Here is a 123,363-nt window from a genome sequence, read left to right as displayed (position 1 = left end):
TTCAAATCAAGGCCTTCTAGTCCCAAGTGAACAAGCAACTTGCTGAAGAAATGTATCCATGCCATGTTATTACACAGCAGATACAATGTATCAATGTGAATGTTACTTTATGTAACCATATTACACACATTACTGTGCAGAAGTTTTAGGGCTGACTCATATTCCGGCGGAAATGGCTGATTTCCACTAGAAAACAGGCCGAAATATCACATCAAGCTGCGCTATTTCATCTTGTAAAATAAGGCAAGATGCCGGACTGCTGCCCAGAAATCGAACGGCCCCCATTATAGTTAATAGTTTTTTGTCAAATAACAAAATGGAAAGTTAAGGAACAATAGGGAAATGTAAATCACATCAATATTCGGTGTGGCCACCCTTTGCCTCCAGAACAGCATTGGCTCTACTATGTACACTTGCACACGGTTTTTGAAGGAACTCGGCAGGGAGGTTGTTCCAAACATCTTGGAGAACTAACCACAGATCTTCTATGGATGTAGCTTGCTCAAATCCTTCTGTCTCTTCATGTAAACCCAGACAGACTTGATGATGCTGAAATCAGGGCTCAGTGGGGGCCATATCATCACTTCCAGGACCTCCTTGTTCTTCTTTACACTGAAGATGATTCTGAATCGCATTGGCTGGATGTTTGGGGTTGTTGTTCTGCTGCAGAATAAATTTGATGGCAATCAGGTGCCTTCTATTTTTTGCACATCTGCCTAAACTGTTTCTGCAGTACTGTATAGTCATTATATAGTCCTCATTTACACGTTTATAGTACACTATTATCTCTAACGGGGTCCGTTTGGTGTCACTTGGTTCAATCAGAAGATAGATCCGTTTGGTGAGGGGTGCAGTTTTTCTGCTTCCTAAGCGGAGCAGGAGAATGGGACCCCCGAGTGCTGATGTGAACTAGCCCTAGTATGAACATATATTCTACAGTCAGCATCTAGTCTCCTTATCTAACTGAGGCCCTTTTACACGCAACAATAATTGTTCAAAAAATTGTTTAAATGAGCGAAAATTAATGATATATAATCGGTTAGTGTAAACTATACATTCTTTGGTGATAACACTTTCTCCCCTTCCTGAGGACCTGCCCCTGCAAGGGTCCTTTTAGATGAGCTGATAATTGTTTGGACGAGCAAATGAGTGAGCGACGTCCCGCTAGTTTGTTCGCTGAAGCAGCCGGTTTACATAGGCAGCTACATCATTGGCTCGCTGAAACAAGAAATCGTTCAGCCGTTCACAACCCTGTATAAATTAGCAGGAGGGACTGAAGATTACTGTTTAAATCAAAAGATAAGTGAACAAGCCAACCAAATTAATGGCGGGCAAAAAGGGTTTGCTTTCCGTTTTTGAAACCCCATTGAAATCAATGAGGAAAAAAATGGATCCGCTTCTGTTCGTTTTATTACAGTTTCTCTCCTCCAAAAATGGAGTAGAGAGATGGAACGCACAAATCTCGTGTGATTTTCTCGGCCTTGTGAAAACGGCCTTAGGGCTTATTCACATGTCCGTATATCGGCCAGGTTTTCACGCCAGCTGATATACGGTGTCCCTTTTCTGCAGGGGGAGGAGGCGGGCCGGGCCGGGAGCAGTGCACTGAGCTCCCGCCCCCTCTCCACTGTTTGCAATGGGAGGGCCGGGATGGGGGCAGAGCTAAGTTCCACCCATCCCGCCCCCTCCCATTGCAAATAGTGGTGAGGGGCGGAGAGGGGGCGGGAGCTCAGCGCACTGCTCCCGGCTCAGCCCGCCTCCTCTCAATGCAGAAAGGGACATCGCATATCAGCTGGATGGTACTATGGAAAGCGTCGGCCCCGTGTCCACGAGCGGAGAATCATTGCGATTCTCCGCTTGCGCACGGCAATTCGCAGCATGCTGCGATTCTCCCCAGTCAGCCTATCTGTCACATAGGCTGACAGCGGAGATCTATCTGCCGACTCCTGCAACCAGGCGGTTGCTCCTTCGGTGGAGATCCGCCTCGGGATACTGCAACGCCCGTGGACAGGGGGCCTACGATAGATCAGTCATTTTATATTTGCACGTTTTCTATGTCTTTACTGGATGGAATAGTGCAGCAGTGCAGACCATAGAGAAAGAGATGACCTTCGTGTGAACAGATCCCTACAATGTACTATATTTTTCTACGTGCAGTTTGTATCTATTAGATGGTGATGAACATAAACATATTGATTTGTGAAATGTATTTAATTTGACAAATAAATATTTTATACTACATAAAACGGTTGTGTTTATTGTCTGGAAGGAATTTTTCTTGTGATTGAGCTAAAAAAAAATCTACTGTCATTAATATAACAGGATTGGGCCAGATTAAATGGGTTTTCCAGGGAAATACTATTGATGACCTATCGTCAATATAGGTTATAAATAGTAAATTGGCAATGGTCTGCCTCTCGGGAACTTGACCGATCAGCTGATCGGGCACCTGCTGTCAGCGCTGGATACACAGGAGTGGAAGCGCTGCTCCGAGGTCTGTGTAGTGGTCACTTCTTGTAATTGCAGGTGCAGCTCTCATTAAAATCAATGACAGCTGGGCCTGCAGTTACCAGTGCCGGCCACTACACAGAGCTCAGAGCAGCAGCTTCTGCTCTGTATCCTTGTGTGTAGCAGCGCTGACAGCTGGCACCCAATCAGCTGATTTGCTGTATTCCAAGAGATGGACCCCAGCTGATCAACTGTTGATGACGAATACTGAGGATAGGTCATCAATAGTATTTCCATGGAAAAACATGTTTAACTAATCTTGCCTTATGTAAGATTTAGGCTGCATTCACACGAACGTATATCGGCTCGGTTTTCACGCCGAGCCGATATACGTCGTCCTCATCTGCAGGGAGGAGGGGGGGGATGGAAGAGCCAGGAGCAGGAACTGAGCTCCACCCCCTCTCTGCCTCCTCTCCGCCCCTCAGCACTATTTGCAATTAAAGGAGGCGGGGCGGGACTAAGTTCCAATAATTAGCCCCACCCCCGTCCCACCTCTCCCCATTGCAAATAGTGCAGAGGGGCGGAGAGGAGGCAGAGAGGGGGTGGAGCTCAGTTCCTGCTCCTGGCTCTTCCATCCTCCCCCCCCTGCAGATGAGGACAACGTATATCGGCTCGGCGTGAAAACCGAGCCAATATACATTCGTGTGAATCCAGCCTAAAGATTGTCCGGGAATTCTGACATTTTTTTCTATTGAAGACCTATCCTTTTTGACTTTCACTGGGATTAAGGACCAAGCTCTGTAAATGTACACCGTTTGGTCCTGGGCTTTGATCCTGGGCGATATTAAAAATACAGCATGGGATTAAAGCTCCTGCAATCCAACAAGAGGAGGTCAGGTCAGCACAGCTGAGGACCCCAGGTAGAAGGCAGAAGAGGAGGAAAAGGTGGGGCTCATTGAGAACTATGTAGTGAATAGAAAAAGTGGAAGTGTTACTTCTGCTATTTGATGCAGCGATCACGTGACTGCTAGGTGCCCCCTGCTGGCAGAGCTGCAGGGTCCTAGCAGTCCAGATCAGCTCTGCCAGTGACTATTGTCACTACAGGGGATGTTTTCCCTGTAACTGAGGCTCCTATGAATGTCACAGCTACAGTGGAAAAGTGTCAAATAAAAAAAAAGACTATGTGAATGTCCCCCAGAGGTTTAATATGACGTCATGGGGGACAAAAAATATTCCATACTAACTATTCACTCATTAGGACCGCGCGCTGAGTTCTCAGCAGGATACTGCTGATACTATTGTTTCAGCTGGTATCCCACTCGGAGAACACAGCAGCTGTATACAGAAGACAGCGTTCCTGCTGTTTTCTGTATACCTCGCTTGGAGCGCTCAGCTGTATACCAGCTGAGCACTCTGTGAACACAGTAGGAGTATGCAGAGGACAGCGCTCCTGCTGTGTTCTGCATATCCCGCTTGGAGCGCTTAGCTGTATACCAGCTGAGCACCCTGTGAACACAGCAGGAGTATGCAGAGCACGATGCTCCCGCTGTTTTCTGCATATCCCGCTCGGAGTTCTCAGCTGTATACCAGCTAAGCACTCCAAGAAGACAACAGCTGTATATAGAAGACAAGCGGCCCGGCTTGTTTTCTGCATACCCCGATCGGAGCGCTCAGCTGGATACCAGCTTAGCTCCGCCCCCATCCCACCCCTCCCATTGCACAGAACGAGTGGGGGGGAACGAGAGGTGAGCCTGCGATGGGAAGGGAGGGGAAATGGGCAATGGCCAGTGAGCTCGGTGCACTTGCGCCGGGCTTACCAGGCCATCTGAACGGGTGCACAAACGTTTGATTTGTGCGCCTGTTTACCGGATTTTCCTCTCTCAATGTAGCGTATATCGGCCGGCCGTGAAAACTGCGGCTGATATGCGCTCGTGGGAATAAAGCCTTACGGAGAGACGTTCCCGAGGCAAAGTACCGCAGGAAATCAGGAAGGAGATCTTTTTAGGTATGTTTCTTCACTTCTCTTTAGTCTTATGTTGCTTATATCTTTGATTTCTTTGTGAACTGACAGTTTGGAACTCTTGTAGCAGAAGCGTGTCGTTCTGCCAGATACATATAATACCGTGTTTCCCTGAAAATAAGACAGTGTCTTATATTAATTTATGTTCAAAAAGGTTTAACTTTTTTACATGTATAGCTGCCTGGACACTTATTTAAATTGACTTTTTTAATTAACTGTTAGCAGGGCTTAATTTTGGAGTAGGGCTTATATTTCAAGCATCCTCAAAAAGCCTGAAAAATCATTTTGCATCCTCAAAAATTCTGGAAATTCATGCTATGTCTTATTTTCAGGGTATGTCTTATTTTCAGGGAAACAGGGTAGCTACATCCGCTGATGCAAGCGTTTACAAAAACCATTATCACATGAGAACTGAGGCTGATACAGAAATTCCGAAATGAGATCTGGATTCAGGGAAGAGTTATCTTCCAGAAACTGTGTGTTTTGTTCTTGTAGCAGAAAAATAGATTTTTGAGATGTCTTTTGAGTAGAGATGAGCGAGCGAGTAGTGCCTTATGCGAGCACCTGCCCGCTCGTCTCTAAAGATTCGGGTGCGCTAATCGTTGTGTCTAAATGGGCCTTTAGACCCTCATGAGGTCTATATGTAGTTCTCTCCTGGATACATTGTCCTTCCCCATTACTATGATGCAATTAATTTCTCAGTATTTGGCGCTAGTTCTAGTCAGCCGTGCCCCGTTACAGGTGAGGACATGTAGTGCCGCCTCTGTCCTTCACGCAACACACCCCAATTCTGTAGGATGCATCTAATCCATTGTAAAAAAAAAAAGGCTTTTCCTAGTGCGCAAAGTGATGTCATCGCTGGAACATGTTGTCACTAAAGGCTCATTTACACGCAAAGACAATCTTTTAAACAATTGAAAGATTGACAGGTTAGCCATTGTTTTGCATAACGTGTTAATGGACCAGCTCATGTATGTGAAGCCTGTGCTTTCCAGTGGGGTCTTTCACATGAGCGATGTTTTGTAGCCTGCAACAATGCTAGAATACAAACTCGTGACATGCTCTATTACAGCTGAGATTTGCAATGTTTTGTAGTCCATGTTTCCCTATGGAGCCTTCCTTTGTGGTTTTGGGCCCATCTGTTTGGTTTTTGAGCGCCACGGGTCAGCCAATCACTGCAGCACTCGATGAACAAATCAGAGGCATCGCATTGAATGGCTGTGATTGGTGCATCAATTGATGCAGTGATTGGTTGAGCCGCAGCACTCGAGAACTAATCAGAGCCAGCGCTTCCCTGGAGGCGGGGTTTTTGAACCCCTGACCAGGAAGCACTGGGGGAAAACTACAAGCAAGTACTGGAGCTGCAGAGGAGAAGTGTGGCTTTTTAAATACAATTTTTATTTTTTTACGTAATTAACATTTTTTATGTCCCTGCAGGGGGCTCGAACCATAAAAGCTCTGATCGCTATGATAATGCACTACTGTCCGATTAAAATGGCTAATTAGTCTAATGAGTTCCGGATCTGTTATTTTTTCCAGCGCTTTTGCGCATCCTCGTTGACTCCTATGGGGACTTTTAGTGCGCAAATGTGCTGCAAAATAGCGCGTACTGCGTTTTGGGTGTTTTTGCAACCGAAATGCGCAGGAAAACCTGAGTGTGTGAATCAAACTATTGAAATCAATGGGTTCTATTCTCTGCATATTGTGTGCGCAAATGTTCTGTGCGCAAATACGCCAATGTGAAGCTGGCCTTACACTCTGTTCACGCGGGCCGGATACGGTGCAGACTATTTGCAGGGCAGTTGATAAAACCGTCCTGAAATCCGCAAGATGTGAAGTTGCTGTTTGTTGTGGGTTTTAGTGCGATTTTGATTTCCGTTTGTTCATGCCCATTTTTCTCTATATTACCTCCATGTTAAATTCTGCTGCGAAAACGTGCAGACAAACCCGCTTATGCGCTGCTTTTCCGCAACATTAAAATCCGCTCCGTAAGCACAATTGCGCTGCGGATATTTTCTGCTCCAAGTAGACGAGAAATCACCAGGGCCTGTCACACAAATGTACATGCGTGCCATATACAGTACGCAGTAAATATGATGCATAGATTTCAATGGGTTTGTTCACATATGTGCATTTAATTTGCGAGTAGAAAAATACGCAATACGCTCTATTTTCCAGAGCATGAAAACAGCCGCTATTCAACTAATTAACTTAATTGCCCATTGCAGTGAATGGGAGCGTGCTTGCATGTTATTTCTGCATGCTAAACGTACAGTAAAGCACGCGCGAACACGTGGTGCAGATGTGCGTGTAAATAAGCTTACTCCTAGCCTAAAATGCATTTATTTAGCTAGGATTTCAAAACATTGCAGGAAATTGGGCAGTGTATCCGTCCTCCCAGCAGGGATCCCCCGCCACCCATCTACTGACAATCTCTGCTCTACCCACAGCCACTTGTTGCTCGGTCGCACGACACGTACTCCCTTTACGGCCCACATGCTGGCCGCTGCCCACAACAAAGATGGACGCCCGGCAGTGTTGTGGGAGGGGGTGAGCTGTCGGCGCATGCGTACTGAGGTAGTACAAGGGAAGGAGGCGACGGAAAGTAGAAGCAGCTGCTGAGCCCGGAGCGGAGGGTGAGGAGGTGAGTGTCCGGCGCTCGGGGGGACAGCAGGGAGCTGGCTCCATGGTGGTCTGCGGTGTAATGCCCGTGCTGTCCTGTGGGCTGTGTGTGGCGCTGCAGCAGCACTCTATGGAAATATCTCCTTGCCTCTACTGGATGGACAGAACTTTATACAGTGTGCCCACTCCATGTTTGCGCCCGCCTGGCATCCAGCACCTGTCCTCCAGCCTCTGGCAGCACCGCGGGTCTAATAGAATAGCAGAAACCAGAGCGTACGCCAACGCTGCCGGCCGCCATCTCTCATCCGCTATGTTCACATTTTCGGTTTTTAACGGATTTGTTAAAGTTTTTAGATGGAAAAAACGGAAAACATATTTTTTTTTCACCCCTGATCTGTTTTGCGCACCCGTAAAAAAGAGGGAGGGGGGGGGGGGCTGCGCATACCTAAACAAAAAACGGATGGATGACGGACGCTAACGAGATACCTTCCCTTATATATAGACTTCAATGCTTTAAAAAAAAAAAAAAAAAAGTTTTTCAGCCGGCAATAAAAAAAAAAAACGGAAACCCGATGCATCGGCCGCGAACGGCACAATGGCGAAAGTCAATACACGTTAATGGGGGGGAAAACCAAACCCGCTGCTTTCCGTTTTTCTCCTGCCGTGATGGCCAATAGGGACGCGGCTGTGAACGTGCGGCAGCCAGGAGGGACGTGCTGATGGCGTACGGGGAAACGGCGAAATCTTATTGTGGCGACCATCCGAAATTGTCTTGAGAAGTGGAGAGGGCGGTGTATATGGTAGAACCGGAAGAGGCGGGGCCTTCTGTAGGCGGGCCCGTCCGTACCGCAGCGGTGGGTGCGGAGGTCTGGAACTGGTTACTATCTGTCATCGGCGTCCAAGAAGTGACATCGTGTGTAAATGGCGTCTGCGTTCACACGTGCGCCGGCGTATTGCGGTCCATGAAGACGCAACGTTCGTAAGGCGGAATACCCTCCTGCCTTGCGGTTTTTGTGCCGCCTGGTAGTCTTTCTGCTCACGTAAATAAACGGCGTGTTTACGTGCCTAAAAAAAAAATCGCATTAATTCCGTGCGTAAACGCGGGTTTCCTGCGCAGTCTGTGCGTATTTGCGCTCGCCCATTGATTTCAGTTGGCTTCTACAGTCCGTAAATCTGCTCAAGTGAACGAAGCCGATAGACAAACGCAAATATGGTCGCCTCTAGGGAGCGTATTTGCGCGTGAATACGTCAAAATAGTTTTTTACCGTTTTTTAAATTTTGCGCGGTAAAAAAAAATAATAAAAAATCGTAGAGCGAGTCTCGTCGCGTTTTTACGGCCGCGAAACCTGCCAAAAACACGTTCGTCTGTTTAAGCCCTTAGACTCGACGCGCCGCCCCGATACGCTCGTGTGAATGAGCCCTAAGGTGGCGCTCACACAGGCGTGGGATCTGCGCCAGGAAGGGGCATGTGGATTTCATTTCTGCATGTGGATGTTAATCCGTGTGCGCCAACGATCCACCTGTCTGCGAGTCGCAGAGCAATGGGACGTGGAATTGGCGTGGATCACGCGCCAAAATCTGTCCCAAGATTCCACTGGGAGAACAAAGAGGAGAGAAAGTGTCCCGCCTGCAGCTCCAGCCCCCGGCGGCGCGATCAGTAGTGGTATATAAAGGGTTAATGAAAGGGGTTTTCCAGGCAGCCCCTGCAGGGATATGCTGGGGATGGAGTGGAAGCCGCTGCTCCGCCACCTGTGTAGCGGCCGGCACAATGAGACCCCAACCTGCAACTCCCATTGATTTCAATGAGTGCTGCTCCTGCAGTTATGAATGCTGCCCGGGTCTTCTGCTACCACCCCCTGTAGGCCATGCAGCGCCTCGTACGTCCAGCAGCCGCGGGGCGTCATCAGCATGCGATCGGCATTCTTAGTATGGAGCCTTAATTATAGATTCACTAGGTAGGAGGCAGAAAGTTCAGACCCGGCTCCTTACTGACGGTTGCCATGGTTACTGGATAATTGTCTTCCTCCTATCATTTCAATAGCGAGAAGTTGGCAAGCAAGTTTTTCCCGTCTCCCCTTACAATCAGCCACTAGCTTCACTGTTTCAGGAGGGCTGGTGCTACAAAGCTGGCGGTTTGCAGACCGCAGTCCGCGGCCGGGTTCCCGCTCGCCCTTGTTGTTGTAGAGTTGAACCATCAACGGGCCTTGTGTGTCGGAATAAAGACCGCGGGCGCTGAAAAGCGCGCATTTTCGACTTTTCATTCCCACTTGCAGATATGAACTGTGTATTCCGCAAGCGGAAGAAAAAACGCATCGTGCGCTATTCTGCTGCTGAGTCCGCACGGATGGCTTCCATTGATGTCCATGGGGCACCCGCAGCCCATACACAATGGATGCTACGTATGGGCTGCAGGCACCCTCGACGGCGCAGGAAAATACGAATAAACAAAAACTACTGCGCCTGACCATTGGCGAACCTCCGCGGTCATACAGTAAACGCAGGGCCACCGGGCTTCTTGCCTTCAGGGTCCGACCCGCTCGTGTGAGGCCCGCCCAACTTTCACGCTTCGCGAGAACTCAAAAGTTTTTTCTTTTTTTTTTTTTCTTTTTGACAGATCGCGATGTCTTCCTTCGTTGACCATGTTCATTGATATGAAGTATCTGTGGTGGCCAAGACGTCTTGACACTTCTGATGGCATCAGAATCTATGCTTCCTGGACAACCCAAGCAACCGCAGACGAAGGGGAGAAGAAAGCTTCACCACGAGCGGTCCTGCACGAGCGACAGCGAGGGGGATGGCTCATTCGTCTTCGAAGCTGATGAGGCTTGGACGGATTTTCACAGCTCGCTCTTCCATTTCTATGAAGTGGGGGAGCTGTGTGATATCACACTTAAGGTACGCACCCGCCGCGGCGCTATAAATGTCATCTGGGTCACATACACAAAGGTACTTGTCACTAATTACTGTCCTTCAGACACAAAGTATGATCGTTAATCTAATGATCACCTCTATGGTATGCAGGCGGATGTCTATCTTATCAGTAGCACACAGAAGACTACAGGAAGTAGTCTTTGATATTCATAGGACTAGCTCCATCCTCCAGCTACTGATTAACAGCTTTCTCTCTATATACAGTAATGAGCAGGGAGACTTCAGGGGGCGGGGCCAGACCCCAGTTTAGGAATATGGGAGACTACTTCTTGGCTGCTATCAATAAAGTGCAAGTTTGTGACAAACAATACAAGTGCAGAAACAAGACGTATGTCTAGAGTCAGAAAAGATGGCGACAGATTGTTTAAGGCAGCAGAAATGCAGTCTAAGCTCTCGCTCATGACCTGAAGGTTGTGAGTTCAATTCCCAGCTGGCTCAGCAGCCTTCCATCCTTCTGAGGTCAGTAAAATGAGTACCCAGCTTGCTTATTATAAGTTGGCGATATACAAGTAACAAGTCCCTTTCCCTTAAAAAGTCCTCAGTCTGTAAGGAGAGCCTGGCAGCAGCAGTTGGGGCAAGGAGGACGGATCAAGGATATTTGATTTCCACCTGCTGGGTTCTGTATCCCCTGGGAGATAAGCCACTTCCCGCAGTGTCGTGTTCCCCTCTCCATTGAAACAAACATGTTTGTGGGTCAAGAGAGAAACGTTATCTAGATTGACTAGTTTAAGGCTTTGTTTGATCAGTATTTTGCATCGGACTTTAACCCATTAAGGACCAGGCGCGGTAAATATAAGGCGTCTGGTCCCATGCTTTAAAGCCCAGCCAATAGTAAAATTACGGCGGGGATTAAAGCCTCCTGCTTCTGTAATCAATCAGAAGCAGGACGGGTTGTCAGCTGTTAGTAACAGCTGATAACCTGGAAGAGAAGGCTGGAGTGGTTTTTAACCCTTTCTGCCTTCTCCAAGTATACAGCGCTCAGTGAGCGCTGTATACTAGAAAGCGGGAGCCGTGGGGGGGTCATGTGACCGCCGGGATTTCCTGCTATAGCAGAGCTGCAGGGTCATACTAGACCCTGATCAGCTCTGCCAGTGACTAATGCCACTACAGGGGTTGTTTTCCCCTGTAAGTGGGGCTCCTATGGATGTGGCTCCTAGGGATGCCCTAGCTACAGTGGGAAAGTGTCAAATAAAAAAAAACATGTGAATGTCCCCCAGAGGTCTTATGACGTCACGGGGGACATAGATAGAAAAAAACATGATTGCATACATAAGAAGAACAATATTACAGAATAAAACAATATATACAGGAAATAACCCCAAACCATCGCCACATGCGCCCTGTAATCCCAAACCATACATAGTGCGTTGTAATACTACTACTGCTTTGGGTTAGTAACCAATGAGCAGCAGACACATCGGTGGCGGTAAGAGCAATGTGTGTTCAGGAAGTCTTAACCCTTTGCAATCCAATTTTGGATTCAGGGTTTCCTAGGGAGCTTTCTCTTTCTGCCATTAAACAATGGCGCCATCTGCTGGCTAGAGCCAGTACTGCGGTAGGTATGGGACATGCTGGAGAGGCCTCCAAAAACAGAGCAGCCAGTAATCTACAGTAAGAATACCCTGCCGGACGTCTTCCGACATCAGAGCTGTACAGCCTTCAATCAGAATGTCTTCAGACGTCAGACAGCGGATTGGAAAGGGTTAAGGTCCTTTTACATGGAATGATTATTTTTTCAGACGTGTACAATAATCGTTCAGGGTAGACCAAGCTAACGCTCGAATGATAAATCTTTCGCTTTCCGTTTGAAGATTATCGTTCACGCACTCGCCAATCGTTCGGTTTAAATACCGCTTGTTCGCTCGTTCTCAGTCATACAGCGAATGTGAACGACTGAGCGTTTGAACGAGCCGACAATCTATAACCAGGCTGTCCGAGCGGACTCTGTCTTCATTTGCTCGTTCATACGGGAAATCGGCAGGTCTAAACGGACCCTTGGTCATCGCCCCATTGAAGACGTAAGCCGGTACCGGAGGTCTAGCCCTTTGCAATCCAATTTTGGATTCAGGGTTTCCTAGGGGGCTTTCTCTTTCTACCATTATACAATGGCGCCATCTGCTGGCTAGAGCCAGTACTGCAGTATGTGACATGCTGGAGAGGCCCATGACAACAGAGCGGCCAGTAATCAACAGTAAGAATACCCTGCTGGACGTCTTCCGTCATCAGAGCTGTACAGCCTTCACTCAGAATGTCTTTATACGTCAGACAGTGGATTGGAAAAGGCTAGAGAATGTATCCGCTCCTGTTAAGTCGTAGCAGCCCGCTTCTAGAGGAAGCACCGCTGCGCTTAGTTATGTGTGAACATTCCTGCTCAGTCAACCAGTAAACCTTTAATAAAACAACTTGTTCTCGGTTTAATTTGAAGATGAAAATTGCTCAAAACTTGTAAAATGCAGCAAAAGCCTTTTTTCATTTAACCCTATCCTAACCCGTGCAAATGTCAGACACGTGTTTATAATGGGGGGGAAAAAAAGAAAGTTTGGTACCGTGTTAACCAGTAGAGCAAAAAATACATGATGTTCTAGCGAGCTTTCCAACCTGAGGAAGAACCCTGAGGAGGTGGTTGGAAAGCTCACTAGAACATCATGTATTTTTGTTAGCCATTAAAAGGTGTCACATCTACAAGATTACGTGGTTTCTCTCGCTGAGAACAATCACACATTGTTACGGCTCATGTCTGAGTTTAATTGACGTGAGACAAAGTCCGTCTAGTGTTTAACTTGTGTCAGCGGCATAAAATAATGTTTGTTTCCAGTTCTCTGCAAAACCACATCACAGGGAGTGCCCTCAGAAATGCTGGTTCACCAAGAGCTGCCGAAGACTGGCACCCTGTGCCAACCAACAGGTCTGTGGAAGGCGGTGTATGGCACAAACAACGGGTTTGAGAAGTTATTAGCGGGCATTGTGCCTACCATGTTTCTCCGAAAATAAGACTGTCTTATATAAATTTTTGCTCCAACAGAGGCGCTAGGTCTTATTTTCGGTGAATGTCTTATTACATGTACTTAGCAGGCTCGGTTCAGGTCCTCCCGCTGATTTCCTGGAGCTCTGACACGCTTCTTGCAAGCCTCAGCCACTCACAGAAGATTACTCCTGGTTACGAGATTCATAAATCCCGCCTCCAGGAAGCAATGGCTCTTTATTGGTTCTTGAGTGCTGCTGCTCAGCCAATAAGAGCCATTGATTTCTGGGGGCGGAATTTATGAATCCTGCAACCAGGAAGTGGTAGTCTGTGGGAGGCCGAAGACTGCAAGAAGCGCGTCGGAGCTCCAGAGAGCAGAGGGAGGACCTGGATTGAGCCTGCTAGGTAACCCTGTTTTTTAATGTAATGCAGCTAGGGCTTATTTTTGGGGATGGGGATTATATTTTAAGCCTCCCCCAAATCCTGAAAAATCAGGGTAGGTCCTTTTTTTTTTTTTTTTAGGGAAGGGGGGGGGGGGGGGGGGTGGATTTTGTTAAACACGAAGGATACATGTTACATATATAAGGTTTATTTTTTTTTTTTCTATAGGTTGGTTCTAAGCTGATCCCGTGCCACAAACTTGTGTTGGCCTGCGTGATACCATATTTCCGTGCCATGTTCTTGTCTGATATGGCAGAGGCGAAGCAGACACTCATTGAGATTCGCGACTTTGATGGTGACGCCATTGAAGACTTGGTAAAGTTTGCATACTCCTCCCGAATCACGCTCACTGTTGATAACGTCCAGCCGCTTCTGTACGCCGCTTGTATCCTGCAAGTGGAGCTGGTGGCCAAGGCTTGCTGTGAATACATGAAGTTACATTTTCACCCCTCTAACTGCTTGGCTGTCAGGGCTTTTGCCGAAAGCCACAATCGTGTGGACTTGATGGACATGGCTGATCGCTATGCCTGTGACCACTTCCCGGAGGTGGTGGAGTGTGAGGATTTCGTCAGCATGTCCCCTCAGCACCTTCATAAACTGCTGTCTTCTGGAGATCTGAATATCGAGAGCGAGAAGCAGGTCTACAACGCAGCCGTGAAGTGGCTCCGCGCGAATACGCAGCACCATGATGTGTGGCTCAATGAGATCCTGTCCCAGGTATTGCTTCTAGCCGAATCCTCTGCGTCTCTCTTCTCTGTATAGTCACCTTGTATATTACACAACACACAGATCTGATTTCTGGTTTTCATAATCCTCTTAAAGCTTAAAGGGGTTTTCCACGTAGCACAGGATACACCGCCACAGTTCCCACGGAGCAGAAGCGCTGCTCCACCCCTGGTTTAGCGCCCAGCGCTTGTAGCTGCAGGCACTGCTCCCATGGAGTGGAAGCGCTGCTCCGACCCCTGTGTAGTGGCCAGCGCTCGTAACTGCAGGCACTGCTCCAATGGAGCGGAAGTACTGCTCCGATCCCTGTTTAGCGGCCGGCGCTGGTAACTGCAGGCACTGTTTCTATGGAGTGGAAGCGTTGCTCCGATCCCTGCATAGTGGACGGCGCTCGTAACTGCAGGCACTGCTCCCACGGAGTAGAAGCGCTGCTCCATCCCCGGTGTAGCGGCCGGCGCTTGTAGCTGCAGGCACTGCTCCCATGGAGTGGAAGCGCTGCTCCGATCCCTGTGTAGTGACAGTCGCTTGTGACTGCAGGAACTGCTCCAATGGAGCGGAAGTGCTGCTCCGATCCCTGTTTAGTGGCCAGCGCTTCCATGGAGCAGAAGCGTTGCTCCGATCCCTGTATAGTGTCCGGCGCTTGTAACTGCAGGCAGTGTTTCCATGGAGCAGAAGAGCTGCTCCGATCCCTGTTTAGTGGCCAGGGCTTGTAACTGCAGGCAGTGTTTCCATGGAGCAGAAGCGTTGCTCCGATCCCTGTTTAGTGTTCGGCGCTTGTAACTGCAGGCAGTGTTTCCATGGAGCAGAAGAGCTGCTCCGATCCCTGTTTAGTGGCCAGTGCTTGTAACTGCAGGCAGTGTTTCCATGGAGCAGAAGAGCTGCTCCGATCCCTGTTTAGTGGCCAGCGCTTGTAACTGCAGGCAGTGTTTCCATGGAGCAGAAGCGTTGCTCCGATCCCTGTATAGTGTCCGGCGCTTGTAACTGCAGGCAGTGTTTCCATGGAGCAGAAGAGCTGCTCCGATCCCTGTTTAGTGGCCAGGGCTTGTAACTGCAGGCAGTGTTTCCATGGAGCAGAAGCGTTGCTCCGATCCCTGTTTAGTGTTCGGCGCTTGTAACTGCAGGCAGTGTTTCCATGGAGCAGAAGAGCTGCTCCGATCCCTGTTTAGTGGCCAGGGCTTGTAACTGCAGGCAGTGTTTCCATGGAGCAGAAGCGTTGCTCCGATCCCTGTTTAGTGTTCGGCGCTCGTAACTGCAGGCACTGCTCCCACGGAGCGGAAGCGCTGCTCTGATCCCTGTGTAGCGGTCAGCGCACATAACTGCCGGTCCTGATCCCAGGGAGCAGAAGTGTTGATCCAACCCCTGTGTAGTGGGCAGTACTTGTAATTGCAGGTGCAGCTCTCGTTGATTTCAATGAGAGCTGCGCCTACGATTACAAGCGCCATCCCCTACACAGGGGCTGCAGCAATGCTTTAACCCCGAAACCAGTATATCCCAGCGGGTGCTGCCCGGATAACCCATTTAAGGCCCTTTCACACTGAACGATTTATCTAACCGCTCAGTGTAAACGCAGCCAGCGATTGAAGGACGAATGATTCATTCACTTTTCATTCATTTTATGCAGCATAAAAACCATTGTTGGCTCATTCACTAATCGTTGGCTTTAAATGGCGCTCGTTGTGTCCTTCTCAGTCATTCATACGGCAAATGTGAACGGCTGAACGATTTCTCGTGTGAACGAGCCAACGATGTGTCTGCTGTATACACCGGCCGCGCGAGAGAACGATGACGTCATTGGCTCATTCAAACAAGAAACTGGCTCGTCCAAACGGACCCTTAGGTCTGCCTTAAAGGGGTTGTCCCGCGCCGAAACGGGTTTTTTTTTTTTTTTTCAATAGCCCCCCCGTTTGGCGCGAGACAAACCCGATGCAGACATTTAAAAAAAAAAAAAACTGATAGTACTTACCTGAATCCCCGCGCTCCGGTGACTTCTTACTTACCTTGTGAAGATGGCTGCCGGGATCTTCACCCTCGGTGGACCGCAGGTCTTCTGTGCGGTCCATTGCCGATTCCAGCCTCCTGATTGGCTGGAATCGGCACACGTGACGGGGCGGAGCTACGAGGAGCCGCTCTCCGGCACGAGCGGCCCCATTCAGAAGGGAGAAGACCGGACTGCGCAAGCGCGTCTAATCGGGCGATTAGACGCTGAAGATTAGACGGCACCATGGAGACGAGGACGCCAGCAACGGAACAGGTAAGTGAATAACTTCTGTATGGCTCATAATTAATGCACAATGTACATTACAAAGTGCATTAATATGGCCATACAGAAGTGTATACCCCAACTTTGTTTCGCGGGACAACCCCTTTAAGTGAATGGCCTGTAGACGGCTCCCTAAAGGATCCGATACGTAACGCAGCGGGACGTCTTTAGTCTCATTAGGTTTTCACATAACTTTCTTTGCTGTAAAGTATTAAACCTTTAGGGTAAATCGGGGAGCCCTCCGCATCCGCTGCCACCTTAATGACTTTACAGGTTGTCGGTTTTTTTCTTTGCCATCTCTCAGGTCCGACTCCCTCTCCTGCCAATTGAATTCCTCATGTCAGTTGTGGCCAAGGAAGACATCATCAGACAGGACCTGAAATGCCGAGATCTGCTGGACGAAGCAAGGAATTATCACCTGCACTTGAGTAGCCGGGCCGTTCCTGATTTTGAATATACCATCCGTACGACCCCCAGGAAGCAGACTGCTGGTAAGTGGAACCTCCAGCTATTGACCATCCATTCCCCCTCCTCACAAAACATGCCAATACTTTTAGGTCCTTGAGTCGCCCTTTTCCATACTTGCCAAAAGTTACAACACCAAATTTGGAACACTTACGTCACGTACTGCTGGGAGCAACCAAGAACACTTTTGGGTGGGGTGTACATAAATCCCACCTCTCTTTCAGGTTTGTTCCTGCAAAATCAAGACTTTGCTCTTCTTTTTTTTTTTCCTGAAAGTTCAGTTTTGCTGCTTCTTGATGTGTCCCGGACACCCGGGAGACAGTCAGTATGGGCAGGAGTACAGGAGGCTCACAAATAACTTAGTATGGACCCCGGACTCTGCAGCGTTCCGTGAGATCTGAAACCTTTGCATGTATTAGCAGTAGAGAAGTGTGAGCTGTGCAGATCTGCAGAATCCGAGTCCGGCTGCCAACAAACAAGTCTACTGCCAGTAAAACCGATTATCTCACTGGTTTAGGGAACAGACGTGTTGTTGTTTGTGATAAGGGGGCAGTAATGGCTGCAATGTCAAAGTGTGACCTTCAGAGAGTGAAGTTAGAAGTATCACCCGCCTGAAGAAAGCGCCTCATGGTGCCTACTATGCCCATCTCCACTGCCTCACCCCGGCGGGGTAACTCATCAGCGTTACCATGCTCGCTGCCCTTCTTGTGCCGGGTGGTGAAGTCATAGTGCTGCAGAGCCGAACTCCAGAGGAGCAATTTCCCATTAGCATACTGTCGTCATATGCCTACTAGTGGCGTGCATTAGGCCTTGTTTACTAAACGGAGCCCATCACCTCGCCACAGTAATATAAACTAAGTTATGGGGCTGTTGACGATGATGACAGGGAGCCGGGGTGACTTAGTTTTGAGGATATGTTCGCACACGCTGGAAATAAAAATTATATATATTTTTTTTTTTTTTTTTTTTCCTGAATATTTTTTTTTTGTTTTTCCTTTTAGTTTTGTTCGCTTTTTAAAACTTGTAAAATTACCCCTATTTGTTTCGGATGTTTTAATACATGATTTGTATAGTCTCGGATTACAGGGCTCATATGGCAAATGTTTAGGTTGGTGGCAGTGGGTGGTTTTTTATATATTAAAGAATTTTTTTTTTTCTTTTTAATCTTTTTCTGAGATTATGATTTAATTTTTTTAATAAATATATATATAATTTAAAATTTTTATTTTTTTTTAAATCAAAAACCTCCTGGGGTCATTCATTTTGTGTGTTTTTTTTTTTTTGTTTGTTTTTTTTTTCACTTTTCCACCGTAGCTGGGGCATCCCCAGGAGTCCTGCTTACAGAGGAAAACATCCAGCTATAGTGACATCAGTTACTGAAAGTGCTGATCTGGGCCTGCTTAAAACCCTGCAGCTCTGCCGTGGCAGGGGGCACCCGGCGGTTACATGATTTTCGGGTTGAATAGCAAGAGCTCCGACTTTCTCTGTTCTCTACATAGTGCTCGTCGAAGGCTATGTAGCCTGCAAGAAAGAAGGCAGATTAAAACCGCTTCTGCTTTCTCCTCTGGATCTTCGGCTGCAACTAACAGCCGAGGACCTGACCACATCCTGTTACATTTAAGAGCTTTAATCCTGCGCTGTATTTTTAATATCTGCCGGGATTAAAACTCAGGACCAAGCGCCGTAACCTTTACGGTGCTTGGTCCTTATTTTAGTAAACGCCTGTTCCTGCGCGGTATACATTGTGTGGTGCGCTACGTAATCTATTCTGTCTTGATCTCCCCCTCTCAGGTGTGCTGTTCTGCGTCGGGGGACGTGGAGGTTCGGGGGACCCGTTCCGCAGCATTGAATGCTATTCTGTTAGCAAAAACAGCTGGTTCTTTGGGCCTGAAATGAACAGCCGCAGGAGACACGTGGGTGTGATCTCTGTGGGAGGTAAGCAGAACATCTCGTGTCCTTCCACTGCTTGGCTTGTGTCACAGATGTTAAATGGAATCAACAAGCTTGACGACTGTGTCTACCGGTATATATATGAGGCCTGTAACATCCGGGATCAAAGCATTCCTCTTCACTTCACTAATACTATAATATTAGAAATTGTGTATGTGAAGGGAACGCGGGGGGAGATGAGTGTGTTTTTTGTTTCTTTTTGCCCCTTCCTTTTAAATGTATGATATCCAGGCGCCCTACCACTGGGTACCCTATTGATCCCTAAAACGGAATGTATTTAGCTGTAAAGCCTCATTTAAAGGGGTTTTCCCGGCAGAATACTAAGTCTTCATTAGTTGATCAGCTGGGGTGCATCGCTCGGGACCCCAACTGATCAGCTGATTGTGCGGCTGCTGACAGCAATGCAGTAGCACAGGGGTCAGAGTGGAAGCAGCTGAAGTCTCTGCTCCGACCTCTGTGAAGTGGCCATTTGAGCCGTGCCTGCAGTTACAAGCGCTGGCCACTCCACAGAGGGCGGATCAGAGATTTCCACTCCGACCCTGTGTAATTGTGGTGCTGTCAGCGGGTGCACAATCAGATGATTGGCCTGGGTCCTTAGGATAGGTCATCAATAGTATTCTCCCTGAAAAACCTCTTAAATATCTTAATATCCAGTTTTTTTTTCATATTCCAACTGAAACTATGCAGAGTACATAAAAATGTTAAATATTCAAGAGATCAGTCATTTCTTCCTTCCTACTTAGACAAGACCTCTTGGACTACAGGAGCTATATACCCTTTTCAGCCTGATGAAGGGACTGTTTCCGAAACGTTGTTACGTCTACAATTCATCTATTGAGTCCATCCGTAAAATAGATTATGGATTGTGTGCCTGCAAATCTATTTTCCAGATAGAGTCCATGGATGAATTGTAGACGTAACAACGTTTCGGAAACAGTCCCTTCATCAGGCTGAAAAGTGTATAGCTCCCTCTTCCAGACGAGTAGTCCAAGAGGTCTTGCAGATACACAATCTAAAGTATCATTTGGATTATGTATACCGAAGCACGAATCAAAGATTACCTTAAGGCCGGTGGCACACCGTAATATATGCATTCTGGCCTTACCGCCTATGATGCTCCGAGTTCGGAGATCTACGGTCAGACCGGGAGGCAGTTCGGGACAAACTATTGCAGAATAACACCAGCCTGAGAGTGATGATCCCTTTTTTCTTCTCTGAATACTACGGACCTCCAGGCAGTAAGGGTTAGGCATCGGAAACTAAGGAATCCAATTGGATGTCTCTTCCTATCTGTTACCCCTCCCAAGCTCCACCTCCAACCCCCCCCCCCCTTCCATTTCTGCTGTTTCTCTATTACTTTGGATTGTTTAGGAACAAGTATAACATTAACAGATGGGTTAAGGGCCACAGGGTGCTGTGATGTAAAGACGATTGCCTACTTTACCTGATGGGCTTAATATGCTCTATAGGTAACGAATAATATACAGAATATGATATTATGCTCGGGGTCACATTCTTTCTACACTTTTGATATACGTGTGTCGTAGTGTTCGCTCGCACAATGCTCATCTGATAGTTCTTGTCTTCGCAGTTGTAAATGGACATGGTGGACCTTGTGATAGAACGGATTTGTATGTTTTTCAGGGAAGGTGTATGCGGTTGGCGGGCACGATGGCAATGAACATTTGGGCAGCATGGAGGTATTTGACCCTTTAACAAACAAGTGGATGATGAAGGCATCAATGAATACAAAGAGGTAGTGTCCTATTAAAATGATGAATGACCATTATGACAGACTGGGGGGGTCATAGATGTTCAGGAAGCAAGAGAATATCTGCAATCCAGCCATTTATCTACAAGAGAAGAGTGAGAACTCTGATGCCCCAATCTCTGGGATCTGGGAGAGGCGGTTGGGTTAGTTGCTAGGAACAAACCCCTCAGATTTTTTGAGATATATGCACAATATTGGGAGACCTTTTATGGGTTTGCACTGCAGTATTGCAGTATATTGTACAAGCGAGCAGATGATCTCAAGTTCAAGTGCTTTAAGCAAGTGACAGGTTCCCTTTAAATGGTTATCAACAGTATCTTGGTGTCCAGTTTTATGGCTTTCCCAATATTTCATGGGTTACGGCTCTTCCCATTTTTAAGTTGACTCGTTAGGCAAATAATGATTCTACTTGTTACAAGCGCCCATTCACCCGGTAAGAATTCTCGTACATAAAATATAAGACCTTGTCTTATATTAAATTTCCCACCAAAAGAGGCACTAGGTCTTATTTTTGGGGGATGTCTTATTATACTTAGCAGGCTCAGTCCATGTCCCTACCGCCACCTTTCTGGAGCTTTAGCGCATTCTGCACTCCTCGGCCGCCCACAGAAGATCGCTTCCTAGTTACAGGATTCCTAAATCCCACCTCCAGGAAGTGATGGCTCTGATTGGTTCATCAAGTGCTGCATTGATTGGCTGAGCAATGCTCGAACTAATGTGATGGCTGTGATTGGTTCATCCAGTGCCCTCAACATCAACCTGAAAGTGCAGCTCTGCACTATATTACAGGTTGTTACATAAGTTTTATATTACTTTATTACTTATGTAACAACCTGTATTACAGTGCAGAGCCGCAGGTTGATGTGGGGAGCGGTCAGAAGACTTCCCATACGATGTAGACCAGATAAAGCGCTGCCATCGGCATTCTGAAAGCGGCAGTTTGCCGGTGTCGGATAATTGTACAAAGCCCTGGGGTAAATGCTGTTGGTGACCAGAGCAAACCTCGTACAGATACTGAACAAGCAAGGAATGCTGGGAGGTAGTGAATGCAGCGACGGATAAGGATGGACTACAGGAAGACGTAAGTCGGGATTAGTGCGGGATGAGTAATGTAATTTTACTCTTCTTTGTAGATTCCCTTGGGGTTGATAGATTAGTCTAGAAGGTTTGTACTCCTGACCCGTTCACGTTCAGGAGGCAGGAATGAAGAATGTGCTAACTTCTACTTTGTACTATAAATCCCCATGATGGACTGTAAGAATGTAAGCATTCGGGGGCAGGGACAATTGTGTATAGTTATTGTGCACGTTGCCAGTGTTTGTTAGAACGCCGAACAAAGCCCCTTTTTATTGTGCCCTTCTGGGACCCCTTACAGACGGGTTTGTCAAGTGGCAGAACAGAAGCGTTCTTAAGCTTTGTTCACAAGGCATGTGCCGCCCGTTTTGTAGACTCGCTGCCCCGGACATTCCTGCCCTCCGCTAATTATTCATCAGAGTTGAGGCATCACATGTAGTAGTAGAGTCCTAAAAGATGTCCTCGTGTCGCCAAAGAGGGAAATCCATCCCTTGGTAAACATATATACTTCTATATGTATCTGCTTGTGATTTTCTGTGCCGGTTAGAACAGGTTTTGTACTATAGACTGAATGTACCAGCAGTCATGAATGAAGGCGCAGATAGGTTCTCCATTCACACAGCGTATCGGTTGGCCAAAAGCAGAAGTGGGTCAAAAATACAGAAGCCATTTGTGGTTTTGGCTCCCAAATACTTCATCTGAATGAGGCCTTAGCAAGGATAGGGGAATGAATCTGATTTGTAGAGCGCCAACTTGTTCCTCAGCGCTTTCAGGTAATTCATTATTCCATCTCCCTTATTTGCATACATGGTATAAGGCGTTCACTGGCGGAGAATATCTCAGTTTTATGACTTGTCGTATGTTTACAGCCCAGGTGAGCCTTCTCTTCATACTCTCCCGGCTAACATGGTCATCTCTTGTTTTGCTAGTTGGACCTTGCAATAGGTCTTCCGCCCAAATTACTGGGATATAGAATAAAAAAACACAACAGCTGTTGGGGTCCTCGAATATTGGGGTATAAGGAATGTGTCTTGTAGGTTTTACTTACTGCACTATAGGAGGCAGGTGATGAGACCACTTACCTCCTTCTCGGATGGTCCTTAACCATACCAGTAGGGTAGACTGATTCCAAATTCCAGCAAGGAAAACTCCTATGTAGTTACAGATGCAGCCAAATCTAACTGGACTCATATTGAAAACTTCTCGTGCCACAGTTTACGCTTTTTGTATTAAAGTCGTTATCTAGTTACCAGACAACATCCCTTCAATATGGCTGAATGTAGGGAAATAACCAACTGAGCAGAACTTACTCCGCCGTTGGCATCCAGAGCTGCAAACCCGTTGCTGTCCTGGTGTTTGCTTTGACATCACCGGAAGTAAGGTGACCACTGCAGCCAATCGGACGATCGTCACTCGCATCCTGAGCGACATGGTGCCAAGGCTTCAGGAATGTGAGTTTGCAGCTTCCGATTGGCTGCAGCAGTCACCTGACTACCGGTGATGTCAGCTAGTACCACAGCTTGATCTCGGCGGTGGAGGCCTAAGTAATGTTGGGCTTATTTTACTACAGTCAGCTCTATTGCAGGGATGTTGTTCGGTAACCAAACAACCCTTTTTAAGATGAACAATAGCTTTTCAATGGCTTAAGATAATTTGTTGCAGAAAGTTATCGCAGTCAGGTTAAACTTGGCTACACATGTAGTCCAGAATAGTGGGAGGATAGTAGAAGACTGTAGCCAAGCTGGGATCTCTAACCTATTTAATGTAGTAACCATGACTAATATCCCTGGCAACGCGTTTCAGAGGTCTAGGTGTGCCTCCTTTATCCAGCCTGTATGGAGAAGCATGTGCCGCCAAGCAGGATGAATACCATCTCGGCATAAAATATGGCATTTTCACACGTTCAGGAAATCGGACCCGTGTGTGTTTCGTTGAAGGAAGTAGTGATATTACCGCTGCCGGTATCAAAACTGAGGTGTGTGCGCCAATTACCCGAAATAAAACTTGTGTTCCAACCACCCAAAGTGGCTGCATCCAAGCCGGGCGACTGCAATACTTACTTAAAAGGGTTGTCCAGGATTAGAAAGACACGACCGCTGTCTTCTAAAGGCCGTAGGTTTTGTGTGGTATTGCAACTTGGCCCGATTCACTTCAATGGAGCTAATCTGCAATTGCAGACACAAGCCGTGCACAGAGGCAAACCAGGGAGATGGCACAACCTCCACAGCACCACCTATTGGAAGGCAGCATTCCTTCAAGTCAATGTTACACTCTTTATACAAGCCTTGTAACAGTGGACGAGAATTGCAAGGCTTGTATAAAGAGTCTAACATTGACTTGAAGGAATGCTGCCTTCCCATAGGTGGCACTATGGAGGTATTATTCCATCTCCCTTATTTGCATATTACCCAGAGGAGCATGAATAACCTTTTGAGTCTCCTCACTCACCGTTTAGGTTCTCTCCCTAAGGAGAAAAGATGGCGTTTCTGACCCAGATGCAAACCGACACACTTTTCTAATCCTCTTCAACCCCTTTAAGAAACCTACTCCAATGCCTCGTTGAGACCCTTGGGTGATCCATATCTCAATCCAATACATTTCCTTCCTAACCATGTTGTAATGTATATTATCGTGTCCACCGGCTCAGTAATTGCAGAGGCCTTTTTAACACTCGTATGGTTTTCGTAGGAGAGGCATTGCCCTGTCGTCACTCGGTGGTCCGATATATGCTATTGGGGGACTGGATGACAACACTTGCTTCAATGATGTGGAGAGATACGATGTGGAATCTGACCATTGGACTGCTGTGGCGCCAATGATCACCCCTCGTGGGGGTGTCGGATCCGTTGCTCTGGTGGTAAGTATATAGGCAATATACGGTACTGATGTAACAGATACACAGAAGTCTAACATTCGGTAGCGTATAAACGCACCTGCAAAGAGGGGGGAAAAAAGTTTGGAAGAAGTGTTGATGTGAATGTGTTCATGTATTCTGGAGCAGTGATTCGATGCTGTGCGAGTCTGTCTCCATCTAGGTCAGGCGGGTATGGAAAGCCCGTGGGGTCAATGATTGTTGCTATGGAGTGGTCTGAATGTATTCCACGTATTGTGGTGTTCAGTGGGCAGTAAATCCCTTTTCCCTCCATCTGGGATCTTCCTTCCTCGCCGCTGACGACGGGCCGTTTCCTTCAGTGTTCTATCATTCCAAGTGCAACATTGTTTCGCAGTCTAATCCTGTTCTCCAGCATGGAGCTGCTGTGCCCAGACATACAACTGCAGAAGCCATCAGCCGCGCTAGGTGGATGAAATAGTTTCACATTCCACTGAGAATCGGTACAACGTGCGCAGCGCCACGTCCACAGCCGTACGGGATTATAGCACATACATACACCATGAATAAAGTATTCCGCTACGGTGTGATAATCCGACTCCTTGTGTCATTTAAAGGAACATTCTTGTATTTAGAAAAGCTATTTTTTTTCCCACTTTTGGAGAATCTTAAAACCATATAAAATGCATGTTACCGTGTTTCCCCGAAAATAAGACAGTGTCTTATATTAATTTTGGGGAAAAAAGGTTTAACTTTTTTACATGTATAGCTGCCTGGACACTATTTAAATTGACTTTTTTAATCAACTGTTAGCAGGGCTTAATTTTGGAGTAGGGCTTATATTTCAAGCATCCTCAAAAAGCCAGAAAAATCATTTTGCATCCTCAAAAATTCTGGAAAATCATGCTATGTCTTATTTTCAGGGTATGTCTTATTTTCAGGGAAACAGGGTAACAGATCTTTTAAGGACGCAATGGTATAGCCAAAATGGCGCTGTGCATGTGTACCGAGGCTGCATTCAATGGGGGAGTAGGATTGTTTTGCTGTTCTTACAACATGTAGATGACTACTTCTTGTAGCCACTAGTACTACAACCATCATGGAAATCAGCTGATCGCAGCTTTGTATGGTCTCTATTCGCCATGCAGCAGAGACGGTTTGCCAAGATCGAGGGTTTTGGGGAAGCTTGAGAGTTGGGGGGGGTGATGGCAAGTTCGAGTATAACTGTACATTGATGCCTTTGGGGCACGGAGGCAGGAGGTATAATTATGTAAAACTGCCACCGAAAGACTTGGGGATATGGTGGACGGTCAACTGCAGCAACCAATGCCAGGCAGCTGCTGCTAAAGCAAATACAATAATAGGATATAGCAAAAGAGGCATAGATGCTTGGGAAGGACTCCCTCCGGTCATATGGGGCTATTAACCCCCGTTCTGTTGTTTTTTGTTTCCCCCCCCCCCCCCCCCCCCCCCCCCCCCCCCCCCCCCCCCCCCCCCCCCCCCCCCCCCCCCCCCCCCCCAACTGCACCAACACTGTAGGGTTATCGGCTGGACCTGATATGAATAACTGCAAGGTACTCTTGTGTTTTAGAATCACGTTTACGCTGTGGGAGGAAATGACGGCGTCGCTTCCCTCTCAAGCGTGGAAAGGTATGACCCGCACCTAGACAAATGGGTGGATGTGAAGGAGATGGGCCAGCGAAGAGCCGGCAATGGCGTTAGTGAGCTTCATGGCTGCCTGTATGTCGTGGGTAAGTGGATCAATGACATCTGCCTGTTACGCCTTTCTGCACTGGATGGGAACACTTGTGGGTATTAACAAGCTGCGCCGCACCTCGGACTGGGATGGCACGTTTACACGCAACGATCAGCGCTCAAAACTCCTAACTAATTTGAGCGATTACTCCGTGCAGCAAATTAAAAAAAAAATGTTTATAATGGAAAGTAATTGATCTGCTCCTTCCACCTGAATGATAGCGGCGCGTCTCGTGGTCACGTTATTTAACCCCTTAGTGACCAAGCTTTTTTTTTTTTTCGTTTTAAAAAATCGTAACTCCTTTTATCCATCAACGTCGCTGTATGAGGGCTTGTTTTTTGCGGGACGAGTTGTGTTTTTCAATGGTACCCTTTAACCCCTGAAGGACGCGGCCTATTTTGGGCTTAAGGACGCAACGATTTTTGACGGATTTTCATTTCTATTTTTCAAAAGCCATAACTTTTTTTTTTTCCCCCTGTCCACGCGGCCGTATGAGGGCTTGTTTTTAGCGTGGCGAACTGTAGTTTTTATTGGTGCCATTGTTTTTTGTTTGTTTTTTTTTTTCTAAATCGCTGCATTCAAAGTTTTATAACTATTTTATTTTCCATGAGCTGAGCTCTGTGAGGGCTTATTTTTTTTGCAAGTCGCGCTGTAGTTTATAGAAGTACCATTTTGGGGTACAAACGACTTTTGTGTTCACTTTTATTGCGTTTTTTTTAGGAGGCACAATGCAAAACGTTTGCATTTTGCCTCAGCTTTTTAGCATTTTTTTTTAGTGCTTTTTGCGTGCAGGATAAAATGGTCAACTTGTTGTACGTGTCGTTACGGCCACGCCGATACCAAATATGTTGGATTTTTTTTATGCTAGTGAGAAAAAGCCCAAAACAAGGCGTTTTTTTGTGGGTTTTTTTTTTACATTTTTATTTTTTGTACAATATTTTTATCTTTACACCATCGGTGGTCCTCTGAGGGACTTGCATCATACCACCGATGATCGCTATGATAAGGCATTGCAGGACTTCTCTCCTGCAATGCCTTAGTGCTTATTACAGCGATCATAGGCAGTAGTAATACAGGACGCCTGTAGGTGGCGTCCTGTTACCATGGCAACCAGCCGGGCTCTCCGCGATAATATCACGAGAGCCCAATAACGTCCCTCTGAACCTTTCCCATGCCGCAATCTACATAGATCGCGGCAGGGAAGGGCTTAACAGCGGGGGTTGCTGCTCCGATGCACCCCTGCAGTTGCAGCATGAGGTCAGCTATCAGTGACAGCTGGCTCCCGCTGCTAGATAGCATGAGATTTCTTCTGATCCCGCCTTATCCACGTGACATAAGGGGACGTCCAGTTGTGGGAAGTACCCTGCTGGCAGGATGTACCCTTACGTTCTGGAGTAGGAAGGGGTTAATGTACTGAAAATTTTTTTTAAGAATTCTAAGGGGGAGTAAAATGGAAAAAAAAAAACGGCATTCCACCATTATTCGGTGCGTCTTGCTTCTACGGCCCAGAAACTGCAACAAACATTACATGATAACTTTATTCTATGGGTCAGCACAATTACTATGATACCAAACTTAGGTAGTTTTGTTTTTGGTTTTTGGTTTTTTTTTGTTTTGCTGTACTACTTTTTTTTTAATCTTTATTTTTTATAATTTTTCGCCGCTATCTTCTGCGCACAATAACTATTTTATTTTTCCGTCCACCTAGTTGTGCCACATGTTTCCTTATGGAGCTTTTGTTTGTGCTGCATCGCATCACATGAAATCACGGCTTTCGTGCAACTTTAAAAAGCCCTACTTTTTTAATTTTTGGGTATTTTCAGGGGAGGTGGCTTTAAATATAAGCCCTACCCCAAAAATTATGCCTAGTTGCATTACATTAAAAAAAAAAAGCAGCAATACATTACAGGCATGGTCCAGTTTCTCAGGATGGTCTCCTCCTTCACTCCGGCACACTTTCCTGCAGTCCTCGGCACATTGCTTTCTGGTTAGGTGGTCCCTAAACCCCGCCTCCAGGAAGCGATGACTTTGATTTGGCTCTCGAGGGCCATGGCACAGCTAGGGGTTATTTTGGGGCTAGGGCTTATATTTCAAGCCCCTCTGAAAGCACAGAAAAATTAGGGTAGGTCTTATTTTCAGGGAAAAATAAGACCTACCCCAAAATTGCGACAAAATCACAGTATTGCCGTAAGAAAATACAGCGATATTGCAGCTGTGTTCCCTTGATTTCTGTGCAATTTTCTCGCAGCGATATCTCTGTCACCCATGTAAAAGAGGCCTAAGTCTGATACTTTCATATCGTATCCCGAGGTCACATTTGTGTAGTATATTGCTGTTTCTAGGTGCTGCCGCTTTGCTGACCTGCTTCTGTTGTTTGTCCCTACAGGTGGATTTGATGACAATTCTCCCCTGAGTTCAGTAGAAAGATATGACCCCCGCAACAACAAGTGGGAATATGTTGCAGAGCTAACTACCCCGAGGGGCGGAGTTGGTATAGCGACTTTAATGGGCAAGATATACGCAGTTGGTGGTCATAATGGAAATGCTTATTTGAATACTGTGGAGTCCTATGACCCGATTATGAACAGGTAATTCTGTACGGCAGTATTTATCTAGAGACTCAAAAGTGCATTAGTTTGACATAAACTTAGGCCTAAAAGTAGGTGACAAGTCTCTCTGAGCTAAGCTTATGGGTTGAAAGTAGTTGACCCGCTGAGTCCGAGGATGTGTTCTACTTACCTCCCCCAGTGTCAGCACTGAAAGCTGCCGCTCAATGCATTAAGTGGTGCACTAAATAGTCCGCCCATTATACAATTAGAACAAGCGGCCTACCTGGTAACACTGCATAATGCATTGAGTGGTGGATTTCAGCGCTCGGACTGGGGAGGTAAATCTAGCACTTACATTCCTGGATTCAGTGGGTCCCCTACTTGCACGCCCATAAGCTACGCTCACAGGACGATAAGGAAGGGCCAGATTCCTTTTAAAAAGCATATTCCCAAAATCGATTTCTATCATCTATCCTGTGCAGAGGTGATAAAGTCCACCAATCCTGAGAATGGGGTCCTCTGTTCCTTTTCTCCTCATTGTGGGCTCACTGCACCCCCTACAGGAGGAGGAGCTTGTATGGAGGGGTGGTCGAGCATGTGCAGTACCGCTCCATTCATCTGTAGTGGGAATGCCGGGGATGGCCACGTACAATTGTGCAGCTATTTCCATTGAAACAAAAGGAGTGGCGCAGTGTGCGCTTGGTAGCCATTAAATCTGTCAGTACAGGGGGGTGCTGGGAGCCTGTAGTGAGAATTGGGACGTGGGACTCTCCTCCTTAGGATTGGTGGTTCTCACACTGCTGGGACCGACACCGATCTGTGTGTGCCTGATAATTTATTAATATCATCTCCAAGAATGCCTTAAGGGGATCTTCCATGTAACAGAAGCAGCAGCTCACGGTGGTATTACATGGCACATACATGTATTATATCTCTGTAGGTTCACTTAAAGGGGTTGTCTCGCGAAATCAAGTGGGTCTATACACTTCTGTATGGCCATATTAATGCACTTTGTAATATACATCGTGCATTAAATATGAGCCATACAGACGTTATTCACTTACCTGCTCCGTTGCTAGCGTCCTCGTCTCCATGGTTCCGTCTAAATTCGCCGGCAGCTTGCTTTTTTAGACGCGCTTGCGCAGTCTGGTCTTCTCCTTTCAGCACGAGCCGCTTCAGTGTGCTCCCCGCTACAGCTCTTCTGCGCATGCGCAGACGAGCTGTTACTGCTCGGGAGCGCGCTGCAGCGGCCATTCTGTACCATCCTCTGTTAGAGGAAGGTGCAGAAACTGGAGCTGCCCAGCGGAGAAGCCCAGCCCAGCCCAGCCCAGCAGCCCCGAGAAGCCGCCCAGGTAAGTGATGGGTCGGGTGATCTTCTCTAACAGGTGAAGGTCCCGGGCCACAGCGCTAGGTTCCGGAGCCCAGGTGAAGGCCCCGGAACCTAGCGCTGGGCTCTGGGGCCTTCACCTGGACTCCGGAACCTAGCGCTAGGCTCTGGGGCCTAGCGCTGGGCTCCGGAACCTAGCGCTGGGCTCCGGGGCCTTCACCTGGGCTCCGGAACCTAGTGCTGGGCTCCGGGGCCTTCGTCTGTTGTCAGGGTCTAGCACTGGGGAGCCGGGGGCTAGCGCCGGTTACCTGCTGCCTGGCGGTGGGTGATTGGTCGGCGGCTGCGGGGCGTCTGGTTGCCATGGAGACACAGCTGGCAGCGTCTCGGGAGCGCGCACGTCGGGCTGCAGCAAGCGACGGGAAAAGAGCCGGCGGCCATCTTGGGGAAACTTTTATAAGTTGCTGAAACGCTGGAACGGTAAGTACGAACCAGCTAGAAAAGTCATTTACAGGGGGGCTTAATAATGTATGCTTAATTAGGGGGACTGGGCAAAAAAAAAAATTCACTGCTTCTTCGAGACATCTCCTTTAAATAAGCTATGGTTCTTATAGTTTAGGTGACGTGGAGTCTGGGGAGGCTCTTGTCAGACTCGCTAGGTCCCCCGTTCCTGCGGTGTCAGGCTGTGCGCATGCACCTCCCATGGAGTTGACTGGTAAAGCACACACCGCCTTCTGCTGGGTACATGCTGACTTTGCCGCAGGACACCGCAGTAACGGGGGTTAGTATGATACAAAACTGCCTGGACTCCACATCCCCTAAATTATAAGCACCATATCGTAATTTAGTTGATGACGGGTTCTCTTTAAAGGGACTATACCACAAAGTTGTTTTTGTTACTTACAATAACGGAAAATGTTTTCACTTCTTGGTTTTATTTTCCAATTGCAAATTTTTTACATCTAACAGCATTAGGAGAATTGAGAGATGATTTACAGCAGCTTCACAGGCCCTTCACATGATGGACAGGAGGGGCCCATTGACTTGTATGGAGACTGTTCTAGGCATGCTCTGTGACCTGTAGGGGTCATTTTGCAGGGAGGGGAGTAGATTGTCATAGGATATTACCTATTGTGAACGGTGGATCCTGTGTTGTCTACATAGAGGGGTTTACCTCTCAGTGTGATCCTGCCTGGGAGAGGACGGCTGCAAAGCTTCTCTAGAGATCAGAAAGCGATAAATTAGTATTGGGCTGTGTTCGCTGTGAAAAATGCAAGATTTTAACTTTTTTTTTAAAAAAATAGACTGTAACTGAAAGTTAAAAAGGAAATCGCCCAAAAAAAATCCTACAAAAAGCTAAAACCTAAAAATGTGAGTTCTATAATAGGGGGAATGTCATCAGAAAAAAAACTCAAAACAGGAGACCAAGGCCTCCTGCACACGGGTGGAAATGCCGCAGTGGGATTTCCTGCAGAATTTCTGCCCGTGCCCGCTGCCATAGGATTGCATGCATGCACGCAATCCTATGCACACAGCCGCGATTCGTCCACATGGAAACAAATTGCGGCATGTTCTAGTTCTGTGTGGTTCTCGCAGAGACCCGCACAGAAATGTCAGTAGAGACCTGCCGGCTCCGCTCTGCGCATGCGGCGGCACATCACAGAGAAGAGGAGATTTCTGGAGCGGGTGAGCTGCAGGGCTGTACAGGGGCATGGGTCCGCATCCCGCTGCAAGAATTCTCGCAGGGGGACCCGACCCAGCCATCTGCAGGCGGCCTAAATGTGGGGCTGACACGGTCCATGTTCCTAAGAAGAAAAAAGTGTTACCATCTAGGCAGGCAGCGATTAGCCATGTTTTGGGGAAAAATGCTATGGTATACCCTTTACTATATAAACTTTAAATCGACTCTCCAGTTTCAAGCCAGAATTCTGGCCCCGGGCCAGAGAGGGATGAGGGGGTATATTACGTGCTGTTCTCTGATATGCTGGTTCCAGGTCCCATATTTGGCTGTCCAAGATGGCTGATGTAACCTTCAGACTACCTAATCTCACAGTGCATTGGTAGTGTTGGTGTCCTTTCTAATTGGTCAGGGTTGCTCATGTGATCAGTGCTGGCCAAGCAGACAGCAGCACACAGTGTGTATTAGAGAAGTTGCAAAAATAATTGTGGTGGCCATCTTGGACAGACAAAAAAAAATGGGACCCGGAACTGATGGAGGGACGGCAGTGAACTTCAGCATTTTCCCTCCTCCTCTTGCAGTCCTGAGGATTGCTATAATTGTACCTGTGCTAATCGGTTTCCTCTTCTCTCATCTTCATTTGTTCTGTTTTCTTTCAATGTTACTGAACCTGACTATTTCTCTTCTTCCCTAGATGGGAGCTGGTTGGGTCGGTGGCTCACTGTCGTGCTGGAGCAGGCGTTGCCGTCTGTGCTTGCCTGAGTAGCCAGATCCGGGATATTGGCCAAGGCTCGAGCAACGTGGTAGACTGCATGTGACCAACACTGGATTCTTCAAAACCCCAAAGCAAGCTTTGCGGTTGGCATTATCTCTGACTTGTGTTACTAGGCGCCTCCTCTGTGTATAAGAATGGTCAGGAGCGACGGATGACATGACGGTTGCACTTGGACTATCCCTCCACCCACGCTGTAACCACTGGGCAATACTTACTAGAAGTCTAGTTTCCTTTTTCACACTTTTTACAAAACTGTAACCCTAAAAAGTAGAACCGTTAATTTATTTGTTAAAAGTGCCAAACGTCTTTTGCATAGAAGCTTCATGGTTTATGCCGCCTCTGTATATAGTCTGCACCCTGATGACCTTTCTCTCTGTGTATATAGAAGTATATTTAAATATTTTGTGCATTAATGTATGACAGTCATTAGTTTTGAAATTTGACATTAAAGTTTGCAGTTTATTGGTTTGACTTTTGTTACCATTGGGTCAGGCTGGTTTTACAAATCCCCAGGAAGGTACTTTGTGGATCAGATGCCTTCTCAATAAAGGCACTTGTTTAAATTGGTGGTAGAGGGTTAGACCAGGGCTGCTTTCTTCTAGAAACAGTGTGGCAACTGGTCACGGCTCATGTGGAGAACTGGAGTGCAATCCTAGGTGCTGAAATCATCAAATGGTGGTGCTGCTTCTGGAAGAACGTATGCAAATGAGAGAGATGGAAAAATACCTCTACAGCGCCATCTAGGGGAGGGCAGCATTCCTTCAAATCAAGGTGAGTTATAGCAAGTTTTTATAGTAATCCCAATCATTATTATTTGCATAGATTTCCCAGAGGACAATGGCCTCAAGTCTCCTTACTCATCGTTTAGTTGTCCCCACACCCCTTTTGGGTGCTCTCCTTGGGGACAGACTATAACATACTTAGGTGTGTCCAGACACTTTTTGGGTGCTCTCCTTGAGGAGACACGACACTGCTTCTGACCCTGGAAGAAAGTAGTCATGTTCTTATATCTAGACCCCAGTGTTTTCCAACTCCAGTCCTCAAGGCACCCCAACAGGTCAGGTTTTGGGGATTTCTTCAGTATTACACAGGTGATATAATGGTCAGTGCCTCCAGATATTGCCCCAGGTGTTCTTGATAGAGGACTGCAAACTTTACCTTGTTGGGGTACTTTGGGGACTGATGGTGGGAACGACTACTCTAGAACTTGCTTTAAGTTAAGCTTTTCTAATTGGTATTAACTATCCATATGAAAGAGCTGGAAGCTTTCACAATGTCCTACACCCTTATCTTAAAAAAAAAAAAAAAAAAAGCTATAACCTTTTATGAAGAAAGTGTAAACTTCCATTAAACCACCAATGGGATACAGAAAATGTGAACTCAGAAGTTGCAGACTGCTCTGATCCAGCCCCCAGGTAAATGGAGTCGGTAAAAATGGTGTGCAAGGTCATTACTAACATTCAGCTTTTTTTTCCTTTTTGGTCTTCTACATCATAATAGGGCTATGAGTGCACATCAAATGAGGTATTTTTGCTGTACACACAGTATATAAGCCCCATTCCATTCAGATAAGGGAAACAGTCAGAACTTTGAAGAGTTTACCATTGTTGTTTTATGCTCTAAGGCGGAGTGGAATTACATCTACAGACCCTTAGGCTTCATGTCCACGGGCAAATTATGAATTAAAATCCAGAGCGGTTTTTCTTGCACGCGGATCCGCGCCCCGTAGGGATGCATTGGACACCCGCAGGTAGTTAAATACCTGCGGATGTCATTTTCCCCTGCAAGTGCAGGTCCCGCGTGCAGGAAAAAATCCGGACATGCTCCATTTTCGTGCGGGTCTCCCATGGGGACGGCTCCCGCAGGCTTCTATTTCTAGAATTAAACTCCCCTGCTCCGGACCTTCCCTTCTTCGTGGCTTGATCTTCTGTCGCGGCCGGATCTTCTTTCTTCAGGCCGCTGGATGTGCCCGAAGCATGTGCGCGGCACGCAGCCGGTGTGCAGAGCACATCCGCCAGGACAAAGAAAGAAGATCCGGCACGACGGAGAGAAGATCAAGCCGTGAAGAAGGGAAGATCCGGAGCGTGCGGAGAGGTGAGTAATTGTTATTTTCAGCCCTCATGTCCGCGGGGCAGGAGGGAGAATCCGTAGCGGTCCCGATTTTCCCTGTGGACATGAGGCCTTAGTGGACAGGACTTGTACGTTTTGGAGAATAGAATTAGTAGTAGGCCTACCAGAGTTAGTTGCCTTCGGCTGCAAACAATGCACAGGAGTTCCTTTGTGAAGCGCCTCTGCAGTACCTTCTCCGTTGCGTAACCAAAAAAGTCTACCATTCTCTCTCCAGTGTGGTGGAAATAATCGGGGCAGCAGGACTGTCTTGTACTGGATGGAACAGGCGCTGTGCTCAGCCTAGAAGCTCTATGGCTAGTACCACTTCATCTAGTTAAGGTACATGCCACTAAAAGCTGTAGCTACTTCCTGGGCAGAAGGAACCTTGAATAAACTTGTATTGTAGTTTTAATAAAAGGTGTATGTTTCAATAACCAGTAAAAAAAAAAAAATTTGCATTTTCTCTCCCTGCCCTCCAAACATGGTACCAATAAAAACCGCTCGCCACCCAAACCACAAGCCCTCATATGGCCATATCAACGGGGGAGAAAAAAAAGCTCAAAATCCCCCAAACCGTCCCTAAGCCATTAAAAGGTCAGACACTGCAGCCGGCTGCACATGGCAGAGCTGGATTCAGGCTCTGACCCTGCCCGACAACCCCACATACCTGCTTTTGCTGTACTGCGGACGACCACGGACAATCACCAATAGTCGTGTGCAGTACAGATTTTTTGGGGAAAAAAGTTCTTCCCAGTCACTAGGCGATGATGTGGGTAACCGCACCCTATCCAACATATTAATTGCAGATGGGCTGCAGGTTGGATGGCTTCCATTGACTTCAATTAAATGGAAGCCATCAATACAGATTCTGCACAAAATTAGAACATGCTAGAATTTTAAATCTGCTTGCAGAAATCGCGATACGCTTATCTGAGCAGACATGCGAATGTTCTATTTTTTCAATAGGTGCGGAATGTCGCCCAGGTGACGATTGCAGATTCCGCTATTGGAAGCCGGCCTGACTTAAAGGTACCTACTATGGCTCCACGAATTGGCTCTGCAGCAAGAGGCAGCAGTACCTCCCCAGAGTCCGGGCGGTTCAGGCTGCGTTGACATCTGCAGACAAACTGAAGTCCATGCAGATGGCAGCACTATTTACTTCTGTCAGATATTTTAGAACCGGCAATGGAGACACCGCGACGCTGATGTGAACAAATAGTCAAGAGAAGCCGCCGCCAGAAGAGGGAACAAAACCTACTAAAAACAACATTGTAAGAAGATCAGCGCATAGTCCTACTGCTCACAAGGAGCTGTGTGGGCAGCGAACTTACTAGAATTATACAATCCCACTGACCAATCAGATGCGTGCGAGCCGGCAGACCTTGCAGGCAGCAGCATTGTCCACGATACAGCATGTCAAGAGTTAATTAACCAAACAGTGCTGGGAACAACATTAATGCAGAAAAAAGATCCCTTACTTCTACCTAATGGATGTTATGTTCCTACTTTCAGAATCTAAGTTCTGTTTAAAAGCTCCTTCACACGAGCATACGCGCAAAACCGCTCGCCGCAACGTATCTGCGCACAGTACTGTACCTTTTACACACAGGGCCAGTTCACACACGCACACCCTTGTTGTGGATTAAAAGGCCAATTAGCCTAATGGGGGCCAGATGTGTTCCAACCCCCCCCCCCCCCCCCCTCCAGTTTGTACTCATCTCCATAGACTTCTATGGGGCCTTTGCTGTGTAAAAAGCAAGAAAATAGAGCAGGTCCTCCTCCCCCGCAGGTGCAACATCATTCTGAAAAACAAACCCAATTAAATCCATGGGTTCTGTTCTCTGCGTTTTGCGTGCGCGAATAGTCGTGTGAAGACGACCCACACACATTTTCTCCCGGTTGAAGGCTTTTTAGTTCTTTCAATACCTGCAAACCTAACAGTAACCATGCAGCCGGCATGTTCCTCTATGAAGCGTCTGCAGCTCTAGACTTGTCTTTCTATAATCACAAATGGGTTCTGCAAATCTCATTCTCAATTCTATTAAAATGTAAATTAAGAACGAGAACGGCGGAACACAGGTGATTCTACGTTAATCTTGTACCCAGCACTTGGATGGTTAACTCTGGTCGTCCTGAACCGTGGATACATACCGCCGCTCATAAGCTCTGTAGGCGTTTACCTCCCATGCACATCTGATACATCGTTCTACTGCTCATTCTGCGACGATCAAAGAACTTTGCGCTCCGAAACGCGTCTGCCTGGGCTCCCGAGCATGCGTGGGCTCCCGAGCATGCGCCCATCTTTTTAGGTGTTTTTAGTATGTTTTTGTAATAAACGAATCCTCCCTCTTACGGCGCTGGCTCGTTTTGACTATTAGTGGATTGTAAGAGCCGCTTGACTCTCAGCCATCCGCGCGCCAAGAGGGACTGCTTTTGGATTTTATTGCTGATCTGGGTTGGTTTGTTCACATCTACAGAAATCAATCAACACAAAGCCTAAGGAAACGAAGGCCTCTTTCACACGGGCAACAGCGTATCCCAGTTGTGTTCCCACGAGGTGTACGATAACGCTGCGTTTTCCCGCGGCTATATCGTGACTTTGTAGCGCTCTTTTGCCAGGATTTTCAAGGTAGGGCTTGAAGTATAAGCCCTGCCCCCTGGTTAGGGGCTTCATAAAACAGTAGGACTTCATACTGTTAAAGTTGCATCGCACGAAAATCACAATTGCGTACGATGCAACACAATGAAAGGCTCGATAGGGAAACATGGGCTACAAAATGTAGCAGGCTGCAAACATACTAACCGCCAATGTGAAGGAACCCAATGGAACGCATGGGCTTGCGATTTGTAGCACTGTCGCATCATGAGAACAATCACGCACTTGTCACCCATTTGAAAAGCAGCCAAAAGGTGCATTCACACGAACGTATATCGGCTCGGTTTTCACGCCGAGCCGATATACGTCCTCCTAATCTGCAGGGGGGGAGAGGCAGGAAGAGCCCAGGAGCAGGAACTGAGCTCCCGCCCCCTCTCTGCCCCCTCTCCACCCCTCTGCACTATTTGCAATGAAAGGAGGTGGGGCGGGGGCGGGGCTAGGTTCCGCGAATTAGCTCCGCCCCGCCCCTCCCCATTGCAAATGGTGCAGAGGGGCGGAGAGGGGGCGGGAGCTCAGTTCCTGCTCCTGGGCTCTTCCATCCTCCCCCCCCGTCCTGCAGATGAGGACGACGTATATCAGCTCGGCGTGAAAACTGAGCCGATATACGTTCGTGTGAATGCACCCTAAAGCAGACATGGTCTTGGTGCTACAAGCAAGGTTCCTCTTCATCAGCACTAATTCCGAGGCCTCGTTCGTACTGCACAACCTACAATTCCCATGGAGAGGTGGTGTTCAGGAAAGAAAGAAAGTGAACCATTCATAAAAATGTATTTGATATTTTATTTACAGTTTAATTCCTGACATTTTTGCCAAAAAGAAAGAATAAATCATTTTTCTCTGTTCTTTACAGCAAATTATCCTCATTGTCCATATAATTAACAAAATAGGAGTGGCACAGCTTCTTTGGAAAGAGATTTCGCATAGACTTTCTTTAAATAAAAGATAAAACAAAAATCACAGATCTGTTCAGTCTCTCTTGCCCTAAGGAACTGTACAAGGCAGCTATAGAGTATTCACAGAAGCCCCAGAATGCAGATTTATTCCAGAAGTAGTTAAAAAATACACCAGTTCCCTCTATCAATAGTTCTTTGCACATCTTCTCATTGCACGCATTAGAATTAGGGAGCAGGCGGCCCCCCCGGCCTTCCTGTTAGGGGAATCAATCACTTAACAGATGCCATTGAGCGATAGCGGATTATTGAAATGTGGTGTGGCGCTTATGGCTCTGGTATCACGACGGTACAAGTCATCTTACGGGATTCGGTTGTGGCAACTTCAATAAATCTTGATTTTTTATTTTTTTTTTAAATATATATATTTTCTTCTTCACCATTTCCTCAGGAAATACAGAAAGTCGCCCGACACAAATGTGTCACTTGCACTCAAGTCCGTTCCATTCGGCTGACTGGTGGCAGTGTCGTAATGAATGCACAGAGTCTTGGGTTGACAATGGCAGTACCCAAAGTCTCAATGTAAAATAGTCAGAGCTATGAAGTCTGCCAAGTAGCATACACCATTGCCAGTCACGACCGCCGCAGGGCCGTTCCATCAGCCAAGTCAGCTGTAGTGTGACAGACCGTCCATGTCCTAAGGGTTCAACTGAGTAAAACATAAAACCTAAATCATGAGAATGGTGTGCCTATGGTCCCGAGCTTTTAGAGAAAGTAGTCCTTAGCACATCCGTAAGTCACAGTTATACTACCACTCAATGAGATTTGGGGTGCAGGGCTTGCTTTAGATCTGGAGGCGTCATTGTTGCCGTTGACTTGTATACATAACCATCTGCAAACTGTTCCAACAGGACAAAAGTGACGCCTGCAGGAAACAAAATATATTGCGGGAGACAAGGAGGAAAAATAAAATACATTAGGGAAATCATTTCCTAAGGGATTTGCTTTGATACGTTTCGGGTCAGACTTTCCTCTTCACCAGTAGTTCATACATTCCATATGGGATGCACGAAGGTTTAGCACGGCTTCGGAAGGTCTTGGTGGTTCTGTGTGTATTGTGTGAGAAGGGGAGGTTTTTCCCGAATGCTCTTGAAACAGATCTATAAAGTTTCAGCTCTAGGCAGCCATTATATTCCCAATTACCGGAAATATTATAGATCCCAATTACTATAGTCCATTAGTAACAACGTGAGCAGCATAGAGAGATATAGGATGGTGCTCTGCATTGAAAGCTTGCCAAAGACTAGAAAGTGCAGATCAGGGGGCGCTTGGAACATTATTATATCATGCTAATCCGGCAGAGTAAAGGGAGGTTACAGCGAAAGCCTGCGATACGCTCAATAATCTGCTCCGATGGGAATGGTCTCCTACAGATGACAGAGCAACATAGATTACATTTACCCTCATACCATGACATGACTGTGATACCCCGTCCTTGCAACCTCTGGAGAGCCTACCATTAGACAGCGATTCCCCTGCTATAGCAATAGGACCAAGCCATTTGTAAGTAGGAGTGACCCCAGAATCCGGGTCGGTGGAGAATTCATATTTTCCACTCTTGAAGAATACAAGCTCCGTCTGTTAATGGCAAGAGATGGAGAAGTCACAGGAAACCTGATGAAATCCCTCGTTTTTCCCCACCAGTACGAAACATTTATAGTAAAGGGAACATTTTTAAGTAGATTTTAGGGAACTGCTGTCTAATACAATGAGAACCTTCCCCTGGGGCGGTCTATAGCTACCAGCTAAAGCACCGCTGTCTGCAAGCAAGAGGCTGGAAAATGTCCTGCCAACAAAAGGTTAATATTCTGCAGCGTTCCCTGGGAGAGCATGTTAATGAAATGGCCTTGAACAATTTTATGTATTAAGTGTCTAATTAGGGTTTGCCCTGATAAACTTGAATGCCGCTTGGAATGGTTTCAGAATCATTATTTTCCTCTGTTGAAACTTGAGCCGCCCGTCTGTGGATTTTTAATAAGAATGCGGTTTTATTCCCGAGAAGCACTGCAAGCAAGGTCTCACTTATAATTGCAGGCACCATCAAAATATAGATGATTAACTTTTGGGTTAAGGAGTTATAATGAGCTACAGTCTGAGATAATGTGCCCCTCCCCCCCTCCAGCAAATTAACCCTGCAGTGAGGGAAGAGCAAAAAGTTGCAGTTATTGCACAACTTTGGCATGAACTAGAACGTGTAACTTTTTTTAACCCCACACATCCTGTAATAGATTGCCCCCTATGTGTATTGCCAACTGGTTGTGTGATAGATATATATATATATATATATATATATATATATATAGTAAATGCCTGCAGGAGGTACAGATTCCATGCCATTTTGGGTGGGAAAAAAAGTGTATATATGAGCATTTGCTATACTTCGGAATGTTAGTGTTCTTTATACTATAGCAGCAGGTCAGGAACACCGTTTCTTCAAGGATCTGTGCAATGACCCTTAAATTCGGGAAAAGCCACTGGCCTCTATGTAAAAACTGGTAAAGCGGAAAGGCTGCCAATTAGGAAGATGCATCATTCATTGACCGATTACTTAAAGGGGACCCGTCGTGTTCTTGGAGCTGTCAGGCAGGTGACCTTAACCGCTCGCTGTCAACTGATGACATCAGAAGTGAGGGGTGGAAATAAGACTTGGGGGCAGGCAGACTACAGTAAAAATAAAATCTGCAATATAGCCAGCAGAGAAGCAGCGGCAAAGTTATACCCCAAACCAGCCAACCCCGCTGACATGACGAGTCCCCTTTAATACCCTGACTAAAAGTGGCCATAGGCACAAGTTGTCTGACTCTCTGTCCTGTCCGCGGGAACAGACAATACTTGGATAAGTTGTGTTTCTCTCAGCGATATGCACGCCTTGCAGGAGATTCTCTTCCATAAGAATAACCCGGTAGGCATGTTACCGGACGAATTGTGGCCGAGGAGAGCTGTGAACCGAACAGTCTTGTGTTTATGGCCAACTTAGAGACCGTTTAAACCGGATATGGCCCCATAAATGATAAGAGAACGTCTTCTGTCAAAGCTAAAAACTAGTGAGTAACTGAAATCAATAAACGGCTCCTCTCTAAGTGTCAGGTCCATAACCTCACCCCCGGATGGTCTCATCGTTACTCATGTGTACGATTGTGCGGACTACTTTCTCTTTGACGGCGCGCCACACTACTTGCTGGGAACGGTGAAAAGTATCCAGGTCTCTCTCTAAAAATCACATCAAAAGAAGTCCTAGAACTGATAAGTGTTCAGATGACCCCCAACAAGAATTGAATCGTTTCATCGTCCGGATGGCTTAGAGAACCGTGCGAGAAGCGGCAGAGAGAAATGGTAAAATAATGTGCAAGAATGTAGTTGTAGCTGGAGAATAAGATATGGCAGAACCAGTAGGACACTTAGAAGTTGAATTAAGGCACGAAGCTTTGAATTTAGGGATGCAGGCTATGCGCTGTCATAGGTTATTCCCTGCCTCGTAGCGATATATTCTGTACAGATCGGGGTGCAGCCGCTTCCTTCTTCATCCGGTCCGATTTTTGGGCAGGAGGGAGCCAGCTCGTTTGGCATGTTCCAGTTGTTCGCCAGCAAAGGCTTGCCGTTGAGTTACGTCGCATCTTAAAATGTGGAGGATGAAGATCTTCCAGAAGACATCTCTTCTCATGCTGGTTTTCTTAAGAAATGTTTAAAGACCACTGACATGTCTGACCTCTTAACACCACATTGCACTTTTCCGCCATCAAAAATATAAAGTGTATGATTCTCTCCTCGTCTTCACGCCACCTTTGTGCCGTCGTTTCGGGCAATGCTCAGCAGACTTCCAGCCCCACCAGTACCCAGGAGCCGTATAGATATATATATTATCTTTATATTCCTAGAATTCATGAAACCAATCGCAAACTCCAGGCTTTTCAAAGTGCAAAAAAAGTTCAGAGGGTAAGTGCCCTCCGGCACGGTTTAAGTCATACTTAATTCCAGCCTCAGCCAATGTAAACCCTGTCTAGTGTAGTGTACCAGTTCAGGCATAGTGCTGTTTAGGGCCAAAGGACAGACCATTGTACTGAGATCTGCAAAGAAATCTGAAGCATGGAGAAGACAGTGTGAGAACATGTGCATCGTATACAATCTGATTACATCTAGGGCTTTGCGAGAAAGTCAATGTTTATACAGATTTATGAAAACTTGAAGCCTCACTTATCATGGGCAGGATGTGCGGTTTAGGCAAAGCCAAGTTTATCCTTGGAGATAAAGTAGCTCCTCCAACAAGCAAATACAAGTTGTGTAGTGTGTTCAAGGGATGGTCCGGCAGAAAACAAATACTTAAAACTGCTCAGCTAGGTGGAAAGAGATAAAAAAAAGGCATACTCACCTCATCCCCAATGGCATGTGGCCGCTGCAGCCAATCACTGGGGCACACTACAGCCCCTACAACAGGAAGTGGGGAGCAGCCGGGGGCGGGCACCATCAGAGCAGGCCAATGGCATGTGGCCGCTGCAGCCAATCACTGGGGCACACTACAGCCCCTACAACAGGAAGTGGGGAGCAGCCGGGGGCGGGCACCATCAGAGCAGGCGTGGCGGGGGAGCAGGTGAGTATTTATACCGCACTGAGCAGTTTACAGTATAGTTTTTCTCCCCTTTAACACATCTGGCTACAAAGTCTACCGGGATAATTTAGTGATTTACCATAGGTTTATTTTTTGCCTTTTTTATTCTTCTACCAGTTTGCGCCAGATTATAAAGTCAGGGTCCAATTCTGGGTGTTTTATGTCTCGTCTGGCAGTTTGATTCTTTTGTTAGGAAAACGGGGGATGTTTTTGGGCACATTATTGGTTACTTTTTCAAAAGTTGAATAATTTCTGCACAAGCACGCTCCTGTCCTCCGCTCGCATAGGTTTGGTGCGCTGAATTAGAGTCGCATAATAAATACACATTAGACATTTATCTTTCATAGTTCCAGTTCTGACAACATTTCTGACACTATTGCTCAGAATGGAATAAAACAGATCCCTTGGAAATTATCCTTAACCCTTTCCAGTGTCGGCCCTCGTCTGACATTAAAGGGGTTGTCCCGCGATAGCAAGTGGGGTTCAGCACTTCTGTATGGCCATATTAATGCACTTTGTAATATACATCGTGCATTAAATATTGGCCATACAGAAGTTATACACTTACCCCCTCCGGTGTTGGCGTCCCCGTCTCCATGGCGCCGACCAAAGCCGCCTTCTGCCTGGATTAGACGCGCTTGTGCAGTCTGCCCCCTTCTGTCCGGCTCTGGCGTGCTCGTGCCGCAGAGGTCTTCTGCGCATGCGCAGAAGACCTGTGCGGCGCGAGCACGCCGGAGCGGCCCCTTCAGTGCAAGCACGTCTAATCCAGGCAGACGGCGGCTTCGGTCGGCGCCATGGAGCCGGGGATGCCAGCACCGGAGGGGGTAAGTGTATAACTTCTGTATGGCTCATAATTAATGCACGATGTACATTACAAAGTGCATTAATATGGCCATACAGAAGTGCTGAACCCCACTTGCTTTCGCGGGACAATCCCTTTAAGATTTCCCAGCATAGATCCCATGTCAGGCAAAGTCCAACATGTTTCTAACAGTATACAGGACAGTGCTCCGATGTCGGAGGCTGTTCTGCGTATGCATGCTCCAGTATACAGGACAGAGCTCCGATGTCTGAGGCTGTTCTGCATATGTACGTTACAGTATACAGGACAGAGCTCCGATGTCTGAGGCTGTTCTGCATATGTATGTTACAGTATACAGGATAGCACTAAAACGTCAGAGTACACAAATACTCTGGCACACCAATACTGTAGCATACATATGCAAAACAGCCTCCGAAATCGGAGCTATGCAGGGAAATCTTAATGTTGGACGAGGGCAGACACTGGATTGGAATGTTACTTTTCAAAAAATGCCATCATAACATTTTTATGTGTTTCTGTTGAGTAATTCCAAGGAATCCACAATGCTCTTTCCCACCCAAAATAAATACGAGCCGGGGAGTGTGCGGGTGGTAGGGAAATTGGATTGGCATTGGATTATTACTATAAGGCTAAAAAAATACCACCAACTAGTGGCCAAAATGTATAATTGCAAACATTTGCTATACAGTAAAGAACTAGATCATACCTTTATTCTTCTTTGCGAGCGCATCAGCTTGTTCCCATATGTCATAGGCATAAAGGAAGTAGGAAGTGATATTGACGTAAGATGATGCTATCTGGTGTATCATCTGAGGAATAGTGACTGAAGGATTCTGCCCTCCACTGTTGCTGGCAATGGACCCTGGCTGAGATCCTCCAGAGCTGGCGGGTGAAGGCGTCGGGGACATGGGGGAAGGCGTACCGGTACTTCTACAAAACAAAAAGTTTATCCATTTCAGAAATGCACAGCTTGGTTGAGCAAAGGTCCTCACAGAAGACAAGCCTGTCCGTTAGTGCCATTCCAAGGTCTGAATAGTTTACGGATCTGAGAGCAGCATTTGGGCAATTCTCTCAGGGTGGACTTTTCCCATCAGAGCAATCTGCCGCTGAACCCACCGCACAATCCGAGGTCCAACCTTCACATTTCGGCTTTGCTAGTTCTCTCCGCAGTACGGACTGAAGGGTCAAGTCTTCTCTTCACATAACATGGATTCCAAATCTGCACCGTATGAACTATGGCAAACATTCCACTGGAATGGAACGTGGAAAACAGTTCTAGCCAACTGAAATTGCAGAATCCACGGCTCACACGCCGACTCGAGGCTTCTCGGTTACATTAAAGAGGATATGAGAGGTCACCGATCAAAATGTGAAAGATTGCCTTTTTTCATTTTAGCGCCACAGAACAGATATAGTTTCTATTTTAATAGAGTATCTGTATGAAGACTGTGTGGAATTACCCGTATATTCCGGAGTATTAGCCGACCCGAGTATAAGCCAAGTCAACAAGTTTTATCACAAAAAAATGGGAACACTTATTGACTCGATTATAAGCCGAGCTCTACTCAAGTATATACTAGCTAAAGAAAAAAACCTCCATACCCACCTCCCAGTCTGTGTAGCAAGCGGTTTGAATTCTCCCCGCTGTCGTCTCCCTGCTCAATTTTCAAATCCCCCGCCATCAGCGCTGTGTAAGTAAGCGCTGTGATTGGATCGAGAGCCTGCCAATCACAGCCTGGCCTCGATCATTTATAGCCAATAAGTAAATGTCATTCATTAATTGGCTGTGAATAATTGAGCGCTGGTTGTGATTGGCTGCCGCTCGATCCAACCACAGTGTCGATGGTAGGGGATGACAGAGCCGAGCAGAGAGGATGCAAGGGAATGACAGCGGGGAGAATTCAAGCAGCTTGCCGCATCGCCACCGGGAACACAGCCGCCGGCTGGGAGGGGAGTATAAAGGTTTTTTTTTGGTGTGTTTTTTTTAAGCCCTTCGCTGACTCGAGTATAAGCTATGGGGGGCTTTTTCAGCACAAAAAAAAATGTGCTGAAAAACTAGGCTTATACTCGAGTATATATGCTTAGTTTTTAGGTATTATTTTGGGATAAATATGTAAGTATATTATTAGGGGCAAATGATTCACTGGTTCTTAAAAAAAAAAAAAAAAAAATCACTAGTGTTTAAGTAGATTGGCCCTCAATATATATATATAAGTCAGCTAGTGTTACCTTGGTTTGTTTTTCCTTTCTATCTGAAACTCTCGGCCACCTCAAAGAGTTATGTGATCTCACGTAAGACCAGCTCAGAATTGCTTGGGGTTGTGTGTTAAGTTTCTTGTCAGTTTCTTAGTCTTGTGAGGGGTTACTACATGGATCCTACGATGGAAACTGATCACTTACTGTAACAGGAGTGTCTTTGTCCCCCCTCTAAGCACAGTTATAATGGAGGAGATCACAGCTCATCCTCCCATCTGTAGCTTATTTAGAAGAATACAGAAAACAAACGATTGTTAACTGTCCACCCAGCAGGCAGAAATGGTATAGAGTCTCCAGATTGTGAAAGTGAAAATAAAAATCTAACCATCAAGATGGTGCCTGATAAGTATCAGACAGGCAGCAGCGCTACATGAAAGGGACTGCAATATATAAAGGAGACCTCAAGCAGTCAGATTAAGGAGGCAGGAGTGGTCATTTAAAATTAGTTGTGTCATTAAAGGGTTAAAATGGACTTCATGCTATGCATTAGAGTGTCAATTTGGTAATCTTAACCTGTACCTTTCTAGCTATCCTGTGAAGCCCGGGTCCCATGTATCCTGTATACACACCACCTTTAGTGGTTTTAGATAAGTGGCAGCAGATTGCCTCACACCTGCTGGAGGAAGACATTCAAGCTGCCATGGAATCATATCTTACTGTCTTCCCGGCTGCTAACAATGAACTAGTTCAATTGTTTAACGTCTTTCATCAATGCCATCTGACACCCATCTGTTTCAAATGGAAAGACAACCCTGACCTCTGTGTATTAGATGCCCTGAGTAACGGGAGTATTTTATCCATCTGATATGGGGTTGCCCGGGTGTTGTGTTATTTCGGGATGGAATCATTGAGATATTTATATGATGTTTTGGGAAAGTAGATTCCCAGGATTTCCAGAGGTCCGTCTGTCTATTAGGACGACTGCAGACGTCACCGCTAAGGTCATCGCCGCTCGCGCAGAGCCTTCAAACTGGAAGACAAATCAGATCTGCACCAAATGTGTTTAAACAAGAAAAATAAATAAAAATCTACAATAAACCCGAGGTCAGACGCGGCATTGTAAGGCAGGTACTTTTACATTTTCCTTTACACTTGCAGATACAAATGTAGTATTCCACCAGCGGAAGAAAAATTGCAGAATGCTCTGTTTTGCTGCGGAATCCGTGCGGAAGTCCTCCATTGAAGTCAATGGAGGCATCTGACCCGCAGCCCATATGCAATTATCGCATATGGGCTGCCGGTACCCTCGACGGTGCAGGAAATGCAAAGGAAATAAAAACCCTGCACTGTGCATGATCGCCTGAGAGCTTCCACAGCCATTCACAATACCGGTACTTGCAGTACGCAGGGTCACCAGCTGGGCTCACAGCTATCACCCGCATGCAGACTGACCCATTCATGTGAGCCAGGCCTTAGGGGGTGAGAGTCCATGGCTATATAGGCATAATCTTTTTCAGAATCTTACAGAATCCCCCCCCCCCCCCCAAAAAAAAACAAACTAAGAAAACAAAAGGCAAACAAAGGTGGAGAAGAACTCCATGGAGCGCCACGGAAGACTTATAAAAGCTTAGTGCTTTAAGGAGGCAAATTATGGTTGTTTGCATAAGCATTAAATATCATTAGTCCGGCAAGATGACATTTGCGGTTCTGGATAAAAACTGGTTCTGCTTACCTAGCAACACACGGGGAAGGCGCCTGGGCGGCTCTGGATGAACTCTAGGTTTAAAAAAAAAAAAGGCAAAATTCATTAAATTTACAATATTTAGCAGGTTATAACATTTTAATTAGTCCGACGTTAAATAGTTCATCTGGAAAGCTGCAGCATTTTACCTTGAAGTGCTCCCCAAGAGTGCGGGAATACTTTAAAGCGGTGTCTTTCTTGTAGCGAAACATTGCCATGTAGAGAACGGACTGGCAGCGCATACTACATTGAGGAAAGAATAGAGATTAGTATCATGCAAGCAAAGGACTACAACCCAATGTAGGAGTAGAAACACATACATACCATAACACTGCAAATGATCTCTCATGTGCAGGTGCTGAACTGTCAGAGAAGTTCTTCAGCTTCATAATAAACCTATGGGAGGAGAGAGAGGACATCCGAATAAGTCACTCCGAAGTCTCCGGTCACACCTGTCATATGGGCAATTTTGCCTAATAAAAAGTGGTTGCAACCAATAACGCAAGTAAAACCAAAAATGATGATTTTAGTGACTACCCCAACCTCATCCTGACGATACCAAGCACTAGTGGAGGCAAAGGAAAAAAAAGACTACTTCGCAACTTCCTTCTCCTTGCTCCACCAGGCACTGGCGAGCAACGTCACCCAGCGTGGGTACCCATACACTCACATGGAGAAAGTAGACCTCTATTACTTGCACCATCTCAGTCTTAGACTACCACATTCCCCCATAATTCCACTCCAAGGTGGCAGCAGCGGGTATTCGCCTTCCTTAAGGGCACTGGACAATTTCTTTAATGCTGCACAATACTGCAAACACACATCTATGGTTTATTAGTTCACACGAGACTCACTCACTTTATGAGATCAACGGTTTCAGCAAACATGGTGTAGGCAGACTTTGGTGCCTGTACATCTGCTTCCATTGCGATTCCACACTCAATGAAGAACATGGCGGCGTCCAGGTAGTTGAAGGATTTTCCAATCTTGTCTGACTAGAATGAGAATTGGGAAAAAGTTGTTAATAAACCAATCTAAAACATCCAGCTGACAGAAATGGGAAGAGAGAAATGAAAGGGTTAACAAGTGACTTATTGATAAACCTGGTTTCTAGGTTCTCATTTTTGCAAGTTTTCTATATCACTAGATTTATAGAAAAAAAACAAAAAAAAAACAAAACTACTGAAATGTTGCAGTTTTCACTTTTGCCGCTTAGACACAAAATGTACCGACGCTTCTGGTTGTGCAGCGTTCGCTTTTCCATAGTGATCATCACAGCTAACACTGGTATTTGGCTGTACCTGGTCCAGTTGGCCGTTACACTAACGAGCATTCCATGAAAGAACGTTCCACACTGATAGTTCTGCGCCCCGTGCCAACGAACATACAGTATAGTATATGGCCAGTACGAACTGCTGTGACTGCCAATACAGACAGAACTGTGTATTACTGCACTAGCATAACAATCGTTCAACCATCGCCTATTGTAGATAAGACCCACCATTTACAGCGGGCGATTGTGACAATTTACCTCCTCTTCCCCCCCCCCCCCCCCGCTCTATGACCTCTGTACATACAGAGCACTCCGGCAACAGTCTCCTACAGAAGTCAACAAGCCTCTCCAGACTAAGACGTTCTATGGCTCTGTGGCATTATATGGCGTATGGCAGTCCATCCATCCATCCATCCACCACCGCCCCCCCCCCTTAATGCTCTATGATGTACAGTTGGGTCATGGAGGTTCTGGGTTTGTATACAGGGGGATCAGGGGCCGATCCAACTAAGTACAATGTGAGTGCCGCCTGTTTCTTACAGCCAACACCCAAATGCAACAGCTCAGATCAGAGGTGCCGCTGATCAGAGCTGTTAACCCTTTAAATGCTGTCATCAATTCTGACAGCGGCATTTAAACATCCCGATGCTCATTGGTCCCAAATGGCCCAATGCAATGCGGGGTGTCATTCAAATGCCATGGCAGCTGGGGGCCTTCTGAAAGCCCACAGGACTGCTATTGCATATTGCCTATGAAGCCAAGAAAAAAAAAAAAACCCTACACAAATTTGGTATTTTAGTATTCATGGCTGTCAGCCACTACCAACAGGTCTTTTAAAAAGGTATGGGGTGGATGGCAGCTATTCCCATGTGGGCTTCTTGGGTAATATTTCGCTGGCGATAGTCCATGAGGCTATTAGGAAGGTGAAGCCCAATGAGACTGCGACACTCCTGACTAATTAATTGACAATACAAAGGCGTGCCAAACACATCTTGGCACAAGTTGATGCAGCGCTGCCTGCAACAACATACCGGTGTCCATTATGTGCGTCTCGAGTGAATCTATTTTCACTTAAAAGTATGCCTGTGTGGAAACCAAGTTTACTAGTTTGATAGGTGGGCTTCATTTTGGGTCTTCTGGTCATGCGATGGTCCTCAGTACATAGCAGCACACACCATGCAAGCCTCCGAAGCGGTTAATACGCTCTGTACTCGTACAGACGAGCGCTTGTGGACGGGATTGGCTAATCCCTCTCAGAAGGAATGTAAACAGCGAAACCGGCAGATTGCCAGGAAGCATATGGCGACCGGTACATATATCACAAATAGCTTGTGAGGGGGGCATTCTCCCTGTATTACTCATGCAAGAAACCAGCAGCTTCCAACTTTAAAGTCAGACTACACTCAACCCGCTAGAGAGTGTGCAAGAATAAGTGCGCATATCAACAATGTGGGGCAGGGAAAAGTACTTAAACTGACCAAACTGCTAATTCTCTCAATGTTCGTTAACATGTTTAGGGATAAAAGCAGTAAAGATCTCCGCAGGTCTTTTTGAGACCCGGTTAAAGATGCCTTTACATGCTTCGATAATGCAAAGGATTCAATTTACGATTATCTGAACGTGTAAATACCGAAATCACAATCACGTTTTTTTCTGGTATGAAAGATATATGCAAGATATGCACATCGCTGTGTGGAAATGAGGTTTTATATATATATAGATGAGCGAGCGTACTTAGTAAGGACAGATACTCGAGCGAGTATCGTCCTTACCATGTACTTGCCCGCGCAAAGATTCGGGTGCCGGTGGGGGGCAGGGAAGAGCAAGGGAGAACGGGAGAGAGATCTCTCTCCCCGGTGACACAGCGCTCACCCCTATCGGCACCCGAAACTTTGCCGGCGAGCAGGCAGGTACTCGGTAAGGACGATACTCACTCGAGTATCTGTCCTTACTAAGTACGCTCGCTCATCTCTTTATATATCTATTCTATTTATACATAGCAGGTGTAAGAATGGTGTTGGTAATACTCTGAAGGCCCGGTCTCCAGAAGACGTGGGTACGGCAACCCATATGTAGTAGGATTTAGAAGCACAAAACTGTACTACAGTCAATGAGCAATATAGCCAGGCCTGAACAATGCAAATAATTTGGTTGCCAGATATAAGCCAACTTTTCTATGCCTTTGTCTCCTTAAAGGGGTTTTCCCACAAAAGTAAAATTGCTCCACAACCACTTTGCACTTTCGGCTTACCAGGACTTGTGACTCCTGTAGCCAATCACTGGCCACAGTGGTGATCTTCCATTGCCAGTGATTGGCTGAAGCAGTCACATGTCCTGGTCAGCTGCAACCAAGAATTACAAGGTGGTTATGGTGCAATTTTAAGTTAGGGGGAAAACCCCTTAAGTTTCTTCCTGCAGGTAAGGCTGTGATCAGATATTCGAAGTCTACTACTTCCCTCCCATAGCACAAAATAATGAAATTAATAAAATTTGGTAGCCTTTCAAACAGGATGGGTGATCTGAGCAACCAGTCTGTCCTAAGCGATTATATACGCAGTCAAACCCACTGATCTTGGCAGGGACGGTGGACTCGCTCATGTATGGATGGGCAGCTTACGGAGTACAGGGGGGGGTCATACATGTTGGATTTCAGTGTGTTAAAGTTGCTGTGAGAGGAGTTTGGCAATGAGGTACTCCTCTCCCCAGTGAAAGAATAAAGTACATGCTAGAGCCAGCTGGCTATTGATGCTCAGCACTAAGCTGCCAGAAAGAGCTTTCAAACAACAGCTCTTGCATGTGTATGGCCAGCTTTACATTTACAGCGTGTGGCCGAAGCGGCACCAAACGCCTGGGGGCACAGAACAGCACATAGACCGGGTAGGACACGCCAACCAGGCATTGTTACTGCCAGAATGGGATTAGGTAAAAATACAGAAACAGGATCGTAAACTAATGTGGAAGCTTTTAGCAACTATGATACTTTGTAGCAAGTGCACTACATTCTGACAGGCATCCATCACCCCCCCAGGGTTACTACGGTGCAACCAATCTTGGCTTTACATTAGTTGCATCGCCTAGCATACAGAGATACGAAGCACTCTTTAGGGCCATTTACAAAGACAGATTATCGTGCAAAATGCGTTCAAACCCGTTACGTCTAAATGCAAAAACACTTTACAGTTTGGTTACTTTTTCTTATCGCTCACTTTCAACCAGCATAAAAATCGTTGCTGGATGACGGACGTCTCGCTGCGTGTAAACGCTCCCGCTCAGCACTTCACATAGAATGTGTAGCACTGAGCGAGAAGTACACAATGGTCAGCGGTGATCTGCCTGTGTACACGCTCTACACGGGCGCCAACAACCTTAGCGGTGACGCCGGCTCTCGTGCGGTCGTTAAGCCAACAGTCGTCCCATGTAGACCCAGCAGTAAAGAGGATCTCTCAGCTGTCCGCTCAGTTGTATTCTCCATAATAGAACAATTTGGTAGCGACTCATCATAACCGTGTTGGGCCTCCGTTCTTCTTCTTGAAAATTTAGGAATAAAGTGATAACTGGATGAAACCAATTTTTCTTGTCCAGTAGGAAGAATCCTTACATAGTCTCCTATTGTCAGCAGTAACTGGACTAGTATTACATTATGTAAGGAGACCTCCCCATCTGTTTACACCCCGTTGTCAATTTATGCATCCATTTCTAGGTGGAAGATCAGATACTGACCACCACAGGTCTACTAAAAGATGCTCCAGAATTGTTACTTTATGGGGAATACAAGTATTTACTAAAACCCGACGGGAGTGGCGACTAGTCTAAACAGGCAGATGTAACTCACCATGGCATCGGCTTTGTGTTTCAGTTTCTTGGCCTCCTTCATATAGTGTTCCGGTGAATGTAACCTGAAGAAGAGTCAGTGAAGACAAGTCCGTTTTTTAGAAACACTTAACAATACAGCCCTCAGGAAACAGCAACACTCTCACGGATGTTCACCCAAGAACACTTACTTCCAGTCCAACTTCAACAGGGCTCTTGTTGGCTTGGCATTGCCATTTGGTAAAGGCGGCACTGGGAAAGCATGCGTGTTATTTTCTGTAGAATCCTGGAAATTTTTATAAAAAAGAAAAATTTAGTCTTAAGAGTTATTTTAAATAATTTCTTATAGAGACAGCAAATACCAGATCTCCCCCTCCCCCTCCCCCTCCCACAAAACTTTGTTACCTCACATTCCACATAAACCTGCTGAAAACACTCCATTCTTTAGCCAACTTACCATGTCAGCCTCCTCACAACACCCATGATTACCTTTCCTTTTGGAGGGGAGCCTCCAATGTTAAATGGGGTTATCAAAGAATTTTTTCCCCCCCAAAAGCCCTATAAGCTAATAGTCCATGTAAAATGTGACCCAAAACATGCCTTCAGAGACTCATTAGCTGCTTTCTTGGTACTCATTCGGGTTTCTAGACCTACATAGTGGTTTGTCTCTTCTCCGTGAGAAATGGGCGGTCTTTCTGTGCTGCCCATGTGACTACCAAAGTGAACCTGGAAACTGCAGGCCGGTAAGTCTGACTTCTATTCTAGGTAAAATGTTTGAGGGGTTTCTAAGAGATGCCATCCTGGAGGACCTCAAGGAAAACGTCTGTATAACTCCGTATCAGCATGGGTTACAGAGAGATTGCTCCTGTCACACCAACCTGATCAGCTTCTACAAGGAGGCAAGTTCCAGACTGGATTGTAGAGAGTTGTTTGAGCTTATGTATCGGGACTTTTCCAAGGGTTTGATACTGTGCTGCATAAAAGGTTGGTATATAAAATGAGAATGCTTGGTCTGGGGGAGAATGGCGACATGTATTTCCTTCTGCACATGGGCAGAGGAAATACATGTCACCATTACACACTATATGGGAAACCACTGGGGGACACTGACATGGAGAAGGACTTTGGGGCTTGTTTAAGTTAACTGTAAGCTTAACTGGAGCAACCAGTGTCAGGCAGCTGCTGCCAAGGAAGGTAGGATCCTGGAGTGCATCGGAAGTGGTCTAGGGGCGCATGATAAGAACATTGTTCTCCCTCTTTACAAGTCACTGGTCAGACCACACATGGAATATTGCGGACAGTTTTGGGCACCGGTACTCAAGGAGGACATATCAGAGCTTGAGCGGGTACAAAGGGGGCAACTAAAGTAATAAATGGAATGGCGGACTAAAAAAAAAGGTGGCTGAGGGGCGACATAGTAACTATATATAATATATCAGGGGACAATACAGAGATCTCTCCCATCATCTAGTTATCCCCCGGACTGTAGCAAGGAGAGGGGGGGGGGGGGCTCTGAACGGTGAGCACCTACTACAGACTCAGAAGCACACTTAATAGTATAAGCAGCTGCAGTCCTGGCAGTGGTACACAAATTAGGTATGTCGGGAAGCATGGCCCATGACCGGGTGGAGGCTATGCAACAGGAGACTCCTGACAAACCTGGCAGGCAGAGGGGCAGAATAGAGGTAATACTGGGTCAGGGCTCTGTTCTGTGGCTGCGTGGGGAGTGGGCACAACTTCTCAAGATGCAGAATCAGAGGCGAGGAGCTGCTGGTTTGCCTATCCTGTGCTGAGACGCAAGTTAAAAGTTAAAAAGGGAGCCACAGCACATGCCCTATATAACAGGATGGATCTATTGCACATGTGCCCGTCAGAGCCGCCTTGCATTATTAGGAAGCAGCAGTGAAGTTTTCATTGTGCATGCCTGTCCTGTACCATATCCATCCATCTCATAGACCCTTCATTTTTTCACAAAACTACTGATCTTGTTCTAAATATGTAAAGGGCTTGTTCTACTTCTAGCCGTTTTGCGCCAGGAAGCAAACTGTTTTATACATTGTGCAGTGGCCCAGGTTGGTACTGCAGGCTGAGTCCTATTGAAGTGAATGGTACTTAGCCTGCAGTACCAACTCGGGCCACTGCACAATATACGGAGCTGTCTGCTTCCTGTAGCAAAACAGCTAAAATCAGAAAAATTTCTTTAGTAAAAAATTTGCCCACTACATGACTATATATTATGTGCGGAGAAAAATACGCAGGTTGCAAAAATTATTGTAAGTTCATCATTCTCGCTCTTCAAAGCATTATCAATCTACTCCTGATATTACAAGCTCCTTATGAACCTGCTTGTAGTTCTTCCAACCTACAGGTCCACTATTTATCTACATCAGACAATGATTAATAGCTTTACGAAGCCCTGCAGATCCTTCGTCAGTCAAGCTTAAGACATCACCCAACCAATTTTGAACACTTCGCAAGAGCAGCGCAGCCTCTCTGTCCCGCACATGTGCATTAACGCTTGCCAACACGTACTTTGCTGCTGCAAAGTCCCACAGTGGCAGATGATTGATTCTAGACGCATTACCCATACCTTGCTGCTCTTGGAAACATCCATATTCTTTTCCTCCACCTTCCTTTGTTTGGGAGTAGGAAGTTCTTTATGACTTTTGCTGCTGCTAGTGGTGGACTGCTGGCTACAAGTGCTACTCTCGCTGGGGCGCCTCTTCTGTGCCGCTTTCTCAGGTTTCTTATGTGCGTGATGTTTGGGAGAGGAGGCTTTCTGCTGCTGATGTTCCTTACGGATGTCCTCAGAAGAGGTTTTAGGCACCCTGTGGAAATAATGGCTATCAGAAATGAGTAAGTTTTTTTTTTTCCCATCTTACCAAGAAACTTTTGGACTTCCAGTTTACCCTTAAGCATTTCTATAGTCCGAGTTACTAGCACCTTTTGAAAGGTCATTTTTGTGGTTCATGCCAAGCAAAAATAACCCATATGTGTTATGCCATAAATGTCATCAAGAGATACTTAAAAAATGTACTCCATTCTGTATGAGAACAAAGGGCGTCATACTCGGCTCACCTGGTCCCCAGTCCCTGACTACACGCTTCTTCCAGCTCCCGCAGTGATGCCCCATCACAGGGACTTGTGACGGCTGCACCAATTACTGACGGTATGTAACTCAGGATCACCCAGTGATTGGCGACAGCGGTCACATCACCCTGTGCAGAGAAGCCATTGCTGGAGCCAGAAGGAGAGCAGTGGAGGACTGGGCATGTTGGATTGGGAGCTGCAGGGGACCAAGTAAGGCGAGTGACTTGTGCTTCTGCAGCGCCTGCGGACTGCACAGTCCTCCTATTGTGCAATGTCCACACCATCTACCAAGTAAATATATACAGGTAAATAGAAAGGTAGACCTACAAATCTTTCCTTTTTATGATTAAATTCTTATTATCCACTTTTGTTTTGGCTTTTAAAAACTCTGCCAAAAACGGCTCTATGCAAAAGACACATTCCTTCCTTTTATGATCGAGTCCTGGCATTGGTTACAAAAAGGCATCCAAAGCTTTGTAACTAAAAGCCCAGCAGTTGGCATGAAAATGGGAAGTCTTAAAGGGGTTGTCCCGCGGCGAAATGCAATTTTTTTTTTTCAACCTACCCCCGCATTCTGCCCAGTTAAAATCAATACCGTTTGTAATTAAAAAAAACAAAAACGCTTACCTCCTTCCCAGTTCGCGCAGCATCTTCTTTTCTTTTAAAGATGGCCGCCGGTCCTTTCCCAATGTTGCACCGCGGTTTTCTCCCATGGTGCACCGCGGGTCTTCTCCCATGGTGCACCATGGGCTCTGTGCTTTCAATTGCTGATTCCAGCCTCCTGATTGGCTGGAATTGGCACATGTGATGGGGCTGAGCTAAGCAATGACGTGTAGAAGGGGGCGGAGCCAGAACGCAGCTCGTGCCCGGACCGTCCAGAAGGGAAAAGACCCTTCTGCGCAAGCGCGTCTAATCGGGCGATTAGACGCTGAAATTAGACGGAGCCATGGAGACGGGGACGCCAGCAACGGAACAGGTAAGTGAATAACTTCTGTATGGCTCATAATTAATGCACGATGTACATTACAAAGTGCATTAATATGGCCATACAGAAGTGTATACCCCCACTTGCTTTCGCAGGACAACCCCTTTAAGTAAGTTTCACAAGACGTCTCTATAGGTAGTGCTTTCAAGAGAACCATCTCAGATGATCCCACTCAGCTTTTGTGGACATCTAGACCTGCGTGCCCAGTGCTGCAATTTGTGGGGTTTTTTTACAAAAAGTTACAAAATAAGACCTACTATGTTATTTATTTTGATGCAGTAGAGTAAGACCTTATAGTACCAAACTCACTTTTTCGTGGATGATTCTTTGTGGGCGGTGGAAGGCTTAGTATCATTTAGCTTCAACTTTTTGTGTGTTCCACCATTCTTCTCACCATCTTCCACCTAAAAATACAAAAAAAAAATTGTTTTATTTTTTACTGTGTTAAATACTACAAAAAACAAAAAAAAACAAAAAACAAAACACTGTATATTCAAGATTACATGACATTTTATTTTAGGCTGGCTGTCCACTGGCAATTTGCCGTAGTGTGATCCGCAGTGATAAATAATAGAACAGCGCACGCATGACACGCTTTCCATAGGTGAACCAAGGAAAGCGCAGCCCAATGTACATGAGCAGAAAATTGCAGCATGCCGCGATTCAGCTATCATTAAGATAAGTTCATCGTGGTGACATTAGTGCTTCCCCACGGCGGAATAGCGCTCGCGATCTTCAGTCCAGCCCGTGGACATTAGCCTGACTCTATATGATGGAAGGAAGGAGGAAATTTCCTATCCAGGATTTATAAGCGGTGTAAGTTCACCCAGATAACCAAATCTTGACAAAGCTTAAAGAGCAACAATTTATAGCACGAGGTTAAACCACACCAAACATGTCAGGTGTCTTTATAATAGGCCATCATGTGTATGTACATGAGCAAGAACACCATTTCTGGCCATTATATAAAATGTACCTTATTTTTTAATCACCAGTTTTCCCTTCTGCAGGCTCTTTAATTCTCATTCTTCCCTAGGCTTGGGAGTAGACAATGGCCATTATGGCTCTGATGTCTGCTTACACAGCATGTAGGAGAGCATCTGTTCTCTCTATAGCACACCCTCACAAGTAACATCATCATGGAGGACATAATACAGCAGTACTGAGCAGTGTAGGTGTGATATCAGTAGCTGAAAGACAGTGCAGTTTCTTCTTCCTACATGCAAGCGTAGTCACACGCCATACAATGCAGGGCTGTGGCGCCCGTAAGCCAAGCCTCAGACTTCAACTTTCTCAGACTCCAACTGACTCATGTATTCTAAGGGATACATTTGCTGTATTAAAATGGTTTTAATCATCATTCTAGTTATCAAGGTCTTTGATAAACAGAGGCTCTGATAAATAGATTCTATACATTTTATAGGACATTTCAAAACTTTCCTAGATTCCTAGGAATACTGTATTGCATTGATGGCGCATATTTTTTTTTTTAGAAGCTGAACTCAAAAACTGTACATTTCTACTATATATATTTTTGTACCAACGGACTCCGATATGATTGATTGATGCCCCTTGCCATGCTGTACAATCACCTCCTATTTTGCAGAGACTCCCAACCAAGCTAGAAACCAGCACAGACAATAGTCCTACGCCGTCCATTAATGTGTAAATATTACAAAATGTACAAAAACTTTTACAAAAACATTCAAATAAATGACAAAAGTGAAACATTTTAGTCCCCCAGTTCACCGACGGGTAAATAGAGATGCTGTTTAACGATACGATAATCTAAGGCCGGTTTGTACACTGGCGGATTTGAATCGCGGAATCCGTGATAGTCACCTGCATGGACGATCCGTGGTATTCGGCGCACACTGAAGGAATAGAACAGTCGCATATTGGCTGACAGGAGCGGCGAGGATAGCGATTTTCACAAGCGGAAATAAAATCGCAACTAGTTCTATTTTTCTGCACGCTCCGCTCGGACGGCTTCCATTGTAGTCAATGGAAGCTTTCAGACTTGCGTCCCATCCGTAACTGACATTGCGGATAGGCAGTGGGTACCCGCGTCATTGCCTAGCAACAGCGAGGGAAAATATTTAAAAAATAAATAAAAAACCTGTATGGCGAACTGCCAGAGTCATCCATAATACTGAAAAAAGCAGGTACGCAGCGGTTAGGGCCGGATTCCGCTGCAGGCTCCCGCATGCAGAATCCAAACCGCTCGTGTGCAGCCAGCATATCATCATAAATGTGTCGCATGTATAAAAAGGCATCGGTGAGAATCCCAAATATTTGTTAGAATAAAATACACAAAAGTATAAAAGCTCCCTTATATAGTAATTAGTCCACAGCTGGTGTCCCGCTGAGAGCTGCCAGCGGGATATCAGCTGAAAACATACTGTCAGCACCGCCTGCTGAGAAAATCAGTGTGCGGCGTTAAGAGGCATCGTTTATTTCTAGCTTGCTAGAAGTCACCGATGAACGAATAGTGCATGACGGCGGCGTGTTTAGATGCAATGACTATCGCTCAAAAGACGGCTTTTAAATGAATTTTGAGCAATAGTAGTTGTCTAAATGGGCCGTTACTTTAACCCTTTCCAATCCACTGTCTGACGTCTAAAGACATTATGATTTAAGGTTGTACAGCTCCGATGTTGGAAGACGTCCGTCGGGGTCCTCTTACTGTATATTGCCAGCCTCTCTGCTGCCAGAGCCTATCCACCGTGTCACCTCATGCAGTACTGGCTTTAGCCACCATATAGCGCTGTTGTATAACGGCAGAAAAAGAGTGAGCCCCCTAGGAAAACCAGGATACAAATTGGATTGGAAAGGGTTAAAGGGTCATTCACGCAGGACGATTATAGTTCAGAATTGTTCAAATTCGTTTGAACGAGTGATTAAGGTCACCGCTAACTTCTTCGCACAGGCAATTGCATCGTTGGCTCCTTCAAACGAGAGTTGAGTCCCTGTATAAGCGAGTACAGGGACTGACCGATTGCTGTTTAAGTCGAACACACCAACGACGATTAATTATTGCAGAAACTGAACGAATGAGTAGCAGGCCATTCCTTTGAATGATTTTTTTTTTAATTAAACCGTTTCGCCTAAACGCGGCCGTAATCTGTTCTACAAAGCAGTAACAGGGTCCCTCTTCACTACTATGACCTTTCATATATAACCTCAACCGAAATGAGGTAAAAGTCAAAAAAAGTCACAAAAGCAAGAACCAACAAGTAGCCATGTGGTCCACATCGCATATAAACTTACAGTTGAGTGAAGATCATCATCACCGCTGATCACAAGTTACTGGGATTGAAACTTCCTCCCATACTTACCAGATAAAACAAACTTTGCCCGAGTGCTTATGTTTAAATGACTGCATGAGCCCTGATGTCGCCACTAAGGTCGTCAGCTGTCGTGAAGAGCATTTAGACTGAAAGACTTCTCGTTGGACAGCTTTTCATTCTCACACATGCCATGTGCACAAAACGCATCCATTTCAGGCAAGCCAGATAGACGGGCCAACAGTCTAAACCAGGGTTTCTCAACTCTAGTCCTCAAGGATCCCCCAACAGGTCATTTCCAAGATATCCTATAGTAAACACCACCTGGGGCAATGTCTGAGGCACTGATGATAATTACATCCCCTGTACAATACTGAGGAAATCCTGAGAACATGACCTGTTGGGGTCCCTGAGGACTGGAGTTGAGGAACACTGGCCTAAACAACTGTACAGGCGCCGATGTCACCACTAAGGTCGTTAGCGCTCGTGCAGAGTGTGGAGACAGACTTCACACTGGATTGTGGGCTTCTCACTTAAGTAGACAGTGTGCGTACGTGACAGCATTACCTTTCTCTTTGCATGCTCTTTGCTGTTTTTGTGGGTCTTCTCAGGCCTGTCCTTGTGGTGAGCATTGTGGCCGCTCACCTTCTTACTCTTCGACTCGCTTATTTTCCCAGATGCTCGTGGGATTCTAGAAAGTAGAGCCAATTCTATTTTGACGAGAAGAGCTACAGGTTTCTGGCCGCTCTTCACCGGTGGCACTAATCTGTTCTCCCCTATGGGCAATAACACTTTGTCCCGGTGACAGTTCTCACGCACAACAACGGCGGGATGAGAGGCGTTAGTCCTGTGGTTGGTTTTGCTTTCGATGTGCACCTTTGGACTAGGAAGGGATTGTAGGTGGGATGGGGCACTCGGACGCTTGCCCGATTGAGTACTCGGACACTTTTTGGTGCTACTACTGTGGTGAGAGCTCCTGTGCTTTTTTTCATTCGAATGTGCAACGCCTGCATTTGGTTCCTTGTAGTCATGAGATTTGGTTTTGATTTTCGTTTTCACAGTTGGTTTTTCTTTGGAGGGTTGGTCTCTTGGCCTGTATGGGGCAGGTTCACTTTCCACTGTTAGACCACCCTTTGGCTCCTCTCGAAAGGAGGCCTTCACAGGCTTTCTGGGATGTTTTACACCAACAGTCTGCCTGGGAGTAACAGTTTCATTGGCTATAGGGGAATCTGGGAAGGTGGGTTTGTTCGGGATGTCTTCCTGAGAGGTCCAAAGAGCAGTTTTGTGTTGAGGCTCAGCCTTTGGAGAGTCAAGGGGAAGAGGTGAAAGACATTCATGTTCTTTACTCTCCCAATGGCTTTCTTGTTCATTATCTGCAATGTTATTATGGTTCTCAGCTAGAGGTGCAGGTTTGACCAGAAAGTTCCCCAGCTGCCAAATGCCAGTAGACGAAGTGTCGTGCTGTAACAGAAAAAGAGCAGAAATAATTAAGAAATTAGTGTCACATTCAAAATAAAAGGGGTCTGCAGCAATAAAAGGCATAACTGAATTCTATGGGTCAGAGAATTACTTAGATACCAAATTTATATAGTTTTTGTTGTACTAGTTTTAAAATATAAAAATAGCTTTGGAAAAAAAACTGAAAAATAAGTTATGGCTGCAGAAAATTTTAGTCGACATGGTTGTGCAGGGGCTCGTTTTATGCGTTTCTATTGGTACCATTTTGGAGTTCATATGACTTTTTGATCGCTTTTTATTCCATCTTTTCCTTGGAGATGGGGTGACTAAAAAAGTGCAAGTCTAGCTTTTTTTTTTTTTTTTTCTGAGGATGCATTACTTTGATAGGTGTGACTTTTGTAGACGTAATGATACCAAATATGTTGTTTTTGAGGGTTTTTTTATTATAAAAATATAGCAAAAGTTTTTTCTTTTTAATTATTAAGTGGTGTTTTTTTTAAATAGAACTTTAAAAACAGATTTTTAAAAGTTTTTTTTTTTGTCCCCATAGGGAACAAGAACACACGGGATGCTTTGATTGCTCCCACAGTATGACTTAATACAATAGTATTACATTACACCGCGATCTGACAATCTTTCAGAAGGCACCCAGCTGCTATGTCAACGGCACTCAGCAATCTCACTGCGGTGAGGGGGGCCGTTTGGAACATTTAAAGGGTTAACGGCAGCGATCAGTGGTGGTGCCGATTGGAGCCACTGCAGGCAGATGTCAACTGTATGAGAGAGCCGACACCTGCATTGTATGGAGCGGGATGGACCCCCCCTTCCCCGATCCCACTCCATACAAACCTGAACCTCTATGATGTAACTGTATGTCACTGAGTGTTAAGGGGTTAAAGAGAATATCAAACTGAATTGGAAAATAGCTTCATCTTAAAAGTAAATCAGAAGTTAGAATAGTAGCAAAATACAGGTTGTATATGTCCAGAGAGATCTTCATTATAGTAGCGGATTCCTGATAGACAAGTCATATAGGTAACAAGCCTTTTAAATAGGGGGCTGTCTTCGTCAAACAACCCGTTTAAAGAGAAGAACATTAGAAGAAACATGTAAAGTCTTACCACTGGACTAGGAGACCTCCTTGCTGGCGGCACCTCACTGTCACTTGAACCGCTCTCACTTTCGGAGTCTGAAGAGCTGTCCGTCTCACTTCCTTCGGTTTCCATGCTGCTGGAATGTGCTGAGGCCACGCTGTCCACATGAGATTGTACAACACTGAACAAATTGTAAGATTAAGAGATTATTGGCCAACGTGCCCATTATGGTATATAGAATCTGTACTGAAAAGTGTTTCTGCTCAAACACAATAAGCCATGTCATACTTACTAAAGGCCCAATTACGAGCAAGGATAATTTTTCAAACGATTGAAAGACTGACAGTTTTAGCAATTTGCATAAAGTGTTAATGACCGTTAACACTTTATCACCATCATTTGCATGTACAAGGGCCTCCTGGAGCTGTTTGCAGAGCCCAGCGTGTGACTAATCACACGTCCAGCTGTGCACACAGCTGCATTGCTCTCCTCTGGGCTGCCAGCAGAATACAATGCAGCCTTATTGAAAGACACCATCTCTGCAGCTGAACAATGAATTTTAAGCTCACCTTAAAATCTTTGTTCAGCCGAAAAGTGCACGATGGCAGTGGTTACACGCAACGATTATCGCCAATTTTGAGTGATAATCGTTGCATGTAAATGGGCCTAAACGGGGGCCTAAATGAGAGAAACTACTGGTATATGCATGTGCAAGTGTATAAATGTATGGTGTAGTACCTTGATGGCGCAGAAGAAAGTGGTTTTTCAGCGATCTGTAAGAAAAAAAAAGGGCTTGATCAAATTTTATCATACAGGCATAATTAAAGGGAGTTTTCTGGTACTTGGAAATAAAAAAAAGACTCTACACAGTGTACAAGACGGCTCTGGAGACTTCTGTCAGAGTCCTTCTAACACAGGACTGTAGAGTGCTTCAGAGCCCAACAGTTGTCCCAGCAGTGATCGCTCCTGTGCTTTCACACAGATCTGATCCCTCAGTAAAGGAAGGTGGAGCGGGTCGGAGAATGTTCCAGCCCCCCCATCTCCATACACAGTAAACAGGCCATCATTCATAGATGAACTGCCTGTTTACATGGGACGAGCCTCTGATTTTTTTTTTCTTATGGCTGCTCGATCTGCGTGAACCAGTTATCGTTAGTAGACATGTTTACTGAATTACTGTTGATTCTCGTTCAGATTCCCTTGATCCATCGAGAATTAAAACGATTATCGTTCAGTGTAAAGGGGCCTTTAGTAGAAATTGCTCAGCCACAGCGATCGCAGTGGTGAAGCTGGCCGCGAGAGGTCAAAGGGAGCCTACAGTGATGGCAGTGGGCGATCAACATGTATGTGTAAGGGCAGGCAGGGGACTCAATGGGCGCTGCGCTCATAATTGTAGGCGCAGCTCCCATTGATTGCAATTACGAGCACCGGCCATTACAGAGGTCAGAGCAGCGGCGTCCGCTCAGACCCTGGTGTAGCCCGTCACTGACAGCGGCCGCTGCCGGGAACAACCCAATAATCTGTAAAGGCCAGAGTAATCTAAAACTTGTTTCTACAGATGTGCTGACAACTCCTTGAAATTACTAGGGCTGCCATGCATTGACTCGACTGATCGGCTCAAAGTTGGATCAGCACTAGGCAAGTAGACAGCGATGTCGTCGTTCTCCACATCGGGGGACCTAGGACAGCCTTTTCTAATGAAAAAAATGGGGTTTTAAATTTTCTTCATTGTGACTTACCTCCTCTTCCTCATCACTGTCCTCACTGTCGCTGATCTGGAGGTCATCTTCCAACATACTAAATTCAAGAAGATTTGATGTAGATTAGTAAGCCCCTCTAACAAGCATTCTCTTCCATAGGTAGTAGAGAATGGTAGGTTTCAATAGATAGACTGAATGAGGAAGCAGCCTATCCCCTCAAAGCAAAATCTGAAGTTACAGTATTTTTAAACTCCAGGAGTCAGTCTGAAGTTTGAGTTTTGTTTTTTTTTGAGTTCAACAAACAGGTACATCTGACTTTAAGAGATGCTTCCGAATTTCTAGAGTGTACGGTAAGAGCAGCTCTACCACTTCTGGCCATACATAGTCAAAAAGTGGAGAATATTTGAAAAAAATATATATTTTTTTACAGAAAACCATTTATCTTCTACTTGGAAATGGCAACAAACTGCGGTTAACCCTCTATTCCTGTTACAGGTCCGAGTACATTATGACATATCCTATCGCACATGGGCTGACCGTCCGAGCCCTTTACACCTTTAACCCCATTGAATCTTTCTGATATCCGCTAGGGTTTTATGGTGTTAATCTGATTATTTGGATGTTCGTCTGAATCGGCATTAGTCAGGCTAAATTTTTATTTTCAGATTTTACTTCTGTCAGCAACAGCAAAAAAAAAAACAAAAAAAAAAAAACACACCTGTCAGCAGTTTCTAACTATATAAACTTTGGAGACAAGGTGCATTTTCCCTTCTAAGTGCGTTGTATGACGACAACCCCCCTTTTTTTGTTATAATTTAATGACCTTTGAACAAGGCTTAACCTTGGGTCTTAACCTCCGTGACAAAAACAAGGGTCTCCAAAAGCCTTTCTTCGGCATGGAGAGCAGGATGAGCATGTGGCGCCCCCCTACAGGGAGATGAATGGAAGCATCATCCTCAGTCCAGTAAGCTCACTGTTCTCAGCCCCTATATTCGTCCTGCCGGCCAGCCAAGAATAGGATTCCTTCTGTGAACGGTTACAGAGTTTGGATCCCTTCATTAATCTGTGATCTGTATCATTGCTGGGATCAGAAAGGTATTAAAATCATCTCAAGGGATGTTTTTCAACAAATTAAAAATAATCATTTGCATATTAAGTTTTTTTTTTTTATATATATATATTTCTTAAAACCATGAAAACAAACATTTTTGTAGTGCTGTGATGAAGACAACACGGTCGAAGCAACTTACGAAAACAGAAAACAAGTTATGCTGTCTTATAACTACTACTTCTTGTTTTCGGTTTTCATAAGTTCACATTCCGAGTGACACAAAAGGATTTGTCCTGCATCTGTAGAGCCATTTAATCTTCATTGCAGTAGGCAGCGCCCCTCTGGTATAGCACCACCGCTTTACCAACATCTACACATCAGGAGAACTAGCATCACTGTGAAAACATTAACTTACGATGATCCCTTGTGTGGGCTTGGAAAAACTTTTGAAAAGTTGTCATAGTGTCCTGTAAGCAAAAAAAAAAAAAAAAATTTGTAATTTTTTCCTGAAGCAGACCGGACAGACTAGAGGGGAAAAAAAAAAAGCATCAAATCAGCCTAGCTAAAAGGAGCTGGCCCCTAGGCCGGCTGCACAAGAACGGATTTGCATTGTGGAATCCGCAGTAAATACAGTTCGCAAAATGCTATGTAAAAATTGCTTTTCCTACACACTCACGGAAATCAATTGCAGAATCCACGAGCGGAGGGGGAAAAAAACAAAAAATAAAACAGCATGTTTTATGTTTGTGTGGATTCCATGTATATTGTACAGTTTATTAATATCACGTATTAAGACCCCTATAAACTCATATGTACAGCATAAAACTAATAGTTCTCGCTTTATGTGGTCTATAAACATACAAAAAAAAAAATTACAAAAACAGATCGTATCCCTCGGAATTTTTTTTTTTTTTTTTTTTAGTAATCAGAATGAAGCAAACTCGACTAAAGACAATCAAACCTTTGGCTTAAAACCAATAACTAATAATATGCACAATGTGATAGAGAAGATAACATTGAGGTTTCCAGAAAAGACTGATTCATATCAAACTTGAATTACGGAGCAAAAATCTGCATTTCACCAATTATATGGGAAAATGGCCAATTGGTAAAAATTGAACTTTTTACTGGCTAAATAAAAAAAATCTCCGTAGACAACAGCAGGAGAATCCGGACAGAACGAGGCACCGGCGGCCAGGTGAAGGGAAACACAAAAAAACGTACTGCTTTATTAACATACTGATTATTAACTTGGAGTTCCGCAGGTATAAATCTATTCCTCATCCATGGCCATTCATAAACCTCTAAACATAGATTACTCACTTTGATTCACTTTGACAGACGGAACGTACTGACTTTCCTGAGGGGCATCGGAAATGAAAAAAAAAACAAAAACACAGTTGTATTAGTTACGGCACAAGTCAGATCAAGCAAAACACAGCAGGAACTGAAGGCTGAGGCCCGGCTCAAACAAGCGTGTCGATACAGTGTGTTCTAAGTGGTGAATCCACTGTATCAATCTGCCATAGGTGACAATGTGGTCACTCACCCAACTTGTACAAAATACGTGCGCAGGAGGGCAATATAAGATAAAACAATTTTTTTTTTTAAAAATGTCCTATCTTTGCAAGTATTACATGAGCATATATGCCAAGGTAGTACATGGCGATGAGCGTCACGCAGGCAGAACACAATGTGAGAGCCTGGCCTTACACAAACCTCTATAATATGGCTCTGTACAACAAATGAATAAAGCTGTCAAGTTAGGACGGGATCCTCTCATCAGATCTTGAAGACCTTACCCAAGGAGAATCTGATTAGGGCTGAGCATATACCAGAGCAGTAAGGAGATTCATTTTTCCACCCACATCTCACCTCTCCCATTGCCTGGTCCCCCACCGATCTCCACTGCCAACTGCAGCCAACCAGCAAACAACTGTAGGGACATGTGGCCGCTCATGCCAATCATCGGCTCAGTTTGGCTGGCGATTAGCTGCAGTGGTCATATTATTGTATCAGGACATCACTCTGCAGTCGGAACTGAAGGCCAGTGGGAAATAGCCCCCCTCCCTTGTTATCCACCACTCTGGTCCCATTTATAAAGACGTTTCTTCCCCAAATAACCTCATCAACTTAAGCCCCATTTACACACAACAGTGATGGCTCAAAACTCATTCAAAAGATAGGATGAATGACAGTTTTAAGCGATCATTCTGCATAAACTACTAATGGGCATTAATGCCCATTAGTAGCTTCATTTGCGTGCAAATAAGCCTTTCCTGTGCTGTATGCAGATAACAGCAGGTGGACTGTTATCTGCATACAGCTCCATTGTTCTCCAGCAGGACAGCAGCTGAAATGTTATCAGCACTCCCCACCGAGAATTACAGCGTGCCGTCCCTGCTATCAGCTGGCCGTCCGAACAATGGTTTTTATGCTGAACGAAAAATCGTCGTTCGGCAGAAAAGCAAACGATGGTAGCATTTACATGCAATGATTATTGCTCAAAAGACATTGTTTAAAAGAAATTTTGAGTGATAATCGGTATGTGTAAATGGGCCTTTAGTGACTGCCGTGGTAAACATGGCATAGAGTAGTATACTGAATGAATAACTGGCTGCAATTCATCATCATGGCCTCAGGACTGTGAAAAACAAATTTTTTTCAAAAACAAAAATACATATTCAGTACATGGATCGCCAAAAATACATTTTAGAAATGCACTGAACATTGTGCATTCTACCCATTTTCAAAACATATCTAATGCAATAGGAACCCGACAGCTGCATATCTAGCCTTGGCGACTGTGATGGTGTGGGCCATTGTGTTACTGGATAGCATCCGAGTAACTCTGTACAAATTCACGACATCACAATGACCATTCAGCTCAATGTCCGCCTGCCGTCACATTATGCCGTCTCATTTACCCCCCCTCCCCCCTCCCTCGCCCATAATATTGCAGATGGAGAAGTTCAACCAGGATAGTCAGAAAGTGGCAACGATCATTCACAAACTATTTCATGTACATTGGAAACAAAAAACAAAAAAAACTTTTTAAAACAAACCTTATTGGGAAATGCAAATTTGGAGGGCTCAGCAGTGCTTGGTGTATGGATACCTGTTAATGGTGGAGGCCATGAATGGGTCATCTCCTAATGGACATAAAATGTTGAGAGCCACGTAAAGTTCATTCTTTCACTCCCAACCAGACGACATTAACATAGGAGCCATTGTCATAATGTCATAACATAGCAACACAGTATCTTAGGCCGAAAAAAGAAAAAAAAAAAAGGTTTCTTCTGTCCCAAAACCGGGCAGCTGGGTGGACCCCATTACAGTCAATGGGGGTGCCCGGTGCACAGACGTAACCGTTCATTGGGATTCCCCTTTCTTGTTCACCGGGCAAAGCAAGAAAGCGGAATTCCCAGTAAAAGTATGACGCCATAACTAATACATTGCAGTATATCCACATACACAGTCACATACAGCCTCTTATAGCCTCTGTTCACTTTCTGTATATTCTTAGAGCTTTCCCTACTAGATCCAGCTTGAGAACACGGCTTGATGATGGGCACAGGGACCGCATTAACATGACAATCGAGTATTGTACAAACCTTCAAAATGTCTTCAACACAATGGGCTTCATTAGTGAAGGTCTGAAATAGAACAAGGGAGGGAAAAAAAAAAAGAATTAGAACAGATTTGGATAATGGGAGACTACTATCTACATTGAAAGACGTTAGACCTAGAACTGGTTATTAAAAAAAAAAAAACAAAAAAAAAAAAAACTTTCAAAAACAAAAAGTTAGAACCAAATGAGCAGCGATCTGTTCCAGGCCGCGCTCCGTACAGAGGTGGGTGATGTGAAAGGGGACATCTGCACTGGGACATTCCCTGCGGTAATTCTGACTCCAAAAGTGCTGCTTGAGGCAATGTACCAAGTAGCTCGGGCCGCAGTATAAAGAAAGCGGTATTACACAGCCCGGCGAGGTCAAAGGGCAAGCTATGTACCGCATCACAGCATAAAACTACTACATGACTCAAAAGGTAAGGAGATGGGAGGAAAACGTGCCAGAAGCGTGCACAAAGCAGACGGCCAGCACTCGCCGGCACTACATGCAAACGGACTCCTGCGCATGTACAGCGTGTAATATAGAGAACAATAGGGCTGTACGTACGCAGTAAATAGGACATCCTGCGCTCCTTGCTACAAGCAGTTAGCCTGGGTCAAGGAAAATCAATGTACTTTCATGGACTTCATTCACTACGTTCATCAAGCGGTGAAATTACGGAACGCTGATACAGAAACACAGTATCCATGACCAGCGCTAACAGCAGTAATATAGGGTCCCCTCTTGTGGTAGAAGGTTTTTAATCAAGCCATGTGAAGCTATAGTACCCTGTATTATAAATACCCTCACACAATTCTTTAAGCATTAATATGGGGGTGGGGGAGGAGCTCCCTATACATGAGTGTTATCGTCACATCCGTACTATTATTTATCCATCGTAGTAAACAGTCAAAAACAGCCGTTCTGTTCCCCTCTTCCCCCAAAACAGGGTTGAAAATCCAGAAGTGGAACATACCGCAAACCGTACCAATAAAAGTTATGATTTGTCCCACAAAAACAAGCCCATATACAGCGCTGTCAACGGAAAAATAAGGACAGTCTGGGGATGTGGAGAAGTTTACTTTAACGTGGAAATGGAGTAACACAAATTTGTAAAGGTGTCAACGCCGTAAACATGGATCCCAGTAGTTCCCCCCCCCCCCCCCCCCAAAAAAAAAAGTTGCTCCATACATTTACCCCAAGTTAGTCCCTATACAATCTAGAACTTGTCTTCTGAATTACAAGGTCTTACACCGCTAAAATGACTTCTAAATTAATTAAGCTTATGACTGCCAGAAATGGGGGTGAGGGGGGGGGGGGGTCCTAAAGGGGTTTTCGATTTAAAATATTACTTTGCAAAACAACGGTCCATGCTGAAAAATAAATAAAACTATAGCCTATACTCGCCTGTCCTGGAGCCGCGCAGCTCTGGCGCTCACATAGTGTATATCCTGCGGCAGGCGGGACACTACAGGCTGCTGCAGCCAATCACAGTGCAACACTTGAGCATTCAAAACATACAATCAAGGTGACCTTTCTGGAAAGGTTTTTCCAAATTTGATGTGAAGGCCTCACTCAGTTAATTGCATGTAACACGCGGTGCTAAATCTCCATGGACTGGCATTAGGCCATTCAGTTCCGCACGAGGAAAGAGAAAAATGCAATACGCAGTGAATAGAAGCCATTGATTTTAATGAGTTTGTTCGCAATGGTGTATTGTGCATGTGCGATCCCACCGCGCAAACAAGCTCAGCATCCTCCATTTTGTTGCCCACCAAAGGCCCTCATAGTAGTCAATGGGGTGGGGCAAACGCACACGCAATACACAAAGATGCGCGAGACGCTGCGTAATTCCACTGGCGTAAGAACACATGGAACTCGAACTAAATAGCCATTTAACCCCTTGAGTGGCACGCCAGGAAATTTTCCGGGACGAGCTCCACTGCTCATAGCAACATAGCCCGGAAGATTTCCGGGCTATGTATCACTATGGGAGCTGCAGAGCACAATGCCACAAGCGGTGACAGTGTGCTCTGCCTGCACAGACCCACACAGAACAAAGCAAGGGCTTTGAAAAACCAGCAGAAGATATTGCCGATCTGCCGGCAATGTCCTGCTTTGTTTACAGGTTGCCATAGAGACCATCGGCTTGTCAGAAGCAAGCCAATGGTCTCTGTGGCAGGGAGAGCTGGTGCTTGGCTATCAGAGGACAGCTAGGTACCAGCTCTTACAGCAGAGATCAGAGAAAACCTCCGATCTCTGCTGTGTTAACCCTTTACATGCTGCAGTCTATGTGACTGCAGCATGTAAAGGGCTGTCAGTGCAGCATGTAAAGGGCTGTCACCATCGGACCCCCGGAATGTGATCAGGGGGTTCTGATGGGTCCCTGTGGAAGTCCCCTAAAGGGACAAAAAAAAAAAAAATGTAAAAAAAAAAAAAAAACAAAAGGTAAAAAATTATAAAAAAAAATAAAACACTTGTCTCCCTTTACTTTGTAAAAAATCAAAAGTACAATCACACATGTGGTATCCGTGTGCGTCGTAATGACCCAGCGAAGGAAGTTAATACATTATTTAACCCCTTAATGACATGGCCCCTTTTTTTCTTTTTCCCCCATTTCTTTTTTTCCTCCCCCCTGTTTAACAAAAATCACAACTTGTCCCGCAAAAAACAAGCCCTTATATGGCCATGTCAATGGAAAAATGAAAAAGTTATGGCTCTTGAGACGCAACTGCAAAACTAGTTGAAATTCAATGATTAGACCATTTTAAAAAATCTGCCCTGGTGGGCACGACAGGGTGGTAGGAAACCCGCCACTCAAGGGGTTAAACTGGAGTGAGTTTGTCTGCCACATAGAAAGAGTACAGAATGCCAACACATCACCTCGTCTACAGCGCAAATATGTTGCACTGACGCATTCGCAATTGCACATTCGTCTAAAAGTAATAGTGCTACTGTATGACTAGCACCACCGCTCATCAAGATTACTTATTCCCATGAGCGACCCTCTTCCCTCGCAGCGATGCTGCAAAGATAACAATTGTAGCATGTTCTATCTTTCGGCGTTCCCTTAGAATGCCTCACCCATTGTTTGCAATGGGAGCTTAAAAGCCATTGCTGGCGCTCATACAGTGTGCGGTGCGACGGGATGCACTGAAATCAATGCGAAAACTCCTGAAACGCACGTCTGAGAATCGCAACTTCACAGAAGTGATGTGAGGCCATGTGCCTGCGGCCAGAGGACGGCTTCATGCCACTGGATTCCTATTGTGGAATCTGCAGCAAATCGCGTGCATTGAGAGACATGCACTTCTGCTTTTTCCTTCATAATCGCGGAAATAAGTTGCGTTATCCGCAAACAGAGGGGAAAAAAAAATAAATAAAAATCGCAGCATGCTCTATTTTGTTGCAGACTCAGCACCAACGGCCTCCAGTGAAGTCAGAGGAGTCCGCCCGACCCGCAGCCCATCTGCAACTAACGTTGCGTATGGGCCGCAAGTAACGGGGTTATTGCCTAGCGACAGTGTGGGATAGATATATTATATATAGTCTTGCATGTGGAATCTGACCCGTGTGCAACCGGCCCGATCTCCCTCCCCACGACGGGCACAAGCAGTCACTCTCCTGTATATGTATAGTTCAGTGTCCGCTGGTGCCTTGGGTGGGTCTCCGCAGTGCCAGGTAAGTGCACCGTGCAGTAGGCCGTTTACCTGACAATTCTGCGCTGGCCGTACAGATAGTTCCAAGTTGATGTTTTCATCTTGAACCACGAGGGGATATAGCGAACATCTGCAGATAATTGCGCGTAATTACTGATAGTTTACTTCACTTTCTCCTCCAATCCAGCAGATGTTAAAGGGAGAAGACCCGATGCTGAAGACCCCGGGAGGTACAAGGCTGCTTAATAACGGGCACTTCATGTTAGGAGGAAGAGGGCCATCTTCCCCATTTTGCCTTCTTTGTAACCTTCCATTAAGGCCCTTGTGTTTCCCATTCACTTCATCCCTCCGACTACAATCTGTACGGCCATTGTTCATCAGCGCATCCGTGACCACAAACATGCAGACCTACCGAAAGGAGTCGTCCCATAACTAAACGGTAGTTTACTCTATTGGGGTACGTTTACCCAGTAGGCTGGCAGGCGTATAAGCGGCTTTTACGCAGAGCGATAGTCTGTTAGATAATGGAGCGGCCGGAGATCTCTTCCATTCGCCTCCATTCACAGTCAACAGGAGTCATTCAGAGACGGCGCACCTCCTGTTCACGCTGAGCAGGAAGCCGCTGGGTAGTCTCCCCGTTTCACTGCTCGCTCGGGCTGTGTGCACACGGGTCGACACTTGCCCGTAATCACTTGTTTCAGCGATTTGGGTAACTAGCAGCCCTTGTAAAAAGTATCTAAAGACACAAAAGGAAGCTAACTTCTACACAAAGGATCAGTTTTTTCACACTGGTTATGGTGCCCCCTGGTGTGCAAAACCCACCTAATGTGTCCAACGGTGCTGAGAAGGCATTACTTGTGCACCACTTATCGGATGGTCTGTGCAGTCGCAGGAATCAGCCGTCCGCGTACAATAGCAGGGGTGGTGGGTCTGAGCTACTGAGTCTGAGTCCACCAGCACTGGACTAGTGAGGTGGCTATTCTGAAAGGGAATCACTAGAGGGCGCCATAACAAGCATCTTAACAGCAATATTTAGAAACTGGAGCTTTAACCCCCTGGTGACATCCAACATACATGTCTGTCGTATGCACACAGAGTTAGTATGTAGCGGGCCCAAAAGCTAAGATCGCTCCATACATGTCAGGTTTCCGCTATCGTTCCCAGCCAACACCGACTGCCAAGATTGGGAAAAAACGCCAATCCCAGTTAACCATTTAGATGCCACTGTCACTTTTACCAGCATTTAAAATGCCCAAACAGCCGGAGGAAGCTCCTTGTGTCACCTGGACGGCTCACCCATGTCATGGCAGCCCTGGGGCCTTGTAAAAGCCCCTTAGGATGCCATGTATTTCTGCCTATTAGACTGTGCAGAAATACTTAAGTATTGCAGTATATTGTATTTAAATTATTTAATCACAAAACAAGTATTAAACATTTAATATACCTTTTCCCATTTCAAACATAAAAAAATATATAAATAACGTTTCCAAAAAGAAAATATGCAATTAAAATCCCCTTCCGCAATTTCTTCCTTCATCTTCTATTTAATCTAATTTTATCTTGTATTAGTTACAATTGAGAAAATGATTAAAAAAAGGCTTCTGTGACTTCTATTCAATTTAGATCTCACCCGGCTCGACGTGTAAAAATACCAAAATTAGTCCCCGTTTTAGCAGGTTTTCATTCGTCTACAGCATTTCCGCCAGACGGAATAGTGGACTGTTATTCTGTCCATTTCTGGTATTTTAGCCAGACAGACGACTGCATTATTCTGTCTAGCTAAAAAGCAAGAAAGAAACAAACATGCCAAGATGTGAGACCAGAGCGGGCAGCTTTGGTGGCAGCAGTCTATGGTTCCGTCCAGCGTTCCATTAGAATGCCGTTTTTTGCCATCCTCACGGAGGCCTGCTATGGCACCCCTCACCAAGTTCTCAGACGGGTAACTCCGGTTTAGAATCCCTTTACAGCGGGCATCTATACATGCTAGATGAAGTTCTGTGCAACAGACTGTCTAATGTGTATGTGGTGGAGGACATTGTTCCGGTTGGATTTCATCATACCCAAGTCTTAGTTTTCATGGGAAATAAGGGTTTGGGGGTTTTTTTTGTTTTTTTTTTAAACACGATGATCTGTCAGACAACGGATGCTGGAAAGGTGGTCCCAGCGGTAATCGCTCCTGTGCTTTTACACAGGCATGAGCGTCGCTAATGCGAGGAGCCGCAGCGGACGGGGATACCCCACTACCCTTGGAATGCTCTCCAGTTCCCCGTTGGTTCCCCCAGTGCCGGTTCCTGGTGACCGGTTCCCTTTAAGCACTGCTGAGGCGAGAGGACTGGTTTGCTTTGTTCCAAGTTCTGTTGATTTATCTTCAGTGCAAAGTGCAAAATGATCTTTTCTGGGCCGCTTCCACAATACACAAGGTTGTGTTTACATTTCCATCATGATAAAGAATGGAAACCTTCGAGGGGGTGTAGTCTTGTTTTTTGGTCTTTTGCGTATTAAAAGGCTGAAGTGTTAAATAAGAGTGACTGCCAGTTCTGCAAGTGGAAAGGGACAGAATCTGCCAGAAGAAGTTGTTTTAGCGCTCTTGACTTTATGTTCAAGACTGGAAACCGTTCCTCTCTAAAGCATAATCGGTGCATGGATCTACCCTTGAAATGTCTGTTCCATAAAGCAAACTCAAACATTTCATACGCTGGAAGCCATGTAACGCATGATCATGTAACTGTGCAAGCTTTCCTGTGACCTCAAAAAAGAAAGACATATATCTGGCAACCAGGATACATAAGGGTTCATTAAGATCAATGGGAGCTGCAGCTGCAGTTACAGACAATGGCCACTATACAGGGGTCAGAGCAGCAGCTTCCACTCCATATCCCCCCTTGTGTTTCGGCAATGACAGCAGGCGCCCAATCTCGGTCAAAGTCCGAAGAGGTTAACCTCAGTCGATCAACTATTTATGATCTGTCCTGGGGAGAAGTTTAAGTCCTTCTTTCAGATTTCCCATATTCCCTTTGGCCCAATGCCCACGGACGGATTTTCACTGCGGAATCCACGGCCAGATGCCAGCCACAAATTCCACAGCAATGTCTGTCCATAGACATGCTATGCTACCCTGCCCATGGGCGGAAATCAAACTGCGACTTTCCACTCGTGGGGGAGAATTGCAGCATGTTCTACTCTGTGCGCGCGCAAAAAAAAAAAACAAAAAAAAACAAACGCACGGACGGCTTCCATTGACAATGAGCACTGTGGAAGTATTGCGGGAATCAGTGTCATAGCCCAGCACTGCGCGCCGGCCGAGGCACTCGTGGCAGATCTGGACAGGTGAGTGTAGTTCTCTGGGGGTCATCAGGTCGGATTCCGCTGCGGGATGTCACTGTTGGAATCCGACCCAGCCGTGGGCAGGAGGCCTTTAAATCAACTTCTTACTATAGCTAAAAAAAAAAAAAAAAAAAAAATGCATGAAAAAAACCTGGCTGTCCGTTTTTCTCCAGACTCCTGAATGGAAGCACTATAATTACATAACAATGCATCTGTGCAAGTAGTGAAATGATCCATGTTACACTGGTTATTCAGCGTTTTATACAGTTGAGCCCGAAGCTCATAAAATCAGAGTAAACTGGACTGAACTGGACTTGAGTGTTTCCTGGAGTCCATATTTAGTCACTGTATCCGCATTCCATACTCTTATAAATGTTCACACCACATTATATATTCGCTCATCAGTGCTAGACTTCTGTAATGATTTTCTACTGAAATAAGGTGTCCCCCCCTGTGATTGGACTACTGCACATTTCTTTGTTCTACTTTGAACTATTAAAAAAAATAAAAGTTGACACTGAGCTACCGCCTCAGTAAGAGGACCACACAACTTTACACAGTTGATATCTCTTGTTCTTTTCCAATGATCATCACTAATTTGAACAGGTGAGAACTCCAACCCTGGTAACCTTCTTGCAGACTCCAACATATCCCCATTCCCAAAATATTACATAAGTAGGTTGATTTTCCATTCAAGATTCTACAAACCTAGATAACAACCCTTGTTAAACCTGTCAGAAACTCAGAAGTTTCTAAAATGCAGATCTTCCTAAATTCCATTGTAGTCTTATTATATTAAAGAAATGGATAGAGGGGGAGGGGGTGTGGTGGTATTTTTGGGGGAAGCATATATGTAATATATACCCCTTTTTTTGGGGGGGGGGGCTAACTTTTGCCAAGGCATGTCATAGATGAATGTCCTAATCCTCCTTCAGGAGATATGGAGGCCATCGGACAGGCAAGTTTTGTTTGACCATAAACAGCATTAGCAAAAACTGCATTACATGTGGCAGCTGAAACATTTATAGCATAAAACACCTAAAGATAATGACAAAGTACAAAGAACAGTGCTGCCACCCAAGGCAAATAGAATCTTATTTCCACTACTGCAAATTACTGTAACTGGTCGCCATCTACATCTTTTAAGCTTTTGCCATGTGACAGTCAGAGCAGACCAATCAGAAGGCCACTAGAATATCTACTGAAAATGTCCATGTGGGCACTTGAGATTGGATTTAAATGTCAAGATTGGGTTTAAGTGTTGGCTATTAGACATCGCTGAATCTAAGTGCCCACATGGGGCATGAATATGCATTGTGGTGGCATTGCATGGACAACGTAGCCTACCGCAAGCAGCGCCGGCGATTTATCAATTCACTCCTCCGATAAAAGTGATAACATGAGGATTTTTAAGTCCTTACTTAAAAGTGGATCGATACTGCACCCATAGACAGGGACCAGTATGACCCAACATCCGCCAAGCTGTATGCCCCCTTAGTTGAGGTCAGTCAAGTGCCGAGAGCAATGTCAATGCTCTGGCACCAGGTCCCATGACATCACTTTCTGGCCCGGTTCCATGACATCATCTGATGTAGAAGCCCAGGCCTGTTCATGGGACATCAGTGACATAGTAACATAGTATGTAAGGCCAAATGAAGACAATGTCCATCTAGTTCAGCCTGTTTATCCTCCTGTGTTGTTGATCCAGAGGGGACCTCCTGTTTCACGGGCTGCAGAACATAAGCACTACAGCCAAAGTAAACAGAGGACAGAAGCGGCGGGTCAGTAGAGGCGCAAGTAGAGGATTATTATTATATCTTCCCTCCTCCTACTGTCAGCAGTGATGTATATCATCAGAAAACCAGGTTTAAAAGGTTCACATATTGCAAGCCAAATTGGGGGCAAGAGATAAACCCCCGGTAGGAGGAAAGCAAAGTGTAGATTATAGACAAGTGCCAGAAACCAGATTGAAGAATTGTGTCAATTGTCAAATAGAAAAACTAAGAATGTAACAAATATTGAAAGTGAGCAGAATTTTAAGGGACATTCCCACCTTAGACATTCACGGTGTATCCACAGAATAGACCATAGATGTAGGTTACACTTTTGGGATGCCTATATAGGTCTAGAACATGGTTACCCCCCAACCCCAAGTCCCGCCTGATAAGGTGGCTACCATATCCAGGTGCAGGCATCCTCCATTCACTTCTATTGGAGTAATGAAAAAAGGGGAACAAGCATGCTGTGAGGTGGGAGGAGCAAAATGTCAAACAAGCATGCTGTGGGGTGGGAGGAGCAAGGCAGCAGTCTGAACCAATGCTGACATAGAGGTGTGTTTCAGACTACTGCAGCTAAACTGCTACATGTAAGCATCACCTATAGCCTAGACTGGTACTGAAAATGTTAGATCCCCTGAGCGCCAACAAGTGCATGAGCGGGGAGCAGTTACACGGGACGAGAAGCCCGCGAGCCAACAAGGTTTAAGCTGACCGACGTCCGCTTAAACAATCGCAAGCGCCAAGTGAGATTTTTTTGGCATTCACACGGAACGATTATCGCTCCAATTCATTTGTTTGAATGATAAGAGTTCTGTGTAAATGGGCCGTTACTAGTATCAGACAGCACAGGGATACCTGTCTGTACGACCCAATCAGCGGGGACAATGGACAACGAATGTCTCATTCTCAGTTTTCACATGGACCATCGGTCGGTGTGACAGATCGCTTGCATCTATACCCCCATATGGGCTGTAATGGGTTTGTATCCTGTCTGTGAAATACCAAACCGCCCGTGAACCAAAAATGTGTCCGTCTAAGGCCCAAGGAGCATCATCCCCAGGACCAACCTACATTACCTGTCCGTGAAGCCCCGGGGAGTGCTGCTCATAAGAGGTGACCCCTACAACCATATGAATGGGGTAGTGCCGTTGGATGCATTCTGCTGCAAGAGGGAAGCCCCGTCAGGTGAGCTGCTGCTGCGAGGAGGGAGTGCAGCCGCATGTGTAGACGTGGGGGTACAGCACCTTATCCCCCCTCACTCTGGATGATTTATATGTAAATTTGTGGACTAAGCGTCGGTGTTTACATTTTGTAGTCTAGAAGCCAGCGGCTATTTTGTATTCTGGAGTATTGAATTGGGAGATGTACCGTTGGCCCCATGGGGACAATCATAAACCATTTGTCCACAAACCAGCAATTCTCGGCCCATGTCAAGGAATTGTAAACAAGCGCCAATCTACATGTTTTGTTGACCAGCGCTAATTACTTGAAGCGGAGGATTGGCCCATGTAAAAAGGACCTTAAAAAGGGGTTGCACCAAAATTTTAAGTTATTCCCTATCCACAGAATAGGAGATAACTTGCCAGTCAATGGGATTCTCACTGCTCAGACCCCCGCCGATCTCAAGAATGGGAGTCCCATGCCCTGCCCCACCGACCATCCTCCTCTCTGTGGGGTTACTGCACCCCTGCAGTGAGGAGACTGAAGTACTGGTCACGCATACACAGCAGCGCTCCATTCACACTTAATGGGGCTGCAAAGATACCCGAGCTGCAACCACATGTGTATTTCTGTCAGCCCAATTGGAATGAATGCTTGGCCTGCGCCCCAGAGTGATGGCACTCCAGTGGGAGAAGCGACCCCTGCAGTACCAGGAGAGTGGGACACGCGAGTCCCGTAAGAGATCGGTGGCAGCTTCAGAAGTTAGACCACCAATCAAGCAAGTTATTCCCTATTCTGTGGGTAGGAAATTACTTAGTCCGAGTGCATTAGATTCAAAATCAAGGCTTTCTGAGAGGTTTGCAACACCCAGAGGAAATACCAGAACATCTAGGACGGCACAGATTTTCTGCATCTTAGGGCTTATTCACACAGATGGAAGTGTGAATTTGGATATCTTAAAAAAAAAAAAAAAGTGAAAAATCTTACACAATCAGGGCTCATTTATTCTTGTCCGTAAAAACAGATGACCCTAGGACATGCAGAAGAGCCTTTTTCCCCCCACAGACCATCACTGCATTGAAAAAGCGTCCACATGAATCGTCTCATTGGTACGCGGACAGCAGACAAATCTAAAATACGCCTGTCTGAATGGGCCAATATCAAGTTTGGTTGCTTCTTGGAATAGGCTACAATCAATCCACGGATGTATCCATTTAGACATTGATGACAGAGGTCATACAAATGGGGACACTTTACCAGTGCCAGACTCCAGAGATGCCAAATGCACTCCGTTAATGTCTCAGGAACAATAGATGCATTGTCTTCTTGTACAGGGCTGGACAGACCCCAAGAACCAAGTATCCACAGTGCCAAGAGATGTACCAGTAGCATTAACCGTCTGGGTTGTATTCGATTGAGGTCTAGGAATGTATTTATTGTGGCGCCATCACAAAAGAAAAAAAAAAAGGCAGGTGCGCTCTAGTTGTGCTCCAGCGGCCACCTAAAGACCACTAGGTTATCCGAAACCCGTCTATATAGGATTAGGCTGATAGTCACAACTTTTACACAAGCTTCAATTTGGCGGAGACAAGACTATAGCTTAGTAGGAGACATAAAAGTGTCAGGAAAGTATTAGTGGCTTCTTGAATCCTATAATTGGCGAGACCCTCAGAGACCGTTGAAGGGCAACTGATCCCTTTTTCCGTACCAACTGAATCCTAATGCGCCAACAAGTCCTACATTACACAGTGTACATGCCCGCTTGTTGCAGCGTCCCAGAGGTAAAACTCTGCCATAGAAACAAATCTGTTATGCCTCTCTTCAGTGTGGGCTAGCGGCACGCGTTTCGCAGGCTGTGGTGCTGCTTCATTTATCCTTCCAACCAGTACCACCATCTACCAACAAGCAAACGAGTTCTTTAGAAACGACTTGTGTGTTTTTATTAGTTGGGCGCAAACTATTTTTTATACAACATGTTATGGGTAAAGCCAACTACTTGGGGCCGACCGTCCATTCCCTCAGACGGGGACAACGCAGAATCACAGGCCACAAGCACGTTGGTACAATACGTCAGAGGTTCTTCGGAGGAATTTTACGACTGACATAAAAAGCCATTATGTTTAACCCTTCCATAGCCATGCTGTATTATACATGCACACCTTTCACTTATACACAGATTGCTTATATTACATAAAATGTGAGCCAATTGTTAGGTGAAAACGTCCTCTCAGCAGCCAGCAGCTCCCCTTACTACAGATGCAAACACGGAGGTTATAGTCAATAGGGTCCGGCCCGGCTCCATCCAGAGACAGACCTGATCAGCTGTGGGGATTCCCCTTTCCTGCTCCCCAAACGGAACAAGAAAGTGGAATCCCTGCCCCAGATGTGTAAGCACCCCAAGGCCCCCTTTCACACCTGCGTTAGGGCTCCATTCAGGCTTTCCACCTCTGCTCCATTTTTGGAAGAGAGAAGCAAATAAAAAAAATTAAAAAAAAAGGGGGGGGGGGGGGGGGGGAGAAAAATGATCCATTTTTCCCCCTCATTGAACTCAATAGTGTTCAAAAGAAAAGCAAAAAAATACATAAAAAAAAAAAAATTTTTATTTCATCAGGTTTTTTATTTTTTTTACGAAAAAATAACGCTGCATACTGCATTATTTTTCAGTGAAAAAAAACAAAAAAAAACCCAAGAAAAACTTAATTCAGTTTGATTTTCTCTAAAAATGGAACAGACACGGAAACCCTGAACGGAGCCCACCGCAGGGGTGAAAGCAGCCCGATTTGGTATTCCACCATCTGTGTTTTATCGTACGGCGGTCCAGGCCATGCTGAGCGTTTCCAGAGGTGGCGTGAATGACAAATGGATACCTTACTGTAAATAAGTTATCAAGAATCTAAACGCTGATCCACAATCCTCAGCAATCACAGACTGCTGGATGTCACCCATGGGCACAGCGTAATGCTATATACTTCTCTGCAGCTACACAATGTGCCAGGCAGTGAAGACACCACAGCTCAGGTGTCTGCGGGTACAACAGTGAGAGAAGCCATTGTGAAGCACATGTTGCTAATTGCTCTCGGTACCACCCCGGAGATTACCATAAGAGGGACTTGGTGTATTCCCTATGGAATTTTTTTTTACAAATTTTCTTTTTCTTGCAGCTATGTCACGCATGATCTAAATATACAAAAGCGCAGACACATCGCTCCAATCCATTTGTGCACAGGTAACCTCTATGTACATATACAGGGGGCAGAACGCAGACAAGTCACAGTGCCCACAGCCCATATGCCCTCTGGTATGAAGCTTGCTCACCCCCTTTTCTTTATGTGTGTAATAATGCACCCAATGAATAACCCGATGCATGGCAGAAACCACCAAAAAGCACATTATTTGCTTCTAAACCTGCCTTTTGATTGCCATATGTTTCAGGAACAAAGAAAAAAAAAAAGTGACCGGCGTTTATTTACAGTAAGTTAGAGGTGGGAAAACCGATCCTTTTGCGGAAACTCAAGCAGCTCACGTGTGGATCTTGGGAGCCCGTGCTGACAGGCGATCAGCCGAGAAAGAAGAGCTTACCTCTGTGAACATGTCTCACTTCCCTCCTACATGGCCAAAGCTTTCCGTGTCTCCACTGCAGCCCACTTGTCAGTCCTAATCAGTGTCAACAGGTTCGCCTTTCTCCCGGCGGCTCCACGGTAGCGTTCACAGGAAAGAACTTTTAATCTCTTGCCTTGCACAGGCAGGGCCATGAGAAGGCTTGCGGAGCTCCCAGGCATAACTCCCTTGGCTGCGCTCCTAAAAATGCTCTCTCAAGTAAATGGTTGCTTAGCAATATTTGCCTTCCCCTCTGTATATTTGAAAGTGGCAACATCTGTCCCTCTGGCAGCTCGCTGACTAGTATGAAGGCGACATGGTGAGGGTGCAGAACGTACACCTAGAACACACCCATTTTTTCTGAGATGCCCCCAAGGCCAGCTCCGAATCTAGCTTCTTCCAATTTTATCAAGCGAGTTGTGGTGCGGCCGGGGAGGGGCAGGAGGTGATGAAAGCTGCAGCGCCCCCCCTGGGACCTCCTTAGTAACACCTGCTTGCTTCCAGCCAGGTAAACACTGCAGGCAGAAACATTCTACTGGCAGCAGAGAACACAAGCGTTGTGACACTAAGTATCCACTCGAGTTCTCGGAGGTCATCGGCATCTGGAAGAGTTACATTCTCTGTTGTTACAATGTAACTTTTTTTTCCCCCCTAGAAATGGATATTCCCTCGGAGTTTTTGCCATACTGGCCAATTTCTGTACGAATGGGCTCACGAGAGTAACTTAACTGCGTATCACGTATGTATAATACGTGGTGAAAGTACATTGATCCTCTCACAATTGCGTATAATACACGCGTAAAAAGAGGGGGAAAAAAACGCAGCGTGTTCCATTTCGCCCCACCTACAGCCCTATTGGTTTCTATCGGTGCACTCAGAACGCAGTCCATACGCTTATTTCATGCATGTTGCGAGGAAACGTGAGAAGTTCTTTAAAAAAAAAAAGAAGAAAGAAGCCAGGAAGCCTATGCATAACGGAGTGCGTAAAATACAGTGTTCATGCGCAGGCACACGCGTGCAAAAATACGCCATTCTTTATGCAGGCAAAACGCTGCAATTTTTACGCAGCGTATCCCCGTCCGGTCGTGTGAGCGCGTCCTAAGACCTCCCTTACACATGCGTTGCAGTAAGTGCTGAGATTTAAACAGCGGCGCTTTGCCGCGATTTTATTTTCACTTTCGGACACAGGGAGCTGACCGTGGAGTTTAGCGCACCTCATTCATTGAGCAGCAAAAAGAGCACAGACACCGCTCGGAAATTGTGGTGCTGGAAAGTGCTGCGATCGAGCGGTCCCATTGAAAACCATGGGAACGCTATACCGCGATTAGTGCGGTACTGAAAGCGCAGCGCTAATTGTGGTAAAAACCGCCTGTGTGACGGAGGCCTAAGTTAAATTCTTACTATGGCTTTTTGAAGCAAACCATTTAAAAAAAAAAAAAAAAAACAAGATTTCAGAAGTTATAGTACAGCGTGACAACTTTTTGCAGGTTGTGTCATGTAGTACTAAATATTTCAACGAATTAAGAAAAAAAACTGCTGCCACATACAGGTTACTGACAGCCAGGAAACAGGAGATTTTTCGGTGCAGCTTTCACACTGAAATTGCATGCAAATAGAGCAGATTACCATCAATGGGGATAGTCACTTTTTTTTTTATTACACACTATGTTTTTATATGATTCTAACAAAAATTGCCCATTGAAGTCAATGGGTGCGTTGTAAACCAGATTGTACTCGTGTGGAGAGTGATCCGATTTAATAGGAAGTGCAGATGGTTGTTTTTTTATGTGTGAGATAAATTGATGCGAAACAGATGGAAATAGTGTGTGAAAAGTCGTAATAACTCATGGGGGGAGGGGGGGGGGGGAATTAAAATTTGACTTTTTTTATGCACCAAAATGGCAATTACCCATAGAAATACACCCTGAGAAACATTGGGTCACCACCAACATGATGGTGGGTGTAAGCAAGCCAAGTCAGAGCGTTCACCCCTCTGGCCGCCACATGTTTACGTGAAAGTCGCTTGTGAGCTATGAAAAGGTTTTGAGAACTCTGCAACAGATTATAGTAACTTACGACTTCATGATTTAGCTGCTGTGCCACCTAGATTCTGACTCTGGTCCAACCAAACCGCAAATAAAAAATCTATTCTACGTGCCTCAAGAACTGCACCGCCTGCTGTCCCTAGGGGCTGCCAGACTACAGCCATCATATAGCTGTAGGGGTCAATAGTTGGCACTCACAGGGAAAGGGTCTGCAAGCACTAAAAACTTGTGCCACTTTATCCACTGTTGGATCCCATTAGCCTTAGTGGGGGTCCGCTGGGACTGCAGTATTTTGCCAGCAAGAGCAGAGTTGTAGACACTATTCTTGATATCAAATAGATTGGGATGCATGGTGAAAGCAAAGGCCAACTTACATGGATGACGAAATGGCCCCCCTCTAACGAGAGCCAACATGGAAAGATGTGCAGCCAACCCATGAACCTTTTTTCTACTTGCATAAATAAGCAGATCAGCTGAGAAACGAGCCTCCAGACTGGGATGTCACAGGTTGCTGCAGCCAATCACAAACCTTAGGGTTCAAGGCCGCCTTCATTAAGTTCTGCCATGGCAGAAAAAGAAAATTCATTCTCTCTATACACCTGTATATCTACCATGTTTCCCTGAAAATAAGACTGTCATTAATTTTTGCCCCAAAAGAGGCACTAGGTCTTATTTTCAGAAAGGGGGAGGTGGCTTAGTATACCTACTTAGCAGGCTTTCTCCAGGTCCGACAGGCTTCCTGCAGCCCTCGGCCACTCATATATTACTTCCTGGTTACGGGATTCATACATCCCACCTCCAGAAAGCAATGGCTATGATTGGTTTATCCAGCGCTGCATTGATTGGCTGAGCAGTGGTGGAAGAACGAAACAGCCATCACGTTGTAGAGGCAGGATTTACGAATTAGCCGAGTCACGGCCAATCACAGCCATCACATTGGTTCATCCAGCGCTGCATTGATAGGCTGAGCAGCGACCGAAGAACCAATCACAGCCGTCACTTCCTGGAGGCGGGTTTTATGAATCCTATAACCAGGAAGTGATTGTGTACGAGTGGCTGAGGACTGCTTGAACTGCGCTGAGCCTCTAAAGAGCAGCGGGTGGGATCTTGGCCAAGCCTGCTACGTAATAAATTATTTTTTGTTTTCAATGTAGCGTAACTAGGTATTATTTTCGGGGTAGGGCATATATTTCAAGCCTCCTCGAAAATAAGCCAAGGACTTATTTGGGGGGAAATAGGGTATATATCCATCTCTGACAACCCCAGTAAACTGATGAAATACATTAGATGTTATATATTGGGATCCTCCTAGTGAGTAATCTAATGTCTACAGGGAGACGTTTGCTGTTGGAGAAAACCCAACTGGACAGACGACATTTAACCCTTTCCAATCCACTGTCTGACGTCTTCCTACATTCTGACTGAAGCTTGTAAAGCTTCAATGTCAGAAGACGCCCGAGAGGGTATTCTTACCATCTATTGTCAGCCACTCCACTGTTGGCACACTCTGGAGTCTCTAGCGCATACACACTGGCTTTAGCCAGCAGATCGCACCATTTTAGAAGAGCAAAAAGAGAAAGCCTTTTAGGAAACCCTGAATCCAAAATTGGATTGGAAAGGGTTAATCTGACCAATCAATTGCTTTCAGCAGAAATAAGCAAAGCCAAATTTATAAGCCAAATCAACTGGTTCTTCGTGTGAAAGAGTTTTTTTTTTTTTAAAAGGAGTTGTCTGATTACTGGATAACATCCCTATAATAGAGCTGTCTGTAGTAAAATAAACAGAGCTATCCTTACCTCTTCACCACCATCGGCATCCAGCTCTGCAATCCCGCAGTGGTCCCGGTGTTTGTTGTGACCGCTGCCATCAGAAGTCAGGTGACGGCTGCAGTGTCACCGCTCATGCTCTTGACATCAGCGCTCACATCCTGAGTGCCATGATGCCAGGAGTTCATGAACGTGACACTGCAGCTTCCAATTGACTTCCTGTGACATCAGCTGTCACAACAAATGCCAGGACCGCAGCGGGACTAGAGAGCTGGGTCCCGGCAGAGAGGCAAGTATACCTCTGTTTATTATACTACAGACCGTCCTATTAAAGTAACCCAACAAGCCATGTAAAACCAGGTTTGCCCATCACTCGCGGCTCGTGTACTAGCAGTGTGCTGCAGCAGCAGTGCGGGCCCGTCCTCTGCTGGGGCTGTATGGGCTGTTTACTGAAGGTGCTGCCTACACACACTGCCACTTGGAAGTGAAGCAGAAACCAAACAGGCACACCAGTGTATGAGCAAGACAATTGTCTTATTGTGCAAACATAGGACGGTCAATGGTCAAACAGCAGGTTGTGTTCTTAAATATAAGGTGCCTTCATGTCTTACAACATTTGGTTCAGAGGATTATACCATCGCTCCAAAAAGACTGAGATACACAAACATTCTGCAGACTATTCTGCTCGGGGTGGTTGTATTGTTTGTATGGCGGGGGGGGGGGGGGGGGGGGGGGGTCAACGCAACTTGCTAAATTGAGTGAAGAACAAACAACCCATATGGTTTTGCAAAACCAAAACAAATATCTTCTTTTCTGCTGCAAGTTTCACAAAGAAATTGGCACAAGGAAGTCCACTGTCCGCCTGTGTGAACAGGCAGCCCATTTATGAATGACTGCCTGTTTACTGTGACGGGCGGACCAGAAGATCTCCGACCAGCTCAGCCTCCAGTCACGGAGCGATGACAGCATCTAGTGATGGAACCGCTGTCAGGCGTCCAGTATAAAAGGGCCTTTAAAGAGCAGCTCTCTGTTCTATGAATGAATCACTGCTAATGCTCGAACTCTTGATCAACTGATGACAAGGACACAACGTGTCAAGCATCTGCCAAAAAAAAGTTGCCAGCATCTAATAGAACAGGACATCTCTGAAGACAAAGTACCAGCAGGGTGCCACAGCGCCACGAATGCCACTACTGGTCCCAGGGCATTGAGATTTCAGAGCATTTTCTGGGCTGCTCTTTGATGTTACCTAGAGCCTCAGAAGGTTTGTCCAAGTTAATTTCTATCTAAATAGTCCCCCCATATGTACAAACAACAGTGCTTACAGGCTACAGTCAGTCTGTATACTGAATGTTACAGGCTACTGCAGCCAATCATAGACTTCAGCGCTGCCCACCCCACCCATTGACAGCTGTCAGCCTATTACTCTGCACAGAGAGATAACTGTCAATCCTGTCAATCAGTGGCTGAAGGATGGAGTGGGTGGGGCGGGCCTATAGCTCATGAATATCAAGGACTACTTCCTGTAGTCCTGTGAATGAGCAGACTACAGAAGTAGACCCTGATATTCATGACCTGCCGGAAAGCCTCGCCATTCCATCATGAATATCAAGGACTACTTCCAGTAGTCCTGTCTGTGTCCAAGCACAGGAATAACCAGACTACAGGAAGTAGTCATTGATATTCATAACCTGCAGGCTAGTCCTACCCACCCCACCAGTCACTGATTGATAGCAATAGGCAAATAGCTTTTAATCAATGGCTATAAAGAGGGCAGGGCTGACCTGCAAGTAATTCATATCAAGGACTACTTCTTATAGTCCACTGCGCGCAGGTTGCTACTGATAAAACATAAGCTTGACAAACTAGATAAGGCAAAAAATATATATATATATATATTGCAATTAGCATGCCTATATTGTACTAGTTCCCAAGAAGCCTAGATTACCACTGACGAATCTGCATGCGAAAGACGCAGACAATAGAACGCATTGATTTCAGAGGGTTGCTTCACATGCGGTTTTTCCTGTGGATTTTGATTTTTTGGAGGAAAAACAAAAAACAAGAACAAAAAAAACGCAGCATACTATATTTTCCTGCACATTTACGTCATGAAAGATCCCCATAGAAGTCAATGACAGCAACAGCGGATCGTGGAATTTTCCCCATTGTTTTCAATAGGGAAACCTTGCATGGCACCACGTGCACCTAGCATGTGGTGCGATGCTGCCACGGCCCCAGTGAAAACAACAACGGGAGATGCAAGGGCACACCCAAAGATAGGACGCATCGTGATGCAGGAAAACATTGCTCGTGTGTATGGCCCCATTAAAAGAGAAAGGGCTTCATATTTGGGCATCTCACAAATGTTGTGCGATTTTCTCAGCGGTGTGAAAGCGGCCTTACTTTTAACCCTTTGCAATCCAATTTTGGATTCAGGGTTTCCTAGGGGGGCTCTCTCTTTCTGCCATTATACAATGGCGCCATCTGCTGGCTAGAGACAGTATTGCGGTATGGGACATGCTGGAGAAGCCCACAACAACAGAGCAGCCAGTAATATACAGTAAGAATACCCTGCCGGACGTCTTCCAACATCAAAGCTGTACAGCCTTCAATCAGAATGTCTTCAGACGTCAGACAGTGGATTGGAAAGGGTTAAGAGTAGCCTTACAAGTTTCCTGCATCATGGATTCTTCCTAGCTCAAATCTTCTTTAACGTCTTACTCATCCATAGGAGATCAGAGCAAGGTAGCATCACAATACAAAAGCAATAGACCAGTGGGGATTTAATCCATCTGAAACAGTTTTGGACAAGTGTCCGTTTACGGGTAAATCCCCCTACAACACGTGTGTGCAACTGCAGATTCAACGGAGGATCCCCAGAGTGCTGCCGGGTGTCCTAGGATTTGATTGCAGCCCTGTACATGTGTTCAGCACCTTTCATTCTTTTTTTGCTGCCTCCTCCCCGTGACCTGCCACGAAGCCTTAAGGATGTCAGTAGAGATCCACGGCAGCGCCCTTCTCCAGCAAGCGGAATGACCTGGGTAAGTGACCTAGAATATACTCGGCAGCTTCACCGCAGAAAGGTTACAATTGTCTTTCAACACATCATGAAAGTACAGAATTCTGCCAAAACACAAAAAGTTAATATCCAGGGACCCATCACAATCTGAAGGCAGATTTTTTTTCTTCTTCTAGCAACGTATTTGGCTTCTACAAGGATGTTCTGTAATAAAGAGCCCGATTTGTGGTTTTTAACCCATTCAGGACCTCAATTCCCCTTTTTTACTGACCTCAATAATGGGCTTTAAACCTGAACATACATAGTCAACCAAGCCACTGCATTTTAATATGACAGCCAGGCTCCTGCTCTAATAGCCAGGAATTGCGAAATCTCAGATCCTGGCAGTTTAACTCCTTACATGCCACAATTAATAGCAACTACAGCATGTAAGCAGATGACTGGGAGGGGGCAACATTTCTGCATGGTTTCTCCATCTCCCTCTGCAAAAAAATGTAATAAAAAAAGTTGTACAGTTCATTATATTATATGTACCCCACAGTTGTGCCATTAAAAAAATACAACTTGTCGTCCCCCCCCCCCCCCCAAAAAAAAACCCTCATACGGCTATGCCAATGAGTTATGTCTCTTGCGATTTGATGATTAAGAATCACTTAGACCTTAAGGCACAAAATAGGCTGGTCACTAAGGGGTTAAACCAACTGTATATTCGGATTGATGAAAAAAATAGATTGGGAACAAGAGACATTCCTGTCATCTCCAGCAGGGTGCCGACGACCCAAGAGTAACTTCATGCCACGCTGCAGGTCCATAACCCATGCACCAACACCCCCCAATCCAAGATACAGAAATGCTGCTTCTTACATGCCACATAAGACTTGTGTCATCGCTCACAATGTTGCAGGTAGTCTGACTGCCACTTTCCAAAGTTACAATTAGCCATTAGGTGTACATACATTACATGGCCACAAGTGGGAACACCCTTTCTGATCAGTCATCCAAGCGCAGGCATAGAGCCTTGTAGACAAACAGCAGGATGGCACTGCAACCCTATTGTGATAGTGTCATGGGATGTAGTCCTCAGTTCATCATCCATCCTGCTGGTACTGCAACCATCAAGTGTAACGACTGAAAACCAATGGTGCAGATTTGGACGCAGAAACGCTGCAGATTTTGGCGTCTATTTTCTGCATTGGAAAATCCACAGCATTTCCACTACGTGTACAACATACCCCGACATGCTGCATGCAGTTGGGACAGAGCCTCTATAAAAAGGCAAGAGATGACCATACAAGCTGACAGAACAGAGCAAGTGGAGCTCAGTTGTGGTGCTTACTAGAAATAGTCCTCACTGGAAGGTTAGATTACACAGTTGGATGTCTAAAAGGCCCATTTACACGTAATGAATATTGCTCAAAATTTGTTCAAACGCACAAAATGAGCAATAATCGTTACGTGTAAACGTGGCCATCGTGCACTTTTCATCTGAACGATGATTTTAAGTTGAACTTAAAATCCATTGGTCAGCCATAGAGGGAAAAGATCTCTCAAAAGACTGCATGCTGTGTTCTCTGCGGGAGTCTGAAGATTACATTGTATTCTGCTGGTAGCCCTAACAAGAACAATGCAGCTGTGTGCACAACTGGGCATGTGATTAGTCACATGCTGGGCTCTACAAACAGCTCCTGAAGGCTGTATTCTGCTGTATTATACATCTGAAACTAAAAAGCCATATCAATCGGTGCGTTTGTTTGCTGTTCGCAAACGAACTTGCCTTGTGGGTGCAAAAAAGTACAGTAAAAAACGCAGATATGCAAACAGAAAAAAAAATCAATCCTTCTCGTGTGAAGCTGGCCTAAAGCTCCAATGCAGAACTGGTGGGGGTCACCTGTCACACAACAACACTACAGAGGAGAAGGAGTGGTGACAAGTCAGTAACTGCCCTGTGCAGGGGAAGCTGGCAGGGTGTGGAGACCGATCTCATTTCATGCCACTCCCATTCATTGGGAGACCTTTCCCCACTTGGCTTTTCTTTAGTTTGTAAGTACTGTCCCTCCCGCCACAATGGGTTAAGTGGCATTAGGACACCAGAGCCTCGCAGACTATAGTCCTGGTGCTAGCGTGATCCGGCTCTAGTGTATAAAGAGCTGCTCCGGCCACGTGAGTCACGGCACAGCCATCCATTCTGCTGCTACTATCCAGGAGACAAGGCTCAGCTTGAAGCCGTTGCCAAGCATAGGAGCTGCCAACAATGAGATGGCAGCTGCAGGTGACATGTAGGCTCTGGAAAGGTAATTAGCAAAGAGCTGTGTGCAAAAGGAAATCTCTTTAGCTTGATGTCATTACAGCCACAGGAGGTAATGGGGATATGGTGTTAGGAATGAAGACCGGGAGCTGAAAACGTGACAGAGGGAACGCAACAAGCCATGGAAACTAATTGGGTTGACCAGTATATGCACGTGGCTTGGATCGCCACCGCAGATGAATAGCATACATAGTCGGACCGAAACATTCCACAATTCATCTGCCTGTATTTGGGGGTTCGTTGCAGTTTATGTGTACACTAGTACCAGTGTTTCTGGTGCTGCAATGCGCCGCTTAATATAATGAAAGGTTTTGGAGTTGGTCATAGGTCCTAAACCAGCAGAGCCGGACAGCAGCCGTGTGCTTACAGGACCTGTGATGTCACCGTGATGTAATCAGTCACCAGGGCTCTGAGCTCTGCCCCTGATCACATGACTGACAGGTCCTGAAAGCACATGGCTGCCATCAGGTTCTGCCTGTTGTAGTACCTGTGATGGCATCATGTGATCAGAGGCAGAGCCCCGGTGACTGATCACAGTCACTCACTCACAGACAGATGGTAGTTAGTGTCAGATATGTTCATTGGCCATCTAGAAAACCTGGCAGAGTTGCGTTTCCTCAGTTAAGTGAAACATTATGCCCAAGGGCACAAAGTTGTGCCAGACAGCTCAACCCATCCAACGCCTGCTTCTTTGAATGCATCTTCTCTCAACTCTGGAAGACTCGACCAAATCGGGCGACTCGTTAATATTGCATTCATTGTGGACACCAATTGCTACAGGATCTGCATTTAGAAAGCGGCCACTGGGCAACCATAAGTTTACCTGCAGTCCTATGTAGGAACACACAGACATAAAGAAAGGGCAAGTGTCTATGAACACACGGTGCTTAGTGAATCCATTGTCTTTAGCAATCCCTCTAATGCCTGCGCTCCGCTTTCAGAGGCCCATTTAATAACAAGCAGCTTTACAGGTTGCAATCGACAACTGCCACAATATTTCACTTGATAAATCCTCCCCAAAAGGTGATAACTTATGACAAGCTCTGCTCCGCCACATGTGCAAATACTTTACAGATTGTTCCATTAACAGGAAGCTGCTTTCAGTTTGCTGGACAGCTGAACAACAGTGCTGAAGGCATCAGAGAATAATCCGGCCTATTTTATCCAGGAGCTGCATACTTAAAACGGTAGGATAACATTAACAGAAGAGTTGCTTACGTCTTGTAGACGCACGGCTTGAACTGCCACCGGAGCTTACAGAACAGCTGCAGCTGCTTTTCTATAGTATCCCTAAACTAGGAGCTGCGTACATTTAATTAAAGCCAGATAACAATAGAATTAACAACGACTAACGGGCTAATAAAACACTCCAAGAACATTCTCTACCTACACAAATCCTGGCAGCCATGGAGCTCCAAGCCAAACAGAACAAGCAAACGTGGGGTATCCAGTCTGTGGATGCCGGTTTAGACCGGGTATGGCAGCGAGCGCACAATTGCGCATCTCTCACACACAGTCATACGCAGTGTGACTAAGAGACTTCCCGCTCTGTTTCATAGCAAGATTGCGTATGCATCGACGCCCGATGTATTGCGTATGGGCAGCACTGCATACGTAGTCCATATAAAAGTATAGGGCTCACACCGCGCGGTAGGAGATGAAAGAGCATGCTACGATCTTTTTCTTGCGTGTACCTACGTGCTAATGTGAACGGATTGCTGAAAATCTATTTACATTGACTATTCCAGCTTCGTAGGAGTAATATGCGCCCAAATCACGGTCAGGTGAATGACCCCCAAGGGTATAAACAGTGTCGTGAGTAAAGGAAATAAAGTGAAGCAGACTAGTCACCGGAAGAGAGAAAAAAGTAATTGTGCAACATGATAATTAGAGTTCCTGGGAATGTTTATTAGGTGGATTGTGTCACCACATTACAGTGACTCACCAATGGTGGCCAAACAGCAAGAACAGCGAAAGCTACTTGAAACAGTGAATGGGTGTGAAGGGGGGTGGAGGGGCAGGTAATCAACCAGTTTAATTACAAGAAAGTGACCAGCCTGGAGCATCACTATGGGGGGGGAAGAGACCGTGACAGTGGTAGCAGACACATATTGGTCCCAGGCCCTAAGGGGCCCAATGACAACTCTTCCACATAGGGGAATACTAAAAGTTTGTTACCTGTATTGTAACATCACTTCCCCTGTATTGTGATCACCTCAATGCTGGGACATAATTGCAATGGTTTTCCCTGTACTGTGCATATTAACGCAACACTGCCATCGCTGCGTGCAATAACCTCTTCCAGTGCGCACTGCAGCTTATTCCTACGCCATTGCAAGGCTTTTATCATGACCTCTGTATTGGGATGTCCCTGTGTTGAGTATTCCTTTGGTAGGATATCACTGTATGGACTAGCCTAGTAATATAGTATAGTAGCAAAAATAAATAAATAAATAAAATTCAGTAGAAGTCAATTTCCCTCATCTGAATGCTGACTAGCATTCAGTAAACTGCTACCAGCTCTGCCATCCCTACACGCACGCATGCTCAGCCGAACATGCATTTGCTCTGAATGTAGGAGGGGGAAGAAAGTCACCATCAGACAGAGTTGGCAGTAGATTGTCTCCAAAGAATCAAAAGCTTGAGTGTCTGAACTCCGACTGCATTCATGCTGACATATGCCGCAAGCCCCACATCCATCTAATGCGTATGGCAGTGACATCCCAGTATACACGTCCATGGCCGTATGTACACAAGTTGTAGATGCTGCAGTTCTATTGGGGAGCCGATGCCTAATGTGGCGCAATACCAGTATGTATATAAACTGCATATACATCTAGGGGCCCCGTTATGGATTTGTGGTCCCCGTTAAGAAACCGTTCACCTGTCATCTTTCCATGAGCCAGGTGAGACAAATGTGTTTACTCGATAATCGGCAAACAACGCAGGGATACATATATCCTAGTCACTTCGGTGTCTCGTTCTCTTGGCTTACCGGGAACATTTAATTCAATAGGCGCAGGATTTGTTCTGGGTTTACATTAAAGAGACACAAACACATAGAATTATGAACTGCTCCAAAAGTAGAATATTGTCGCGCAATTTTCACAGGTTGCGACGATGCTACAAATCGCATGTATGTGAAGCCCATGCTTTCCTTTACATTTGCGATGTTTTGTAGCATGCAACATTGCAAGTCAAAAACCTTGCGGGATTCGATATGCACACGACTGACGAGGTTTTGTAGCGCATGTTTCCCTATGGAGCCCTCTTCTCTGTTGCATCGCATGAAAATGCGGTTTTAGTGCGATGCAACTTTGACAGTAGGAAATCTTACTGTCAAAGCCCTAAACCAAGTCCTGGCTGCAGGGTAAAAAAATACATCCCCTTAGAAGCGCTGTCAGCTCCGCCATGTCTTCTCCCCAGCATTGGTCATCATCTTTTCTGGCCGGGATTTTAAAAAATCCCCGCCTCCTCGAATCGCTGCATCTGATTGGCTAAGTGTCACAGCACTCAGCCAATCAGAGCCAGCGTTCGAGGAATCATTGAATGGCTGTGATTGCTTCATTGAGCACTGGATGAGATTGGCTAAGCTTCACAGCAATCAGAGGCAGCGCTTCCAGGAGGCGGGGATTTTTCAATCCCCGGTCAGAAGTGATGAAGACCAGTGTCGGGGACTGGAAAGAAGATGCAGTGGAGCCGACAGTGCTTCTAAGGTGATGTTTGTTTCTCCCCTCTCCTCCCCCCCCCTCCCTGCAACTAGGGCTTATTTTCAGGGCAGGACTTTTATTTCACAGGCATTGTGCAGGTTTTTTTTCTGCACCATGTGGATGAGATTTTCAAAATCTCGGTCATTTTGCTGCTACTGTAAATGCAGTCGAATTTCCGTGCGGAGGGTGTGAACAGAAAATTTGCATCAATTCTGCCCCATGGGAACCCAGCCTAAAAGAGCAACACCTATTTTATTTATACAGTACATATATTCCGCAGCACTGTACCACAGATTGTCACTTACATTGAGCCCTCCTCCCCATGGGAGCTCACAATCTATATTCAACCCTCAGTATGTACTTGTGTGGGTTTCCTGCCCAACTCCAAATATGGTAAAAACATACAAACTCCATGCAGATGTTGTCCCTGATCGAATCTGAACACACGACCCCAACACAGCAAGGCAACAGTGCTAACCATCCACAAATATCCAATGTATGATCCCTACATACAAAGGGCCAAACCAACTGGAAGAATATTGACAATTGAGTATGTCATTTAACCAATAGAACACAAAAAAACCCATAATGTATGTATATGCATATTTATGGTCTAGTCATACTCCCTATTTGAGCCAAACACCACCACATACCAAGAACAAGAACTTCAAGGATGACTTGCAAAGCCGAATCACCATCATGTTCCTGTGTGAAACAATGTTTCACACCACCATGTCCAATGAGAAAGGCTTATGGCGACGCGCAACCTTGGTTTTATTGAAACCTGTAACGACCTACCTCAAACTGTTCGGAAGTCATTTCCACCCTGGAAAGCTTGTCCTTGGCAATAGACTCCTCGCGATAGTCCCCTTGCAGTTGCTTCAGATCCGGAGAAAGAGTAGGAGCCTGATCTTGCCCATCCATAGGACGCACGTAAGCAGTGGGCTTTAGAGGCAACGTATGTGTTTTTGAAGTCAAATAGGTTGGGAAGGCTTGTGATGAAGGCACCGAGTTAACAGCGGTAGAACCTTCCCTGTTTGCTGGGTCTGTTAGAGCTGGGGATTTGGTGGCACGGGTATAAGATTTTTCGTGGCTTTGACCGCTTTGTGGCTTGGAATCAATTGGATGGCTGGAATGTATTGGGGATAAGGGTTCAATAGGAGAAGACAAAGACGACAGCAGAGGGGAAAGGGCCAAGATTGATGCTGGCGAGTAGGGCTGCCCTGTAGGGCGTTTATCTTGACCTCGTTTTCCGCTTCTTTCCGCGGACGTAGTTTCGGCTCGTTGCTCCGGGGCTCTGTGATTCTGAAGACTATGATTCTGAACGTGAGTTTTTATATGCTCACCGGAGGGGTGCTCAGGAGCTGTACGTGGCCTGCTCCTATGGCCCGAAGACATACTTGATGATTTTGGAGGACCCATCGATCGATTGGTGTTACTGTAACTTAGCTGATGTTTATCAGATCGTCCCTGTGTGGTAATTGGGATGCCAATAAGGTCCTGATGTGATTTTGCACCGATGAGTTCCTTGACTTCCTCGTAATTACCAAGCATGCTCTGTATACGACTAGATAACTCGTCTCCTTTACTTGTCTAAGAACAAAAGAAAGTTACAGATGGTTAGGAAATAGGCTTAAAACTTATTCTACAAGGCGGACCTCTTCTAGAGAAGATAGAAAACTATTCCCTGAAAATAAGGCCACATGGGAAGCATAGAGAAACCGCAAAATGTCTTCCAAGACTTGGTGCGAGCTTACCCATCTCAGCGCCCCTTATTGGTCAGCCCTCTGGGGTCTGGCTGTCAGCCCGGCCAGCGACTCTACGTACCTTACATTCTTGTTTTGCGGATGACTGTGGTGGCTCGCCATCAATCATGCGCAGCCTAATTTTGTTTTTCGACTATTTCCCGCGCCATCACTCAGTGACACAATGTAAATGGAGGCCGGCCGCGCCGATTCCGCAGCAAATAGAGCATGCTGCGATTTTAACTCCGCTCACGGAATAGGCAATTCATATCCGTGAATGTGAGCGAAAGAGCGATTTTACATGCTTTTTAATGCCCATGTTTTGCCACAAATGCCAGTAGCGGATTCAGAAATTGGGATTCGCCCGTGAGAGTCTGGCCTTATTACCCATAGGAACTAACAAACCTGTCTACTTAACATCTAAGCAAACCAATCTGCAGCTTTTTCGCTAAGCGGGTATGGAGGTAAAACAGATTCATTTCTACAATGCACCAAAAAAGTCGCTTTTCTCCAGCATCTGCAGACTGCCAAAAAACAGTTATTTTTGCATTCAATTAACCCATTATGCTGCATGTAAATATACCTTGTAAGGTTCAGGAAAAAGTGGAGCATTGTCAATGAAAGGGTCTCTTTCTTGAAGAGCTTCCTGATTTCGTCTCTCCCGTTCTCTGATGCGGAGTAAATTCCTGTCTTCATTGTATAAGCTGCGGAGAAAGAAAAAAAAATAGATAAGGACAGAAACAGACTATCAAAATTACAGTTATCTTAGAAATACAATGGCTGAGGATTTGCCCAATATATGACTGCAAGAGCGCCGGTGTCACTGCTAAGGTCGTTAGCGCTCGTGCAGAGCATTTACACTGACAGACTTCTCTGATGGATCCCGGGCTTCTCAGCGCTTCACCTTCAGATTGGGCCACCTCCAATCTCCAGCAGATATTCTGCCCTGCGAGTGGGCGGCCTAAACAGGCAGAAGAGCTGCACCTCCAGGGATGGATGTTAACAGACAACTTTGCAGAACTTATGTGGAATTTGTCGCATTAGTCTGGTGATCTGATACGCCAAATCACACACTCCATAAAGGACTACACACGGCAAGACTTTAAAAGACGCAGTGCTTAGGTGAAAATGTACCAATTCCACATATAATAGAAGAGACTGACAGTAGCCAGCATAACCCTAAAGCCCTAAGCTTGCTAGCTTTAACAGAAACGTGGCTGCAGCAGTCTGACACGGCCTCCCCTGCTGCACTGTCTTACAATGGCCTGCAGTTCTCCCATACCCCAAGACCGAAAGACAGACGAGGGCGAGGAGTAGGTGCTCTTCTCTCCCCACAGTGCACCTTCCAGGTCATCCCCCTCGGTACCCTCACTCACTTTCCTATCATTCGAGGTACATGCTCTAAGGCTTTTTCGTCCTCTGCCCATGCAAGTAGAAGTTATCTACCGCTCCCCCTGGTGCTCCTAGCCGGTTTCTGGACTACTTTGCCGCCTGGCTCCCCCACTTCCTCTCTTGCAAAATCCCAACCCTCATCCTAGGAGACTTCAACATCCTAACTAATGACCCCAACACTCCCCATCTGCCTCTCAGCTTCTATCGCTCACCTCCTTCCTTGGTCTGTCACAACTTACTGCCTCTCCCACTCACAGGGATGGCAATACTCTGGATCTGGTCGTTTTTCGTCTCTGCTCTGCTTCCAACTTCACCAACTCCCCTCTCCCGCACTCGGACCACAACCTCCTCTCTTTCTCTGTCAAGCTCCCTAGCATCTCTCCAGACCCTCCTACCTCCCATACCTACAGGAACCTTCAGGCCGTTCACACCAAACATTTTGCAGAGTCTCTACACTCTTCTCTGTCCCCTATCTCTCTCTCTTCTCCTGCCCCAGCCTGGCTGCCGCACATTACAACACTCAAACATGCCCTGGCTGAAGCAGCGCCCCCTGTAACCCAAGCCACCCGATATAGACTGCGGCAAGCCTGGCTTACGCCTCAAACGCGCTTCATCCGGCGGTGCTCAAGGTGTGCTGAACGGCTGTGGAGAAAAGGTCTCAAAGGTCCGCAGACTTTCTCCACTTTAAATTCAAGCTCAGAACATACAACCTCGCCCTCCGCTATGCCAAATAAGTCTACTTCACCTCTCTTGTCTCCTCACTATTCCCCCCCCCCCCCCCCCCCCCCCTGTGACGGATCTCCGTGCTGAAGAGCTGGCTGCTTACTTCAAAAAGAAAATTGACGACATCCGGCAGGAAATTATCTCCCAATCCCAGACTAGCCCCGACCCTAGTCTTGTCAGCACTGCATCTAGCTCCTGTTCACACTCTCTGCACTTAGACCAACGACAAAGGACGAAGTCTCCAGACTGCTCTCCTCTGCTCGCCCCAACTGCGCTAGCGGCCATCTTCACTCACACCTCCTGCGGTCCCTCTCCCCGGTGGTCATCTCCCACCTCACCACTATATTCAACCTCTCTGACCTCTGGCATCTTCCCCTCCTCATTCAAACACTCCATCATATCCCCGCTTCTAAAGAAACAGACTCTTGACTCAACCGATGCTGCTAACTACAGACCCATCTCAAACCTCCCCTTCATCTCTAAACTACTAGAACTCCTGGTTTACTCTCACCTTATAAGCTATCTCTCAGAAAACTCTTCTTGACCCTCTACAGTCCGGCTTCTGTCCCCTACACTCGACAGAAACCGCCCTGACTTAAGAGTCAAACGACCTCCTGACTGCCAAATTGAGGGGCGACTACTCCCTACTGATCCTCCTCAACCTCTGCAGCATTTGACACTGTGACCACAGACGTTTCCTCAGTAAGTTTCATTCCAATGGACTAAAAGACACTGTCCTCTCCTGGTTCACCTCCTACCTATCAGACCGCTCCTTCAGTGTCTCCTTTGCTGGCTCTACCTCCCCTCCTCTTCCCCTTGCTATTGGGGTCCCCCAGGGCTCAGTCCTCAGCCCCTACTGTGCATCTACACAGCCCCCATTTGACAGACCATCAGGAAATTTGGTTTCCAGTACAATCTCTATGCAGATGATACCCAGCTATACACCTCCTCCCGGGACATCACAGCAACATTCCTCCAGAACACTACTGACTGTCTGCTGTCTCTAACACCATGTCCTCTCTACCTAAAATTTAACCCCTCAAAAACTGACCTCTTGTTTATGTCCTCTACTAACCGACCTCATCCTGACATCTCCATCTCCGTGTGGTGCCACCATAACTCCCAGACAGCACGTCCGCTGTCTTGGGGTCATATTCTACTCCGATCTCTCCTTCACCCCCTACATCCAATCTCTGGCCCGAAAAGGTCAGCTGCACCTCAAGAACATCGCAAGAATCCGCTCTTTTCTCACTGTAGACATGCTAAACATGCTTACTGTTGCCCTCATCCACTCTCGGCTCGATTATTGCAACTCGTTGCTGATCGGCCTCCCCTGCACCAGACTCTACCCTCTCCAATCCATCCTGAATGCGGCAGCCAGGCTCATCTTCCTGTCCAGCCGCTCCTTGGATGCTTCTGCCCTGGCTATCTGTCAAATACAGAATACAATTCAAACTCACTAGCCTCATCTACAAAGCCCTCCACTGCACCACCCCGCCCTACATTGCTTCCCTCATCAATTCACCACCCAGCCTGCTCCCTCCATTTTGAGTGCCATTTTAATTTGAACCTCTCATTCCCGCCTCCAAGACTTCCCAAGAGCAGCACCTGTCCTCTGGAACGCGCTACCAAAAAATATCCGGGCAGTCCCTGACACACGAAACCTCAGGCATGCTCTAAACATACCTCTCAGGGAGGCATACCATATTCCCTAAACCAAACCCCTCTGTACTCCGCCTGATAACATGCTCCCTGACCTACTGACTGCAATCCCTGCTAGCCGTAATCAACCGGCACCTGCAGTCATCCCGATTCCACCACTATACGGCCTGACCATTGTCTGTGTATAGCATCCCTCACTTTCCACCTCGCCATACCGTGCACATCTCCAGCCCCTTTACCTTCTGTATCACCCCATTACTTGTAGTATGTAAGCTCGTTGGAGCAGGACCCGCACCCCTATTGTTTCCATCAATTGATTACTACCCTGTTTCCCTGAAAATAAGACATACCCTGAAAATAAGACATAGCATGATTTTCCAGAATTTTTGAGGATGCAAAATTATTTTTCAGGCTTTTTGAGGATGCTTGAAATATAAGCCCTACTCCAAAATTAAAGGGGTTGTCCCTCGCCGAAACGGGTTTTTGTTTTTTTTTAACTTCCCCCCCGTTCGGCGCGAGACAACCCCGATGCAGGGGTTAAAAAAACAACCCGCACAGCGCTTACCTGAATCCCGGCGGTCCGGCGTCTTCATACTTACCTGCTGAAGATGGCCGCCGGGATCCTCTGTCTCCGTGGACCGCAGGGCTTCTGTGCGGTCCATTGCCGATTCCAGCCTCCTGATTGGCTGGAATCGGCACGTGACGGGGCGGAGCTACACGGAGCCGGCATTCTACACGAGCGGCCCCATAGAAGACTGCAGAAGACCCGGACTGCGCAAGCGCGGCTAATTTGGCCATCGGAGGGCGAAAATTAGTCGGCTCCATGGAGACGAGGACGCCAGCAACGGAGCAGGTAAGTATAAAACTTTTTATAACTTCTGTATGGCTCATATTTAATGCACAATGTATATTACAAAGTGCATTATTATGGCCATACAGAAGTGTATAACCCCACTTGCTGCCGCGGGACAACCCCTTTAAGCCCTGCTAACAGTTAATTTAAAAAGTCAATTTAAATAGTGTCCAGGCAGCTATACATGTAAAAAAGTTAAACCTCTTTGAACAAAAATTAATATAAGACACTGTCTTATTTTCGGAGAAACACGGTATGTAACCGTGGTTTTGTTTTATTTCCCCTGCATTCTAAGTGCTGCAGAACATGCTGGTGCTATATAAAAATTATTATTATTCTAACAGGCTCACAATGCTTCATCAGCTAATGATATAAGTATCAGACCAGCAGCAGAGGCTGGGTAGGGTTAGTCTGTAGTGGTGAGATAAGAGGAGTTCAGCTATAGTGTACTAGCATTCCCATAGAGGACCAGTCAGACATGGGCAGCAGTAGTCTCCCAAACTAGTCAAGACTCTGGAGTTCTGGTCAATGAAGACCCTTTAAAAAAAAAAAGTTCCATAAAAGACGATCTGTTATCAGGAGGATTGTTCCCTTTCCCTCCTGTCATTTTATATATAGGTGTTTATAATCCAGTTATAGGTGAACTGCGGTATTATGGATGCCCGTCGTACCGCATGTATTAATTCTGTATTTACTTTCAAAGTAGCCAAAATTATAGTTAGTGGAAAAAAGGAACTATCAATAGATAAAATAAAAATAAATCTTGGTATTTGTATAGCGCCAACGTATTCCGCAGCGCTTTCAGGTAATTATTACGTATTACCCCCCACCAAGTTGGGTTCTCATTTTACCGACCTCGGAAGGATGGAAGGCTGAGTCAACCTTGAGCCGGCTACCTGATGCATGCGGGGATCGAACTTGCAACCTTCAGGTCATAAGCGAGGGCTTACACTGTGCCACACGAGGCTCGATCTAGATATTATATACATATACACAGAACATGAACCTGCAGATAGAGATGCCACACTTCTACATCTAAAGTGTTTGGCCAGCATTGTCGTCTTGCAGGAAATGGTGAGCTGCCGAACCCACAGATCTAACATGTAGTGCGGTGCCGAGACTACCCCATTTAGCCATCAACTGTCTGATCCTATTGTTATTGGGGCCATGATCTGCCATGAACCCTTTACATGCTGATCATAGCACGTAGGGGGTTAACAGTGGGGATCGGTGTTCTCATCGATCCCCGCTGTTGCTGTGAGAGGCCGGCTTGTCCATGGAGCTCATGCAAGCGCTGCAGTGCTCAGATGTCAAACACCGATTTAGAACGGCCCCTTATGACTACTACAGACGTGCCCCATTGAAAAGAACTGGAACTCGGCCTGTAATACCAACCTGGCCAACTGCAGTGGGAATTCTATTATACATCGGCTCCATGGAGGTGGTCCCAGGGGGCAGACACCTACTGTTCTGCTACTCATGATCCATCGTTTGTGGTGGTGGTGGTGGTGGTGGTGGTGGTGGTGGTGGGGGGGGGGGGGGTTGTGTTTTACTGTAATGGAATGTGCAAAAAAAAAAAAAACACAAAAAGAAAAGCGCATCAAGAATAGTTGCCTCCCCGGTGTCAGCACTGCGATCCGCTTTGATCAGGGTCAGTGTAATGGGTTAAATGGCTGGGATTATAGTCCCCTCTGGCAGGTCATTGCACGGGGCACAGCTTCTGCACGCCAGGATTCGGGGAGGACATGTACGCAATTGTAAAAACAAAGTATTTTTTGGCTAAACTCCTCTGTGGGCTTACGAGATGGTAATGCCGGCTTACGTTTCGTCACGTCGCCCCCTTCTAGTGTAAACGGCTGAAATCCTTACACAATCAGATTACAAGCAGTAACGAATGCGAGACGTTCCACATAATACGCTGGTGTCACAGAGCACCGTGCATCCTGCTCCCGTGTCAGACACGAGGTGGCTTACGTGCGCGGATGAAGCGGTCATTCGTTAGTCATGCCTCAGAGCTGCATGCAGCTTGATACTGCCATGGCAACCTCTCGGATAGGGCTTGTATGGTGCACAGCTGACTGGTCATTAATCACATGCGGACCGGTCAAACAGCAAAGGTGCTTTCAACAGAAAAACACATAAAAATGACCCGTTGGGATGGTTTTATCAGCAATAGTTTTAATGATTAACCCTTTGCAATCCAGCATCTGCCCTTGTTCAACATTAGGATTTGCCTGCATAGCTTCAATGCTTCTAACACTATGCAGGACAGAGCTCCGAGGCCAAGTGCTGTCCTGAATACTGTAGCATACATATTCGGATCTTTCAGAATGCCTCATGTCCACAGGCGGGTCCAATTCCGCATTCGGGAGTCCGCAGCAGAATCAGACCTTGCCCGAGGACCGAGCGTACCTGTCTGGGTCTTTGCTTAACTGCGGACGTGTGCAGAAGTGCCGGCTGGCACACAGGCGCAGCAGAGTTTTTTTTTTGTTTTTTTTTTTAACTCTCGCTTTCCCGCGGCCCGTTCCACAATGTCAATGGAAGCCTCTCTTCTAGATAACAAGTGTTCACAAGGCTATGCTTCCCTTCCCTCAATGATAGGTCTTAATTTAGCAGTTCTGCAATGTAAGCAACAGATGTTGCTGAGCGTATTCCCAAGAGTGTGGGGGGGGGGGGGGGGGGAACAAAAAAAAAATCAGCAATTAAAAACATATAAAGCAACTAGAAATCCACAGAACTGCCATGTCAAAGGGGAAAAAAAACAGCAAAAACACCTGATCCAACTGTGGCAACCCAATACCCGTGCGCACACATCCTAATCTTCTGCATATCCAGTTCTCACACAGCAAATCCACTTTTTGTGTAAGTGACTTGTCCGCTTCTTTTATTTGTGCTTCCCATGTATAAAAGCAGTTTAGCAGTAGGAAGATCGGGGCGATGGCTGCCGGCCTACATTACGTTCAGCCGGCTGCCATCTAATATGGGAGCCCAAATGCAGAATTCAGATGAATTCTCTCCCCTGCAGATCTAACCTGTTGCGATGGCTACTGATGGTGGCCACATTCACACGGTCCATAGTCTTGCACGAGTTCTAACCTGTTTCCGGATGGCTTCATTCACATGAGCTCGGGTGCAACTCACTCTCATACATAATGTGTATAGGTCCTCCCAATGGATGAGGATGGGGGAGAGGAATCAGGGGTTCAAAGTCCACTTTTCTGATAAGAGAATATGAACCGTCACCGAATATTTTAGATGGAGTTATTGGCCAAAATATCCTCTGCCTAGTTGGGAACAATGAAGGAGTTGGGGGAAGAAGCTTGTTTGGCCAACAGCTCCTATTTCCATGTTCACCGACTCCGAGGGACATTGGAGAAAATTTAGATAATCTTGGGTTCTTTCTACTAAAGCCCCAATTCTCATGCATTAGATGGAGCAGCGCAGGAGGGATCGTCGCTGGGACGGCTATCGGGAACCACAGCGCCCCACAGTTGTCACGTATAAACCCTACATGTGCTTCAGATGGCAGGAATGGGCTGTTCCCCACAAGGCACCGTTTGTGTGATTGCTAAATATGAATCAAGTCCTTCATCAATGGTTTCGTTACACGTTTACCCCTAATCCGAGGCTTTAATTGCTTTGCTACATTCTCTCCTATAGAAATCCCCAATCCACAGTAACCAACTATTATGTAAAGCTCCTAGTTTGTTTATTCAGGCCGAGTTATCTGCAGAACAAACAAAGTAATATCTGGCAGCCGCTCAAGGTAACCGGCAGCGCCTGAGACCACGGTGGTGGATGATGCACGCCTGCTGGTGACGTCCCCAGGTCTGGCCAGCAATAATATGATGCTATGAATCAAGCACAGCTCATTATAAAACGGATGGCGTTTTGTGTCCCTGGACCAGCCGGCTACATTTTTTGCACTGGGACAGAATAGTGATTTCCCATGACATTGCTGGATTCTTTCACACTTCGTTGCTCAGATACATATGTATCATAGACGTCATCAGCGGATCGTTCGCGTTTGTACAGCCCGTTTAAACAAGTGGATTCATCATTTATTTATTCTAAGCCCCCCCCCCCAGTAGTTTAGGACCGCCAAGCAGCTGGTCAGATGAATTTTCTGCAGCATTTCCGACCCATGCGAACGTACCCATAGGCCACTCTTGCATACGGCGTTGGTAAAATCCCACGATTTTGATTGCGGCGTCTTGCAGAAATTTTTTTAGCCATTTTCAAACACGGGTTACTGCGTTCAACAGCATTTTTTAAATTCACCCCCTTTAAAGGAGATGTCCCGCGCCGAAACGGGTTTTTTTTTTTTTTAAACCTCCCCCCCGTTCGGCGCGAGACAACCCTGATGCAGGGGTTGAAAAAACCACCCGCACAGCGCTTACCTGAATCCCGGCGGTCCGGCGTCTTCATACTCACCTGCTGAAGATGGCCGCCGGGATCCTCTGTCTTCATGGACCGCAGGGCTTCTGTGCGGTCCATTGCCGATTCCAGCCTCCTGATTGGCTGGAATCGGCACGTGACGGGGCGGAGCTACACGGAGCTACACGGAGCCCCATAGAGAAGAGGAGAAGACCCGGACTGCGCAAGCGCGGCTAATTTGGCCATCGGAGGGCGAAAATTAGTCGGCACCATGGAGACGAGGACGCCAGCAACGGAGCAGGTAAGTATAAAACTTTTTATAACTTCTGTATGGCTCATAATTAATGCACAATGTACATTACAAAGTGCATTATTATGGCCATGCAGAAGTGTATACCCCCACTTGCTGCCTCGGGACAACCCCTTTAAGGTGTGTTACGTTAAAAAACGCTATAAAGTAGAGCAGGCAGGTCTGGGAGGCCCCATTGAAATCAATGGGAGCATTGTACCGCGATTAGCAGGGCAACCAAAATATCACAGTAATTGCAGTAAAAAGCGAGTGGCCTTGGAGCGTGCAAGTGGTTGTTTCACCCAATCTTGGCCCCTTCCAGATCTGTGGACACAAGCTCACATGCCTATGTGAATGAAGCAAAAGGCGATACATTGTTGATGTCCGAAAAACATGTCGGAAGCATAAGGGATGGACGTGCGGAAGCATAAGGGATGGACGTGCGGAAGCATAAGGGATGGACGTGCGGAAGCATAAGGGATGGACGTGCGGAAGCATAAGGGATGGACGTGCGGAAGCATAAGGGATGGACGTGCGGAAGCATAAGGGATGGACGTGCGGAAGCATAAGGGATGGACGTGCGTTATGTAACTGAGATATTAGGGTGCTTTCACATCTGCGTTGGGGATTACAGTCTCTGGCTCCGTTCAAGGAAAGGGGAATCCCCGAGGCCAGAAGGTTCCGTCTGTGGATGGAACCTAACAGCACTGGATGGAGCGCACTGACTGCAATGGTGTCCGCCTGCTTTTTCGCCCAGCTGCCTGGCTTTTGGACGAAAGAAAAAGATCCGCACACAGCGCTTTGTCTTTGGCCATTTTCAGACAGATCTGCGACAGACCCTCCGGACAGAGATATGAAGCTAGCCTTAGACCAGTATCACACTATTTGGATTGTGGAATCTGCAATAGTCGCTCGCGTGGACGATCCGCAGCATTCCGCATCCATTACAAGATTGGAGAATTCGCGGGTCCTCTCACATGAGCAGACAAATGAGATTTCCTCTCACCAAAATAAAATTGCAGAACGGAAGCCGTCCAATCCACAGCCCATCCTCAATTAAAAACAAATCTCTGTACTGCACATGTCAGACGGCGAGCCGCCAAGTCCATCTGCAATACAGATTTAAACACTTCTGCACGGATGCCGGCTGCAGTCTGAGCCGGATTCCACTGTGGGCGGCCGCATGCGGAACCCAACCAGTCCGTGTGAGACCGGCCTTAGGCTGGGTTCTCACAGGGCGGATTTGTTGCGGTTTTGCTGCGTTTTTGCCGCAGAAGAACTGCTTCTGCGGCAAAACCCGCTTCAAAGGTTATTTTTCTCGCGGAAAAATCCGCAAGCGTTTATTTCCGCAGCGCTTTTTTACTTTTCCACAGTGCTTTTTTTGTCCATAGACCTCTATGGACGCAGCAAAATCCGCTGCAAAAGTCAAAAGAATGGACATGCTGCGTCTTTAAAGACCGCACCGCAGTTGCATTTCCGTACTGCAGCAGTGCTGGAAAAAATCCATCCTGTGAGAACAGCTTTTTGCCCAAACACATTTGTACTGCATTGCACTTCAAACGCAGCGGTTTTGCCGCAGTGCGGATATGCAACGGCAATCCGCGGCAGAACCGCAGCAAATCCGCCCTGTGTGAACCCAGCCTTACTGTTGCAAATTTCGATGCTGCGGGTATGGTGATGCACAAATCTGTTAACAACCCCAAACAATCACAATTCAATAGTTCCAATAGCCAAACACAAACCAGTCAGGTCACGAACAGGATTGTCTTCTATACATTGGACGCAGGTCGTCAGCGCTGGCTTCACACTTCAGGTACGAGGTGATGGGCGGTACGTGCCAAGTGTTGTATCCCTCAATCTGATCGTTTCACTACAAAAAGTATCCATTTAGTCCCTGCCTCAGGGTGACTACCCACTAGCGCTTGCGAATTTGCTGCGTTTTTGTTTCCAGGTGTCTATGGGGCTTTCTAATGTTAACGCATTGTGGCAAAAATCGCAATTTACCATGAAGTCGCGATTTTGCGCGATGCGATTTTGCCATTAACAAGTCCCATAGACCCCTAGAGAAGAAGAAAAAAAAACCACCGCGAATTTCACAGACCTGTAGTGGGTAGTCACCGGTAAAGCTGAACGTATAGCATTCTGTGAAGCGCTTCCGCGCGGCTAGCTGGATGCACGTCTTTTTAGCGTCTACGAGTTAGACAACTCTTCATTAAATCACCAAAATGATAAACTTTAGACCCTTTAATAAACTCAATCCACAAACTTTAAATTACAGTTGCAAGACCTCGGCAGACATCCTTGTATTTACAACAGGAAGTCCATGTGGTTTGCAGTTCGGGTACAAAATTGCCAGATTTGGAGGCTATCTTTTTGACCACAGGCAGAAGTAAAAATATGACTCCTTAAAAAAAATCCGTACTTCTTTCCAGTTATGTGTTTATGTTAAATGTATTTAAAGGGGCAGTCTGGGGAATAAAAAAAAAATAAAGTGTGCTCAACCATGGGTGGTGGTAGGGATGTAGGGATGTAGGGATGTATGTATGTATGTATGTATGTATGTATGTATGTATGTATGTATGTATGTATGTATGTATGTATGTATGTATGTATGTATGTATGTATGTATGTATGTATGTATGTATGTATGTATGTATGTATGTATGTATGTATGTATGTATGTATGTAAGTAAATATAACTGCCCTCAGCCGATTCCCACAATGCACTCTTCTGACCCTAGGGATGAGTACCCATCAGAGGTTACTTGACCATAATTACAGCTCAGCATCAACCGGTAAGTGGCTGCAGCGGTCAAGCGGCCTTATGACAGGTGGTCATCACTGGAGCCAAGGGTGCAGCCGGGACAGAGTACGGTCAGAATGGCGGCAGCTGCTAGAGGATCGGGTGAGAGGAGTTATGACCATTTTAGACAGGGTTGAGCATATTTCAACTTAATTTTGGACTCTGCTGTGGGGCCCAGTGCTGTGCCAGAGCCGCACCCAAGGTAGCACCTTCTGGTACTCTGTGAGCCATTAATCCTTTCCAATGCACTGTCTGACATCTAAAGACATTCTGATTGAAGGCTGTACAGCTCTGATGTCGGAAGACGTCCGGCAGGGTATTCTTACTGGCTGCTCTGTTATTGGGGGCCTCTCCAGCATTTCTCATACCGCAGTACTGGCTCTAGCTAGCAGATGGCGGCATTGTATAATGGCAGAAAGAGAAAACCCCCTAGCAAACCCTGAATACAAAATTAGATTGCAAAGGGTTAAGACTCGGCACCCAAGTGCTTCTACATCCTACCAACAGATTTCACTGTCCATAAAAGTCTTAACATGTCCATCTTTAGATAGGAATATTAGGATTGTACTGGCTTGGGGTGACCCTAGACAGCAAACCGATACAGAATAGGTTTAGAATCCAATTAAGATGCCCAATTCTAAGCTCAAGTTGTTCATTTTATGAAGTTGGGTGAGAAAAATAGCAGCTGCTTGTCCTTTATGACTTACTTATCTTGAGGGAAACTTAGGATCAAACACAAATTTCCTACATTCTTGCCAATGCCGGGCATCAGGTGAGGGTCTCACAACTGCCAGTCATAGGATCCCAAGAATAAGCCGGATCTACTGACATATCAAGTGTGTCTGGCTGTTTCTATAGTGAAGGCTGAGCCGGCATCCTATATATAGAAGGTATATCCTCTTTCTGTAGCTGCACATCATATAAGGCGCTCTATAGACTAACAGACCAAACGGTTCTGCCAGGCAGCTGGCATTGAAAAAATAAACCAGTTGAACTAGTGACCATCTGTATCCAGGAGCGAGGGGCTAATAACCACTTCTAATGCCAAAGGTGGGGCGTTTTTGTACATATCCTAATGAAAATTCATGTTCTAGAAAGGAAAGAATCAGTTGAAAAGCCAGCTTCATATAATCTACAATCACGGCCAAAAACAATCCAACAATCCCTCCCAAGAAGGTGTCAGAATCAAATGAAATGTCATGTCTGATTGTGACGGATACAAGTATGAGCATTAAAGATAATTTATGGCAGAAATCAGACGGCCTCTAGCTTAGATACAAGATGTGATACAGGCGGGCATGGGGGCTCTAGTACCCTGTTGTACCGCCTCTAGCTTGGATACAAGATGTGATACAGGCAGACATGGAGGCTCTAGTCCCCTGTTGTACCACTTCTAGCTTGGATACAACATGTGATAAATGGTGCGCATTGAGGTTCTAGTACCCTGTTGTACCGCCTCTAGCTTGGATACAAGATGTGATACGGGCAGGCATGGAGGCTCCAATACCCTGTTGTACCGCCTCTAGCTTGGCTACAAGATGTGATACAGGCAGACATGGAGGCTCTAGTACCCTGTTGTACCGCCTCTAGCTTGGATACAAGATGTGATACGGGCAGGCATGGAGGCTCTAATACCCTGTTGTACCGCCTCTAGCTTGGATACAAGATGTGATACAGGCGGACATGGAGGCTCTAGTACCCTGTTGTACCGCCTCTAGCTTGGATACAAGATGTGATACGGGAGAGCATGGAGGCTCTAATACCCTGTTGTACCGCCTCTAGCTTGGATACAAGTGGGAAGGAAGCTCTAATACCCTGTTGTACCACCTATAGCTTGTATAAAGATGTGATACAGGTTGGCATGGAGGCGCTAATACCCTGCTGTACAGCAACAAGTGTAGTAGGATCTCACATCTTCCATCTGTTCTTATGCAATTCATCTCATTCAACTATGGAAAGGATTGGTTTGGGGTAGGGGGGATGTTCGCATTTCAACTTTGTGAAACTGATTGGTCGCGTCCCTGTCAGCTGTAACAAGTAATGCTTCAAATATATTTCTAAGCCTCACGAAAGAAATCCTAACTTTCCACACACACTCACCACTAAGAAGAGGTCTCACCAAGGGCAAATATACCAACAAGTTCTTTCCAAAACCAAACATTTAGAGTTAAATTAAAACTATGCCTACAGGATATATACAGCTTATATACACACTATACACTGCTGCTGCCAGGAAGTCACCGACATGGGACTGCTGCAGCTACTCATCAGCCAAAGTCAGCAGTGATTGGCTGCAGAGGTCACATGTCCTTTGTGTCAGGAGGTCGTTGCTACAGCAGGAAGTAGACAGCCGCAAGGGACCGGGCACTGGCAGAACAGGAGTACCCGGGGATTGGGTACGGAAAGTATGTTGCATTTCATGTTTTTGCAGCACTTTAACCTGTTTTCACATGTTTTTCTGCCCTGATGAGCTCTTTAATTAGTCCACATTTGCAACTGTGATTGAAGGCAAGATTATGAGGAAAACAATGTAACTGCCTAGAAAGTGGTCACCCCATTAGGGCAATTAATATGCTACTTATGGACATGAGGGCATTAGTGTGGTCACTTGCTATGGATGTCCTTTAACCCCTTGAGTGGCGGGTTTCCTACCACCCTGTCGTGCCCACCAGGGCAGGTTTTTTAAAATGGTCTAATCATTAAATTTCAACTAATTTTGCAGTTGTGTCTCAAGAGCCATAACTTTTTCATTTTTCCATTGACACGGCCATATAAGGGCTTGTTTTTTGCGGGACAAGTTGTGATTTTTTAAACAGGGGGAGGAAAAAAAGAAATGGGGAAAAAAGAAAAAAAGGGGCCATGTCATTAAGGGGTTGAATAATGTATTAACTTCCTTCTCTGGGTCATTACGACGCATGGATACCACATGTGTGATTGTATTTTTGATTTTTTACAAAGTAAAGGGAGACAAGTGTTTATCATTTTTTACCTTTTTTTTTATTTTTTATTTTTTTTTGTCCCTTTAGGGGGACTTCCACAGGGACCCATCAGGACCCCCTGATCACATTCCAGGGGTCCGATGGTGACAGCCCTTTACATGCTGCAGTCACATAGACTGCAGCATGTAAAGGGTTAACAGCAGAGATCAGAGGTTTTCTCTGATCTCTGCTGTAAGAGCTGGTACCTAGCTGTCCTCTGACAGCCAAGCACCAAGCTCTCCCTGCCACAGAGACCATCGGCTTGCTTCTGACAAGCCGATGGTCTCTATGGCAACCTGTAAACAAAGCAGGAGATTGCCGACATGTCGGCAATATCTTCTGCTGGTTTTTCAAAGCCCTTGCTTTGTTCTCTGTGGGTCTGTGCAGGCAGAGCACACTGTCACAGCTTGTGGTATTGTGCTCTGCAGCTCCCATAGTGATACATAGCCCGGAAATCTTCCGGGCTATATCACTAGAGGCAGAGGAGCTCGTCCCGGAAAATTTCCGGGCATGCCACTCAAGGGGTTAATGTTCTGTGACCTATGCAGGAGTCTTTGGGGAGGAGGGGAAGTGATTAGCACCTATAATTGTGAATCCTGTGTTATCTATATGGAGGCGTTACACATCATAGTAATCCCATCTGGCCCAACAATGAGATAAGTGCTGAGTATTCTTTACAGAGCACAAGTGTCAGCTTTAGGCTTAGTGATCACAATGAAAACTGCAGGATTTCAGGATTTATTTTTTTTTAACTATTGATAGTGAAATCGGAAAATTAAAACACATCACCAATAATTCTTTAGATAGGCGTTTAGCATACAAATAAGATTTAACAATAGGTCTTCTAATGACACATTGGACAGATTTACTATCCATCTATTAGTGTAAACATAGACCAAGCAATCTGAAGATGCAATCAATGTATTACTGCAGCTTAGGGCTCATTCACACAGACATGAAGGCATAGTGACACCGAGTTTCATCTCTCCGCTAACTTGTAACACTTTCAGGTTTGGATACTTTGTTTCCATACGGTACAAGTTTCCCAACACTGATAGAAAAGTGTTACCTTTCAGTAAGTCATCACACCATAAAAAGTTTTCCCTAAAACCACCAACAATCTTTCGATACGCATTGAGGATACAAATGTGATTTCCCGAAAGTCTATGGACCTTCATTCTTCCATTCACACCTGCTTTGGAACTGCAAGGAGACACCCGTATAAAACGCAGGAGAAATAAATCGCAGCATGCTCTATTTCACCCCGTTTTACATGGAGCCCTTGAAGGGGTGCGTATTGAAATGCTGCCCCTTAGCAATGCCTGCCACAGGACGGCATTTAATATAGAGCCTCGCTCTACATAGAAAGGAGTATTTCAAAAAATACTGCGCATGTCCGTGACATCATAATCCCAGGCATGCGCAGTGCCCATCACAACCCCTGCGCGATCTCTGCCAGCTCTTCTGCTGGCAGAGTGTAGGGGCTGCGATGAGTACAGCGCTGTGAGACTCGCAGCGCTATACTCATATGGCCGTGCAACTCATAGCTTGCAACAAAATTTTGTGCGCCCAAATTGCAGTTTAGCACCATCCCTTTCACCAATCAGGCTGCTTTCCCATTAAACCAGGGTGCAGAACTTTATCTGGTCTGAGGGCCACATTGCCATACTGGGCCACAAGGATATTCCCATCTGAGCCACTCATGGTATATCCTAAATATAGGCCATAATAAATAGTCAATTCCACTTCCAGGACTCCCACCCCATACCTCCCCCCCCCCCCCCAACTCCAAAGAGGAAGACCCAGACATGGCTGCGCAGGGCCCCCCTCTAGTACTTGTCCTAATATGTAGGGGACCCAGACATGGCTGCGCAGGGCCCCCCTCTAGTACTTGTCCTAATATGTAGGGGACCCAGACATGGCTGCGCAGGGCCCCCCTCTAGTACTTGTCCTAATATGTAGGGGACCCAGACATGGCTGCGCAGGGCCCCCCTCTAGTACTTGTCCTAATATGTAGGGGACCCAGACATGGCTGCGCAGGGCCCCCCTCTAGTACTTGTCCTAATATGTAGGGGACCCAGACATGGCTGCGCAGGGCCCCCCTCTAGTACTTGTCCTAATATGTAGGGGACCCAGACATGGCTGCGCAGGGCCCCCCTCTAGTACTTGTCCTAATATGTAGGGGACCCAGACATGGCTGCGCAGGGCCCCCCTCTAGTACTTGTCCTAATATGTAGGGGACCCAGACATGGCTGCGCAGGGCCCCCCTCTAGTACTTGTCCTAATATGTAGGGGACCCAGACATGGCTGCGCAGGGCCCCCCTCTAGTACTTGTCCTAATATGTAGGGGACCCAGACATGGCTGCGCAGGGCCCCCCTCTAGTACTTGTCCTAATATGTAGGGGACCCAGACATGGCTGCGCAGGGCCCCCCTCTAGTACTTGTCCTAATATGTAGGGGACCCAGACATGGCTGCGCAGGGCCCCCCTCTAGTACTTGTCCTAATATGTAGGGGACCCAGACATGGCTGCGCAGGGCCCCCCTCTAGTACTTGTCCTAATATGTAGGGGACCCAGACATGGCTGCGCAGGGCCCCCCTCTAGTACTTGTCCTAATATGTAGGGGACCCAGACATGGCTGCGCAGGGCCCCCCTCTAGTACTTGTCCTAATATGTAGGGGACCCAGACATGGCTGCGCAGTGCACCCTTAGTACTTGTCCTTGTATATAGGGGACCCAGACATGGCTACGCAGTGCAGCCTTAGTACTTGTCCTTGTATATAGGGGACCCAGACATGGCTACGCAGTGCACCCTTAGTACTTGTCCTTGTATATAGGGGACCCAGACATGGCTACGCAGTGCACCCTTAGTACTTGTCCTTGTATATAGGGGACCCAGACATGGCTACGCAGTGCACCCTTAGTACTTGTCCTTACAGATAGGGGACCCAGACATGGCTACGCAGTGCACCCTTAGTACTTGTCCTTATAGATAGGGGACCCAGACATGGCTACGCAGCGCACCCCTAGTACTTGTCCTTATATATAGGGGGACCCAGACATGGCTACACAGTACACCCTTAGTACTTGTCCTTATATATAGGGGGACCCAGACATGGCTACACAGTACACCCTTAGTACTTGTCCTTATATATAGGGGGACCCAGACATGACTACACAGGGCACCCTCAGTACTTGTCCTAATATATAGGGGACCAGACACGACTACATGGTGCACCCTTGATACTTGTCCTTATATATAGGGGACCCAGACATGGCTACACAGGACACCCTCAGTACTTGTCCTAATATATAGGGCACCCAGACATGACTACACAGGACACCCTCAGTACTTGTCCTAATATATAGGGCACCCAGACATGACTACACAGGACACCCTCAGTACTTGTCCTAATATATAGGGGACCCAGACATGACTACACAGTGCACCCTTAGTACTTGTCCTAATACATAGGGGACCCAGACATGACTACACAGGACACCCTCAGTACTTGTCCTAATACATAGGGGACCCAGACATGACTACACAGGACACCCTCAGTACTTGTCCTAATATATAGGGGACCCAGACATGACTACACAGGGCACCCTTAGTACTTGTCCTTATATATAGGGGACCCAGACATGGCTACACAGTGCACCCTTAGTACTTGTCCTTATATGTAGGGGACCCGGACATGGCTACACAGGGCACCCTTAGTACTTGTCCTAATATATAGACCAGGCATGACTACACAGGGCACCCTTAGTACTTGTCCTAATATAGAGGGACCCAGACATGGCTACACAGCGCACCCCTAGTACTTGTCCTACTATATAGGAGACCCAGACATGACTACACAGTGCACCCTTAGTACTTGTCCTAATATATAGGGGACCCAGACATGGCTACACAGTGCACCCTTAGTACTTGTCCTTATATATAGGGGACCCAGACATGGCTACACAGTGCACCCTTAGGACTTGTCCTTATATATAGGGGACCCAGACATGGCTACACAGTGCACCCTTAGTACTTGTCCTTATATATAGGGGACCCAGACATGGCTACACACTGCACCCTTAGTACTTGTCCTAATATATAGGGGACCCAGACATGACTACACAGGGCACCCTCAGTACTTGTCCTAATATATAGGGGACCAGACACGACTACATGGTGCACCCTTAGTACTTGTCCTTATATATAGGGGGCCCAGACATGGCTACACAGGGCACCCTTAGTACTTGTTTGTTCCTGCTGCCCTGCTATGTGCCACTCTTGATTCTGACTTGAAAGCTACATGATGTGAGCAGCCATGCATAGATAAGTGTGTCCAGATCATTGGGCATTGTGGGCAGCATGCTGTGCAGCCCTCCATTAAGCCATGCCCCCCATTGCACAAGGAGTAATGGATCATTATTGGTGCGCCCTTCATAAATAGATCTAAAGCTTCTGACATTATGCTTCAAAACTCTCCCAGGTTTGAGCACATTTTATGTTTTGGGTCTAAACACAATCTCATTAGTACATCTGCCGTAAACAAAGGGTGTTCCTAAGGGGCTTTTTGTGTGGACCCCATTGTGTAAATGAGTGTTTTTATTAGTTTCAGTGATTACAAAGGAACCGTTTGTATCCACTACAGTAGGCATCACAACTATAGTGTATACACACACCTAGGCTCTTCTGTATATACACGGCACCGCACGCTAACCCCACCCCCCTATAGCATTATCACCCATACGGGTGTGCTCACAAGTTTTGTTCTGGTTCTTTGAAACCAAAAACAGTTGATTATAAAAGGGAGAGAAAGAAGAAAAGGACGGATACAGCTGGTTTTGGGCTTCAACAAAACCTGCCGGTGTGAACACACCCTACTGGTCGCCCCCCCGGAAAGGTTTTAAGCTAGAAATTCCCTATAAAGTTAGTTTTGGTCACCGACTGATAAGCCGGCTGCGGGATGACCCAAGTTACCTGCCATCTGCCTAACTTTTCTGGTAACCTCCACTGGCCAATAAAGTTTGTAGGGTCATTGGACTGTGGGGGAGGGGAGGGTCACCAGTGACATTAGAAAAGGCCGATAGCTGCTGCTAGCACTATAAAAGGCAGCAAATAGGTAACTGCTGGGTCAGCAAAGCCCTCAGCCACCCCAGCCTGGGAGAGTCAGGAGCCTGGCGAATGACCGCCAGCTGTCACCGTGCCTTTAACTGCCCAGCCACTAGAAAAACTCCTAAAAAGTTATGGGAAAAGTTACTAACTCACAACTAACTTTATTTAGAAAGAAAAAAAAAAACCCCAAAGTTACTAAAACCCTCCCAACTTCTGTCACCCGTGCCACATATTCAACCCCAACTCTCCGCTAACTTGTAACACTTTCAGGTTTGGATACTTTGTTTCCATATGGTAACAAGTTTCCCAACACTGAAGGAAAAAAAAAGTGTTACCTTTTACTAAGTCAGCTATGGAAGGTATAGAAAGTCCTCGCCTGCTCCTCTATGATGGCAGAGGGGAGGGGGGAGGTGTTTTAACGCCACACCAGGACTTTATGTGTCATTTAAAAAAAAAAAAAATTAAAAAAAGGGGTTTTAAAGAGTAAAAACTTTTTCTTAAAAACAATCACTAATGTAGGACTGTAGAAGTTAGTAGAAGTCAGTGCAAACTGCAGAGCTCGGGAGCCAATGCAGCAGGCAAGGGGTTAAAAAGCCAGCCTCCCCTCCCCCTTTGATCCCGCACACACCTGTATGACACCCCAACTGCTTGTCAGCAGCCATGAAGGTGACAAGCGCCCAACCGCTGCCCGTTCTCTAGGATTACCGGGGAATGTCCCTTGTTACGTGCCGTAGGCGGACAGAACCTACCTGGACTGGGCAGCCATAGCGAAGTTTCTCACAGCCGACGTCCAGTGTCCATGAGTTTGCTGCCTCCGCCCTGCCAGGCCACAGCTGTAGTGCCGCCCGCACCGCTCCTCCGCCCGGTCACATTCTGGTAGGAGTCCCAGTCCAGCGCTCCTGCCTCGGTGTACTACTGCACGTCTGTCCCTGCAGCAGCGTTCGTCCTCTTCAACCCCGCCCACCAAACGCTAACCGACACACCCACACGCGAAGGGGCGTGGTTACAAGTTACTGCCCCGCATTCCCGCCCTTGTGTTGGGAGAAACCATTTGTTTCCTTCACGGGAGGGAATTCAATTAAATAACTCGGTATTTGAGAGCGAGAACTATAGCGTAAAAATGGTGAGGGGTAAAAATACATGGGGGAAAAAAGGCATGGAGGATTTCTGTGGAGCGGTAGAAGCTTTTCGCTAGTGTTTAAATGTGTCGTTGTTAATGGAATGGTCTAGTGAGTGGACCGCTGGGATGATGAGGGGCGGAAGGATAACGCGGAGCTGACCAATGAGAGAGCAGCTTTGCTCACAGCTGGAGGGGGCGGAGCTTGGGGAATAGTCACCCCGAGGAGGGAATACTCGGGAGGGCTGTGGGGTTGCCAGGCGGCGCTGACTGTACAAGTCTGTGCTGGTTACACGGCGGGGAGCTTTATCACTGCCACACAGAGACTGCCTCGGGGCAGATAAGGGCTCAGCCTTGGCTGTGGGGCAGATTCCCTACATTAGCCTTCTGTGCTGGGGTGAAGGCGCTTTAATGCGAACGGTTTTCGTGAAAAAAATCCGCAGTGTCGTTCGAATTTGAACGATAATCGTCCAGCGTAAACACGGCGAATGAATGGGCGCTCATTCATTCCTCATTCATTGTATCCAAGCATGAGAAGCGTCGTTGCTCATTCGCTAATCGTCCGTATTAAACCCCGGTCGTTCACGCTCGTGCGGCAAACGGAACGGTTCGTTAAAACATTAAAAAAACGGTTTATTTTGTGTTTAAACTGAGCGACCTGCGGCATCGTCCGATCCGGCGAAGGATTTATCGCTGCGTGCATAAGCGTCTTCATTCGAGCGTATTTGCGCGCGAATGAGCGTAGCGTCTCAGTGCAACAAATATGCTTTTTTTGCCTGCGCAGCGGCATTTTTTTTATCGTCCTTTTTGCGCCCGCAGGACATGTTCATGTAAACGCCGGAAGCAAAGACGCGGCGATTGAAATGGCCAATGTGTTCTTATTGCTGCGCAATGTTTCACGCATCTTCTTACATAATCCGTGCGTTTTGGGGTTTTTTGCATCGCCCTCCAGGACTTCTTTGGTCTACAAGTACGCAGAAAAATAGGGGAGGTTCTATATATTTTTTGCGCAACCGAAATGCACATGCAAAATACGGAAATGTGAACGAACCCATTGAAATGAAGGGTCTCTGCGTATTGCGTGCGCAAGTCGGTCCGCGGGAAGCGGGACTGAGGTCTAGCTCACACAGGCGGTTTTTAAAAACGATGCATTTTTTTGACAGCATTTTACAGCGTTTTTGTTCGCGTTTGTACTGCAGATTTTGCGCAAAGTAACCTGATGACGTCACCGTTTTTTCTCCCCTCCTGGTGGCGTAGTAAGCAGCGTTAAAAATGCCGTAAAACGCAGTACACAACGTTTTACGGCAATTTTAACGCACCCCATTCATTTCAATGGGCGATGCGGGGCGTCAAAAACACGCTGAAAGCTCGAAAATAGAACATGCGGCATTCGTTTTAGCGTGCATCATAAACGCACGAAACGCTTATCGGAGAAGCCCCATTAAAATGAATGGGGGTTTAGTGCGGCGTTTTTAGCAATTTTGGCATTAAAGGGGTTGTCCTGCGGCAGCAAGTGGGGTTCAGCACTTCTGTATGGCCATATTAATGCACTTTGTAATGTACATCGTGCATTAATTATGAGCCATACAGAAGTTATTCACTTACCTGCTCCGTTGCTAGCGTCCTCGTCTCCATGGTGCCGTCTAATTTCAGCGTCTAATCGCCCGATTAGACGCGCTTGCGCAGTCCGGTCTTCTCCCTGGTGAATGGGGCCGCTCGTGCCGGAGAGCTGGTCCTCGTAGCTCCGCCCCGTCACGTGTGCCGATTCCAGCCAATCAGGAGGCTGGAATCGGCAATGGACCGCACAGAGCCCACGGTGCACCATGGGAGAAGACCCGCGGTGCATCGTGGGTGAAGATCCCGGCGGCCATCTTGGTAAGGTAAGAAAGAAGTCGCCGCAGAGCGGGGATTCGGGTAAGTACTAAACCTTTTTTTTTTTAACCCATCCCTTGGGTTTGTCTCGCGCCGAACGGGGGGCCTATTGAAAAAAAAAACCCGTTTCGGCGCGGGACAACCCCTTTAATTTCTTTTTTTTTCGACAGCCTTTAATGTGTGAGATAATGTGAGACTAAGGCTGGGTTCCCACACGGTGGATTCCCGCCGTAAATCTCGCGGTTTGGCTGCAGCGAAAAACTGCAAGATTTCCGCCAGGAAAGCGCTGCTTCAAAACCCGCAGCACTTAGCCGCAGGTTTTGGAGAGGCGTGGCCGCGCGCTTTTGCATTGCGGCCGCCGCTCCCATAGAGGAGAGCGCGGTTGCAACAGAAAAAAATATATATAATGCTGCGGCCGGGGAATCTGCGCCGGCTTTGCCGTGACAGATTGGTCGTCCAGTGTGGATGAGATTGTTCACAAATGTCGTCCACATGGCTGGCTAACGCTGGGATTAGCGGCCACAGCGGATCTGCTGCAGAGAAATTCCAGACGGAATTTCCGCGGCAAATCCACTCTGTGTGAACCCAGCCTACGGCCTCCTGTCCACGGGCGATATTTCACTGTTACCTGCGTTGATAATCCGCACTCGGGTAACGCAATGAACGCTTTCAATATGACAACTATGGAAAGCGCAGCCCGATCTACACGAGTAGCGATTTTCCGCTCGCATATAAAAATCGCGGCATGCTGCAATTTTCCGCGATGGACCTATCATAATGATAGGTTCCCCTTGAAAAATCGCTGTGACATTAGTGCTCCCCGTGGCGGATATCCGTGGCAGTATATCGCAATACACATGGACAACCGGCTTTAGGCCGGCTTCACACTGGCGACAGGCCTTCTTGCGATGCGAGAGCGAGTGAAAACGCAAGATAATGAAAGCAATGATTTGCAATGGTTTCATTCTCATGTGCGATGTCTTCACTTAACTCTTGCAGCGCTAAAATATTTGTGCTACCGCCCGTTGTTTTCATCACGCGGCCTTAAAGGAATCCCCTGCCACAGCTGTGGCAAAGGTCTACGATACTATCCCATTGCTTTCAATGGGGCTTGCCCTGCTGCTGCAGCAACGATTTTCGGGAGAGGGCTTGAAATATAAGCATTAAATGACAGCTGAGAGCTGCCTGTGATTGGTTACAGCGTTCAGCCAATGAGAGGCAGCGCTTTCCGGAGGCGGAGATTTTTCAATCCCCGACCTCCAACAGACAGAGGACAACTGCCGGGAACGTTGAGAAGAGGCGGACAGCTCGTCTAGGTGACTTCATTTTTTTTTTTTACTTTTTTTTTACAGCTAGGGATGATTTTCAGGGAAGTTCTTATATTTCAAGCCCTTCCCCCAAAATCATTGCTGCGGGGTTTGCCTGCAACCCACTGCTTTAAACGGGGCCGCAGCAGCGCTGGCCCAATTGAAAGCAATGGGATAGCATCGCGGACCTCTGCCACAGCTGTCACAGGGCATTCCTTCATCCCCACAAGGATAAAGGAATCTCCTGCCATAACTGTCACAGCTGTGTCAGGGGAGCGCGATGTATTCCCTATGTTTTCAATGGGGCTGGCGCTGCTGCTGCCGGCCCCATTGAAAACAATGGGCGCTGCAAGGATTGAGTGAAGACATCACAAATGAGAATGAAACCATTGAAAATCATTGGTTTCATTATCTTGCGTTTTCACTCACTCTCGCATCTCAAGAAAGCCTATCGCCAGTGTGAAGCCGGCCTTAGGTAGTTCGGGCTTTTGGGGAAGAAGCAAAGACATAAGCATTGCAACGAAATGCCAGATAGTCGATGCAATCGTCTTCCCAATCACAACATACGACTGCAAAAGTTGGACACTGAAGACAACGAACCGGAGGAAGATTGATGCCTTTGAACTTTGGTGCTGGAGACAACTTCTAAGAATTCCTTGAACCGCCAAGATCACAGCAAACTAAAGTTTTCATTGGAGGGCAAAGTTACAAAACAAAGACTCTCGTACTTCAACCACATAATGCGAGCTAATTCATTAGAAACATCAATACTGCTTGGAGTAGTCAGCGGCAAAAGAAGACCCGGCTGCCAAAGAACGTGCTGCTTGTTACTATCAAAGCCGACACCAACAAGCAAGTGATCGGACTGAAAGAAGCCGTACAAAACAGAACCGCGTGAAGAGGGGTGATCCAGAAAGTATCTGACAGTCGGCCCAGAATAAACAGATAAAGATAGATAGAATACCAATGTTGCTTTTTTATTATTTAGATTGTTTTGTGAGAAAAATGGGATAAGGGTTGAATTGTTAATATTTTTTTATTTTTAGAGTTAAAAATATTTTATTTCACTTAAAGGGGTTGTCCCGTGCCGAAACGGGGTTTTTTTTTTTTCAATAGCCCCCCCGTTCGGCGCGCCGGTGACTTCTTACTTACCTTGCGAAGATGGCCGCCGGGATCTTCACCCTCGGTGCGGTCCATTGCCGATTCCAGCCTCCTGATTGGCTGGAATCGGCACACGTGACGGGGCGGAGCTACGAGGAGCAGCTCTCTGGCACGAGCGGCCCCATTCAGAAGGGAGAAGACCGGACTGCGCAAGCGCGTCTAATCGGGCGATTAGACGCTGAAAATTAGACGGCACCATGGAGATGAGGACGCCAGCAACGGAACAGGTAAGTGAATAACTTCTGTATGGCTCATAATTAATGCACGATGTACATTACAAAGTGCATTAATATGGCCATACAGAAGTGTATAACCCCACTTTGTTTCGCGGGACAACCCCTTTAAATTTAAATTTTTTTTTTAGTCCCGTTAGAGGACTTGAACTTGTGATTGTTTGATTGCTTCTGTAATGTACTGCGGTATAGTGTAATCGTAATGAATATATAATATGATTAAATACAAGGGAGCCTTTACTAGGCCTAGAGCTACCATGAAAACCATCCAAACCTTCACCTCTCGGACCGAGAGCTGACATGTCGCAGTCAGGATTGACCACACATGTAAGCTGTCAAACAGCCCTCACCCACTGGGTATG

The 123,363-nt window shown here is 46.2% G+C and overlaps 2 protein-coding genes across 3 annotated transcripts; one reads left to right on the top strand and one right to left on the bottom strand.

The window, feature by feature from the left end:
- Positions 1-7,038: 7,038 nt before the first annotated feature.
- Positions 7,039-33,038, top strand: KLHL8 (kelch like family member 8). 2 transcript variants are annotated; one of them, XM_066574380.1, is made up of 11 exons: positions 7,039-7,109; positions 9,702-9,982; positions 12,834-12,923; positions 13,590-14,138; positions 16,709-16,895; positions 18,661-18,804; positions 20,464-20,575; positions 24,353-24,521; positions 26,086-26,245; positions 28,637-28,838; positions 32,496-33,038. In XM_066574380.1, the coding sequence occupies exons 2-11, from the start codon at positions 9,779-9,781 to the stop codon at positions 32,617-32,619; spliced, it is 1,941 nt and encodes a 646-aa protein (XP_066430477.1). In that variant the 5' UTR covers positions 7,039-7,109; positions 9,702-9,778; the 3' UTR covers positions 32,620-33,038. The 2 variants fall into 2 exon arrangements, with proteins under 2 accessions (XP_066430477.1, XP_066430478.1); XM_066574381.1 differs by lacking the exon at positions 12,834-12,923.
- A 5,069-nt stretch (positions 33,039-38,107) lies between these two features.
- On the bottom strand, positions 38,108-118,265 carry AFF1 (ALF transcription elongation factor 1). The gene is made up of 21 exons (XM_066574374.1): positions 118,061-118,265; positions 97,709-97,829; positions 96,179-96,973; positions 69,017-69,058; positions 68,468-68,554; positions 66,726-66,762; positions 65,818-65,869; positions 64,391-64,448; positions 63,390-63,424; positions 62,679-62,832; positions 60,667-61,560; positions 57,122-57,216; positions 55,328-55,565; positions 52,929-53,023; positions 52,760-52,823; positions 48,513-48,649; positions 47,979-48,050; positions 47,804-47,897; positions 47,646-47,689; positions 44,424-44,647; positions 38,108-42,367 (listed from the first exon to the last, which is right to left on the bottom strand). The coding sequence occupies exons 1-21, from the start codon at positions 118,075-118,077 to the stop codon at positions 42,246-42,248; spliced, it is 3,477 nt and encodes a 1,158-aa protein (XP_066430471.1). The 5' UTR covers positions 118,078-118,265; the 3' UTR covers positions 38,108-42,245.
- Between the last annotated feature and the right edge of the window lie 5,098 nt (positions 118,266-123,363).

This window comes from Eleutherodactylus coqui, chromosome 7 (assembly GCF_035609145.1).
Source record: "Eleutherodactylus coqui strain aEleCoq1 chromosome 7, aEleCoq1.hap1, whole genome shotgun sequence".
Taxonomy (NCBI): Eukaryota; Metazoa; Chordata; class Amphibia; order Anura; family Eleutherodactylidae; genus Eleutherodactylus; species Eleutherodactylus coqui.
This window is presented reverse-complemented; position numbering and strand designations above follow the sequence as displayed.

Excerpts from the sequence above, each read along its gene's own strand:
- AFF1 (XM_066574374.1), bottom strand. Across the intron at positions 69,059-96,178 it reads TGACTTCCGAACAGTTTGAG|ACCTTCACTAATGAAGCCCA; the intron begins GTAGGTCGTTAC and ends GTTCTATTTCAG. Across the intron at positions 47,690-47,803 it reads CTCTTGGGGAGCACTTCAAG|AGTTCATCCAGAGCCGCCCA; the intron begins GTAAAATGCTGC and ends TTTTAAACCTAG.
- KLHL8 (XM_066574380.1), top strand. The coding sequence starts at position 9,779 with ATGGCATCAGAATCTATGCTTCCTGGACAACCCAAGCAACCGCAGACG. Across the intron at positions 12,924-13,589 it reads CACCCTGTGCCAACCAACAG|GTTGGTTCTAAGCTGATCCC; the intron begins GTCTGTGGAAGG and ends TTTTTTCTATAG. Across the intron at positions 14,139-16,708 it reads TCAATGAGATCCTGTCCCAG|GTCCGACTCCCTCTCCTGCC; the intron begins GTATTGCTTCTA and ends GCCATCTCTCAG.